Genomic DNA, 121,896 nt, shown 5'->3' on the forward strand with positions numbered 1-121,896 from the left:
AAATCATCTGGTCCTTAGCAGGTCTTAAAATTAGGCAAATACAACCTCAGATGAACAAAAACACATGACATACTACACCGTGTCATTATTTATTTTACAGAAAGGAAGCCAAAATGGAGAAGCCATGTGTGAAAAACTAAGTACACTCTTACTACTTCCATAGGTATGAAGAGGCTAAGTAGCAGCCAGGTGCTGCTAATCAAATGCCTTTGATTAATTGATCATCAGCAAGTGTGACCACCTCTATAAAAGCCGAAGTCTCCAGAGTTTGCTGGTCTTGAGCATTCAGGTGTGTTAACACAATACCAAAGAGTAAAGACATCAGCAATGATCTTAGAGAAGCAGTTGTTGCTGCCCGTCAATCTGGGAAGGGTTATAAGGCCATTTCCAAACAATTTAAAGTCCATCATTCTACAGTGAGGAAGATTATTCACAAGTAGAAAACATTCAAGACAATTGCCAATCTTCCCTGGAGTGGACATCCCAGCAAATTCACCCCAAGGGTAGACCATGCAATGCTCAGAGAAATTGCAAAACATCCAAGAGTTGCATCTCAGACTCTACAGGCCTCAGGTAGTATGTTAAATGTTAAAGTTCATGACAGTACAATTAGAAAAAGACTGAACAAGTATGGTTTGTTTGGAAGGGTTGCCAAGAGAAAGCCTCTTATCTCTTAAAAGAACATGGCAGCACAGCTTAGGTTTGCAAAGTTGCATCTGAACAAATCACAAGACTTCTGGAACAATGTCCTTTGGACAGGCAAGGCCCAAGTGGAGATGTTTGGCCATAATGCACAGTGTCACGTTTGGCAAAAACCAAACACAGCATATCAGCACAAACATCTCATACCAACTGTCAAGCATGGTGATGGAGGGGTGATGATTTGGGCTTGTTTTGCAGCCACAGGACCTGGGCACCTTGCAGTCATTGAGTCGACTATGACCTCCTCTGTATACCAAAGTATTCTAGAGTCAAATGTGAGGCCATCTGTCCAATAGCTAAAGCTTGGCTGAAATTGGGTCTTGCAACAGGACAATGATCCCAAGCACACCAGCAAATCTACAACAGAATGGCTGAAAAAGAAAAGAATCAAGGTGTTGCAATGGCCCAAAGTCCAGACCTCAACCCGATTGAAATGCTGTGGCGGGACCTTAAGAGAGCTGTGCATAAATAAATGCCCGCAAACCTCAATGAACTGAAGCAATGTTGTAAAGAAGAGTGGACCAAAATTCCTCCACAACGATGTGAGAGACCGATAAAGTCATACAGAAAACGATTACTTCAAGTTATTGCTGCTAAAGGTGGTTTGACCAGCTATTGAATCATAAGGTGTACTTAGTTTTTCACACATGGCTTCTCCATTTTGGCTTTATTTCTGTAAAATAAATGACACGGTGTAATATGTCATGTGTTGTTGTTTATCTGAGGTTGTATTTACTTAATTTTAAGACCTGCTAAGGACCAGATGATTTTTATTATGTCCTGATACGTAAAACCACAGAACTCAAAGAGGGTGTACCTTCTTTTTCACATGACTGTAGATCCACACAGCCACCTGTATTTTTGGACCCTCCTTGGGGGTATGGCTATGGGGACTATCACGATGATCACCGTCATTCAAAATTTCCTGCTACACTACTGGGCTTATCAGAGAACATACCATGAACAAGAGGCTCCATGTACATTTTGCTTCTGGGAATGGATGTAGGTACCAACAGCACCTCCCCAGGTCCTTCCGTACATGTGCAGCTTCTGTACTCTGTTCTCCATGTGCTGTGGCCAGGGGCTGGATCCTGCCTTCTGAGGGAGTATGTTCCACTGTCAAACAGTTTGTACCATCATTTTCCTAATATTTAGTTGAAATCCCCTTGTAATTTTAATTGTTAGTTTTAATTGGTTTGTGTTCTGCCCTCTAGAGCAATAGAGGATTTTTGTTTATGATATAAAGCACAGTGTACTTTGTCTTGTGTTAATAATAATAATAATCACAAACAAGTAATTTCTGATGTATGCATGTGTGCTTGTTAAAATTTCATTTATAACAGACAAAGTTACAGTACAAAAGTTTATTTAGTAACAGCTTTATAAACATTTGAGGTAAATGAACATTTCCATCAATTGGTTCTCACAGAATACACAAGGCACTTCTTCAAAGATTACTTGGAAGAGCCTGCTGTTTTTTGTGTTATTACAAGTCCCTGACTGCCCAGAAAACTCTCTCCTTTTTGTTGTGAGGTTTAGTAATGTAAAACACACACATATTTTACAGTGCAATCCTAAGCATGTTTAGACAGAAAAGGTCCTACAGCATCCAGGGCTGGGGAATGCTTGGAGTTGTAGGACATCTTCTGTCTAAACATAGATAGGACTATGCCATAAATGACATCAAATTCTGAGTAAACCCTCAGTGGGGAGAAAGTATGTTAAGAGGGAATAAATTTTCTACTTCAAAACTGCACACACTTATTTCAAATATGCCAACAGTTTCACAAACCAGAAATTAGAGTGTCACATAACACGCTTTTTAATCCAAACATGCACAACCATTCCTGTCTCATGGGAATAATTTCTACTTATGTAACTGAGCCCACTGGTTTCACAGGAAATATCTGTGAGCAAAAGAAACTGGCATATTGTCTGTAGCAAGAAAATAAAGCACTTCGTTTTTTCTAAGTACCTTCCATATGAGAACAATGCAGTGATTCTCAACTATATTTTGATGGGGGATTGGGGAAGGGGTTGTAACTTCAAACTATGGCCACAATTTCTCTTGTAATAGCTTGATCCTAAACATATTCATATGTAAGTAAAATGTCATTGATTGCAGAGACATGGTCACATAAGGGCTATTTCATTTACTACAAAAATTTATATGCAGGGAATTTTGGGGATGTCACATGTAAATCATAATTTATTTGGTGCTTCATGTGCTGAGAAGCAGCTTGACAATGCTTCCTAGAGCATGTGCACATAGCAAAACAAACAACGCCCACCCTTAGTTGTATGATCATCATAATTATTTTTATATAGCACTCAATGCTGCATAAGCAAACAACAAAACATAAATCACTGCTCCCAAGGAGCTTACAATCTAAAATAATCAATGAGGAAGACAAGAGAGGGTACATGTGATATTTCAGGAGATAGTCACATTGTGATCTGCTTGTGGGATTAACACAAATACCTACACAGAAATTCCATGTAGGGATTTCATAATGTTTGAAGTGTCCCTAAGCCTAACTAATGCCACAGACATTTTCATTTAAAGGCAACAGTCAAGCACAAAAAATGCAATATAGTATTGTTTTAATTCCATAATATTACCATGCATGAAAAACAATTTGTATTTATTCATATTGTGTGTGCTCCTATTTCCTACCTAACTTCACTTGCTCCAATTCAGTTAAACCTAGAGCATTCGCATGACTACTTAAACAGTAGTTGTTATGTGCACTGTTCCAGAGTGGAACAGCCATAGCTCAGTGCATATGCTTTGCATTCAAAAGGTTCTAGGTTTAATCCCTGGCATATCCAGCCAGGGTCTCTGTGTCTGAAACACCATAGTGCTGCTGCCAGTCAGTATAGACTAGGAGTGCACAATCTGCAGCCTCCTAGCTGCTTTAACTGTATCCCCCGGATGACGTGACACACATCCCTACTGCCACAGAATCCAACCCACCAGTTTTCAATTGATTGTAACATTGCTACTAGTGTTACACATTGCTTTTTCAAAGAGCAATCTGCAAGGGGATCTCTAGGGGAGGGAATGGAGAGCCCTCTGTATAAGTATTGCTGGGGGAGGGGTAGAGAAGGTTCTCCCCTCCCTGAGATCTTCATAGAGAGCTTCACCACACAAGGCTAAAATCCTGCATCCTTACTGGGGCTTCTGCTTCCAGATTCTTTGCAGGATTAAGATCAGTTCCTTTACACAGGCAGACACATGCTTTGAATCAGGGAATTCCTTTCTCTGCAAGTGCTATATGTTTCATTTTACAGCCACTGGATGGCGCTGTGGTTATAGAGGAACTGCGCAATTACACACAGCCAATATACCAGATTAAGGTTCCTTATCAGGTTATCTCTGATCTTTTAAAAAGCAAGATATAAGTCAGAAAGCGCGGGAGGTTGGCGACATTGTGCAAAGGACCTGCAAACCTCCGTGCGTGACCAATCACAAGCGTGCAATAAAAGTCTCATGTAGACATGCTCAGAGATTGCTCTTTCCCCCCTGCTTTTAGCAGCAATTTGTATCAGGATTGCTGGTGTGTGTGTGTGTGTGTGTGTGTGTGTGTGTCCACCAACCCAGCATCACATGTGGCCTCCGGGGCCAAAAGGGTTGTATATCCCCCACATGTAGACAATACCAAGCTAGATGGACAAATGGTCTGTCTTAGGAACATAGGAAGCTGGCTTATACTGACCTGATTCACACAATCAAAATAAACCATGATTGCTTATTCAAATTGTGGTGCAATTTAAATTGCATGTACAGGGCACCATTTCCATAATCACTGCCCAGACACAGCTTGTTGTATCATCTGAACTTGGGTGGCATGGCTTGTTGGAGGGGGAAACAACCTTCCAATAATCCTCCAACAGGCCATGGGTTCTTGGAGGGTTGTTTCCCCCTCCAAGAAACCATGCTGTCCAGGTTTGGACACCACACCATGCCACACACGGGCAGTGATTATGGAAATTGTGCCCAAAATGTGCCCAGTATGCACCATGATTTAAATAAGTCACTGTGGCTTATTTTGATCATGAGAACTGGCCCACAAAGTCAGACCATTGGTCCATTTAGCCCAGTATCATCACACTGACTGGCAGTGAACCTCCGGAATTTCAGGCAGGATTTCTTTCCCCGCCCTACCTGGAGATGGCAGGGACTGAAACTGGGACCTTCCGCATGCAAAGCATGTGCTCTGTCACTGAGCTACGACTGTTCCCCTTTGGTATAAGGCAGATTCCTACATGTTAGATGCCAACTATAGAGGTGGTACTGGGAAAGTTAACTGTACCCATAGAACTCTGTACCGCATTTCAAAATGGTATGCTTGCAGTTCCATGCTAAAAGTCAACGCATGCAGAGTTCTGCATGGACTCTGTCCATCTGCCTCCTCTCAGTGCACCAACGGAGGAACACACTGTGTGCAGCACCTATGTTGTTGTTACTTGTGACCATCAGCCCTTTGTTGTGACTGAATCACTACTGGGTGTTGTAGTCCAACAGATCTCGAGGGTACCAAGCCGGTGGAAAGCTGAACTAGAGTAAACTGTTAATGCTAGACTGCCTGATCCTACACATGTTTACTCAGAAGTAATTGTATTAAGTTCAGTGGGACTTACTTTTAAAGCGTGCATAGAAATACAGCCTTTGTCCTATTTAACTCAGTCAAATTTAGTCAGAACTAACTTTTAGTGGATTGCATGTGATGCCCTATATTTTATTCTGTGGAGAGAGAAAAAATCTATAAATTAGTAATAAGAAATTGTACTGTATCCTAACGAGAAATTGTATTGCCATTGTCTTATTTATGAAGAGGTCCTGTGTTCTTCATAAAGAAGAAAATTCTTCTTTGGGATTCACAAATTAGCGGAGTTATTGAAAGAAAAATAATAATGCCAGTCCAAACTTCAAATGCAATATATTTAGGCCAAATGCACAATATGCCTCTGTGCATGCCAGTTGCTGGAAAACATGAGTGGGAGGGTGCTATTACGCTCATCTCCTGATTGTGGGCTGTCCATAGGCATCTGGTTAGCCATTGTGTGAAGAGAATGCTGGACTAATGAGCCAGCATGGCTCTTATGTTCTTAATTCCAAAATGGGTAAGGACCAAATTCAGGGGTGGGCAACTTGTGGCCCTCTAGATGTAGCCTACAATTTCCATTATCCCTCACCATTGGCTATTCCAGCTAGGGCTGATGGGAGTTGTAAGCTAAAACATCTGGCTTACAGTTTGCCTACCTCTGATCTAAGTACATGTTACAGGGACAGATTTTTGTTTTAAACTGCAGATTAAATGGCAGGAGAGGGAAGGGGCAATTTCAGGTGGAGAAATGGCGGGAGGGATGGGGTGGGGCTGAACCTTTCCTCTACATGCTCTTACCCTTGCAACCCCTTCCCCAATAAATTTTGTATTGTTTTGTCCATCCAAGGACTATGCAAGGTCTTCCTAGGCTTCTGATCAAATCAGATGCAACTTTAATATAGAAACTCATCTACCATGAACTGGGGTCTCTTTGCAGATTAATGTCAACCAGGTCCCATGGATGGAGATTCTCCCACTCCTGCCCATAGTAATTCTTAAGCACCCTGCTGCTCTTAGTGAACTAAAAAAAAACACACCTTCTGGCTAAGGGATGGCATATTATAGTTTTTCTCCATGCTTCATTTTCTGGGAGAAATGTCCCAGTGGAAACTCCACCAAGACAATAATCCCACTGATGTTTGCTAGCCTAACACTGGGAGTTATTCCTAGATTTAATTGCAATACTAACACAGGGAGCCCTGGCATATCGTGCACTGGCTTTAAAGGCTCCTATACTGGTATGACAACAACTGCCTATCACTGTGAAATCAAATTACTATTGGAGTTATATACTGGATTAATTGGGTCTAATTTGTTTGGCGAGTGCTGCTACAGTTTTATAAGAAGCTCACAGTCAGTACTGTGGGAGAACATATGCATATAAAAAACATTTCATTAAAACATTTTCTGGATTTTGTTTATACTTTAAAATTAAGATGTTTTCGTCTAGTAGCTAACAATATTCTACACTATTTATCTATTCACCTGTACAACTGCGGAAGATGAATACTCCTGACTAAAAAATATTGACCCTGTTATTACTTCCTGAGATCCCAATCTTGAAAGCACTAAGGCAGAACTATATCTGATGTGGCCAGGGCCAGCGTCAAGGATAGGCATGGTCAGGCACCTGCCAAGGGCCCACTCCCCAGCAGGGGCCCACTGACAAGAGCCCCCTGGAGTTGCTCCTCCTCTTCATCACTGCAAACTGCTTGTTCACCTGCCTCTCACTCTGGTCCAGACAATGGAGCTGGTGAGAAGGAGGAGCAGTAGATACCACTGCCTACTTGCTCACTGATTCTCTGCCTGTCCAGCAAGCAAATGGCAGCAATGATGAGAAAGATGAGGAGCAATAGCAGCTGGTGGCAATGACAGTGAGAATGTAGACTCACTGAGGGAGGGGGACCACTGAGGATGTCTTGCCCAAGGGCCCTCAAAAACCTGGATCTAGCACTGACGGTGGCAGTCCCATGTCTTTAAATGCAGGTAACCACCAAACAAATTTAAAGGGGTTGAGGGTGGGGTGATTCTGAGTGGAGAGGTGGTTGATAGGGGAGTATAGTGGGAGGAATTTGGCAGTGACTTGCCTTCTGAAGGTACAAGTCTGCCACCATTACATGTAGTTCCTTCATGGGATGTATTTAAAAGTGATACTTACAGCCTGATCCTGTATTCCACAGAAATTACTTCCAGGTCAATGTGCATAGTTTCACAGCCAAATAATACAGTTTAGGCCATGATCCAGCATCAGGCACAGCAATTATGGGTATTAAAGCATCACTGTAGTAATAGAGTTTAAGGATAGCTAAATCTGCAGGATTGTGGCCGGTGTCTACAATCTGCTGCTTGTAGATGTTGCACTAGTTAGTGGGGTTTAAAAAGCCAAAGAGAGACAGTTTTAAAATTGAATATAAGAACTGATCAATGTCACTCTTTCATTTGATATAGCTATAGCACATTATAATTCTTAAACTCACTTCTGGAAGCACCCTTATATACCTACTTTAGGGCAAGGCATGGAAAGCTTTCCGGTATTGGGGCCCAAGAAAAAGCTCCAGGATTATGTTACAGGGGTAAATTATCCTTAACTTCATTTCTTGATGATGAAACACAAGATAAATGAACATATTTCCAACAGATGTTGTTTTCCCAGAAGTTGCTTGGTTCTTAAGTTAATTGCTTTCTAAGTTGGTTGAAAAATGTAAACTGAGTTTATTTTTTTAAAAAACAAACAAAACAGGGACTTCACACATCTTCAAATGTTTATACATACACATTTATACAAACAGGATTCGTGAACTGAATCCGCTCTCTTACTATTCTACTTTCAGCTCTTACTTAACATCTAGGATGCTTCCTGATGAGGTTTTTATGGCATCATTGCTCACCTGTTCACAAAAGTTTACAGGGGGTCTAGACGACATCATCTTCTATTTGTGACTCTCCTATGTTTTCTTACTGCTCCTTTCATCTTTTCCCTTAATGCAGAAAACCCGTTAGGGAGAAGAAGACAGAACACCTGCACAATGCCTTCTGACTGCAGGTGCTAGGAGCCCTCAGTCTGCATGCACCCCTACATAGGCTACATAGGTGTTATCTCAGTAAGAAATGAGAAATACTGGAATCTGATCCCAAAGCATTTTCCCATATATCCACCCAAGAAGGCTGGCATTTATTTTATTTTAGTGAATCTGGGACAAGGCCCTTTAAGGGCGCAACCCTATAGCCACTAGATAGCAGCTAGACGGCTATAGGATTTTTCAGCCATTGCTCCTCATATTTTTTTGTTACAGTAATTCCTGTTTATATACATGGTTTGAGAAAGAACTGCATTTATCAGGGACCCTAAGGAATTGTGAGTCAAACTCCAGTCCAAGTGACACAGTGTGATTTTATTTTTCCTATTTTTCTTCAAGTTATCTTTTTAATGTCTCCTCATATCCACTTATATTTCCCTTATATCTTATATTATCGCTTTTATTAATTTCTCTTATTTCTTAAATCCACCTTTACTTGATTTTTGTCAATAAAGATTGCTTCTAACTTCCCTCCCTGCTCATAGTAGATAATCTTGTAGACTTCTGGCGCCTGATGTACTCTTATTTTCTTCTGCGATGTAACAAATGTGGTGTGAAAGAAATAGAATGCAGAGTTTAAATGCAGGATATGGAATAATGGGCTCAAGTTACAGGAAGCCAGATTCCAGCTGAACATCAGGAAAAACTTCCTGACTGTTAGGGCAATACGACAATGAAACCAATTCCCTAGGGAGGTAGTGGGCTCCCCCACACTGGGGGCATTCAAGACGAGGCTGGACAGCCATCTGTCAGGGACGCTCTGACTTGGATTCCTGCATTGAGCAGGGGGTTGGACTCGATAGCCTTGTAGGCCCCGTCCAACCCTACTATTCTATGATTCTACAAGTTTGACCCTGAATACAAGCCTGAATTGTAAACATCCTGAGATGTAATCTGTATCTGAGTGTTAATTCAGAACACTATGAAATATAAAAAGGTCAACATTCCAGTCCATGTCATGTGAACAGCCCAGATCAGGAAGGGGAGGTGTGAATGGAGAATGAATGGTTTTATTGCAGGAGGGCCAGATGAGGGTGCTCTGGTATGTGCTGTAGATTGCCAAAGTATCAATTACAGAAGATGGACATGGGCCAATAAGAGAGGGGTATCTGCAGATGTTCTGATAACAAGGATGGCATTTTATGATTATGAAGCTGTTGGGGAGTTGGAAGGAGGTGCCTGGCTGTCTACAACAAATGTCAATCTTGGGAATTGGGAACATGATGTATTATCAACAAAGAACATACTGAACCCTCTTTGATCTCATGAGCCCCAACGAGGGAAAAGGGTATAAAACCCCTGAATCTGCCATTGTTCAGGAGGGGCATGGTTGCATCTGGATCGTTTGTATGTGCACATACCAACAGTACCCTTGATCCATGGTACACGTATTAAGTGCTCTGGCCAAGTACTTGATAGCGTTGTGGTGAGTATGTGTTGGGTAACATTAAGGGAGAGAATTTTACTGTCCAGGGCTTAGATATGGGCACAGCTATCTTTGTTCTGTCATACTTAACCATTTGGTTTAGGATATAAGACAGCGGGCTTAGGCTTGGGCCTGGCTGACACTGTATCACGGTTGCCTCAGTGGGCCATTTGCAGCAGCAGGACCAATCTGGAGCTGAGCAACAAACAGGGGCTAACTGTATATTTAGTCATTTAATGCGCCACATTTGGGTAACTAAGTTTCTACCTAAGAGGCGTGCAACCTCTTAAGCCTCAGAGAAGGGTGCAACTTCTTGAGGATTGTTGGTTTGGGGCTCTCATCTAAGAGGCGTGCAACCTCTTGAGATTCAGAGGGCTTGAAACCCTTTGAGATTTCTTTGTAATTAAGTTTGTGCTTGAGAGGTATGTGACCTCTTCAGCCTCAGAGAGCGTGCAACTCTCTGGGGAGGTTCTGCTTTTGCTTATTTCTTTTATTTCAATAAATCTCCTTTTCTTTCATCTACATTGGTTGTGTGCATGTTCTCCTCCTCCTCATAAGATCCCAAACCTCTCAGCCTGATCAACTGAGTGGTCCTGGGTAAATTGAAATCCTTATTTTACACAAGCAAAGAATGCACTCCTGAATGCTTTTCTAAATAAGAAACATCACTCATTAACAACGCAATCCCGTTCATCCCTCCTCAGAAGCAAGTCCCATTGGGTTCAGTGAGATCTACTCCCAAGTAAGTGCATATAGTATTGTACCCTAAATAGAAAATCAGAGTAACTTTGGCAAAATCACTCTTTACGATGAGATACATGAGTACAGTATTTATCACAAGGAATGCTGATGCAATTCTTTCTCTTTTTCAAAAAAGTTATTAAAATACAGAGAGATATGAAATGCTTTAAATTACAGACTTTTTTAAAAAAAAGCATAGAGAAATTCTATCCTAATTTTTGCTTATAGAAGCCTGCTGACTTCACACTGTGTCAACAATATTGCATATGAAACCTCGAGAACAGAATATTACATATCACAGTGTTTTAAGGCACTACTTAGATGCCTTTAAATGGGGATTAGACAAATTCATAGAGGATGGATTTGTCAGTGGCTATTACTCATGATGGCTATAGGGCACCTCCAAATACAGAGGCTGCACTGAATGCCATTTGCTAGGAAAGAACAGTGAGGGAGGGATCTTGCCTTCAAGCCCTGCTTCTGGGCTTCCCAAACGCATCTGGTTATCTGGTTAGCATCTATCGGAAACAGGATGCTGGACTTTTGGTCTGATCCAATAGGGCTGCTCTTAAATCCATATTCTAAGTTAGGGCTTAAACTCATGACAGAATCTAAAAATGACACCTGTTAAGTAAAAAATTGGGGTTAATACTTTGTGCATGCAAAATTCCCATCCCCAATTCCATTGACTTAGCTGCAATCCTATACACAATTACTTGGCAGTAAGCCCCACTGAACTCAAGGTGGCTTACTTCTGAGTAAGCATGCACAGGATTGTGCTGTTAATTGTTAGTACAGTGCACTTTACACAGGGTAGTTCACAAATGACATATTTCATCACGAATGTGTCACTTCTGAATGAGAATCAGCCAGTGCGTATTCAAATGTACATATGTATTCTAGACAATGCAGTTGTTTAATTTAATTTACAGACATATGAAAGGCAAAAAAGTCATTTAGGGCACAATCCTATGGCCGCTAGACAGCAGCTAGACTGCCATAAGGTTTTGCGGCTTATGGGAACTGACCTTGGAGCCAGCCTCCAAGGTCGGTTCCAAGAAAACCACCTCCCTACCCTCACCCCCACAGCCTCGTAGGCGGCACGGTTTGTCCCCAGCTCCACGCTTGGAAGAACAGCGCATAGTGGGGGGAAAGAGGTCATTCCTGGGGGTGGGGAGGATGGAAGCGTAGTTACAATGCTTCCTATGCACCGTCCCGCCTCCCCGCCACCACCTAGACAGCCGAAATCAGCCATCTAGCCAGTAAAGCAGGGTGGCCGGAGTGCAGAGGAGAAGATCCCCTCCACGCTCTGCCCACCCTGCATTGGATATTCGTCACCTCCGAGTTTGGAGGTGGCCGACTATCCCCATTGGATTGCACCCTCAAGAAATACTAGTTAAGACAGTCTTGTACTGTATGTTAGAACCTGATCCAGAGAAAGTTAGTTGCACTGTAGTTCCACTGAAATTAGTGAGACAAGTTAGTTGTAACTAACAAATCCAAATAATTTCAATAAAGCTTGAGCACAGCTAACTTATCTGGATTGGCCTCTACATTTTTATTTTGGACAGCTTATCATGCTGGAGACCAACTAAAAGCTATTTTCAACTTGCAGCAATGACCAAGAGTATGCTACAAAGAGACACGACTTTTAAATTCTCCTTATATTTCTTCTACGAATTCAAAGATAAAACATCTAAGTACACTGTTGTATTAATTTGAAATCTATAGCTTAAATTATTTTTAAAAATTCATGTGTGTGCACTGTAGTTTTACAACACAATCCTATATAAGCCTACTCAGACATAAGCCTCACTGAATAAAATGGGGCTTATTCCCAGGTAAATGTATATAGGAATCCAGCCTTTGTCCTCCACTTCCACTGTTTATGGCTTGTGCCAAATGTATTTTACTTCAGCTGACCAATATTAACCCTTTTTATGACTCATTTGTTTCAACAAGAGAGTCAGGTCCTTGCTTGATTCTCTCCACTAAATTCAGCAGAAGCTGAATTTTTTAAACTCTGGCTGAATTGTGCCCTCACTATTTTTCCCAACTAGCTCAAAGCTATCTAATCATTTAAAATGCACAGTCCTAGTTCATCCTAGAGTCTTGCTCACAATCCGTGTAGGGGGCCATAATGTATTGGAACAGTTTCGTTGTTTTTCTGGATTAAAAACTATGTTGTGCAATATGTTAAGACATTTACGTTTTTTGTCCTTGCCTTTATAGTTTCAGAAGTAATGTCAAAATATCATAACCAAAGATTTTTTTAAAAATAATACGTAGATTTAAAATATGTCTTCATGATTTGGAAACACTGTATAGAAGAATCCCAAGCTTCCTCACAGATCAATAGTCAAAAGAAGAAAGAACACTAATAAAAGATGAATGCTGAAGTCTACAACAGGGGTTACTCCAGTATTGCCCAGTCCAGACCCATTAGAAACTGGCAATTTGTCAAGACCAGAAAGTTACCCTAATTAAATGGAAGACACCGATGCCTGCTTGTTTTTTAATATGAATGTTTGACCCAAGAAAGTGACAGATGATCTGCTACTACCTTCATGTTTAAGGAAGTGACTGGTGGCAGGTAGGGGTTAACAGGAGGAAAATGTCTCTGTTTCCTAAGAACTAAATGTGAACCTATGAAAGGAAATGTAAAGGTAGTGAGGGTAAGAGTGAGATGACAGACGTCAAGGGCTTTGGGGGGATATGTCATTCCAACAGCATGTCCTTGCTAGCACCTGTCATCTGTGAAAGCCTCTCTCCTCCCTCACATGATCTGGCTGCTATTGGTCCCTTAGCTGGTGGGCTGCACTTCAGCCACCCCTGACCTACTAGAAAATACTGATATTTATCCCTCCATCCCTCTTTCCACCACCACCACAACCCACAGAGTACAATAACCACAAGCTTCAACATTTGGAATCCTGGCCTCCCCTATCCCGTCCTGGGGTTGAGCCTAGACTACCCCCCCCCCCCGCTGCATGGTTCCCCTTTACACTTCACTGTCTTTCTCATCTGTTTCTCCCAGTGCCAGGGATCAAGCTACACGGTCAAGTCATCAGACCTGGCTCTACTGCTACTCGACTTACTAGCCCTGCTCAAGCCACGTGTGTCTATGAGCAGTGGTGGGTCATGCATCTCCACCAGGGTGCAGGAAGCTTCGTCATCTTCACCTTCTCCATCCCACTTGCTTCCACTTCTGTCACTCAGGCTGGTACTGATGCTACTGCTGTTGGTGGCAGCTACTGCTGACAAAGATGGTGGAGGTGGGGGGTGCTCAACGGGCTCCTCTTGCTCTGGATGCGACTGCCGGAAACTACTAGGGGTGGAGGAAGCAGCTGAGCTGGAGGCGGGGATTTTCCTCTGCTGCTCAACTGCCAAATTGGCCCAGTTCTGCTCATGAGCCAGTTCATGGCTACTGAAGTAAGAGTTGATGACTGGTGAAGGCGAATGGATGGAAGATGTTGTTGCTGTAGGCGTGGAGACTGCAGTGTGTCTGGTGGTGTTGTGCCTCTCTTCACCAGGTAGAGGCCCCCTGGGATAACCAGCCAGAGAAGTTGCAACAGAGGCCGGTTGTGACCTAGAAGTAACTTCAGCATAATGCGGCAACTTGGTTTGCTGAAAAACTAGTGGAGTAATCGTGTGAGTTTCAGACATGATGACTGAGGCCACCGGAAGTGCTTCAGTTGGTGATAAGGCTGACAGAGAGATAGGTTTGGAGTCCTCCACTACAGAAGCTGGTGCAATGGTGGTGAAGGTAGCTGCTGCATGGCTGTGCCTGCTAGTCATGCCCTGCTTGAACTTCTTCCATCCCAGGTGGTACATCTCAAACATATTGAGCAGCAGAGAGAGGCAGGCCACAGCCAACATGAAGACAACGAAGACAGTCTTCTCCGTAGGTCGCGAAATAAAGCAGTCCACAGTGTTTGGGCAAGGCCAGCGGCCACAATGGTAGAGTGGCTTCAGTTCAAAGCCATAAAGGAAATACTGCCCCAAAATAAAAGCTATTTCAAAGAGAGATTTGAAAATAATGTTGAAGACATAGGTGCGTAGCAGGGCACCCGCCATGCGAATCCTGCCATGCTCATCACAGAGTGGTGATTTCTCATCTTTCTGTGGAGGTGGCTCCTTGCTGCTGCTACTTTTATCACTGCCAGCTCCCCTGTTTGATCCTTGTAGGTGGCCGGCATCCCTGCCATTCCCTGTTTTCCTCATCTCTTCTTCCTTCTCTTTCTTTTTTTCCTCCATGCGCACAATGTGGAGCACATGGCCTAGATAGATGAGGGTTGGGGTGGAGACAAAGATTATCTGCAGCACCCAGAAGCGGATATGGGAGATGGGAAAGGCTTCATCATAGCAAACATTTTCACAACCAGGTTGCTGGGTGTTGCATGTGAAGTCTGATTGCTCATCTCCCCAGACCTCCTCAGCAGCGGCCCCCAGCACCAAGATCCTGAAGATAAACAGTACCGTCAGCCAAACTTTGCCAATAACCGTGGAGTGCTCTTGTGCATTCTCTAATAGTCTCCCCAGAAAGTTCCAGTCACCCATTGTTTCAGATCTCTAACCTACAATAAGAACATTATAGCGGCATTATTACAGAACATCCCTGAAAAGCTGGTAAACAATTATCCCATAAAATTCACCTAAGCATTAATATGCAAGCTAACATTTTCACAATAGGAAATTATCATTGTGTCAGTTGGGATGTCTATTTTATAATGCAGTTGAAACATACAATCTAGAATTAGGATGTACACATATGTGTGCACACATATAAATATTTTTTAGATTTTAGTTATATTACTTAAAATATACAAATGATTTGTTTTTGTTTTTAACTTTTTATCTTTTTTGTAAACTTTTTTCTTTTCTTTTGATTATTATTATTATTATTGGATTATTATTATTACTATTTCTTGTTGGTTAAACCTTTAATGTTTATTAATACACGTTAACTGAATGGTAACATATGGCCAATGGAAATGGATTGTTTGCTCCCATTCCTTTGCTATAAGACTGAGGCTATGATATTGAAAGATAAAGTTTACCATTTGTGGTATGGTGGATTGAAGATTTAATAATACTTGCAATGTTTGGAAGAATGCTGTATAGGTATAATCTGCAGTTGGATATATATTTGAATATTTGGTTTGTTCTTATTGAAGTTTAATATAATCCTTTTTTTCCTTTCTTTTTTTCTCTTCCTTCTTTGCTATCCTCTCTTTTGTCTTTTCCTCAGAATACTGTAATGTTGGAAACTGAAGATTCTGATTATGTTGTTGGTAGTGTTTATTTCATTTATAAAAATAAAAAAGATTTAAAAAATAGAATTAGGATGAAAAATAAAACGTTCATTGTTTATAGTTTCCCATTACAGATTTTTCTGAGCTATGTACTATTTGTAAACATACATTGTTACTCACAATGGGCTGGAATGGAGGGGGAGTTGTGGCACTTGCTGTAGTCATGTCATGCACAATAATTAATCCTGGCCTGTAGCGCACTGATAATCACATTTAGAGTGCAATCCTATGCATATTTAGACAGAAAAAAGTCCTACTTTTTCTATCTAAGCATACATAGGATTGCGCCCTTAATCAGGCAATCACAATGGGACAATTCTCAGTGCCAAAATATCATAATTTGAGTGCCCACACCTGCCATCTACAGTGGTAGAGTCCAGGAACATTTTTACCATATAATCAGCTGTATGTCTAGGCCACATATCCTTTAGGAAACTACATGGACAGCTGTAACTTGAAACCCTTCAAAAGACTCCATCTTTGAACATACATACCAAGTCTTTACAGAGTTGCTCTGGACCACATGAGCTAATAGGGGATATATTCAGAATTCTGTTTAATTAACAGTAGATGCTGAACTCACCTAAACCATTTGTTTCAAACAAGTGGGACCTGCAACAATATGTTACAGTATCCTGTGCTCTTGTTCAGCATTTCAGCCAGCTATGCCCTTATCTAGGATACTCCGTTCCATTCTCCCCCACCTCCCAACAGCATTTTGTGGCCACTGAGCATGCTCAGTCGTCTTTGAGCTGTTTCCCCCCCCCTTTTAGAGTTTTCATTCTAAAGTTATTTTGTACTGCTGCAAACAAAACATTCTGCTGCAAAATTTTGCTAAGCAGATAGCACACGCAGACAAATCAGCGTGCACAGTAACCATGGTCAGTCAAGTTATTTATTTTTTATTTTATTTATTTACAATATTTATATACCGTTCCACATCAGAAGATTTCATAGCGGTGAACAACATGATAAAAGAATAAAACAATGGGTTAAAAGAGTTAAAACATTTTTTAAAAAGACAACCCCCAACAAAGTGGAATTTAACAAACCACGGCTGGTCATGCAAGGAAGGCCTCTTGGAATAAAGTCTTCAGGAGGCGCCAGAAGGAACACAATGTTGGCGCCTGCCTGACCTCTAAAGGCAGGGAATTCCACAGGAAGGGGGCCACCACACTGAGGGCTCTTTTCCTGGTGGACTCCAACCGGGCCATGGGTCCATGTGGAACCACCAGGAACATGCCCTCTGATGACCTCAGTGACCTGACAGGTTGGTAAGGAAGGAGGTGCTCTCTCAGGTATCCTGGTCCTAAGTTGTTTAGGGCTTTGTACACTAGTACTAATACCTTAAACCTGGCCCTGTAGCGAATAGACAGCCAGTGTAGTTCCCTCAGCAAAGGAGTTACACGCTGAAAAGGGGCAGCTCCCGACAACAGCAGAGCTGATGCATTCTGCACTAGCTCCAGCTTCTGGACCAGCCTGAAGGGCAGCCCCACATAGAGCGCATTGCAGTAATCCAGTCTTGAGGTTACTAATGCCTGTACCACCATGGTCAAGCTATCCCTGTCCAGGAGAGGCCGTAGCTGGCGAACCAGTCGAACCTGGTAAAAGGCACCCCGAGCCGCTGGGACCACTTGGGCCTCCAGCGACAATGATGGACCTAGGAGTACCCCCAGACTACGGACCTGATCTTTCAGAGGGAGTGCAACCCCTCCAGATTGGGGTTACTTGGCACCAGAGGCAGAAAATCCCACAGGTACTTCTCCCTGCCCTGGCGGTCAAAATACAATAATAATAAATTAAATAACAATTTATTTCTCTTTCATGACACCAAACATCAACTGCCTTAGGCAGTCACCTCACTCTGCCTAATGGTAGGGCCAGCCCCATATACATATTTTGCCATTTGCACATATGCCAGGAAGCTACAGTTGGCTTGAGCTTCTTGGTAGGTGTATTTTATTTATCACATTTGCATCTCACCCTTCCTCCAAGGAGCTCAGAACAGAATCCAAGAGGTGATTCCATTTTAGCTTTACAACGATCCTGTAAGGTAGGCTAATCCAAAATATAGTGACATACTATATCTAAAAGTGAGCTCTGTGACTGAGTGAGGATTTGAACCTTGGTCTCCTCAGTCCAAATCCAATGCTCTGTCCATTCCACACTGTGTGTCTATGCCCTGTGAAAAATACGCACATGGAATCACCCCATGGGGGCTGCATGCCAACTACTACATGAAAATTCTTTCCATGTAGGAATTTTGTAATGCATGAAACTGCCAGGCTTATGCAGTATCTGTATTACAGGCACCCTTCTACTTCAGACCAGAATGACAAAATGGTCAGGTTTAAACAAGAACAATATAGTGCAGGGAAACCCTGCACTGACATAACCATGTAGGGCTGTTACTGCAACAGACTCTGACTGCAGTGAGGAAGAGTGCAGTGCAAATATGCAACCCTGTGCCACTTGAATGGATTGTTAATTGGTGATTAATTTTTTAAATTTTATTAATTTTCCAAATACAAAGACAAACAGAAAAAAGAGAATTACATCAAGTTGATGTCTAATTGTTAACAGAGGGTAGTATATTAACGTATTTTTTATTATATACCCCCCTCCTTTTTTTAAAACTTTACAGGCATAAATATAACCGGAATCTATTGGCTGCTTAGAGATTTTCTTTATTGTTCTTCATAATGACAAATTATAATTAGTCTCTTTTCCATAATGTGAGGAAAAGTTTTGATAGATGTTGCTGCATATCCCTGATTTGTATATGAAATAAAATGTTGTATAAAAATCACATATTTAGCTTTTCCTTTAGCTAATTTCAGTTTTTCTGTCATGGTTATTTGCCACAGCTCCATATTCCAAGACTTCAGTGTTAAAAGCTCTAACTGGTGATTAATTGATTCAACAGAAATACATTTCTGTATTGCACAGCCTCAATGAAGATGCCTTTTTGAAGAAGGGAAAAGTTTATCTTAACTATGAAAATGCTTACAGCTTGACAAACAAAAACTACCACTCATTCTTAGAAAGAATGACCATTTTAAATATTTCTTTTCCATGACTCTGGGAACATGGAATTTAAAATATTCCCCATTGAACAGCAAATCAGAGCTAAAATGGCTTTAATCATAAACCAAGTTCAAGGTCCATTTGTACTGTGAATGATCCTGATTTGAAAGATGTATTCGCATCGGGATAGCTAATACTTTGGAAGACAGAAACAAAATTCAAAGTGATCTGGATAGACTGGAGTGCTGGGCAGAAAACAACAGAATGACATTTAATAGGGATAAATGCCAAGTTCTGCACCTAGGAAAAAGAAACCAAATGCACAGTTACAAGATGGGGGATACGTGGCTCAACCACACTACAAGCGAGAAGGATCTTGGAATTGTTGTCGATCACAAGCTGAATATGAGCCAACAATGTGATGTGGCTGCAAAAAAGGCAAATGCTATTTTGGGCTGCATTAATAGAAGCACAGCTTCCAAATCCCGGGAAGTACTAGTTCCCCTCTACTCAGAACTGGTTAGGCCTCATCTGGAGTACTGTGTCCAGTTCTGGGCACCACACTTTAAGAAGGATGCAGACAAACTGGAGAGGGTTCAGAGGAGGGCAACAAAGATGATCAGGGGACTGGAAACAAAGCCCTATGAAGAGAGACTGAAAGAACTGGGCATGTTTAGCCTTGAGAAGAGAAGGCTGAGGGGAGATATGATAGCACTCTTCAAGTACTTGAAAGGTTGTCACAGAGAAGAAGGCCAGGATCTCTTCTTGATCATCCCAGAGTGCAGGACACGGAATAATGGGCTCAAGTTACAGGAAGCCAGATTCCAGCTGAACATCAGGAAAAACTTCCTGACTGTAAGAGCAATATGACAATGGAACCAATTACCTGGGGAGGTGGTGGGCTCTCCCACACTGGAGGCCTTCAAGACGAGGCTGGACAGCCATTTGTCAGGGATGCTCTGACTTGGATTCCTGCATTGAGCAGGGGGTTGGACTCGATGGCCTTGTAGGCCCTTTCCAACCCTACTATTCTATGTTTCTATGATTTATTTCAGCTGAATGCAACTTCTACTACCTCTTTGTGCTAGAAAGAAAATCATAGTAATTTCATTCAAAAGCAAAATGTTTACTAACTTACAATATAAGCTGGAGGGAAAAGCCATCCCTAAGTTTATTTCTCACAGAGAAGAGGATGCTGGCTCAAGTGCAAGCTGCCTTGCAGGAGTCAATCTGTGCTTGTAGTCATTCTCAGCAATTAACTGGAGAATTTTAACAAAAAAGAAAAGAAACACCATGTAATCAAAACTTTACTAAAGGCACAATCCTATACATGTTTAGACAGAAAAAGTTCTACAATTCTCAGCATCCCTCCAGCCAGCTATACTGGGACTTGTAGGACTCCCCTCCCCCCATCTTAACATGCATACGATTGCACCCTTAATGAATCAATTACACCAAAACCAAGCTTTATTAACTTTACATAAATCAAATTGTAGTATTTCAACTGACTTTCTCTGGAAGGTTATACTAAAACCATGTAGATGTTTAGAAAGCTTCTTGGCAATTTTGGCCTTAATTACTTTGCTCTTGAGTTTTAAAATCTGCAATGGTGTTTTTATAAATACATGAAATAATAAATATTTTGGGGAAAATAATTTAGGAAAGATGGTTCATGTGTTTAAATTACAAATCTAAGGAAATTTGGGATGTGGGTGGGGTTAGGGTGGGGAAGTGCTGGAACCATATATTTAATTAAACTTTAAAATAGGTGTGCCAGTCTTCACCATTGAAGCTGGGGGTATCATCCAAATTATTCTCTTGAGATTTGTGCAGCCAGATTGCCCCACTGCAATCCCACTTGCAACAGACATGCTAACTTGGACATGGAAAAGGGAATGGTATTTTTGCAGCTATAATACTTCTGTTTGATTGTTAGAAAATATTATGTACATCACAACAGAAATGCCCCCTAAAAAAAGATGCTAAGATCCCCAGCAACTGATTAGTAGCACGAGCACATGTATTGTTCTAATATTGTTGTTGTTCAGTCGTTAAGTCGTGTCCGACTCTTCGTGACCCCATGGACCATAGCATGCCAGGCCTTCCTGTCCTCCGCTCTCTCCCGGAGTGTGCTCAAGTTCATATTGTTCTAATATAGCCCTCTATAAAGGTACCATTAATATTTGTGTGGCTTTCCAGCAAAACTGTAAATAATATTTTTTAAAAGTAAATAGAAATGAAACTATCCAGAGAACCAGTAATCCTATAAATCCATCCACTATGCCTTGCATCTGGTTTTAGAATCAATTACTTTGTTCATTTATTATATGAGGCAAAAGTTATAGCAAAAAGAGAGTGAGAAACTCAGACATTAAAAAAAACTTAAGTTATGATTTCCTCTGTATAATATGCTCAGCTCTACAAATACATGTCCACGAAGTAGCATTGAACAAAACCAGGTGTAATCTAACCAAATGTTCTTCATGTTTCTCTCTCAGAACATTGAGCAAATTTAGCTGATCTCTTAAATTGGAAGTAGCAAAGCAATTATTTCATAAAGACTGAGGTCAATTTAAATTGAATACTTTATACAATATAAAGAAAATGGGAGAGAGAATGGGAATAGGAAGGGTTTCTTTTCAGCTTAAATTTTAACGGAGTCTTCTTGGTTTGAAAGAGGCATGTAAAAGAAGCCTCAGAGATAATCCTATACAGGAAAATCCATCTTGACATCAACTGCTCTTTAAATCTCCTGAGAACATAATATTTATTATTTATAAAGCATATTAAACACTATTTATTTACCATATCTGTATGCCGCCCTATAACAAAAAGCTATCAGGGCAGCTCACACAATGAAACATGTTAGAAACAATAAATACAATAAACATTGTAAAAGGCCTTGAAAAATAAAATCTAAAACAAGGACTAAAAATCTAAAATGCCTGAGAGAAATGTTTTTGGCCGGTGCTGAAAAGACAGCAGCATGGGCTCCAGGCAAATCCTTGGGAAGGGTATTCCATAAACCAGTGCCATTACTAAGAAGGCCTCTCTCTTGTAGCCCCCTGCATAATTTCATTTGGACCTAAGGGTCTGGGCACGTACATACATATGGGAATATGGAATAGATGTTCCTTCAGATCAGCCTTCCCCAACCAGGTACTGTCCAGATGTTTTGGATTACAATTCCCATCAGCCCCTGCCACCATGGCCAATGGTCAAGGATGATAGGAGTTGTACTCCACAACATCTGGAGGGCATCAAGTTGGAGGAAAGGTGCTTTAGATAATCTGGCCCCAAGCCATTTAGCGCTTTAAAGGTTGACACCAATAATTTATAGTAATGCTTTACTTCATAGCAATGCTTTAACAGGTTGATGATCCACTACTCATTTCTTATGCGCATAGCACTTGTGCTGAGAGAGCCTGGGGTTCAGACTTTGGGAAAGTAGTAGAGTTTTATCCTAGTGCCATCAACACTGCCAGGTTGAACTTTCAGCTTTGCAAGGAAAAAGGCATATACCTAGTTTTTTTAAAATTCCATGCTCAAATAATAGGGTTGTGTACTAAACTGACAGGTGCTGCCTAGTTTATTCTACACATCCTGTTGAGCTGAAATACTCGCCCATTTCAACGGGCTTGGTCCAACAGTCTTACACTGTACTATTTCAAAGTAGGTTGTGCATTTGGGCTGTTTAAAGAAAAATGTTGTAATTAAGTGAGGTGTTAATTTAGCAAACTAAAGATTAGTTATTTATCAAGCATTTGATATTTAAATATCCTATGTTAGTATCAATCAAGTGCTAGATAGAGGATTTAAAACATAGATCCCCCTCAGTGTAATACCTAAAGCTACATAAAACATGCTCCATCTTAAACCAGAGTTAAGAATATTGGTTTTGCAAATATACAGTACCACATTCATGGCACCAGAAAAAGTGGTCGGGAGATCCTTACAAGTTTGTTTAGGCTATGGCCCAGCACTTCACTGACATAATTTTGCGCAAACAAAATGCACAAATCACCCAAGTAATTGTATCCAGGCTGATCCCACTGATATTTTACTCAGAAGTAAATCCCACTGAGTCAATAGCACTTATTCCCAGGTAACTGTATACAGGATTGCAGCCATAATGTTTTGGGGACTAAGCACATGTCTTTGTAAGAAATTGCATCAGGAACTTGCTCCAAAGCAGTTGCATTTAGGATCACAGTGAATTATTTACACACTGGCGACAGGAATAAGCAACTGCCTGGAGAATCCTAGGCATGTCTACTCAGAAGTACATCCCATTGGAGTCAATAGAGTCAAAATCAGTGAACCCAGGCCAAATCAACTGACACTTCCCTGAGCTACATGAATGTTACATCTAATGGTGCCTTTTTAATTTTATTTATTATTACATTTATATCCTGTCTTTTTCCCTCTTGCAAGGAACCTAAAGCTGCTTACATGAACCTTCACTTCTCCATTTTATTCTCACAACAACTCTGTGAGGTAGGTTAGGCTAAGTCAGTGACTGGCCCAAAGTCACCCAGTGAGATTCATGGCGAAATGGGGACTATAACCCAGATCTCCTGAGTCCCAGTCCAACACTCTACCCACTACACCACACTCGCTCTTTTAAACTATTGCTTGCCAGTTCTCTTGCCCGTCTGATAGCAGTTGCTCTCCTGTATCTTTAAATTTAGCAACCTGAACCACCTTTTAGTTATCCTCTACAGCTGTGGCTTCTAACCCTTCCAAATTAATTGGAAGTAAACTCAACAGAATTTAATTATTTGGATTTATTTCAAAGTAGGATGGGAGTCTAAAATGCTGAGTTGTTAAGTAAACTCCTGCCCTGTGATATTAACGGGACTTATTTGCCAGTAGCTGTGTAAAGAATAGAGGGTACCAGACTGCCACTCTAAATACACTTACCTTCAAGTCAGTTCTATTGAAATCTATGGGATTTATTTCTGACTACTTATGCAGGACTGAGTAGTCAGCATGAGTAGTATATTCATACACCCTAACATACTGGAAATGTTTTACTGTATGCCATGTTAATAAACAAACACCATGCCCTTCCAAAATGGATTTAGCATGCTCTTATAAGCTGATATCAAGTGCCGCGTTTAATAAATCAAGCTAACACTGCATGTCCTTAAGAAAAGTATAAACTCCAGTTAAAGATCAGAATTTGTGCCAGACTCCAATTAAACGCTTCATAAAAATCATGATGCACATTTTCCCCCTTCCTGACTTCTCCCTTCTTTCTTGAATTTACACTATTATTAACACTATTATTACCACCACCACCACCATCATCACTGCTACTTCCACTAATACTACCATCTATATATAGAAAGCTCTACAGAGAATAAGGTAAGGAAAAAACGGCAGCTCCCTGCCCTGGGGAGTATACAGTCCTACAAATCTTAGACATTTCTACAGTGGGGGGAACAACAAACGGAGGTGAGGGAAAGGAAGAGACAAGGAGAATAACAGAATAAATAACTGAGAACCCTGCAAACATCTTTTAATACTGTATATACTTTCAAGAAATCAAACAACTCTTGACATCAACCAGTCATCCATTCCAGTAGTATTCATAACAATTGTGGTGGTGGGGGGGGGGATTACAAAACTTTGGAGTAGGCCAGCTTAATATTTTTTTTAAAGAACTGAGCAATATATAAAAGTCTAGGAAAATAAAACAAGTTATCTAAATGTTATACAACAGCACAATCCTACTCAGAAGTAACTCTCACTGAGTTCAATTGGGTCTTATTCCCAGGTAAGTATGTACAAGACTGCAGCCTAAAGTACTTAAGCACCTGCAAATTAAATAACAGGCAAACCGTTTAAGCAGTCAGAAAAATGACAGTAAATTACATTTCCCCACTAGTTCTCAAAAGCTCGAGGAGAATCCAGTATGGAAACTTACCTCCCACCACCCAAGTACCACAGGATATTAAGGATATCAGTATTAAAAGGTATCTTTTAACCCCAAACTAGCCATCTACTTCGTGTTCAAGTGGCGGCTCAAGCAGAATATGTACTGTTCGGTGACACGGTGGTCGGCAGGCAGACTCGCTCAGCAAAAGACCAGGGTCTCCATGGAGCCCTAAAAGCGACGAGACGTGAATCTGCACACCCAATCCCAAGGCGGGGTAGTACATTTTTGGGGTTGTAATGACCAGTTATATTCTATAAGGTGAGTCGTGGGGCTCAGTCTGACTGTAAGAACAAACAGGCAGCAGAGCGAATAAGTCCATGCCACGATAAAGGAGCTAGTCCTTAAGATTCCAGACGAGGCTAGGCTTTGGTACAGGTTTTATTGTGGCACTGACAGACGCAAGGCTGCTACGCAGAGAGATGCCCGCCAGCCCGCCGCTCCCTCCCTCACACCCGCACAAAGCTCTCTTTCTTCCCCCACAAACAGCCCGCCAGCTCTGCCCGGCGCTTACCCCAAAGCTCTGGCCGCAGGCGCAGCTAGCCAAGCTCGCCCGCTCAAGCTCCTCCGCGGCGCGCGGGGCGTAAGAGACTCTCCGAGAAGAGAAATAAAGGGGAGGAAAAGAAGAAGAAAAGACAAAACTGTTGTCAGCCCTCAAATAAACGATAAAACACAAAGAACAATAAAATAGAAATAAAAATGAAAACTTCCCAAATCTGTCTAGTAAGGGAAGTTTAATGGCACTTAACGTTTGATTCCCACGGAGAGGAAGAGGCCAGACTCTCCCCCTGAGCCATCGCCGCTGTCACAGCGGATGAGCATGCATGGTCGAACCCGCCAAGTTAGCGTCTTGCAGGCTGGCCCGAGGCCCCACCTTAGAGCCGGCCCCAAACGCCGTGCAAATCGCTTCGTGGCGGGAGGCGGGCAAGCTCTAACGCGCGGTGGCTCCCACCGAAAAGCAGGTATAGCGTGTCTGGAGCAGGAGAGGAAGGGAGGGACTCATTCGGTCGGTGCTGTTGTTGTTTTATTTATAAGGAAAGGAGGGTGTGTGTGAAGGGAATGATATTTTAAAGGAATTATTTCATTCTATAGCGATTTTATTTATTATTCACATGTATATATCGCTTTCCGCAAAGGTATCAAAGCCACTGACATAAATACAACGACATCAGAACAACAATAAATATAACAATAAAGCAACCCAATGCAAATGAATCAGGAATAAAACCTCACACTTTACTGTGTGCCACAAACCACAGCTGTCTGGGTCACACTTCAAGGAAAGACTCTGTAAAGAGATGAGTTTTAAGAAGACATCTGAATGTCAGAACTGGCCTATCTAATCTCAGTTGGTCAAGCGTTCCAGAGAGAGGGTGCTGCAACTCAAAATGCTCTACTGCAAGTCTCCTGAGGCCTCAGGAGCATGTGGCACCCTCAGAAGTAAGGTAAACCTAAGGTAACCTGGCCCTAAGTTGTTTAGGAATTTGTTAACAACAATACCTTGAATATTGTTAACAAATTTTGTTAACAACTTACAATACAGGTGTAAGTTGCTGTCAGAAGGAGGCCCCAGTTAGTAGCCACGCCACTGCATTCTGCACCAGCCGCTGCTTCCAGACCAAGCCCAAAGGTAGCTCCACGTAGACCTCATTACAGTAATCCAGTCTTGAGGTTGCCAATGCCTGTACCACTGTGGCTAAGCTGTCATGGTCCAAGAACAGCTGTAGTTGCCGTATCCGCCAAAGCAGTGAAGCCATCTGAGCTTCAGGTGACAAAGATGAATCCAGGAGTACCTTGGAACTACGTACCTGTTCCTTCAGGGGGAGCGTCACCCCACCCCGAACAGGCAATTGACCTATTTCTTGGACCTATGAACAGTGCTTATGTCTTGCGGGTTTTAAAAAACTATTGTCTGAGGTGGGGGAAACGCCTGAGAAAAACTGAGCATGCGATGAGGTGAGGTGACGCCCATCTCCGCAAATCTCAATCCAAGGAACATAGGGTTGTACCCAATATTAGACCTACTTAGAGTAGACCCATTGAAATGAATGGGACTCAAGTTAGATTAGCAGCCCATACAGAGCTCCATTTAGCAGTCCAATATGCTATATCCTCCCATATAGAAGCGCTGGCAATTGTAAAAAGCGGAACTTGTCTTTTCCATTTAGCCTGCCTGATATAACACAAAGGGCACCCGCTATGTTTAATGCATTCCTGATAATTTGATGATCTCTAACAAGGCCCTCCTCAGATATTACATTTTAAAATATTTTAGGTGTCGACAAATCATCTTGAACATGTGGAGATGGGGGCAGAAGGGGGATCCTGTATGCCATCCCTAGTCCCAACCACCACATATTCAGCTTAATTTGTGTACGTGTGTACAGCTATGTGTGTGTAAGGTGCTTCCAACATGATTGGAAATTCTAGAAAAACGTTATCCATACATTAAATTGAATTGTGGAGGAATGGTGAACAAGATCTCACACAACCCATCCATACTTAGTGTAACATGTACAAAGTGCTATTTCTGGTGGACATGTTGGGATGTAGCTCAGTTATAGAACACATGCTTGGCATGCAAAAGGTCCCAGGTTCAATTCCTGGGATCCCCAGGTAGGGCTAGGAAAGACTCTTCTCTGAAGCCCTGGAGAACCACAGTCAGTCAGTGTGGTAGACAATACTGAGCTAGATGGTCTGATTCCATATAAAACAAGTTCCTAAGAACACCCTGCTTCTTTCCGCTTGTTTCACTTTTATTTTCTTCTATCTTGTCCCTTATCTTCCTGCTTTCCTGATTGGAAACAGAAAGCTGTATTTTCATTAATCCCAGAGGCCCAAGACTGTAATAACAGTGACATAATTTTATTTTTAGAAGATTCTTCCCAATAGGTTTGCATCAATGAAAGGCATATCTTTTAAAAACTTTTAAGTTTTATTTATAACTAACGAACGGACCTGGCTTTGCACAGGTTGGAATAGCCCTTAGTTTTATACAGAGAAGCCTTCAAGCAAAGTTACATAGCTGCCAAAGTTGGACACATTGTGCCTGCCCGGTCTGGGCACTCCTAGGTACAGCACCTGCCGTAGCGCACCCCTATAATCCCCAGAGGGAGGCGTCTGCCCACTCCATTCCTCAGAGGTGGGCTGCCCCACATCAGTGGGGAGGAACCAACCATATAACTCTGTTCCTCAGACTATTTTCCCCTGGTTTCAAACTGTAAATTGCAAATAGGGATGTCAGAGAATTCCGCCACAGATCTCGGTGGGGCCAAATGCCAGTGCATTCGGCCCCCTGAAATCCGTGGTGGAACGAAGCCCCCCGCCGCCCCACCCCACGAAAGGCGCGCGAAATGGAGCACTTACCTGCTGCCGTCCGCGTTGATTTGTGAATGGCGGCCGCAGATGCGGCCGCCATTCGCTTCCTCATTATAGCCGTGATAGGCTACGTAAATAATTACATAGCCTATCACGGCTAACGCAGGGATGCCATTTGCGTCCCTGCGGAGGCCGTGATAGGCTACGTAAATATTTACGTAGCCTATCACGGGGGGGGGGGGGACAGTGGCCGCCATTTGCGTTCTCTTTTTTTTGCCTTTTTAGCCTACGTAAATATTTACGTAGGCTAAAACGGTCCAAAAAAAGGGAATGCAAATGGCGGCCGCCGTAGCCGCCGCCATTTGTGTCTGCTGTTCCCCCCCCCCCCGTGATAGGCTACGTAAATACTTACATAGCCTATCACGGCCTCCGCAGGGACGCAAATGGCAGCGGCTACGGCCGCCGCCATTTGTGTCTCTGTAGGCTGCCCAGTGGCCGGATGTCCGGCTGTGGGTGGCCCCGGCCAGCAGCTCCGTGGAATCTCCGCGGAGCCAGCCGGAGAGAATTTCGGGGGGAGGGACGGAGTGCCTCCCCCCCTCGGCGAATGTCACCCTTCGAAAAGGTGACTTTCATCCCTAATTGCAAAGCTATGTGCTAGTTAGGGAAGTCTGCCACCTATCTACTGAAGGTAGTACTGTAGACTTCTAACAGGAACAGATTTAAATAAAATAAAGTGAATTAGGGAGCAATCCTATGGCCACTAGTCAGCAGCTAGATGGTGTATTGGGAACCTACCGGAAGATGAATTGTACCTCGAGGAGTTAGGTGTGACCTGTCACAGCTTCCCTTCATGCCTTTACTCCCGAGGAAAAAGCTTGGACACAGCAGCTCCTAGAAGCAGAGACTGCTAGGACTGGATGGTGATGCTGCATTTCCCACAAGTGTAGGCAAGTGGGATGGATTAAGCCTACAGGACAGACTGCATGCAAGGCCCTGCTAATGGACTATAAAAGACAGCTGGAGAAACAGGAAGGAAGGTTGCCAGTGGATGCCTGGTGTGAGAGTCCACCACCAAAAGCTGCTGACTTCATTGCTGCCTCCCTCCTTCTTGTCTCTGGGATTCCAGACTGAAGGCGGAGAGGTGCTGTGGCTACAACCTGGAAAGAGACCCAGTCCAGCAAGGGAAAGAAGGTATCATGCCTTTGCCCAGGGGACACACCATAATTTAGGACCAGTTGAATGAATTACTAGTGTTCATATATGCAATGGATAAAACCCAGTGGGTCTATTTTGTAATATTTATGTTGGCCAATAAAGCCTTAGGACAGCTGCCTGCTTTGATCTGCCTTATGTTGGGTAAAATCAAGAACCAAATCACTTTGCCAATACAGATGGCCATAGGATATGTCAGCTTCTGGGAACCAACCTCGGAGCCCGCACTCCAAGGTCAGTTCCCTGAGAACCGACCTTCCCCCCTCCTGTGCTGCCTGGCAGGCAGCTTGGAACAGCCCCTTGCTGGGAAGAAGAGCAGGGAGCGGCGAAAGCAGAGCGTTCCTGTGGGCATTCCGGGGTGGGGAAGATGGAAATGCTGGTACGACACATCCTATGTGTCATCTGGCAGCCTTCTCCCCCACTCCACTTTCCTGCTGCTAGACAGCCAAAATCAGTTGTCTAGCTGCAAATGCAGGGCGGCTGATGCGTGGAGGGGATGATCCCCTCCACGCTTCTCCTGCCCTGCATTGGATAGGCAGTCACCTCCGAGTTCAGAGGCAGCCGCCTACCTTGGTAGGATTGCGCCCTTAATGCATTTTAGCAACCAACCTTGAGGTACACACTCCTGTTGTTGTTGTTCAGTCGTTCAGTCGTGTCCGACTCTTCGTGACCCCATGGACCATAGCACGCCAGGCCTTCCTGTCCTGCGCTCTCTCCCGGAGCGTGCTCAAGTTCATATTCATTGCATCCGTGATGCTATCTAGCCATCTCATCCTCTGCCGTCCCCTTCTCCTTTTGCCTTCAGTCTTTCCCTAGGGTCCCCTTAATCTGCATGCCAAGTTTCAGGTACCTAGGCTTCACGGTCTTGGCACTATGGTGCTGACAGATGGAAAGACATCTCTTTTACTGTTATAGACTAGTAAATGGACCTGGCTTCGCAAGGGTTAGAAGAGCCTTCAAGTAAAGGTATGCAGCTGCCAGAGTCAGACAAGTTGTGCCTGCCCTGTCTGAGTGAAGCCATGGATGCTGGCCCCTCCCATGGTGCACCCCATAGCCCCAGAGGGAGAAGTCTGCCCACTCCATTCCCATGAGGGGGCTGCCCCATAGCAGAGGGGAGGAAGAAGCCATGTAATTCTGTTCCTCAGAGTAATCACCCTGGCTTCAAACTGTATCAACTGCAAAGCTATGTGCTGGTTAGGGAAGTCTGCCACCTAGTGATTGAAGGTTGTACTGCAGGCTTCAAACATGCAGGTACGTTTCAATTAATATGTTTTAAAAACGAAATACCCCAAGGTGCACACCCCTGGGGTCCCCATAGTATACATGCCAAGTTTCAGATGACTACATTTCATAGTTTTGGAGCTATAGCACTGACAGACATACAGACCCTTTTCTTAATATAGATAGAAGTTTGTTCTCCATTATTTCTATAATTATTTATTGTTACTATTACAGATAATGAAACACCTTAATGCCTATATCATACAATTATGTTTATCAGGGAACCAGGACTGACCAACGTGGTGGCAGACTCAGGTTTGCCCTATGTAATAATGTCCCTTCGGGCATTGTTACATAAGATGCACGGGGACCAATTCTATGGCCGTTAGTCAGCGGCTAGACAGCCATAAGATATGTGGTTTTCCAGGAACCAACCTCAGAGCCCGCAGGCAGAATGGCCCTGAGCGCGAAGTGGGCCAGAGCGGGGCATTCTGAGGCAGGGAAGGCAGAAATGCCAGTATAATACATCCTCCGATGCAGCCTCCTCCCCCACTTCCTGCAGCTAGATAGCCGAAATTGGCTATCTAGCCGCAAATGCAGGGCAGGAGAAGCGCAAAGGGAAAGATTCCCTCCGTGCTTCTCCTCCCCTGCATTGGATAGGCGGTCACCTCTGAGTTCGTAGGTGGCCACCTATCCCCATAAGATTGCACCCTAAGGCTGTAATTCTATACCTACCTATTTGGGATAAGCCCCATTGAACTCACTGGAACTTATTTCTGAGTAGACATGCATGCTGAGTAGACACTGTAAACGTCATTTGCATCATAATCATCAGTTTATGCAACTGTTGTAAATGTGGAATAGAAGTCATTATAAAATCAAATGTGCAATTACTATTATTACCATTTCAGTTATTCATATCCCAACTTTCAGAATACAAATCCTTTCAAGGCAGCTTTACATGTAACATAAAATTACAATAAACAATATTTTAAAAATCACGTAAGTGTGAAGAATTACAAATGCAAAGAATAAAATAAGTATTTGGTTTGGAAAAACTCTACAAATGTGAGATATCAAAGATCATGACTTGGCGTTTTCGCAGAACACCTAAAAAGCACCTTTTTATGCAAATTTAAAGGCTAAAATGTACATCCAGTTTTTCTTTTAATTCTCTCTTTCACTTCTACCTCATTGTTGTAAATTACTTGAGTTGAGTGATAAGCAGCAGCTAGAGTTAGTCATTAAACAGTCCAAGGTCAAGAAGCGAAGAGTATCAGTGCAAAGCCAAGGAAAATAAAACCATTTGTTCTTGTAGGTTCCTTTGCCTATCAAAAGTGCATGTGAAACAGAGGAGTAACCGATATAACTTACCCTGCCATTGTATTTGCATGCTGGATGCAGCTGCCCTAGTTTTATTCCTGTCTGTCATACATTTTTAATAGGCACAGGAACCTTGCAAGAATAAAACAGTTGGCAACCGTACTCAAGAACAGTTGGCTTTCACCTGGTCAGCTACGGCTGCAGTAAGCTCTGATTGTAAGCATGGCATTTGGACTATCCTTGGTTCTGTGCATATTGGAGCACTTAACTGAGATCAGGGATTTCTCCCTCACTACAGATATTAAATGATCATAGAAAAGCTAGGAAGATTGTGTTGCTGCCAATTACAGTTGTTATGAATGGTCACTGTTCATATCTTCTATACATTTCAGTTTTCCACAGAAATGTCACAGCCCTTCTGTATATCTTGTATTTCATGGCCTGTTGGTCCTATTATTTTACCATTTTTCTCTCTCTACAGCCATGTGAGAAGTGTGTGTATCTATATATACATACACATACACGTATGTACATACGACTCACAAAGAGGTTCTGGATCCAAAAGGATGCTATCCAACACTAAGTTACAACTTAAGAAAATAAGTGAATTACCAGAGAGGTTTAGCACTGTTTAGTTAAACTTTTTGACTTCCACTTTCCCAACTATATTAGTCTACAAAAGCTTATGCCACAACAAATCTGTCTCTAATGCGCCATAGGACTCTTTGTTGTTTTTCTTGCAACAGATTAACATGGCCACCCCTCTAGAATTTGAGAGACATTTATGATGCCTGTCTACTGTGGACAAACGATATGTCTGGAAGTGGGCCTGTGTTTATAATGCAAATTGAACCTTACTTGGCACATTAATAGGCTGACCATACATACCGTTTTAAACGGGACAGTACTGTTTTTTTTTCATATTTCCTGACCGTCCCATCGTTTTAATATAAATGTCAATTTTGTCCCATTTTTAATTTTTTGTAAAAAAATGAACATGTTTATCATAAGGCTCTATGCTAATTAATGCGTGCAGTAAAACTACTAGTGTGACGAAAGAGGAAGCTCCATTTACTTTATCCAGTCAGGGCCAGGCTTTTTGAGCTAGCGACAATCAGACGCCACCCCCTCGCTTGTCTGCAGTGGCGGGGAATTCAAGAGGCGGTCGTGAAGCCCCATTCAGCGTGTGGGAGCCAGTCTTACTGTTATTTCTACCATCATTCCGCCCATAGAGATTCTTTCTGCCCTACGTTCAGTTTGATTCGGGCTTTTCAGACTCATATTTTGGTTCAACAGGCTGTTAGCTATTCTTTTATTACAGCGGAACTCTCCGCTGTAATAAAAACCCCGTCCCGTTTTTGTCAGCCCAGTATCCCGTTTTTGTCTCAAGGACATATGGTCAGCCTACACATTAAGCGTAAATTTAAACTTTTAGGGTGCAGTCCTATACACACGTTCTTGCGAGTAAATGGAATTGAATTCAAAAAGACTTACTACCAAGTAGACAATAATAGCATTACACTGTTAAAATGCAATCCTATGCTGGCTAGGGAATGCTGGGAGTTGTAGGACTTTTTCTATATAAATATGCAATAGGATTGCACCTTTTACATCTTAATTCAAATGCATATCCAGTGTCAATTAACTGCAGTCCTAAAGGAGATTAATTTACAAGTTTATTTTCTCTTGAAATCTTATTTTATTTTGAAATAAGATTAACACAATAAAGGCAACAAAAAGAAGAATATACATAATAAATCAAAATCACTAAAGAAATAAAGGAATTCACTAATTATAAATCTTAGTCTATAACAGATGTGCTTATGGAACATCTACAATAAAACAACCTAAGTAGGAGCTCAATATCTAATGAAAATATTTATTTATTTAAAATATTTCTTGTCCACCTTTCAGGGCAGAAGCCCTCCCAAGGCGGCTAACAGCAATAAAATACGTAAAACAATTAAACTATTAAAAGTGATAAAAATATAAAAACAATAAATACAACAATAAAAGCCAGCAATAAAAACAACAGCAATGTTAAAAGCATCAACAGCAAAGTTAACAGCGATGTTAAAATATCATTAATCTGCTACAGTTTATATGTAGCAGATTAATGTTGTATCTTATGACACAATCCTGTGTCTGCTTACTTAGTAATAAGTTCCACTGTGTTTAATGGTGCTTGCTCCCTAGTAATATGTTTAGGATTGCAGTCTTGCATGAACTACGGCAATATGTTTTGGCTATAACATAGCCGGTAGCGCTGGTAAACAGCAGGTGGCAGTATGATGATTTCATAGGTTGGGACTATGTGGCAAAAATCCCTTCAGAATCAGAAAGCAAACAGCTGAAAGAAAAATATAGCCAAGTCCCGTCCCCGTCCCCAGCCGTTTAAAGAAGAGTGACATGATTTTTAAACCCGGGAAAGAGTTTCTAAACTGCAGGTGGTAATCTGTAACAATGCCTTTAAATTTCAGTAAGTGACAGCTATCATTGTCCTGGCTTGTCAAACTGCCACACCTACGGTTTTGTACTCCATTGAACTAAACGCTTTGCAAACAAGTAGTGAGGGACATTTCTTTCCCAAGCACACAGAAAGCCCAAGTGATGAGACAGGCATAGAGGTAACAAGGGCCTTTTCAGATTATTATTTTAATGCAGTAACTGTGCAGTTTTTACTCAGTTGTGTAGGATACAAGTTGCTCTGCCCATTAATGACTTTTGCAGGTACATCACATCACCTGTGCCTCAGTTGGATTGGGGTGCTATTTTGTCATGACAAAAATCCACTCTCCCCCCCCCCCAAACACGAGCAGCTATTGCAATTGTCAGCACTGTGTGCACTGTTGCTGGGTGAGTCTCAGAAGCACCTTTTGGCCAATAATAGTGATTAGGAATTAACATTTGTATAGTGCTTTCAGGTGTTCAAAGCACTTCACATTCATTGTCTAGTTGTAATTCTTACGACAACCCTGTAAAGTAGGTTAGCATACTTATCCTCCATATTGCATGGAGGAGACAGAGTGTGTGTTGCTTGCCTAAGGTGAGATCATAATGGAGGTAAAATTTGAACCAGGTACTTCCTGATTCGTCACTCAGTCTTTTAGGCACTACAATACACCACTTCTCATTAGTGATGTTGATAGAACCAAAGAGGCACCATCTTAAAGTATTGGCAGACATCTGAGGTAGCCTCCTACAGTGGAAAGTCCCAGAGGAAGATAATCTTATCAACTGCCTTGTTGACACCAACTGCAACGGTCTGTTTCATATCAGATATGAACGGTCTGTTTCATACCAAAAACATCTAGGGTGTGGTTCTCCTTTGTGGCGTTAGCTGCGAGAATCCACCCGAACAGCGCTGTTTGTCTTCTGCCAAATAAAACTGTGTTGGACTGAATCTCAGAGTTCTGTGTGTCTCTAAGGGGATATTGGCATACCCCTCCTAGAGGGAAGGAACTTAAGCATAATTTGTGCAACAAATGGCGACTCCGCTGGGACTTTTCCTCTAGTCGACCCCTGTGGCCAAACGACCTCCGACAGCAAGGAATGAAGTGCGCACCGGAAGCCTGAATTAGGATCTGCCATTCCCCTGCTTCTCAGATGTGTGTCGATCAGTGCTGGGGACCCTAGAGGGGAAGTCCCTTTCTGGACACAGAACAAATAGTCCTCCGCTCAGAGGTGACGGTTTGAAGGAGCCGGACGCGGCCACCTCAGATGAGGTAAGAGTTTGTTTCTCTTTTGGAATTAACATTGGAACCGAGGCCAGGAGAGCCATGGGTTCTGCCTCTAGTAAATGTTCTGAGGGCACACCTCTGGGGTGTATGCTTCAACACTGGAAACAGTTTAAGGGTGATTATGGTGTCAAAATGTCTAGAGAAACTTTGGAGAAATTTTGTAATCGTGAGTGGCCAACGTTTGGCATTGGATAGCCCGAGGGAGGCTCTTATGACCCTTCGCTGGTCTCTTCTGTTTACCAAGTAGTCACCAGAGATGGCCATTTAGACCAACTTCCATATATTGATTCCTGGGAATCCGTGATTACAAGGAAACCTTCGCCGTCACGGTTATTGAAATGTAAAATGTCTCAGTGTAAAATGATGATTGTCCGCAGAGGTCCCCCGAAGGCTGCAGCTTCGGACGGCCTCTGCCCCCCGTCAGCCCCCGTTATTCCCCCGGCGCCCGAGGATCTTTTAGGGGCCCCCCTTTATATCCCTGCCTCCCACAAAATGTGTCCCAGAAAACTCCGGCCGAGATTCAGGCCAAGAAAAAATTTTGGGAGGATTTTTAGAAAAAGGAATGTGAAGAGAGGGAGGCGGCCGCTGCCAAGGCTCGGTTGGAGTCTCTCCAGAGCCACGAATCAGACCCCCCCCCCCACGACCCTGAGGCGGCGCCAGAAACATCTCTCTAAGCTCCCTTAAGGGAAGTCCTTGACTCAGGGACACACGGCCTATATGTATGTTCCCTTAATCCTACATTCTCCGAAGATCCAGGCCAAATGGCTGGGGTCTTTGAGACTATCATTGACACTCACAAGCCCGCTTGGCAAGACATGCAGATTGTCATGCGCACCCTATTGGCAGCTGAGCGTAGACTAGTAAAAAGAAAAGCAAGGGAATGTGTTTTTGAGACGGCTTGAGCACAGGGCAAGGACGAAGATAAGATTAGCGGAGCCAAGGCCATCCCTGACACCAACCCCGGGTGGTCACATGGGACTGATGCGGAGCGCAAGCAGCACGCCAGCTATGCTAATTTGCTTGTAAGGGGAATGAGGAAGTGTATTAGAAAGACAGTCAACTTATATGAAATAAAGCAGACAAAAGAAGAATCCCCAGCGGGATTCTATGAAAGGTTGTGTGAGGTGTGTCGGAAGTACACTGATCTGGATCCTGAGAACCCCGACAATTGATGGGTTCTGGTGACCCTATTTGTCGGCCAGTCATATGATGACATTAGAAGAAAATTGCAAAAGGTAGAAGGAGTAATGGGAAAGGGCATTGAAGAGCATATTCAACGCTGGGGGCTATCATCAGGAGGTTTGGGGTGCAGTGTCAACAATATGTGGATGACACGCAGCTCTACCTCTCGTTTAAATCTTCACCAAGGTTGGCTGTAGAATCCCTGTCCAAATGTCTGGAGATGGTGAGTGGCTGGATGGGGAGGAATAGGCTGAAGCTGAACCCTGACAAGACCGAGGTACTTTTGGTGGGAGACAAGAGGAGGCTGGGGAATGTTGACCTGGTGTTGAATGGGGTACGGCTACCCTTGAAAGACCAGGTCCGCAGCCTGGGGGTCATTTTGGACTCCCAGCTGTCCATGGAGGCTCAGGTGTCAGCTGTGAGCCGGACAGCGCTGTATCAACTCCATCTGATACGGCAGCTGCGCCCCTTCCTTCCCGACCATCTGCTCCCATCGGTAGTACATGCCCTGGTCTCCTCTCGTTTAGACTACTGTAATGCGCTCTACGTGGGGTTACCCTTGAAGACGGTTTGGAAACTGCAGCTGGTACAGAATGCGGCGGCTCACCTGATTAAAGGCAGCCGCCGGCGAGATCACATCACTCCAGTGCTGAAGGAGTTGCACTGGTTACCAGTTGTTTTCCGGGCCAAATTCAAGGTGTTGGTTTTGACCTTTAAAACCCTATATGGTTCTCGCCCAGCCTATCTTAAGGAGCGCCTCCAGCAGCACCAGACAGGACGCTTAACAAGATCAGCCTCGGATGGCCTTCTCTCTGTCCCATCAGCCAGGACAGCTAGACTGGTGGGGATGAGGGAGAGGGCCTTTTCTGTGGTGGCCCCCACTCTGTGAAACTACCTCCCTAGGGAACTCTGTCATGCCCCCTCTTTATTGAGCCTCCGTCGTGCATTAAAAACACTGTTGTTCAGGCAGGCGTTCGGGGTGGGTTAGGGTATTTTAGAAAATGTTTTTATTGTAGAATTTTATTGTTTTAAACTGTTTTTATTGTGTGTTGTACATCGCCCAGAGTGGCTGGGTGACCAGCCAGATGGGCGATTAATAAATTTAATAATAAAATAATAAAATAAAAATATTGAGATTGCTATGAAAGTCTATGATAGGCGGGAAGAAAAAGAGAAAGTCGAGGGGGCCAGGCTCCTTGCAATGGCCATCCGGGGTGAAGATCCTGGATGCCGAGGAAGGGGCCGTGGGGGATGGGGGGGCCCTTGTGCAGTGGACCAGGGCACAGCAAGAGTAATAGAAACACGGGCTGCCGTTTAGCCGGGAACCAGTGTGCCTGCTGCAAACAGCACGGCCATTGGAAGAACGAATGTCCCCAGAACCAGGCCAGTGGTGCGCCCACTGGCCCTGCGCAGACACCAGCCCCCTGGTTCCCCCTCCATGAAATGGCCCAGCCCCTGTTTGCCTTTAAATGGGAAGATCCTGACACCCACCACAAGACCCAGCTAATGTGGACAGTAGTGCCTCAGGGGCTCACATGCGCTCCTGAGATTTTTGGGTCCCAACCTGGCCGCCTGGAAGGGGGGCCTCGAAAAAGGCCAGGTCTTACAGTATTGTGACGACCTGTTGATCGCCGCCGAGACCCCGCAAGACTGTGAACGATATACCTGCAAATTGCTCAATTTGCTGGCCACCTGCGGGTACAAAGTCTCTGGCAAAAAGGCGCAACTCGTAAAAGCTGAAGTCACCTTTTTAGGCTATAAAATTTCAAAAGGCCAGCGCGCCTTGATCATAGCCAAATACAGGCCATTCAAAACTACCACTCTCTGAGCTGCCCGCGTGAACTTCGGGCGTTCTTGGGCCTCACCGGATTCTGTCGCTTATGGATTGCAGACTATGGTGGCAAGGCTAAGCCACTCTATGAATCCTTGACAAAAGAAGGGGCGCTTGATTGGGCTTGGACCAGGGATATGGAAAAAGCCTTTCAAGAGCTTAAACGGTCCCTAATGTCTCCCCCGGCCTTGATGATCCCAAATCCTGCCAAGGCCTTCTGCCTGTTTGTGCATGAGCGAAGGGGGGTGGCGGCAGGTGTGCTTTGCCATGGATGCTCCCCGAAGCAGGATCTGAGTCACGGCACCAAATTGTTAGATAAAAAGTTCTTGCTTCTGGTTGAAAGAAAGAAAGGATGCCAGGCAGGCAGCAGTGGATCCAACACTATTTTATTGATCGTTTTGCAAAACGGGTGCAGAGCAGTCTGGACCCCGAAGCACGTGTGCAAAAACCTTTTATACCTTATTACTTCTATTGTTCTCGCCAGTAACCAATGAAACAGTCAGCACATCAGCTTACCAAGCCAATAGCCAAAAAACAGCCAGTACACCAGCTTACCAAGCCGTTAGTCATGAGCGCGTCAGTATGGTTCCCTTCGCCTACATTTTTCCCGCCACTTGGGCTTCTACATAACTGAGGCGCCAACCGGTTATGGAGTCTCTTTGTCTAACAAGTTGTCTAACAAGTTGAAGCTGTACCACTATCAGAATTCTACCATTCGATGCAATCCCATGAAAATCTCGAGGTTTAGTTTCCGGAAAATTTCTAGTCCTCATAGTTGTTGCAACAGAGTATTATTTATGAGTGCTTGTTTGAAAGGCTCAAATATCAGCAGGAGTGGGGGGATGATTCCATATTTCTGTTTTAAACTTCATAAATTCTATGTCTCATTTGCTCATCATGAACAAATGTAGCTGTAGATACTGTGGCCAACACAATTAATTTTAATCCAAGGCTCAAGTAGCCCTGGGATATGACGTTTCCAGGGTGGTTGACATCCATAATATGAACACAAGCACACTGTACAACAGTGGTGGGGAATCTCAGGTGCAAGGGCCAAATCTGGCCTTCTGAGGTTCCTCAGATGGTCATGCCCCTTCCACACACACACACCTATTGTTTGGTGGGTTCTTGCTTTTGTGCAGTTTTTCTCCATTCTAAAAGGTTGAAATGCCTCTCCTAAGGCTTAGTTCCTGGCAGGAAGAGCTTCAAACTGCAATATCCTGGTATCTTTTGTATTTTGGTTCCACCCCGTTTGCCTTTTGCCTTACCCATCACAGGAATGCAGCCCACGAAAGCTGCTCCAAAAAGGAATTTGGTACTTGGGCTGAAAGATGTTTCCCACCCCTGCTATAGAACTATGTTTCCCAGATTTCCTGGCACCTGGGATGCTGCTTGGCAGCATTCTACGAACCAGGGAGAGAGGCACATTAACTTGGATTGCAATCTTCTCTGAGCCACAGAAGAATTTTTGAAGGGGATTGCACTCTGTAATGTAGCTGAGTCTTAGGACACATTTGTATTCCAAATCAGTTAAATAAAATTCTGGCAACATCACTGGTGTCCTCTAAAAGCCAAGAGAGCTATGTAAGTACACATGTCTAGACTAATCCAAACTCATTTGAGTGTTTGTTTTATGATTTAAACTAAATACCCATTTCCTTGGAAATAAGCCCCATTGATTTCAGTGGAAATTCCACACCAGAGCACACACAGAGCTCTTCTGCTGACAAATTACTCAAATCATACTGGTTGGGGGACTTGATTCAAAGGGAAGATATGCTTTTGCCAGAGAAATGAATGGGCAGGCTGAAGTGCTTTTACTGTTCTTAACGTGCACAAATGAAAAAGCTCTGGATAGCATCTCTCCCAGAACTGTAATGCAAGTTTCACTGAATTGTGCTGAATGAAATTAACTCAGAAGTGAGAACTTTACAGGAATAGGATTGTAATTTTATTGTTTAAGGTAGCACTTCAGCATGACAGAGGAATTTGGGTAGCTAATAACTACTGGGAGATCCTGAACATGTCCTTGTCAGCCTGTTAATCCAGATTTCCACAGCACTTAATTAAGGGTGCAATCCTATGCATGTTTAGACAGGAAAAGTTCTACAACTCCCAGCCATGCTTTTTTATGTCTAAACATGCATAGGAATGGACCCCTAGTGTCTACTACATGGATGGTGGGGCAAGAAAGCCCCAAAGATTTCTGTGGACAGTGTATGTGGCACTGAGACACAGGGCCCCATCACACAGGCAGAGAATTCTACATCAATGCTGGTTCTTTCCCCATCCAATATCATCCCAGGACTGGGTCGTTTTCTTTAGATGGCTGTCCCCATCACGTTATTTTTCATTTCTTTCCTTCTCACAGGGGTGGTGATGCCGCTCAGAGGCATCGCCACCTTTTCGCGAAGAAGCATTATATGTGCTTGGGCTGTAGCAATAATTCCTCCCTGGTTCCTGCCCCTTTCCCTCCCCTTGCACATTACTGGTGGATGGGGACTGACACGCAGACAGACCCCCCCCCCCGACCTCCCTGCCCCCCCGCCTCCCCGTTCAGTGTTTTTGACAATCTCTGCTGTTTACTTAGAGCCTCGTGTGGCACAGAGTGGTAGGCGGCAGTAATGCAACCAAAACTCTTCCCCACGACCTGAGTTCGATCCCAGCGGAAGCTGGTTTTCAGGTAGCCAACTCAGGTCGACTCAGCCCTCCATCCTTCCGAGGTCAGTAAAATGAGTACCCAGCTTGCTGGGGAAAAGGTAGTTAGGACTGGGGAAGGCAATGGCAAACAACCCCACTATACAGTCTGCCAGGAAAACGCCAAGGAAAAATGGTGTCCTTCTAGGGGCAGTAATGACTCAGTGCTTGCACAAGAGGAACCTTTCTTTTCCTGCTGTTTACTCAGCCATTCACTCACTGGGAATGCACAGCAGGGGGGGCATCCCGGCAGGTCAGAAGGCCAGCACACCCCTCTGCCGACTTGCCGCTCTGTCACCTTGTTCAGAGCACTGCAGGCCAAAAATGGTGAGGCCCAGGCACAGAAAGGCGACACGACCCATAGCCCATCATCACCCAATATAACTGCCCACAGCCACCAACACATAGCAGATCATTCATGCTAGGGGAGAAATACATGGGGAGGTCATGGTACTCCATTTGCGCATATTTGGAAAAACACATTTTTCCTGTTTGAGGAAAACATGGGATTTGTTGTTGTTGTTCAGTCATGTCCGACTCTTTGTGACCCCATGGACCATAGCATGCCAGGCCTTCCTGTCCTGCGCTCTCTCCCGGAGCGTGCTCAAGTCCGTATTCATTGCATCGGTGATGCTATCTAGCCATCTCATCCTCTGCCGTCCCCTTCTCCTTTTGCCTTCAGTCTTTCCCAGCATCAGGGTCTTTTCCAGAGAGTTTTCTCTTCGCATTAGGTGGCCAAAATACTGGAGCTTCAGCTTCAGTATCTGTCCTTCCAATGAGCACTCAGGGTTGATTTCCTTTAGGATGGACTGATTGGACCTCCTTGCAGTCCAGGGGACTCGTAAGAATCTTCTCCAGCACCACAGTTCGAAAGCATCGATTCTTCGGCGCTCAGCCTTCCTTATAGTCCAGCTCTCACAGCCATACGTTACTACTGGGAAAACCATAGCTTTAATTAGACGGACCTTTGTCGGCAAGGTGATGTCTCTGCTTCTTACTATGCTGTCTAGGTTTGCCATAGCTTTCCTCCCAAGGAGCAAGCACCTTTTAATTTCATGGCTACAGTCACTGTCTGTGGTGATCTTGGAGCCCAAGAAAATAAAATCTGTCACTGCTTCCATTTCTTCCCCTTCCATATGCCAGGAAGTGATGGGCATATGCCAGGAAGTGATGGGGCCAGATGCCATGATCTTCGTTTTTTTAATGTTGAGTTTCAAACCAGCTTTTGCACTCTCCTCTTTCACCCTCAGCAAGAGGCTCTTTAGATCCTCTTCGCTTTCTGCCATTAGGGTGGTATCGTCTGCGTATCTGAGGTTGTTGATAATTCTCCCGGAAATCTTAATTCCGACCTGTGATACATCCAACCCAGCGTTTCTCATGATGTACTCTGCATATAAGTTAAATAAGCAGGGCGACAATATGCAGCCTTGTCGTACTCCTTTCCCAATTTTGAACCAATCGGTTGTTCCAGGTTTCTCAGGAGACAGGTAAGGTGGTCTGGTACCCCCATCTCTTTCAGAATTTGCCAGAGTTTGTTGTGATCCACACAATCAAAGGCTTTAGCGTAGTCAATGAAGCAGAAATAGACGTTTTTCTGGAATTCTCTTGCTTTCTCCATGATCCAGCGAAAGTTGGTGATTTGATCTCTAGTTACTCTGCCTCTTCGAAACCCAGCTTGTACTTCCGGTAGTTCTCGGTTCGCATACTGCTGAAGCCTAGCTTGTAGGATTTTGAGCATCACCTTGCTGGCATGTGAAATGAGCGCAATTGTCTTTACAGCATCGGATTTTCTTTTCACCACCAGACACATCCACAGCTGAGTGTCCTTTTGGCTTTGGCTCAGCCGCTTCACTCTTTCTGGCGCTACTTGGAAATACCCTCTGCTCTTCCCCAGTAGTATATTGGACACCTTCCGACCTGAGGGGCTCATCTTCCAGCGTCATATCTTTTAGCTTTGTGATACGTTCCATGGGGTTTTCTTGGCAAGAATACTGGAGTGGGTTGCCATTTCCTTCTCCAGTGGACCACATTTTGTCAGAACTCTCTGCCATGACCTGTCCGTCTTGGGTGGCCCTGCACAGCATAGCTTATGGCTTCACTGAGTTACGCAAGCCCCTTCGCCACAACAAGGCAGTGATCCATGAAGGGGAAACATGGGATAGGTAGGCGGAAATGGTGGGATAATGACTGGACAGTGACGACATCATGTAATGGACCTGCACAATTCAGTGAGTGGCCAGTCATGAATATGCAATAAACTGGAGGTATAGAGACTCCCACAGAGGAAACATTGTGCCTGTCGAGACAGGTTTAGGGATTAAAGGTGCTATCCTAGGAATGTTTAGAGAGAAAAAAGTCCTACAACTCCCAGCGGAAATGGTGGGAGTTGTAGGACTTTTTTCTCTGTAAACATGCACAGGATTGCGCTTGAAATATACTTTATGAAGCCTTTTTCTGTGCTTTAAATACTTTGATACTGTAGTATAGACACTTCCTTGGAAGTAGGTCCTCTTGAAATAAATTAATTTTTAAATAAAGATGTTTTAGATCAGAGTACAAACTTTGCATCAGGAGCTTTTCTAGTTACAGCAGAGATTGTCCTGGCATTCATTCTCTTCTATTACCCCATTTCTAGCATAAATCAGTCTTATTGAGGGGGGATTCTATATTTTAATTACATTTCGCAAGTTAAATAGATAATTTTACACATGAATGCAGATTTCTGTCATCTTTTCAGGTTGCAGAAGCTGAATTTTGTAGTGCAGGAATATAGTCAGGGTAATGAATAATCAACCCCTGTAACAACCATACCAGGACAATGGCAATATTTGCCCTCCTTGTTCAGTTTTACCATCTTAACTCACAAAGTACATGAAACTATCTCAGAAATGAATGCACATACCGAGTAGTTCATTAAAGAATTATATTTTAATTATCGATTGTGTAGATTCGCAAGAGAAGACCATAGTGCAAGTCACAGACAAACAGGTGCTAAGGTTTTGTTGAGATTTTGCTAATTTAAATTGAAAAATATTAGTGATACGAACACGTTACTAGATGTAACAAAACTATATATGTATGTTATCCAGTGGCATTATTATGGACTTTATACAAATGATTCAAACAAAACATTTCTACATAGTCCAACCACATGATCAGATGCCTGCAGCCATATCTGTAGGTTTTAATGTACTGCCACTATTTAGTAGTCCGCATATCTCATATGCAAAGATAGTGGCTTCCAATGTGATCATCCATTGACTTGAGGAAAGAAACTTGTGACCCACATAAATTGCAGCAAGAGATAAAGCCATTCATTTAAATCAGCTCTAGATATTACACTGTTGGCTCCCACCCCAGTTCATTTCTTAGGGTGCAGTCCTTTGCATGTGAAGACAGAAAAAAGGCCTTCAGTTCCCATGCTGGCTGGGGAATGCTGGGAGTTATAGGACTTTTTTCTGTCTAAACACGCATAGGACTTGCACCTTTAGTTTATCTGTTTTAGATACTGATATCTGATTATTATTTAAAATAGCTAACCTGAGATTTTTATCAGTTATCATTTGCCTTCTTTTATGCTAGTTCCCTGGCACAAAAATATTCCGGATAAAGTGTTCTGTCCCAACACGGTTGAAAAACACAACTATTTCTCTTGAAAGGTATTACTATTATCAGTTTTGGTTTATGGTATAGTGTCTTAAGTATTTATAGCTGGCTACAGCCAGGCTGCCTTATCAAGGCACCTTTGTCTATTCTTAAAATGGTGTTTAAGGGCGCAATCCTATTCAGGTAGGTGGCCGCCTCCGAACTCAGGGGCAACCACCTATCCAATGCAGGGCAGGAGAAGCACTGAGGGGATCATTCCCTCCACGCTTTTCCTGCCCTGCATTTTTGGCTAGACAGCCAATTGCGGCTGTCTAGCCATGGGACGGCTGAGCAGGGGAGGAGGCTGCTGTATGACGCATTGGATGTGTCATACAGGCATTTCCGCCCTCCCTGCCCCGGAACACCCCGACACACCCCCTTTTGGCCACTCTGCAATCCTCTTGCGAGCGCAGAGCTGTTCTGCACTGCCTCCGAGGCAGCGTGGAAGTGAGGGGAGGTCAGTTCTCCAGGAACCGACCTCTGAGTGTGGGCTCCAAGGTCGGTTCCTGGAAAACCAGATATCCTATGGCCGTCTGGCTCCTGTCTAGCAGCCATAGGATTGCTCCCCAAGCCAGTTGTTAAATTTACAAAGCTAGTGACCTTTTTCTAAATTTGAAATACCTGTATTTGTAGTTGTTTTTCCATTGTTAAATTGTCACTAGACTTTTCATTTATTTCTTGATATAAACATAGTGTTGCAGTCTACATTTATATCCCCTAACCTTTCAAGTAATGAAAGTGTAGGCGTGGGAGATGTGATTTAGTTATGAGTAAAGAATGTAAAAAAGCGTCACTAATACAAAGCAAGTATTTTTTAATACTGCAGTATTGGTCACTGAACAGTAGAGTGTTCTCTTGGCAGTATCAAACATGCAATTACACATGCAACAAGTAGAAGCATGAAAAACACAAAAGTTCCTGTTTGTCATAGCTGGATTAAGGATGTTCTCACAGAGACAGAGTTACTTGCTTTAGCTAATCCTTACTTACACTTTTGTGTTTTCCTCAAATTGCTTATACCACTATGGTTATTTCTTCCCAAAGGGTGTCCAGTTTCTAACACAGATATTCAGAGCACAAATAAGGGCAGCTTTTAAAGGAGAGGACCCTCTGTGTTAACTCTCTTTCTACATCAAGTGAAAGAGCTCTTTTTTTAAGAGTAGCAAGTAGTGGCAAATCCCAACTCAATATAATTTCCCCTTTACAACAGAGGGAGCAATCCTATCAGGATAGGCGACCGACTATCCAATGCAGGATGGGCGGAGCGTGGAGGGGATCTTCTCCTCCACGCTCCGGCTGCCCTGCATTCACAGCTAGACAGCCAATTTCAGCTGTCTAGCTGCAGGACTTCGGAGCAGGGGGGCGGGCTGGACGATGCATAGGAAGCATCATACCGGCACTTCTGCACTCCTCACCCCTGAGAACGCCCCCTTTTGCCCCACTCCACGCTGTTCCTCCGAGGGCAGAGCCAGGGACGATCTGTGCTGCGTACGAGGCGGCAGGGGAGGGTAGCAGGGAGGTGGTTTTCCAGGAACCAACCTCAGAGTGCAGGCTCAGTCCCCGGAAACCCAACAATTCTATTGCTGTGCAGCCACTGTCTTGCAGACATAGGACTGCACCGTTAGTCACTTAGGCAAGCCTTTATAGGGTTGTTAGTTGTATTGCTAAGTACAGTACTATAATTTTGAGTTAGTTTATTCCACCCAAGTGGTACCTTGTGGGTTGGATTTATATTTCTCTTCTGGAGTTTTGTATGTGATACTCCAGCTATGCCTGAATGCACGTGGTCTATAAATCTTCCCTAATCTGGTGCCCTCCAGATGTGCTAGACTAAAACTCCCATCACCCCCAGCTACCATGGGGTTGGGGAAGGCTGATCTATAACCAAAAAACCCTTACTTCTAGATGTTACTTGAGCCTAATCATTTGTGAGGGGGGTCCATAAGAATACATAAACTGATCATCCCTGGTTTAAGAATCAGAAGCCCTCTTTTTAAAAAATAAACTTTAATATTTCACAGAATACTGGCTATTTTTGCAATTTTGTGAGACTATGTGGAGAACAAAACTATTTCAGTGCAACTTGGTTGACAATTTATATCTTAACAATGGGAAATAAAAATGGAAGATGCAGTTATAGCCTCCAGTCCTAGGAAACTCGCTGGAAAACATTTTGAAAGCTCACTAGGCCTTGTGCAACTTTTATTCCTCCAATGTTAATGAGAAGATCATAGGCTCACATTGTTATTGTGAGTATGGTAGAATTGTAGTTTGTATACTCTTCAAAAAATAGGGTGGAAACAACAACAATAGTAAGTAGAAAGAAGTATTCTCTAATAGAGACAATTAGCTGTGTTCAGATGTAACATGAAACTATGTGAATGGCCCTTCAGGTCTGTGCACTCCCCTTCCCTTCTCCTCCTCTGGTGCAGCCACAAGGAGAAGATTGGAAGCATTTACTTCTGTTTTTAACTACCTGCAGTTTATTCTTATGTCTGAATTAGGACAAACTGTGGTTAGCTTTAAATAGGGCTTGTCCAAACAAGCCAGCTTCAAAATGTAGTTTATTTAAACAAGCCAGGATTATATACCATAGTTAGTTATATACTAACTGATGCTAATTGATGGGATAAAGAAGACAAGGAAATGTTTTACCTATCCTGATAAAACAGCTGACAAATTATAATGTTGTTTGTGGCCCATGGAGTCTTCTTTAACAATGAAAGAGCAAAACAAGGCCTATATAAGAATCAAATACTACCTTTTTGCACAAATTTAATCTTGGAAAATCCAAGCACATAGGATCATGGACCTGTATTGACGGCAAAATTTCTGTACTATGTGGATTCAATTAGGAAGATGGACTGTGGCCTATTATTTTAAAGGTGCAGTCTACTATTTTTCATTAAATAAAATAAAATTGACAAATCTTTCAGAAGCAGAATTAATTTGAGAGTAATTTAAAATGGCAGGATTATGACCTGCTTTACTGCAACCATTAGAACAAATGTTGAACAAAACACAATGGCTGTAAAAAAAAAAAATGCATCATATAATTTTCATGGAGTTTGGAAATACTGCTGACCATTCTCCATTACCAATGCAAAATTAGTTACATGGGCACATAAATGAGGTGGCAAACCTCTTTCAGCTCAACAGCCAAATTCAATTTTGGAGAAGCTCTTGTGGAGGGCGGGGGTGCGTTCCAGTGCTCGGTGGGACCAAAGGTAAAGCAGCCAAGACAAAGGAAGAATTGGTGGGGCCAAACATACAAAAAATACCAGCGTATTGTACCTTAAAGCTCATCCTGCCAGTAACTAAGCCTTTCAGGGTGGGGAAAAAACTGCACAAAAGCTGAGAAACCACCAAAGGATTGGTGGTTGGGGGAAAGGGGGTAGGGTGAAAGGAAGGGGACACAGCCATCTGGGAAAACCTACAGAGCCAGATTGGGACCCCAGGAGAGCTGATTGGAACCCTGAGGTTCCTTACCCCTGGTCTAATGACTAGGAAGTGATTTTACGGTGTTAGGTTTCTTCACACAAAGTTTTAGCATCAAATAAAACAACTCAAGTACATTTAAGAACATACAGATGCATGACACAGCAAGCATGAAAATGGTAAATACAGTTTTCTCAGTGGGTCGGGAAATAAAACAGTCTACTATATTTGGGCAAGGAAAGTCACTACATTTCACTACACGAGGCATTTTGTACCCTCCATACATAAAATAAAATATATATGTGAAGACAGCTTCAAAGATAATTCGGAAGAAGATACTGCTGGTGTATGTCCACCATAGGGAGCCCTCAATATGAAACTTTTGCCTTTTCAGATCTTCAATGTCAACTTTCTCTCCCTGTCTGTGTTTCCGTTTCTTCCCATGCCTTCTGTAGGCAACATGCATGGCCACCAAAAGTGCAGGAGTGGAGACAAAGATAAGTTGGAGAGCCCAAAGTCTAATGTGAGAAATGGGAAAATATTCATCATAGCAGACATTTTTGCATCCAGGTTGTAGAGTGTTACAAGTAAAATCTTGCTGTTCATCTCCCCAGACCCTTTCTGCAGCAACCACAAGAATCATGACACGGAAAATGAAGAGGACGGTGAGCCAGATCTTTCCAATGCTGGTAGAGTGTTTGTTTACACCTCCTAAGATGGTTTGGAGCGCTCCCCAGTCCATGGTTGTGTGCGTATCCTTGAGCCTATGAAGACAAAAATAATATGCCAAAAATCAGTTATTCTAATTCATAATAAATGTTTTCATGAATCAGAAAGTTCTCTGTTGACAGTACAGAAATATGCGTAGGAGTAACAGGAAAATTATGTTTTGATTTTTCTCTCTTTCTCCCCACCAATTCTGGAAAATGAATTTTAAAACTTGATAGAAGTATTACAATTGTATTTATTCTAAAGACCTATGTGACATTAAAACGCTTGGATAATAAGAGGTATAGATAAAAAGAGTTCTATCTACAGGGGGTTGTTTTAACATAGGACTAAGTGGAAGGCACACAGTGAGTTTATATAACTGGAAATTATGTCTTAGCTCCAGCATATTCTTCTGTTCTACTTCTACAGAAAGAATCCTTTAACAATGTGTGGTGTTATTGTTCTTAACAACCTAACTTTTGTTGTTGTTCAGTCGTTCAGTCGTGTCCGACTCTTCGCGACCCCATGGACCATAGCACGCCAGGCCTTCCTGTCCTGCGCTCTCTCCCGCAGCGCGCTCAAGTTGAAAACATTGGCAATTTCTACTTTCTTTCTTCTCCATATCTTTTTCCAAGTGCCAACGTAAGGCAGATTCTGTTATTTACACGATGACTTGTGATATATGTACTTACGATATCACTGTCGACTTGGTTATCTTTATAATTTTCCAGCTTATCCTGCTTAAAGAAACATAGGAAGCTGCCTTACACTGAGTCAGACTATTGTTCCATCTAACTCAGCATTTCTGCACTGACTGGCGACAGCTCTCCAGGGTTTCAAGTTTCAAATATTTCCCCACCCTGCCTGGAGATGGCGCCGATTAAACCTGGGACCTTTGGCATGCAAAACGTGTGTTCTATCACTAAATTAAAGCCACTCAAAAAAAGAGGAAAGGATTGGAAATTCTAATGTGTCACTTTTTACATGTATGTCTTTGCAGTGTGTCGTGAGCATCAAATTTTATTGGCTAAAAACTGCATATACCCCACAGGAATTTTCAGTGGGTTTTTCTCCCCTCTGCAAATTGGAGAGAGATTGACCTGGTTCAGACGTAACACTAAACCAGACTTCTCCAACCTGGTGCCCTCCAGATGTTTTGGATGTCAATTCCCATCAGCCCAAGTCAGAATGGCCAGTGGTTCGGAATCCTGTGAATTGTAGTCCAAAACATCTGGAGGGCATCAGGTTGGGGAAGACTGTAATAAACTATGTTTTAGCATTAAGTGCATTAGCCTCCACAAGCCTCAAACTGAAGTGCTCTCCCTTCTCCTGCCCTGCTCTGGCACGGCTACGAGGAGACTGGAAACATCAACTTCTTGCTTTTAAACTAACCAGAAGTCGCTATTACATCCAAACTTGGAGAACTCTGATTAGTTTAAAATATGGTTGGTGAACAAGCCAGGATCATAAACCACTGTTTGATCCTGGCTTGTCTGAACTAACAATAGTTTAAATTAACCAGAGTTCCCCCAAGTTTGGACGTAATGGAAAATTTTTGTTAGTGTAAAAAGTGGAAATGAAAGCTTCCAATCTCAAAACTGCACCAGAGCTTATGCATTTAGTGCTAACCATGGCTCGGTGTTACATCTGAAAAAGGCCAGAGGGAGACAGACACACACACACACTTCAAATGTAATGCTAAACCATGGTTTAGTATTATAAGAATGAGATGTGTTGAGCCTCAGGTTTATGTGCCTTCCCCCCTTTCCTCCTCCTTTGCACACAGGAGATTGAGTTCTGAATGAACTGCAGTTTCCTGTTATATCCAAATATAGGAAACCGTAGTGTATTCTAACTGTGATTAGTTCAAACAAACCAGGATCAAACCATGGTTTCAGATCCTGCTTTGTTGACTAATCTCAGTTGGGAAACTGGTTTATTCCAAGTTCAAACATAATGAGAAACTGTCTTTTTTCAAAACTAAATTGGAAAATTTCAGGACATTCTGGGAGTCGTAGGACTTTTTTCTCTCTAAAAGTGCATAGGATTGTGCCCTAAAACTCTTGAATTTCCTTTTAATCATCCCTCCCTGTAGGATTTTTTTTTTAAGAAGGGATACAGATTTAAGGTAACGTATTGACAAGCCTCCCTGTAACCAAGTTCTTGGGGTGGCTAACAATAAGAGAGCATAAAGTAATTTATGACCACAAATCAAATACATTTCTGCTAACCATCAAGGCATTGTGAAAACTGAAAACTTGTCGCATTCAACGAAAAGAAAACAGGAAAAAATTCAAGAGTTTTGCTCTTCTATCATACAATAATTCAGTTAATTTTTGTCAATTCTACAAAATGAGATCAGATGAATAACAAGTTCTGTGTGTAGGTGAAAGCCTACTGATATAATGGATCTAGAGTCTTAAGGTGCGATCCCATGAATGTTTAGACAGAAAAAAGTCCCTCAACTCCTAGGATTCCCCAGCTGGCCATGTAGGCTGGGGAATGCTGGGAGTTGTAAGACTTTTTTCTCTGCCTAAACATGTATAGGATTGCATGCTTAGCTATGAAGTCCTACACACACTCTGCATGTGGAAGTTTAACTGAAATGAAGTTACTGAAATAGAGTAAATGTGACTGGGATGTTCATTTTCTCATCTCATCTATTATTTTGGAAGCCTTCTGGTATAGAGTTAGGGCTACAGACTAATATTACTATTATTGCAATAAGAATATTATATTTTAAGTCTGAGAACTATTTTACAATCCTTTTCTCAGCACTGCGTCTCACCTTACTTTTTCCAGTTGCAGCAATTATCTTTGTTTTGGGGGATCAAGGTTTACAGATATGACTGATAAAATAAGTGCTTTTTCTGCCATAGATACACTAATTGAGAAGCGCTTCATTTATCCACTCCCTCCCCATCTGTGTAGCATGACAGAATGAGTGGTGGTGGGGAAATACTCACCTTGCCATTTGTATGTCACACAATCTACACTTTGGAAGGAAATAATGCATATATGTGAAATAATATGTGGAATATATATATATATATATGTAAAACAACCATATGAGGCAAGCCATTATTATCTGGCTTTTACAGAATGGGAATTAAGCCTGAGGAGCAGCTGTCTCAATCCAGGAATCCACAAGCATGGCAGAAAGCTGTGGCCATCACTCAGAACAAATATACTACACTGGAGATCTTTGCATTCAGTGCTTCACTTCTGGATGCAGGATACTCCCCCTCATTCACCAGCCTGTTGTGACCTTGCTGTAACATCCACAGCCAGGAATGTGCATCTATATGGATCACTATTTGTGGATGAGGGCAAGTGTTTATTCAGGAATCCACATCAGATCCATTGCTTCATCCACAGTATAGAGAAGTTAAAATGGAGGTTTTAAGGATGTTGTTCATTTGCATAAACTGCTATATATTCTTTTAAGGATCGCCTCTTTTATAGCCAAAGCACAAATGGTTAACATACATAAATCACAGAACGCATTTGTCTTTACACCTCTTCCTGCTTCTATTTATCTCCAATGATATTGTTTCCACTGGAATAATTTGGAGGAAAAGAATAAGGGCAAAACATGTAAACACAAGCATAGAACTGCATATGAAATTCTAATTAAAAATTTAACCACAATGGTGAGGCTCTTTTAAACGGGAGAGATTTAATGCGCTTTGATTTCAGAGATCAACTTCTTGCCTTGGAGGAAGATAATCGGTGTTCCTGTTTTCCATGGGAGTTTTGCAGGCAAAAAGAAAGTTACATTTCATGACTTACTATTGGGGGGGGGGGGTTGTTGTTTAAGCTTGTTAACGCTTTATTCACCAAAGGAGCAATTTGCTCGTTGAATCACTAATAGCCTTGAAGAGGGCTAATTAAAGCAATGTATCCCCAACATCGACTGAATCTTTATAACTCTGCCAACAGTTCTAAATAGAATCTGAATGGATGAAGCAAACTACAGATTATTAGGCAAGGGAACCTTATCCAGAACAGAAAGGAGCCCTGCAAAAAAAACAACAACAGACGAACGGGGTAGGTAGACTAGAGGAAACCCACTAAGGGACAAACCAGATTCGCTGCATGCGAATGGGTCTTTCAAGAGAAAAATCCCTTTTCCCTAACAGAACAGACCGAGTTAAGAATCTGGATTGCAGCCAGCATCCTGGCAAAAGGAGAACCGGCACATCCAAGAGCAGAAGCGCACATGACTGGCGGAAAAAAGAGAAATGAATAGAGACGCATTTCTCCCTATTCTCGCGCGTTCTCTCTCTCTCACACACACCCACACGCCTTCTCAGACTACCTTTGCAGCACCCCATTGCTTCCTCACAGCAATCCAGATTCCCTCCATAACAAGAAAAACCAGGAAACCTGCTTTCATGTGTCCAAATTAATCTGCTTCACCAATAAACATACCGGCACACGCTAAAACTACCACTCCTTTGGGGAAAGCCTAATAAGCTCGCCGCGACCCACGCCGGTTGCCCGCGTCCCTCTGGAAAGCGCGCGCACCGACCCCGAATCCCTCTCCACCCTCTTTAACCACCAGGAGCGCACGCCGTCGCTCCCATTCTCCGGAGCCTTCGCATTAGTCCGCCGCCACCATCGCCATCATCTCCTCCTCCTCCTCCTGTTTTTAAGGAAGATAAATATTCTAGGGGAAGGAGAGCGCGCGCAAGAGTATCTCCACTGCAGCCCCCCCCCCCATCACCTTTCTCAGCTGGAAGCCTGCCGGCGGTCACAGAAAACCTGCACCCCGGGGAGGCTGGCTTCTTCTGCTGGGCTCTAGGTCGCCTCTTCCGACCGGTCCCGGCCCGCCTGGCTCCTTCCCTCGCTGTCTTGGCAGCTTCAGCGCGAGCTCCGCCCTGTTCACCTGCGGCGACGCCTCCGCTAGGCGCTGCTGAAACAAAAGAGGCAGGAAGACCCCGCGAAGAGGAGGGAGGCGCCTCTGCCTGGAGCCCTTGGACCCGTTTCTCCTCTCGAGGCTGCTTGACTGACCCCCTATGCGAGCACTGTAGGAGAAGCTTTTGCCTGGGGCGCAATACCCGGTTGGGAGTCGCTGATTTGGGACCGGCTTGTTCGAGGGGAAACAGCCCTCAAAGAACCCGTGGGCTGTTGTTGGGTTATTTGGGGGTTGCTTTCCCTTCAAACAAAACATGGTGTGTGTGTCCCCCTCCCCTCCCCTCCCCTCCCCCAGTTTGGAAGGCAGCTGAGCCTGGGCGGGTGACTAGGCAAATGGGTCCGGGCACATGCCAAGGCTTAAATAAGCCACTGTGCTTTGTTGAACCCACGGTGAGCCTGCAAACTGGCCTCATGTATCGCCCTTGAAGAACAGTGGTTCAGCTAGGGCTGGTCCTTGGGGCCAAAGTCCAGGGCCTGCACCCCCCCCCCCACAACTACAGGGCCACCCAGAGAGTGGCAGGTGATGGGGGCAAACAGGCTGATGCTGAAGGTTGCTGGATAAGAACATAAGAGCCATGCTGGAGCAGACCACAGATCCATCTAGTCCAGCATTCTGTTCAAACAGTGGCCAACCAGCTGTCCACAGGAAACCCACAAGCAGAGCATGAGTGCAACAGCACCCTCCCGCCCATGTTCCCCAGCAACTGGTGTGCAAAGGCATATTGCCTCTGATACTGGAGATAGCATATAGCCGTGAGGACTGGTAGTCATTGATATCCAATATGAATTTCTCTAAGCCCCTTTTAAAGCCATCCAAAGTGGTGGCCATCACTACATCTTGGGGAAGTGGATTCTATAGTTTGCACTATGTGAAGAAGCACCCTTATTTATTTATTTTTAACATTTTATAGTTGGGGCCACCCAGCCGTGTTAAGGTGTTTGGCATCAAGGTAGCAGAACCAAACTCCATTTTATTCCTGTAGTCCTGATGGTGTTATGGTTTAACGCAAAACTGCACATGCCCAGTGTAGTTCTTTTTTATCTGGACTGGTGAACAGTTTTGTTTTGAGGGGGGTTTGCTCTAACATCAGGAATTTAGAATCATGGAATGGGGTGGGATGGAGAAGCGAAATGTTAGCTGGATGCTTCACAACTGAAGTAATACACATGGTTATCTAAAGGCCTCCCCTGCTCTTGTAGTACCATTAAGGGTGCAATCCTACACATGTTTTGACAGAAAAAAGTCCTACAACTCCCAGCATGTCCCAGCAGCCATGCTGGGAGTTGTAGGACTTTCTTCTGTCTAAACATGCATAGGATCGTGCCCTAAGTCCAGGTTCTAAAATTACCTAGGTACACCACCTTGGAACAAATAGTATGGACCAGAATCAGGCTGGCCCTACTATTAGGCAGAATGGGGCAGCCCCCTCAGGCAGCAGATTTGGGGTGTCATGAAAGGGAAGCCAATTGTGAGTTATTTACTTTGTGGTTATTGTATTTTTACTGCCAGGGATGGGGAGAGGCATGTGGGATTTTCTGCCTCTTTAGAAGGTATTGTGCAAACGTCATCCCTTCTATTATGCCCTTTTTAACAGTATTACTCTAAGAAATCTTACTTGCTCCTTGATGATGTGAGCAAGCCCACAAAGAGAGGCAGAAGTGATATAGGGCACCCCTATTCTGAAGAAAGATTTAATTTTTGTGAACCACCCAGAAAGTACTGGCTATTGAGTGGTATAGAAATGTGATAAACTACATGAATAACTAAGATTTGGGGTTACTCTTTTTAGGTCAATAGTTTATTTACTACCAGCTACTCACCTGCTTCTACGTTAAGTTTTGCTGACTGTGAGATTTTGGGTTCATCCCATTGTTCCCACCACCATGAAAGAAATGGAATATAGCTACATAAAATCAGTGCCTATCTGTCCTTTATGAGAGACTTTTAAACCAGACTGGGGTGGGGGTGGGGGGCGTTTATCTTGTTAGCTTTCTGTTTGCAAACCAGGTAAAGTCTTTTGTTGTTGTTCAGTCGATCAGTCGTGTCCGACTCTTCGTGACCCCATGGACCATAGCATGCCAGGCCTTCCTGTCCTGCGCTGTCTCCCGGAGCGTGCTCAAGTCCATATTCATTGCATCCGTGATGCTATCTAGCCATCTCATCCTCTGCCGTCCCCTTCTCCTTTTGCCTTCAGTCTTTCCCAGCATCAGGGTCTTTTCCAGAGAGTTTTCTCTTCACATTAGGTGGCCAAAATATTTGAGCTTCAGCTTCAGGATCTGTCCTTCCAATGAGCACTCAGGGTTGATTTCCTTTAGGATGGACTGATTTGACCTCCTTGCAGTCCAGGGGACTCGTAAGAGTCTTCTCCAGCACCACAGTTCGAAAGCATCAATTCTTCGGCGCTCAGCCTTCCTTATAGTCCAGCTCTCACAGCCATACATTACTACTGGGAAAACCATAGCTTTGATTAGATGGACCTTTGTCGGCAAGGTGATGTCTTAGGTTTGCCATAGCTTTCCTCCCCAGGAGCAAGCGTCTTTTAATTTCATGGCTACAGTCACCGTCTGCGGTGATCTTGGAGCCCAAGAAAATAAAATCTGTCCTGGTTATTTCTTGACTTCCTACTTTAGCATTCCAATCCCCTATGATGAAGAGGACATATTTTTTTGGTGTTAGTTTTAGAAGGTGGTTAGAAGGTCCAAAAGTCTTTTGGAGGAATTTAAACAAGAACAGGGTGGTAGCTGGTGAGTCAAGATGAGCATAGTCTGCTGTGCAGAGAGGGAGATGCTAGGATGTTTTCATATATACTTTTGCCTTAAATTGATGTATAGTGTGAAGATTTATGTTGGCTGGAATGTACAATTGTGGGCGGGTAGCATGAGAAAACCTCACATGAGGAAATATCCCAAGTCAGGTATGAGCAGACTTTAGGCTTGCGGGGTCAGCTTTGATTTTTGCTTGGATCCCAAGGTCCACCAACCAGGGCCACATGCCAAACAGTAGCTGGAGGAGTGCACGTAGACGCAAAATGGTGGGACAGAGCCAATGCCCTTCTGCACTTCATGAGCCATACATGTGACTAGGATGACTTTCACATGAAAGTAAAAATCAACATCAGGAATTGTCACAGCCTAACTTATGAAAGTTGATACATCTGTATTTCATTCAGTCATTCATTCATTCATTCATTCATTCATTCATTCATTATATTTCTATATTGTCCCATAGCCAAAGCTCTCTAGGCGGTTCACAAAATTTTCATGGCTTTTCTCTCCAATATAATTGGCAGCAGTGCTGTTTGTATTTGTGTGTGGCCTATCAAGACATTACAAGAAATCTGAAAGGGTGGGAAAGGGCCATAGTTCAGTGTTGCATGTAGAACATGCCAGGTTCAATCCTTGACATCTCCAGGTAGGGCCGGGAAAGACTTGGGTTTGAAACCTGGAGATCCACTGCCTGTCATAGTAATACTGAGCTAGATGGACTAATGGCATAAGGCAGCTTCCTAGGTTAGGAGCAAAGAAGATATCCTGCATTCATGGCATTATAAAGAAATAAAACCTGAATAGAATTTTGGATCCATGATGTGAAGGAGGAGGAGTTAGCTTCAGTACTGTAGGGTGTTTCCAGATGGAGGCCTCCTAGCCAGGGCAGGCATCAAGTGTAGGCATGGTCAGCCCACACCCCAGCAGGGCCCACTGACAAGAGCACACTGAACTTTCTCCTGCTCTTCACCACTGCAACCTGCTTGTTCACCTGCCTCATGCTCTGACTCAGACAAAGGTGTGGTGGTGGTGAGGAGGAGCAGTAGACGCCACTGCCTATTTGTTCCCTGGCTCTCAGCCAGTCAATCAAGTAAGTGGTAGGAATTATGAGAAAAAGGAGGAGCAATAACAGCTGGTGACAATGAGGGTGTTCAGGCAAACTCACTGAGAGTGCCTTGTTCAAGGGCCCTCCAAAACCTGGTGCCCATTCTGCTCCTAGCGCTACCAATCAGAACGAATTGCAGCAATTCCATCTTTTGTTTCTCTAATGGATTTTCTGCAGTATGTAAAAAGATGGAAGAAGTGGTGGGAAAACATGGGAGGGTTATGAGTGGACAATGATTTCATCTAGAACCCCCTGTAAAATTCTATGAATGAGGCAGGATAATGGTGTTATAAAAGCCTCATCTGGAAGCATCCATAATCTGGGCTGCAGGGAGATTTGCTAGGAAAAGTAGAAAATGGAAGGAGGAAAGAGAGCTTCTATATCTATATACAGTTATTTCGAGGCCACCTTTAAAGATGGAACCTCTCAAGGCAGCTTCTAATGGATACAACTAGTATTTAATTTCTAAAATGCAAGAGGACTGGGGAACAGGTCCGCCTAGAAGCCAAGCCTTCCTTTCTGTATTGCTTGTCCACTGCACCAGCTCATGAGCACTCCAGTCTTGATATTCTTGGGCTGAGGCAGGGAAGAATGGTTCCAGCCCTGATACAAATTAAGCCCTGGAAGCATGAGATTCTCTTTCAATATTAAACCGAGCTTGCTGATTAAAAGGCAGTAGTTGTCTCTATTCTTAATGTGCGGCATTCCTCACATTGTGTTCTGTTCAATATTTTGCTGTGCCAAGCAATGAAGCACTCTACTGACACGGTCCTGATATCCCTCAGGAAATAAGTGAACTAAAACCCCCAGCTAATATGTAGAAACAAACAATAGTCATTTGTACCCTTCCTGCAGTGCTGCGGTCTGTAGCTAAAACAGCAAGGATGCTACACTACCGCCACAAGAACACTTGCTTGAAGTGAGACCTTCAAGCTTCTCTAAGAAAATGAAAGATTCCTAGCAAGCCCCATGAAACAAGGGTCTCCTTTCTCTTGCAAGAAACTGTTCTAGGGATCCATTCTGTTATTCACTGGCAAAAAAAAGCCCTCTAGGAGGTGCCCTTGCCAGTAAAACAGGAACACTACTACTACCACTATGGACCACTGATGTAAACTCCAGCTCCCCTTCTCCCACTCCCCCAGTGTTTATAGCAAAAATGCAAACACTTGATTTTTAAAAACCAGAAGCAACAAATGCACTTCAGTAGTATCCAGTTTCAGAACTACTGGAGAAAAACTGGATCTTCATTTTTTGATGATGAAAAAAGAGCCTTTGCAGGAATTATTCAGCTATATGTTTGGAGCTTTTCTGACTCGAAAGCACCCTGATGAAGGCTATAGCTCAAAATATGTTTGGTTAAGTCCCAAATTTCACCTATTGATTCTATGAATTTTTGATCCACATTGACTGAGCGCCACATTCTGTTGTGCTACATTTTCAGAATAAACAACAACAACAAAGTATGTATGATAATGATGCTAGCAGAACACTTAGTTATTATGTCTTTTAGTTTTAATTAAAATGTGTTCTCTCTTAAGCTGCTTCACACATTACCAAATACCTAAATGGAAAATTCTACACAATTCCAGATTGTAATGTGAGATGATTCTACACCTGTGTTCAAATTTCTGTGCATATCCATGCACTGTCATGCGCTGAGAAGTCACAGGCATTGGCAACTTCCCAGCAAGCATGCATGTAGCGATTTAAATTTGTATAGGATCATCACACATCATGATGTACACATGGGAATTATGCAGTTTCATACACATTCTCTCTACAGTTTGATAATGTGTGACCTATATCTTAGAAAATAGAATACCTATGGTGTTATGATTGAAAGCTGAGTCTAGATAATACTTTTAACTGGAGCAATTTCTAATGATGAAGGGAGTGCTTGTTTTTGAGTCTCACAAGGGTGCTATGAGGTTTGCAATGTTACACACTCTTTTAGGTACTAGCTAGACAACCTTTGGGGGGCTAGTGGGGCATGCCAATAGGAAGACACCACAGACTCCAAATATTTATTTATTTATTTATTTACAACATTTAATACCGCTCCACATCTAAACAGATTTCAGAGTGGTGAACAACAAGAGGTAAAATGAACAAAAGATAAAAAGAATGCTGACACTCTGAATAAAAAAAAGGATGGCAAAAGTTATTCCCATAATTCAGTTATTGCACCCATTTGTTCATCATATTTGCCTGGTGGTTTCTTGTGTGCAGATATGAGCAGTAGTGGTTTCTCTTGCTAAAGTATGGGAAGACAGGGATATAGAACTGAAGTATCAAGTTCATATTGTAAGGGTATTTGCAGTTCCACAAGACCTGTGTGACTAATCTAAGGTGGGTTTATCACATAGCCATGCTAACTTAATCACATAGCTCTTGAGGATTTGTAAATATATTACAAAATGAATTTGCTACTTGTAAGCTATTAACTGTGAAAAATGAGGATTGAGAAGAAAAAAATCTTAGGTTTCAACTCAACAGATCATGAATAGTACAGCTCCCAACACAAAATGTTTTAGGCTTAGGAAATTGTATTTGTGGTGCATGAACTATTTCAGTAGTATACTTTCATTTCTAAATCATAATTCATCCTTGTACCTGATGACATTTACTTCTCTTGCAAAATTCTAGCACAATTATATATTCTTTGTGTGGGATTATGGTTCTGATTCATCAAGGTACTCAAGTACATATGATTACATATTGCACATTCTCCCAAAGAATAATGCAAGTGCTTAAGACATTTGTTGAAGAATGTCTGTGAGTCAGTTTTCTCTGTAGGTAGAATGCCTATATTGCTATATTATGCAATTATAATGTCTAGTAAATCCTGTAAATGAAGAGTAGTTTTCCTGGGTTAACCAGTGTTTCATCCATACCTCTCTAGGCCTCCGCACTTCAGTTCATAGGAGAGAGACAGTTTGGTACATAGTTACTAATGTCAGCACTCTTCCCTTTCTTTTATTCCCAACCTCTTTAAAATACCCTGAACTTGGTAATATATGCCATGATGACCATTTGTAAACAGCTATCCACAGCACTTCCTTTACCTAGCAAAGACTTCACCTAGTCTTCTTTCTTACCCAGTCCTACTACATCCAATGAGAGAGAGTCCCAGCATGGTCAGCTATTAGGCAGTATTGAAATGTAATAAATAAATAAATGGTCCCAGCATGATTTGTACAATTATGGCAGATTTTTCTTGAGCTGCCACAGTCACAGGGCATTTCTACACCGGGGATTCCTGCTTCCGTTTTAAATGCAGGATCACCACTGACTCGCTTTACAGGCGCTTCCTCCCCCACCCTTCTCCCCGTATCTGAGTCTTCCATTATCTTTCATTGATCTCACTCCTCTTCTTATCGCTTTAAGTCTTTTCATGGAGGAAACTGAAGCGGAACACAGTGGGGTATTTAATAGCTCATTATCTGCAATCTGTTTAAAAACAGAACAAAGGGCATTTAGCAGGAGGGTCACGGCAGGGTCACGGCGTCATGTAAAGAGCCCGCAAACTTCTGTGAAGGAGCAATCTCAATTGCAGGATAAAAGCTCCGTGTGATGAAGCCCTCAGAAATCATAGCGGCTGTGAGTATGGGCTCCACACTGAGGCACCAATTCATTCAACAGAGTTTCTGCATGAGTGACTCCTGACTATGAGCTCTGTGGCAGCCCTACAATCTCCAGAGGTAGCATGGAGACCCACCAGAGAGATAGCAGAAACAGTGGGAGTGGCCAATACAACAGTTTGGAACATCCTGAAAAAGAGGGAATTAACTGGCAAGCTCAGCAACAGCAAAAGGCCTGGAAGACCATGGAAGACAACTAAGGTGGATGACCGCAGAATTCTGCTCATAGTGAAGAGGAACCCTTTCACAACATCTAGCCGGGTCAAGAACACTCTTGCGGAGGTAGGCATGTCATTGTCAACATCTACAGTCAAGAGACGGCTGTATGAATGTAAATACAGAGGCTTCACAACAAGGTGCAAACCACTGGTAACACTCAAGAACCGAAAGGCCAGATTAGCCTTTGCCAGCAAACACCTAAAAAAGCCTGTCCAGTTCTGGAATAAGATTCTTTGGTCTGATGAGACCAGATTAACTTGTACCAGAATGATGGGAAGAGAAAAGTATGGAGAAGGAAAGGAACAGCGCATGATCCAAAGCATACCACATCATCTGTCAGGCATGGTGGAGGCAGTGTTATGGCATGGGTAGGTATGACTGCCAATGGAACCGGGTCACTGGTATTTATTGATGACCTGACTGCTGAGAAAAGCAGCAGGATGAATTCTGAAGTGTATAGGGCTATGCTTTCTGCTCAGATTCAGCGAATGCTGCCAAACTGATAGGACGCCGCTTCATATTACAGATGGATAATGACCCAAAACATACAGCAAAAGCTACCCAAGAGTTTCTGAAGGCAAAGAAGTGGGATATTCTGCAATGGCCAAGTCAGTCACCTGATCTCAACCCAATAGAGCATGCTTTTCACTTACTGAAGGCAAGACTGAAGGCAGAAAGACCCACAAACAAGCAGCAGCTGAAGGCAGCTGCAGTAAAGGCCTGGCAAAGCATCTCGAGGGAGGAAGCTCAGCATTTGGTCATGTCCATGGGTTCCAGACTTCAGGTAGTCATTGACTGCGAAGGATTTTCATCCAGGTATTAAAGGTGATCCTTAAGTTTGAAATGATGTTGGTTTGTTCCATTACTTATGAGCCACCAACGATGGGGGGGGGGTGTATGCCACTGGCTGTCCTTCCTGAATGGTTAGTGCCCCACTTTTGTCAAACCCCTTGAATTACAGCTGAAAGTCCTGACTTCATTCCCATCTGGGTGTGTTTCCTTTCAACTTCAGTGTGGTGGTGTACGGAGGCCAACTGCCAAAACAGTTATCCTTATTCCAATATTTCTGGCCCTGACTGTTTAAAGTGAACATGTGGGAGAGGGCTGCTAAACCCTCCCCCCACCTTCACCTTACCCAGTGCCAGTTCCAGGTTTTTAGGGAGCTTGGCAAGAAATTTTAAGTTGCCCTCTCTCTCTGACTGGGCCTACCACCTCACTGCTGTATCCACTGCCCATTTGTTTGCCTCTCCCTCTGGGTCCAACAACAAGACAGACACACACACACACACACACACACAGAGAGGGCTTCTTCACATTGAGCATTTATCCTACTATTGAGACTGCTCACTCACGGAAGTTTGCAGGCCCTTGAGATGACGTTGTGAACCTCCAGGGTGTCTCCCGCACTAAGTTACCTTTATTCAATTTTTAAATAGATCAGAGATAATGAGGTATCAAATTACCCCACTTATATTCTGCTTGAGTTCCCTCCGTGAAAAAGGAAAAGCCGCAAGAAGAGGAGAGAGATCAATGAAACATATGGAAGACTCAGATAAGGGGGAAAAGGAGTGGGAAAGGGGAGGGGGGAAAGGAAGCAGGTGTAAAGGGAGTCTGTTGTGATCCTGCATTTAAAACAGAAGCAGTAAGCCCCATTTTAAATGCAGGACTTTAGGCTGGTATACAGATGCTCAGAGAGTGTGCATGTAGATGTTACTGCTCCTTTCCCTTGCTCTTCTCACTGCTCATTCACTCATGGCAGGTGATCAAACAGAGCAGCAAATAGAAGGAAGAGAAGGGCTAGGAGGCTCTAGCGATGGGCAATTGGCCCCGTAATGGGCTTTGGCCTCAGGAGGTATCTGATGATGCTGATTCCTGATGCTGGCCCTCATAGTCCTTTGCTCCAGCTGGGAAGGTGAAAAGTACCTGGAGCAACTGACTGCAGGAAGATATACTGCAGGAGGGATGAGAGTTCAGTGTCCATCTCCATGTGCTCCTTGTTTTATTCATCCCCTATTCATGTGTGAATGGGGCAAATGCATGAATAATGGCCCTGATAAGTCTAGTTTGGCTTTTAAGGACTCAGCAGTCTACCATATAGACATTAGATGAAATGTGTGGAATAGGACAGCTTGTGTATGTACCACAGAACAAAATTCAACACTTGAACTTCAGACATTACAACAATGCATGAAGCATAGGAGCTACAAGTCACTTGTCTTATGCTTCCTTTTCTCCATGAATCTTTGTAATGTCTGAAGTTCAAGCTCCACATTTCCTTCTGTGGTCAGATGCACAACCTTGTCCTCTCATAAGGAGCTTGCACATCTGAACACAGGAGGTGAGGGGTATGCACAAGTTGAATTTGGAGCATTACAAATATGCATGGGAAGTAAGAACTGCAAATAACATGATCCAAGAAATGCATCCCAAGGTTTCTTGCAATGTCCTAGAGAGGACACTGGGGTGCATCTTTCAGATTGTACAGTCAGTGCAGTAAAATATCCTGTGAGTTGGATATGGACACAGATACAGAGGTGGTGTCTTCATGGGTGTTAACCAATAAAGGGCAACTGGAAATGACATTTATCATTAGGAGGGTTGGACCAGTGGCAGGGTAAAGTAAAGCTTAGACTCTACTCTAACCATTAGAGGCATTTGGAAAACATTGGGGTGAGAGAAGGAAAAAGAATGCTTCAGCATTCAGCAAATTCTACGACAGGATGAAACGGCACATTTAATAGCATACATCTCCTAAAGACAATGGCACACAACAATGCGTGGAGCACAGGAATAACAAATCTCTTGTCTTGTGCTTCCATTTCTCCTTATACTTAATGTTACACACCTTACACTTACCATTAGTTACCATTTTTAGCGCTGATAACATTCAACTTTATTTCTCCTCCTGATTTGATACCTTGCCCTTTAATTAATCTTACCTTCTATTTAGCTGCTATTTAATTTTGCATGTCTTCTCTTATATTTCAAGTTAAAACTACTCTTCCCCAGGCCTAAGATGTCTTCTTCAAAGTCCTGTCTCCATCCTTTCAGGCTCTGTATTCTATCTCTCTGGAATGCCCTGCTTACTGACATAGACAACGCCATCTATCTCTGTATTTAAACACCAGTTGAAGACCCACTTCTCTTCTCAGGCTTTGTTTTCTTGCTCATCTTCTCTTCCATACACCTATCCTTTTGTATCACACTCTGCTTCCAAAATTTCTCCTTTAGATTATGTGCCTGTAGACAGGTTTATTCTTATTCTTATTAAAATCTAGAAAACCAACCCCGTTTCCCTTTTTAAAATGTGCAGTATAAATCAGCAACATGTGACGGCCAACAGGAAGCTCTGGGCTGGTCCATGAAGTCACGAAGAGTCGGAAGCAACTGAACGAATAAACAACAACAAAGTAATAGCAGCAGCAGCATACTTGAGCCATCTATATTGTTTTGTATTTGTGGTGGTGAAGCCTCTGACACTGATGGGCTGAGCTGGAATGATGTCATAGAATGTTTGCAAACATTCCAGCTATACAGGGAGAAAAACTGTCACAATGGCCCATTTCGCATGAGCAAACAGCCCACTGTGACTTATTTAAACCACGGTGGGCTGACACCCACCAGCCAGTTTGAATATTCAACGCCTGATCGTAGTTTGTTGTGTCCTGCAAACTAGGGGACTGTGGATTATATGACGGTTAAACAATGCTCACATAATCCATGGTCTGTTGTTGGTTTATGTGAAGTTGTTTAACCCTTGCATAACTGATAGTATGGGTTTGCATGACATGACAAGCTGCAGCCAGCCACTGAACATGCAAATCCTGTCCAGCACACACAGCAGTCCACCGTGGCTTAAACACCCATGGTGGGCTGTTTTGATCATATGAACCAGGTCAGTGTTTTCAACCCATCATCTGTGGGGGAAAGGACAATTGTTAGGTCAGAGGCAATGTGGCTGAAGGAAGGGTGAAGAGCAGGTACATAGTGCTTGGTCCAGTGTCCTTGGGCAAGACACTTTCAATGGGTCCCACCCTCATGAGCCTATCTTCTCACCACCATTGTCACTGGCTGCTTTTGCTCTTTATCCTGTTTCTCATCATTACTACTAATTACTTGCTTACCAGGCAGAGAGCCAGTGAGCAATGGGATCTACTGCACCTTCTTCTTACCACCACTGGTGTTGTCTGAGCCAGAGTGAGAGACAGGTGAACAATGAGGTTGCAAAGATGAAGAGGAGGAGCAACTCCAGGGGTCACTTCCCAGTGGGCCCCTGCTGGGGTGTAGGCCCTCAGCAGTGACCCAATCATGCCTACACTAGACACCAGCCCTGAGTAGGTGACAGACTGGACAGGCAAAGTTGGACTGGGGCTATGCACCTTTGACATGAAAGAAGTGGACAGGCAAGGGAGGACTTGAGATCTGTCGACTGTGAGCTCAAGAGCCAAGGGGGCACAGAGTTGCAGTTTGCTAGACCTAGAATTTGATAGTGCTTTGCACTTTTAAGAATTGAAAAGGAGGGGAATTGTGACTTTTACTGTCACTGCAGCGTTGTGACCTAGCAAACCTTACAGGGCAATGAGGACCAAGAATGAGGGGGATGGAACTGAATTTTACATGTTGAATAAATCAGCCAAATTTTAAAATGTTTTTATTAAAAGTAAACATATGTTACAGTAAAAACAAAACATCACAAATACAACAGTATAATTCATTCAGCCAGATGTTGAGAACTGGTATATCAGCATTCTGTTGATCCAACCACTTACTGTTAGGTTTTCAAAATATTTCTATTTTGTGGCTATTTCCATCTTTGCAGCAACAAGTAAGATGCTAATTAAGTCTTTATGCAGCAGGGATTCATTATCCTTTTGAAAAGCGTGTAATAAAATCAGCCAATTACTTAGCTGCCCACTTCTAGTTAATATCTGATGCTTTAGAAATGTTGTTATTGTTGTTCAGTCGTTCAGTCGTGTCCGACTCTTCGTGACCCCATGGACCATAGCATGCCAGGCTTTCCTGTCCTGCGCTCTCTCCCGGAGCGTGCTCAAGTCCATATTCATTGCACCAGTGATGCTATCTAGCCATCTCATCCTCTGCCGTCCCCTTCTCCTTTTGCCTTCAGTCTTTCCCAGCATCAGGGTCTTTTCCAGAGAGTTTTCTCTTCGCATTAGGTGGCCAAAATATTTGAGCTTCAGCTTCAGGATCTGTCCTTCCAATGAGCACTCAGGGTTGATTTCCTTTAGGATGGACTGATTTGACCTCCTTGCAGTCCAGGGGACTCGTCCTGGACTGCACATGATGTCCATGTGTAGGGTCACCTCTTGTGCTGTTGGAAAAGAGTGTTTGCTATGATCAGCGTGTTCTCTTACTGTGATGTTGAATGGTTTGCCTTGGATTCGTACTGAAATCATTCTATCGTTTTTGAGATTGTACCCCAGTACTGCTTTTCCCACCCTTTTGTTGACTATGAGTGCTACTCCATTTCTTCTAAGGGATTCTTGCCCACAGTAGTAGATATAATGGTCACCTGAATTAAATTCGCCCATGCTTGTCCATTTTAGTTCACTGATTCCCAAGATGTCGATGTTCAGTCTTGCCATCTCATGTTTGACCACCTCCAGCTTACCTTGATTCATTGATCTGACATTCCAGGTTCCTAAACAATATTGTTCTTTACAGCTTCGGATTTTCTTTTCACCACCAGACACATCCACAGCTGAGTGTCCTTTCGGGTTTGGCCCAGCCGCTTCACTCTTTCTGGCGCTACTTGGAAATACCCTCTGCTCTTCCACAGTAGCATATTGGACACCTTCCAACCTGAGGGGCCCATCTTCCAGTGTCGTATCTTTTAGCCTTGTGATACGTTCCATGGGGTTTTCTTGGCAAGAATACTGGAGTGGGTTGCCATTTCCTTCTCCAGTGGATCACATTTTGTCAGAACTCTCTGCCATGACCTGTCTGTCTTGGGTGGCCATGCACAGCATAGCTTATGGCTTCCCTGAGTTACGCAAGCCCCTTCGCCACAAGAAGGCAGTGATCCATGAAGGGGAATACAGACATATTAAAAGGTAAAAATATGCATCTTATGTAGAGAGGAAAGGCAAAAAGGGCTTTGGTGGCATGGAATGCCCTTTCCAAAGATGCCCACCTGGTGCCTATTCTTTTGAGCTTTATGGCTTTGCTAGATGAGGCTTTTGACCTGCACTTTACTGTGGCTTCTGCTTTCAGATTCTTTGTGGGATTAAGATCAGATCCTCTACATATGTTTCTCCCCCTGGGGGGGGGGGGTGTTTCCTTCTCTGCCTTTCTATATGTTCTGCTATATAACCTCTAGATGGCGCTATGGTATAGCAGACATGTGCAACTACACTAGTATTTCATTCTGCCATTCTCCAAAACATTGGACTTTCCCCAATCAACCCCCTGCCCCGAAAATGCTTGGAAAGCAGAGGAGAGGCCCTGGATGATGATGATATTGTCTAAAGCACCTGCAAACTACTATGAGTGAGGAATCACAAGCTCACAATAAATGCCTCATGTAGGAAAGCTCACAGGTGACAGGTCAAAATTGTCAAGATTTTTGATGAACAGTGATGTTTACTGCTGTGCAGCTATTTTACTGTTATTTTATCCTACTGTTATTTATTAACTTTTTAATGCTGCATTTTTTCTTCATTTTTATTATGTATTTTGTATTTAGTGGCCAAAACAATACCTTTAATTCAGTGTGGTGTGATATGGTAAAAAAAAAAATAATTGGAACATCTACAAATTTAATAAAGGACACCAGATTAATAATCATACTAAAAAAATGTAAAAATAAGTTATTTTTTCTAAGTTAATTCAGCTAAAATTAATACAATTCCCATTTTGTGTGCTTTTGAATCATGATTTTCTCTAATCGTCTGAAAACCTTTAATGCATGCTCAATTAATGTTTTGGGGGCTTTCTACAGAGATCTTCATTCTCAGACCTCTTTTCTATTTCTCTTTGTTGTGCTAGTGAAAGAACTAGGATTAAAAGTTGCGTTTGATGGTGCTCTTACCTGTTCATAATTGCTGTAGGGTTTTTTTTAAAGGAGTCTCCTGGCAAACCTAAAATGTTGACATGTGAATTAGGAACTGGTGAGTCACAGGTGAAAAGGGATAAACATTTCTGCTGCAAAACTGGTCAGGCCCAGTGAAGCTTGGAGCAGAGCCAAGAGATCTGCCATTCTTTTGGTCTACATTCAACATTTAATGCAGTGTTCAACCCTTAAATGCAGTATCTAAATAAGCAGCATTTCTTCACAGTTGTCTGATCTCTGATTTATTTATTTGAAACATCAAGGCTTAGGTCAAGTGCATACTACATGTGAAAAATTCTGGCCTTTAAAGCTTATTAAACATCAGCAGTGGGCGTTCAGCACCTAATCTAGAATGGCAAGTCGCGCTCAATGGCTTACCATCTTCCACTGAATGCTTTATGCAACAATATAAAAGGTGCCATGAGGGATCCTACCAGTTGCCTAATTGGGGGGAGAGACACTTCGGGGGGAGATGCAAGGTCAAGGGCCACCCCCCCTAACTCTGGGTTGACTAGTTCTTGTGGCTTCTATGTGTGGGTGTTGGTTGTTGTTTTTGTGTTGTTTTGTGTCTGTTTTGCTTAGGATCCTGTTATGTGCCTGGGTGAGAGGATATATGGCCAAGTCAGGGCATTTGAGGGGCCCCCAGTTAGTGTGGTTACAGGTCAAGGGAGATATGGCATTGGGAGGAGGGCTAGCTAGGTTAGGGGTACACGGCTCAGACAGTTAATGGCTGTGCTGAGTTCTGGCCCTCCCCCCAACCTCAGGCATGGTGGTTGCCCTATCAGCCTGCCCTTGGGTCTCCGGATGCTGCTTTTAAATGCCAAATCAGTTCAAAGTAAGACCTCCCTCATCCATGACTTCATAGTGGATGAGGCGGCCAATCTGGCATGTATAACCGAGACCTGGGTGGGTGAGCAGGGAGGAGTTAGTCTCTCCCAGCTCTGCCCACCAGGGTACTTAGTTCAGCATCAGGGAAGATCTGAGGGCCGAAGAGGGGGGATTGCTATGGTCTATAGGAATTCCATCTCCCTCTGCAGGCTCCCTCTTTAAGTGAATACTGGTCTGGAGTGTTTGCACCTTGTGTTGGGCCAGTGGGACAGATTGGGGTCTCTGTTGGTGTACTGCCCACCCTGCTGCTCAACAGACTCCCTATCTGAGCTGACAGAGGTGGTCTCTGGTGCGCTGTTGCAATCCCCCAGACTGTTGGTTCTGGGGGATGTCAGCATTCGTGCTGAGGGCACCTTGTCTGGGGCAGCTCAGGATTTCATGGCCTCCATGATGACCATGGGACTGTCCCAACATGTCATCGGCCCAACGCATGTAGCGGGACATACTCTAGAATTGGTTTTCACAACTGGACATGGAGATGGTGGTCTGAAGGTGGAGGACTTTGCATCAGTCCCCTTGTCATGGCCAGATCATTACCTGCTGAAGTTTAGACTTACAGCAGCTTTTCCCCTCCGCATCGGTAGGGGACCTATTAAGATGGTTCACCCCCAGAGGCTAATGGATCTGGATAGTTTCCAGAGGACTCTGGGGAGGTTTCCAGCTGATATGGTGGGCTCTCCTGTTGAAACCTTGGTTGATCTGTGGAATGCACAAATGACCCGGGCGGTTGACATGATTGCTCCTGAGCACCCTCTCCTGAGTAGAGCTCGAACTGCTCCGTGGTATACCCCAGAGCTGAGATCGATGAAACAAAATAGGAGATGGCTTGAGTACAGATGGAGAACAACTCCTAGTAGATGCAATCGAATGCTGGTATGTGCCTATGGTATTCAGGGCAGTGAGGGTGGCAAAAAAAATGTTTACAAGGTGCTTGGACAGGTTTATGCAATCACTTCTGTATTGGATCCTTGCCCCTCTTGGCTGATAAAAACTGGCAGGGAAGGAACAGCTGGCTGGGCCAGGGAGGTGATTAATGCCTCTTTGCGAGAGTGGGTGGTCCCGGCAGTAGTGTGACCACTCCTAAAGAAACCCTCCCTGGACCTGGAAAATCTTAGTAATTTTAGGCCAGTGGCAAATGTTCCTTTCCTGGGCAAGGTTCTTGAGTAGGTGGTTGCCAACCAGCTCCAGACACTCTTGGATGAGACCGATTATCTAGATCCATTTCAGTTGGGGTTCAGGCCAGGTTTTGGCATGGAAACAGCCTTGGTCGCCCTGTATGATGACCTATGTCAGGAGAGAAACAGTGGGGAGTGTAACCTTGTTGATTCCCCTTGATCTCTCAGTGGCTTTCGATGCCATCGACCATGGTATCCTTCTGGGATGATTGTCTGAGCTGGGAGTGGGAGGCACCACATTGCAGTGATTTTGCTCCTACTTGGATGGTCAGCTGCAGAAGGTGGTGCTTGGGGAATATTGCTTGGCCCCGGGGATTTTCCAGTATGGAGTGCCACAGGGGTCAGTTCTGTCCCCCAGCTATTTAACATCTACATGAAACAGTTGAGTGCAGTCATCGGAGTTTGGGGGCATATTGTCATCAGTATGCTGATGACACCCAGCTCTATTTCTCCTTTTCATCTTCTTCAGATGAGGCTGTGGATGTGCTAAATCAGTGCCTGGCTGCAAGAATGGACTGGATGAGGGCTAATAAACTGAAATTCAATACAGACAAGACTGAGATGCTGTTGGTGGGTGGTTCTTCTGACTGGATGGAGAGTGCTTAACCTGTTCTGGATGGGGTTGCACTCCTCCTGAAGGAGCAGGTTCGTAGCTTGGGGGTTCTCCTTGAGCCATCTTTGTCACTTGAGGCTCAGGTGGCCTCAGTGGCATGGAGTACCTTCTACTAAGTTCAGTTGGTGGCCCAACTATGCCCCTATCTGGGCAGGGATAACCTGGCTTCAGTTGTCTATGCTCTGGTAATCTCCAAGTTAGATTACTGCAATGGACTCTACGTGGGGCTGCCTTTGAAGAAGGTTCAGAAACTGCAGCTTGTGCAAAATGTGGCAGCCAGATTGATAATGGGGACCAGAAGGTCCGAACATATAAGACTGACTCTGGCCCACTTGCATTGGCTGCCTGTATGTTTCCAAGCCTGGTTCAAGGTGCTGGTTTTAACCTATAAAGCGTTACACGGCTTGGGACCACAATACAATACCTGACGGAGTGCCTCTCCCCACATGAACCTACCCATATACTATGCTCAACATCTAAGGCCCTCCTCCAGCTGCCTACACTGAGGGAAGTTCGGAAGATGGCGACAAGGGAGAGGGCCTTTTTGATGGTGGCCCCCAAATTATGGAATGATCTCCCTGACGAGGCCTGCCTGGTGCCAACATTGTTATCTTATCAGCACCAGGTTAAGACCTTTCTCTTCTCCCAGGCATTCGGCAGTATATGATAAGTGTTAATCGATCCTGGAATGTCTTATGATTATGATTGTTCGTTTTTGAGATTGTTTGAAGTTGTTTTAGATATATGTTTCTTTTGTGTATATTATATGTTCGTGTTTTTGTGTAAATGGTTTTTAATCTCTGTATATTGTATTTTTAATATTTTTAATCTCTGTAAACCTCCCAGAAAGCTCCGGCTATTGGGCGGTATAGAAATGTAAATAATAATAACAGCAACAACAGCAGCAGCAGCAACCTCCAAATCTGACCAACACTACATGTTTAAGAGGAAGTATAGGTAGAGTATGGCAAGTACAATGAGCTACCTTGAGAGCTTGGTTGATAGGGAGGATGGGGTATGAGGCTAACACTTGCCCAAAATATCATTTGAATGTATTTCTAGGAGCCACCATTTAACTAAATTATTGCCTCCTGTGTTGCATGTTGCATTCACCATATTCAGAAAACCCACTGAAAAAAACTGAGAGGTAATATTAGAAATGGATTTGAAAACAAAACTATTATCATGTCGTTATATGAATCTATGGCGTGAGCACACTTGGAATACTGTATACATTTCTGGTCACCACATCTCAAAAAGGATATTATAGACTGGAGGTTGGAGAAAAGGGCAACCAAAATGGTCAAGGGGCTGAAACAACTCCCATATGAGGAAAGGCCACAACTTTTGGGGATGTTTCACTTAGAAAAAAAGTGAATGGGAGACATGATAGAAGTGTATAACATTATGCATGAATTGTTTGCTATTTAATGTATTATTGTTGTATTTTTACTGCCGGGGACAGGGATTGTGGGATTCCCTGCCTCAGATGCCAAAATAATTAGGCTGGCCTTCAGTACACCATCTTGACTTGGTGGACAAGGGTGGCATTTGCTGCTCTGCCTCAGGCAGCAAAACATCTTGGACCAGGCCAACCTCCAGTGCATGATTGATGTGGTCACTGGGATAAAAGGCTATGCAGAGGAAAAGAGGAGCTTGGGGCCTCAATTGAACTCTGGGACTGCCCGTTGGCTAATTCTAGTTTATGAGGTTGTTCCTTGGAAGAGATATAAATCTCTTCCAAGGCAGCAACATGTACGCTCATTCTCTGGCAAACAGCTATTAAAACTACAGCCCACATTAAAGGCAATAAGGAGCCATTTCCTATTAACATAAGCTTTACTTTTAATAACTGACTTTGTTTTAAATTAAACATGCGTTTTGAAGATAAACGAATTAAATGTCTTCATTCCTATGATGTAGCAAATTCGTCAGAGTTTGCAATATATATCCTTGATGTAGTTGGGAAGCCAAGTCTCTTTGATCATGGAGATATGTGGCCATGTTCAAAGGCAATGATAAGCCATGGTTTATCATTGATCCTGTCTTATCACACTGCCCAGTCACTCCCACATGGTTCCTTCTCCAAACAGGAGCAGCTAAACAAATAATGGACCCACTGTGGCTTGCCTACTTGTGGCCCTCCAGATGTTTTGGCCTTCATCTCCCATGATCCCTCACCATTGGCTATACTGGCTAGGGCTGATGGAAGTTGTAGGCCAAAATATCTGGAGGGCCACAAGTTGCCACCCTCCACCCCCCAATCTATTGTGACATCAGAACAGGGAACTTTCCCCAAACAAGCCAGAGTCATAAGCCATGGTTTGTTTTTGTCTTGTGATTAACTTCTTTGGGGAGAGACAAGCCAGAATTCCCGGGTTGGATGTCATGACAAACAAACCACAGACAGAGGATCCATGTTTTTTTTTAACTGCTCTCGCTTGCAAAAGGAGCAATCAGGTTGTGCGCACCAGCACACTGCTTGTAAATGAAAAGCTTATTGTGATTTGCAAACTGGATGAGACTTGCACTGCTGTGGCTGAAGTACATCTCTTCTTCTGAGAACTGGGAAGAAGCTTCCTTCTGACTCCACCTGACATGCGTCAAAAATCATGGCTCACTATTGCAGTACATCTCTGATGTATGTCTGTACCTTCTATAGGACACAATGCCTTACTGGATGATGCAGTGCAAGAGAGGGCAGGAGGAGAGCATCCATTCATACCCTCAATAGGGTACTACAGCCCTTTCAAGTTACAACACAACTGTAATACATAGCTAGTAGCATCTGAAAGAAAAGGACTGTTGCCAGAGAGCCAATGCCAGAACCCAAAACTAACGCAGTCTAAGATCTGCCACTATACTAATAGTCAAGATATCCAGTCATGGATGTCCTGCATCTTGACTAGAGAAATTGCAGCTATCCTCCTGAGTAGCATTACCTAAAAGGTGCAGGAGCCATGCCACCTTATGCGTCTGGTAATCCTATGGCAAACAAGTATTTTGTTTTGTTTTTATTTAATAATTCCAAGAACAGATACACTCCCAATTTCCCTTAAGTGCCTGCTATAGTATTATACACAGGGCTTTGGATCAAGCCTTAATTGCTTTTCATTCAAACCCTTGTAAAGTCACATGTAAACAATTCTAGAGGTAATTGTATGTTGAAGGTCGGTTGTGCATCTGTGAAATATAACAAAACTGATGAGGCAAAAACCAGTACGCTGTTCAGACTTGCACAGATGGAATGTAATTAAAGCCACCTTTTTATTCTGCTTGATGACACATCCTCTGTAACTCAGTCATTGACAGGTCACTGTAAATGTTCCCTTCTCCCTCCTAGAAGTTCCTCTTTCTTTAAATTTCATTGTAAAACAGTGGCAAGGACCTCTCTCTCCCTCTTTCTCTCTGTACACTGAGCTGGTTTGCATGACACGACAGCCTATGGGTTAAACAACCCATGAGCTGTTGGGGATGAGCTAGAGAAAGCCAGGGCTGCCTCCTGCGCACCCCCACTTCTGTTTTTACGAGTGGCTCCTTTATAGATTGCTGAACCCGGTTGTCTGAACCCGGACCACTGGGTTGTTTAGGGGCTAACCCAGGAGTTAAGCTAACAACACACCTTAGTTAACAGCTGGGTTGTTTGGCCCCTAAACAACCCAGCAGTCTGGGTTGAGATGACATGCTCAGCAACCTATTAAGAATCCACTTTTGGGTTGCTGAGCAAAAGCAGAAGTGGTGGGTGCATGGGAGACCTGCTCTCCCATTCATCCATGTCAATCCATAGCTGTTTAACCCATTATTAACCCATTGTTTAACCTACGGGCTGTCATCCCATGCAAACCAGGTCAGTGTCTAGTATACAGTTAGAGCATCTCTACACCTTGGATGATCACAGAGTCATGTAAAGAGCCCACGAACTTCCATGAGGGAACAATTTCAATTGCAGGATAAAAGCTCCATGTAAAGAAAGCAAAGTCATTTCCCTTGCCAGTATGACCTTGGTGTCTGTGACTTCGCAGTGATAATGACGACGGGGAAAGAAGACTAGAGGGCCTGATACCATAGTGCAGCCATGTGGTTCCCCATATGATGCTGTTTGGAAGGGGCTGTAGCTCAGTGGTAGAGCACATAGCTTGCATACAGTAGGTCCCAGATTCTAGCCCTCCACATCTCCAGGTAGGGCTTGGAAAGAACCCTGCCTGAAATGCTGGAGAGTCACTGCTAGTCAGTGTTGACAATACTGAGCTATATGGACCCAGGGTCTGACTCAGTATAAGGCAGCTTCTTATGTTTTGTTGACCTGCAACTGCCATCAGCTACAACTGACAATTGGCCATGCTGGCTGGGAATGACTGCAGTTGTATTCCAACGACATCTGGGTACCTAAGGTTGGAAAAGATTGCGTAATGAAACAAGGAAAGGCCAGATCAGAAATCCCAGTGGCTACAGGATGTGAGTTTGAAGTTCCCAGTGACCAGGAGACTGCAGGTGAGGCATTAGGCATGGGGTGGTTGAAGAGCAGCAGCTCAAAAAATCCTAAATTGTTAGAGGATATGACTCCTAACAAATACAACCTTCCTTCCTCTGCAAAAAAAAATCAACAACTTTATGTTGCTTCACATTATCATGCTTTAAGGCTAGATAACAGATTGAAATGTTATTAATAAATTATAGCTATTCACACAAAAAAAACACAGGGAACAAATGCCTTCTTAGAAGAAGCATTGTACTTCTTTCTCATATAATTGGGAATGCCTCTTCTGAAATGGTGCTGCCTGCACATGCAACCTCACACAGCACCAGTGGGTGGCAAATGCCAACTTAGAAGAGGCATTCTTCTAATTCTTTGTTTGAAATCCTTTGGCTGAATGTTGCATTATTGCTTCATTACAGTGCTAATAGAAGCTCTCCTCCCTGGGCAAATAGGAAGTGCAGTGGGGGTAATGGGTAAAAAATCCCTCTCTTCCCACACCATGATCCCTATCCAACCTCCCTTCCTGCAGCTGCTCTTTATTTTTTAAGGGAGCAATCCTATGCAGGTTTAGACATAAAAGAGTCCTACAGTTCCCAGGATGCCCCAGCCAGCATGCCTGACTGGGGCATGCTGGGAGTTGTGGGACTTTTTTTTCTGTCTAACCCTGCATAGGATTGCGCCCTAAATCACTCAAAAGCCAATGACATTCACTTCTAATTTGGCAGTGGCTTGATAATGTTTTAAACAAATAATGCTTCCCCCGCTCCCTCAGAGCTATCTTTTTTCTAATATACAAATGTAATGGATCAATTTTAGAGCCAGTGTGGTGTAGTGGCTAGAGTGTTGGACTGGGAGCCGGGAGATCTGGGTTCTAGTCCCCACTCAGCCATGGAAGCTCACTTTGGGCCAGTCATAGACTCTCAGCCCAACCTACCTCACAGGATTGTTGTGAGGATAAAATGGAGAGGAGGAGGTGGAGAGTAAGCTGCCTTGGGTTCCTTGCAAGAGGAAAAAAGGTGGGATATAAATGCAATAAATAAATATTTTGTAGAAGTAAGCCCTACTGAGTTCTATGGTGTATGGTATGGTATGGTATGGTATGGTATGGTATGGTATGGTATGTATGTATGTATTTATTAATTACATTTCTATGCTGCCCATTAGTGCCCATTTTGGTTCATAAAATGAAACTTAAAACCATAAAATACAATAGCATAGTAATTGTTGTTGTTGTTGTTGTTCAGTCGTTCAGTCATGTCCGACTCTTCGTGACTCCATGGACCATAGCACGCCAGGCCTTCCTGTCCTGCTCTCTCTCCCGGAGCGTGCTCAAGTTAGCATAGTAAAACATAGTATAAAAACCTTAAGTTTTAAACAGAAGAAAACCAAACTAAAAACCAAGATAAAAGCCAGCAGCAGTGCAAAGATCTAAAAATGCACTAATGCATTTAAAAAACACACACAAAAGGACTAAAATGTAGAAGTACCACTTCTACACCAAGTTAAGTGTGTATAGTAGGGGGTGTAGGAAACCTGCAGTCCTTGGCTTAATTTCAAAAGCTGTCTGCAAGCTATCAGTTCAGAATTCTGGTAAGAGTGTGGTTCCTCCCCAGCAGTCAGTTGAGGGGTGAGGGAGGGAGGGAGAGACAGGAAAGGAAAGAGGGAGGGATGGCAGTAAAAAAGAAAAGGGTGGCATCCACTCCACCCATCTTTGCTTCTGGTCCCACCTAGCATTACCTTTGGCCCTGCCCACTGCTGGCATATAGACTCTGACAGATTACCTATAAGGGAATGTGGCCCGTGACAGAAAAAAGGATCTCTACCTCTGGTGTATAGGATTGCACTGCAGGCTCAAATTCATATGATTACTTGGATAAGATTTCTTTAGTTGGATGACAGCCCCATTCATATGTTTATTTGCACGGAGACTAAGGGTTTCTTCACATGGAGCTTTTATCCTGTTCTTGAGATTGCTCACTCATGGAAGTTTGCAGGCCCTTTAGATGATGTCGTGAACCTATAGGGCGTCTCCTGCACTAAATGATCCTTATTCTGTTTTTAAATAGATCAGAGATAATGAGCTATCAAATTGCCCCACTTGTGTTCCACTTGAGTTCCCTCTGCGAAAAAGGAAAAGCTGCAAGAGCAGCAGCTATATCAATGAAACTTATGGGAGACTCAGATAAGGGGGAGAAGGAGGGGGGAAAGGAAGTGCATGTAAAGGGAGTCCATTGTGATCCTGCATTTACAATGGAAGCAGGAAGCCCCGTTTTAAATGCGGGATTTTAGGCTGGTGTAGAGATGCCCCCTATGTCAATTTGCAGCTATTTCTGCCAAACGCCTGCTATGTATAGCAGCCAGTACTTGCCTAGTAATAATAAATGCCTAGCATTTTAATCTTTTAACTGTTTGTAATCCACCCAGAGAACATTGGTTATTGGGCAGATTAGAAAAATAATGAATGAATAAAATAATTAAATAAATAGTATTAAGGTCAACCTTATTTCCACAAAATTAGCAACCTCTAAAGGACTAACTAAATGCTATATCAGTGCTTGAATTATGAAGTTAAAGTTAAGAGGGAGAGGAGGGGGTGTGAATCCTTCCTCTCGCTGCTGCAGTCCTCCCTGCGACCCCTCCCTATAATGGGTTCTTTTCAGCTAGGGTGAGGCATTGTGGAGGAAAATGCAGCAGATTGGTTCCACACCCCTTCCAGCTCACAACTTTCCAACTTAAATTGCCTTACAGGTGCTTGGCCACAACCCGTGTTTGAGGTCTGTTGTTTTGGCATCACCTATTCCTTAATAACCCCTTCATGGATCACTGCCTTGTTGTGGCGAAGGGGCTTGCATAACTTAGTGAAGCCATAAGCTATGCCGTGCAGGGCCACCCAAGACGGACAGGTCATGGCAGAGAGTTCTGACAAAATGTGGTCTACTGGAGAAGGAAATGGCAACCCACTCCAGTATTCTTGCCAAGAAAACCCCAAGGAACGTATCACAAGGCTATGACGCCGGAAGATGAGCCCCTCAGGTCGGAAGGTGTCCAATATACTACTGGGGAAGAGCAGAGGGTATTTCCAAGTAGTGCCAGAAAGAGTGAAGCGGCTGGGCCAAACCCGAAAGGACACTCAGCTGTGGATGTGTCTGGTGGTGAAAAGAAAGTCCGATGCTGTAAAGAACAATATTGTTTAGGAACCTGGAATGTCAGATCAATGAATCAAGGTAAGCTGGAGGTGGTCAAACATGAGATGGCAAGACTGAACATCGACATGAGGTTGATCGGTTCTATGAAGACGTACAACACCTTCTAGAACTAACACCAAACAAAGACGTCCCCTTCATCATAGGGGATTGGAATGCTAAAGTAGGAAGTCAAGAAATCACCGGGATAACAGGCAGGCATGGCCTTGGTGTACAAAATGAAGCAGGACAAAAGCTAATAGAGTTTTGCCAAGAGAACACGCTGATCATAGCAAACACTCTTTTCCAACAGTACAAGAGGCGACCCTACACATGGACATCACCAGATGGTCAATATTGAAATCAGATTGATTATGTACTTTGCAGCCAAAGATGGAGAAGCTCTATACAGTCAGTAAAAACAAGACCTGGAGCTGACTGTGGCTCAGATCATGAGCTTCTTGTTGCAAAATTTCAGCTTAAATTGAAGAACATAGGGAAAACCACTAAACCATTCAGGTATGACCTAAATCATGTCCCTTATGAATATACAGTGGAGGTGAGGAATAGATTTCAGGGATTAGACCAGATAGACAGAGTGCCTGAGGAACTATGGACGGAGGTTCGTAACATTGTTCAGGTGGCAGCAACTCAATCCATCCCAAAGAAAAAGAAATGCAAGAAAGCCAAGTGGCTGTCTGATGAGGCTTTACAAGTAGCTGATGAAAGAAGGGAAGCGAAAAGCAAGGGAGAAAGGGCAAGATATATCCAACTGAATGCAGAGTTCCAGAGAATAGCAAGGAGAGACAAGAAGGCCTTCTTAAATGAACAATGCAAAGAAATCGAGGAAAACAACAGAATGGGAAAGACTAGAGATCTTTTCAAGAAAATCTGAGATATCAAGGGAAAATTTTGTGCAAAGACGGGCATGATAAAGGACCAAGAAGGCAGGGACCTAAAAGAAGTAAATGAGATTAAGAAGAGGTGGAAAGAATACCCCGAAGAGCTATACAGGAAAGATCTTAATGTCCCTGATAGCCATGAGAGTGTGGTCACTGAACTTGAGCCGGACATCCTCGAGAGTGAAGTCAAGTGGGCCTTAGGAAGCATTACTAACAACAAAGCTAGTGGAGATGACAGTCTTCCAGCCGAACTATTTAAAATCCTAAAAGATGATGCTGTTAAAGTGCTGCACTCAATATGCCAACAAATTTGGAACACTCAGCAGTGGCCACAAGACTGGAAAAGGTCCATTTACATTCCAATTCCAAAGAAGGGCAACACCAAAGAGTGTTCAAACTACCATACAATTGCACTCATTTCACATGCCAGCAAGGTGATGCTCAAAATCCTACAAGCTAGGCTTCAGCGGTATGTTAACCGAGAACTACCGGAAGTACAAGCTGGGTTTCGAAGAGGCAGAGGAACTAGAGATCAAATCGTCAACATTCGCTGGATCATGGAGAAAGCAAGAGAATTCCAGAAAAACGTCTATTTCTGCTTCATTGGCTACGCTAAAGCCTTTGATTGTGTGGATCACAACAAGCTGTGGCAAATTCTTAAAGAGATAGGAGTACCAGACCACCTTACCTGTCTCCTGAGAAACCTGTACGAGGGTCAAGAAGCAACAGTAAGAACCAGACATGGAACAACCGATTGGTTCAAAATTGGGAAAGGAGTACGGCAAGGCTGTATATTGTTGCCCTGCTTATTTAATTTATATGCCGAGTACATCATGAGAAACGCCGGGTTGGATGAATCACAGGTCGGAATTAACATTGCTGGGAGAATTATCAACAACCTCAGATACGCAGACGATACCACCCTAATGGCAGAAAGCAAAGAGGATCTAAAGAGCCTCTTGTTGAGGGTGAAAGTGGAGAGTGCAAAAGCTGGCTTGAAACTCAACATTAAAAAAACGAAGATCATGGCATCTGGCCCCATCACTTCCTGGCATATAGAAGGGGAAGAAATGGAAGCAGTGACAGATTTTACTTTCTTGGGCTCCAAGATCACCGCAGACGGTGACTGTAGCCATGAAATTAAAAGACGCTTGCTCCTTGGGAGGAAAGCTATGGCAAACCTAGACAGCATAGTAAGAAGCAGAGACATCACCTTGCTGACAAAGGTTCATATAATCAAAGCTATGGTTTTCCCAGTAGCAATGTATGGCTGTGAGAGCTGGACTATAAGGAAGGCTGAGTGCCGAAGAATTGATGCTTTCGAACTGTGGTGCTGGAGAAGACTCTTACGAGTCCCCTGGACTGCAAGGGTCAAATCAGTCCATCCTAAAGGAAATCAACCCTGAGTGCTCATTGGAAGGACAGATCCTGAAGCTGAAGCTCAAATATTTTGGCCACCTAATGCGAAGAGAAAACTCTCTGGAAAAGACCCTGATGCTGGGAAAGACTGAAGGCAAAAGGAGAACGGGACGGCAGAGGATGAGATGCCTAGATAGCATCCCTGATGCAATGAATATGGACTTGAGCACACTCTGGGAGAGAGCGGAGGACAGGAAGGCCTGGCGTGCTATGGTCCATGGGGTCATGAAGAGTCGGACATGACTTAACGACTGAACAACAACAAATTCCTCAATAAAATAAGCATACTGTTCAAGTCCAGCCATTAGTATGGCTTGTAGTTACACACCATAACACCAGATGGCAGCAGAGAGACTTCCACTGAGATAATTTTTTAAATTGCGTTAGGATGAGGCTCCAGAGGCAACTGGAAGAGCAGGGAAGTCTGGTGACATAATTCCACCTGCATAAAAGGGAGTTAACTCGCATGACAACATAGTTTGGCAATAGTTAAGGATGAAAACTGGGTGAGGCAATACGGGACAGAGAGTGGTGGTTCTGATGGATGCTGTGTATGGTGCCTGAATAAGAAAAGAAAAGGAAGGTGCTGTCGCACTCATGTCTTGCTTGGTTTCCTGTGGGCAGCTGTGCGAACAGAATGCTGGACTAGACAGACCCTTGGTCTGATCCAGCATGGCTCTTCTCATGTTCTTTAAAGAAAGGCACATATAATTGATTTCCAGAGGGATAGCCATGTTAGTTTATAATAGAACAACTAATAACATTGTTAGCCTTTAAGGTGCTACAAGTCTCTTTGTTGATTTAATTAATTGCATTTTAAAAGATGTATACCAGGGGTGGAAAATGTGTGGCTCATGGGTGACAGGTGACCTACCCTGTCTGGTAACCCCCCAGACTCCCAGTGGAAAAAAGGGGGAAAGAAAGGAAAAATGTGCCAGTTCTATGGTTCCTGCCATAGAATCATTCCTAGCATATCCCTGGAGCATCCTGGGAAGCAATACTTGAAAGCTCCTGCCTGCTTCCTAGGATGCTCTAGGAAAGGGGCATCTGTGGCAGGAACTATAGAGCTTGTTATAGAATGTGTGTGTGTCCGTCTGTCTGTCTGTCCGTCCCCTGCCCTTTGTCCCTGTTTTTTTTTCTGAAAAGGTTTCAGGTAACAAGAGTGTGTGGTCAGGATCGTTCATCAAGACAGTGGATTAGAGGAAGGGGAAGACCTAGGAGCCAGGACTCTTGAATGGCTGGATGGGTTGAGAACTGAGGTTTCTGGGAGGAGTGGTATTTTTTTTCTGATCAAAGAAGGTGCCAGGCCTCTGAAACTCTCTGGCCAGGAGTTGAAATTGAAAGAAGTGTGTATGTGCATGTATGAGTTGCGTGAGTTGTATGTGAATGTGCGTGCGCAGAGATGTATGGCCCCCGCCACCCCAGTAAATACCCGATGTGGCCCTTGGGGCTGAAAAGGTTATGAGCCTCTAATCTATATCCATACTGTACCAAAGGCTCAAGGTAGGTAACAGGATTGAGTATCTGCCCCAGATCAAAGGGTTGTACAGACTCAGCTTCTTAAAACAGGACAGCCTTTCCCAACTTGCGGTGTCCTTCAGATGTGTTGGACAACAACCCACATCATCCCCATCCAGCATGGCTGGAGATAATGGGAGTTGCAGTCCAACACAACTGGAGGGCACCAGGTCAGGGAAGGCTATCCTATAATTACACAGCACCATCATCACCAGCCCTGACACAGCACAGATGCTGACTCAGTGATCACATAATTGATCACACCCATCCACAGTGTGGATGGAATGGGCTAGTTGGGCAGGGTTGCACATATGATGCAAAAGCAACGTCAGGCCCTGTTGGCCAGTCTAGCGTCTTTGCAGGATTGAGCTCTCAGGCCAGGCTATTGAAATGAATATTTTTACTTTACTTGGACACAATATTTCTTCATCTTAGGCAGATTTCATGCCCTGCGACCCATTGTGGATGTAGCCCAAAGGTATTGTGGCCTGCCAGCATCATGGCCTCTTTCTGCTGCCTTTCTGCTTGGGGTTACAAAAATTGGGATTTTAACACTTATGTCAGAGCCCACAATATCTGGTGGGTGGATTGTCTTCTGCTTGATAGGTCATGTTGTACACATCTTAAGTTATCACATTAAGCCTATCTGCCCTGTTACAGTTGCTTCCATCTGCAGCTGGTGGCAGGAAGCAGGAGAACCCAAAATAATAAAAATGTATAGCAGGAAGTTCAGTGTGGTGCATTAGAACCCCAGGTTGAGCTCATGTCTGCCAGCTTTGAGACTGGTCCCACTGTTAGCCTCATTTGCCACATAGCCAAGTGGGTGGACCCACAAGTACTTTGGACTGGTGCGGTTAGGACTACTGCTGGAATCAGATTCACATCCTATGTGCAGGGTGCCAGTGTGGTCCTAATTAGTTTGCCAATGAAAAGCACACGCTTTACCTATTTAAGAATCTAGACTTGTTGGGTACAAGCACCCTAGTGAGTAACTAAGCCAGGTCTAACCCTTGAAAATAACTATGCAAATCTATGCTAAGATGGCTTACAAACAGACCAGATTCTACATTATTATATGGGCCAGTCTGAAGAAACACTCAGGAGGAAGCTGCAGACCTGCCTGATTGATGATTTCCTCAGTGGAGAAGAATGTTTGGGCAACTTTCATATTGTCTTTTCCATGTTGTAGGCAGGCTTGGTGAGGAGAGGAAACAAACAGTTGCAGCACTTTGGGGATTCTTGAATTGCAAGACCTGCTCCAAGTTGCTTGTGTGTAATTTTGATGGGTGTGGAAGCAATTTGCCTTGACTGTCCTGACAGAAGGCAATCCGAAATAAATCTGAGATTTCCAAACTTTGTTACTGTGAGTTTCCTTAAGACGTGGGAGAAATTTGCTGATTTGCTCCATGTGCAATCAAGGTCATGTCCAAGTGGTGGCTTGTAGTGCTCCCAGTTTGAAGCTGAGGAGCACAGCTGGGAACTGTTGGCTGTATGCCAGGGAAAAAGCAAGAACATCCCCCTCTGGGGTACCTCTGGAAAACCAGCTGCGTGACTTCATGATTCTTCCTGTGGAGCTGCTGAGTGATCATCCTTCATGAAGTTACTTGCTTACTTTAGGAATTATTGCTCGGTGTTCCTTCAGCGGGAGCTAATGACAATGGGAAATTCACCTGCAGGCTTGGGTCTGAGGTCAGCATTCTGCCAGAGGGGGTTGGCAAAAAAAGGAGGCAGTTTACAGGGCAGAAACCAAGAGAGCTGAGAGCGTTTACTTGTAGTCATCTACAAGCCAGTGTAGTGTAATATTCAGAGTGTTGGACTAGGGCTTCAGAGACCCAGGTTCAAATCCCCATTCAGACATGAAGCTCACTAGCTGATCACTATCTCTCAGCTTATGCTATTTTACAAGGTTCTTGTAAGGATAAAAGGTGGAATATATGCACTGTTTTGAGCTCCTTGTAGGAAAGATGGAATATAACTATAATGTAAATAACACTGTGGGTGCAGTTACTCTTTTTGGGAATTTGATGCTCATGTGTAGACTCATACGTACAATCCTTCCTCCAGAAGAAAAGGGTCCTCCTTCAAATGCCCACATACCTCTCAGTATTCACAGAGTAGAAAAAGAAAAAATTAGGCTGTAAAAAATTGCCAGCAAGTTTTAAAAAATACCTGCCAGAGTAGACACTCAACTGGAGATATAAACAAGAGGAGGGCATCTTGTGGCCCTCTAGATATGGTGGCCTACAACTCTCATGATTCCTTACCATTGGCTCTGCTGGCTAGAGCTGATGGAAGCTGTAGGCCAAAACATGTGGATGGCCACAAGTTGCCCACCCCCAATATAAACTAAGTCTGGTTGAACTACAGAAGTGCTAAGACATCCATTCTGGTTATAGGTAACAGCTCAAGTTGTTCCTTTTAGTGTCACTCAATAATACTAGATAGCAAAAGTAAATTTTGTTCTCATTTGTCCTAGCATAAGGGAAATGGGGAATATGAAGACAATGGCAAATCTCTTTTTAAAAAATAATTTAAGGAGAATTGCACCCCCCTGACATAAAAGGGAAAAACCAACAGAACTTTGATTTTCTCTTGAACCTGCACACTTCAAATGAATGTTAATGCCTTTTGCTGTACTATGAATCTTGCAGTTCATTCAAATGTTCCCACTTTGGGGTACTGTTCAGTCATTTGAGTATGCAATCATTTGAGTAAGTCATGAGGAGTACTGCACCACCCTTTGGGAAACCTGAGTTTCCTTCCTGCTACAAATAAGAACAAATGGGCAATCTTTTAAAATTGGTAGAAGATACCTTTTAAATGGCACTAAGAAAAGTCAGAGTCCTTGTTTGCCTTTAAGAAGAGGCTGGGAAATCTTCTTTCACATGGTTTTGTACAGCATGTTTGAACTAGGCCACCTCTGAATTAATTTGCAACTCACATCATGTACCATGGTACTTTGGGTGAAGTCCAAGCAGCATTTATTCCTTTTACATGCCTACCTCAAATGGTATTCTTCTGGTTTTGTTGTTGTTCAGTCATTCAGTCATGTCCGACTCTTCGTGACCCCATGGACCATAGCACACCAGGCCTTCCTGTCCTGCGCTCTCTCCCGGAGTGTGCTCAAGTTCATATTCATGGCATCGGTGATGCTATCTAGTCATCTCATCCTCTGCCGTCCCCTTCTCCTTTTGCCTTCAGTCTTTCCCAGCATCAGGGTCTTTTCCAGAGAGTTTTCTCTTCGCATTAGGTGGCCAAAATATTTGAGCTTCAGCTTCAGGATCTGTCCTTCCAATGAGCACTCAGGGTTGATTTCCTTTAGGATGGACTGATTTGACCTCCTTGCAGTCCAGGGGACTCGTAAGAGTCTTCTCCAGCACCACTGTTCGAAAGCATCAATTTTTCGGCGCTCAGCCTTCCTTATAGTCCAGCTCTCACAGCCATACATTACTACTGGGAAAACCATAGCTTTGATTAGATGGACCTTTGTCGGCAAGGTGATGTCTCTGCTTCTTACTATGCTGTCTAGGTTTGCCATAGCTTTCCTCCCAAGGAGCAAGCGTCTTTTAATTTCATGGCTACAGTCACCGTCTGAGGTGATCTTGGAGCCCAAGAAAGTAAAATCTGTCACTGCTTCCATTTCTTCCCCTTCTATATGCCAGGAAGTGATGGGGCCAGATGCCATGATCTTCGTTTTTTTAATGTTGAGTTTCAAACCAGCTTTTGCACTCTCCTCTTTCACCCTCAACAAGAGGCTCTTGAGATCCTCTTCGCTTTCTGCCATTAGGGTGGTATCGTCTGCATATCAGAGGTTGTTGATAATTCTCCCAGCAATCTTAATTCCGACCTGTGATTCATCCAACCCGGCGTTTCTCATGATGTACTCTGCATATAAGTTCAATAAGCAGGGTGACAATATGCAGCCTTGTCGTACTCCTTTCCCAATTTTGAACCACTCGGTTGTTCCATGTCCGGTTCTTACTGTTGCTTCTTGACCCTCGTACAGGTTTCTCAGGAGACAGGTAAGGTGGTCTGGTACTCCCATCACTTTCAGAATTTGCCACAGTTTGTTGTGATCCACACAATCAAAGGCTTTAGCGTAGCCAATGAAGCAAAAATAGACGTTTTTCTGGAATTCTCTTGCTTTCTCCATGATCCAGCGAATGTTGGCGATATGATCTCTAGTTCCTCTGCCTCTTCGAAACCCCGCTTGTACTTCCGGTAGTTCTCGGTTCGCATACTGCTGAAGCCTAGCTTGTATGATTTTGAGCATCACCTTGCTGGCATGTGAAATGAGTGCAATTGTGCGGTAGTTTGAACACTCTTTGGCGTTGCCCTTCTTTGGAATTGGAATGTAAACGGACCTTTTCCAGTCTTGCGGCCATTGTTGAGTGTTCCAAATTTGTTGGCATATTGAATGCAGCACTTTAACAGCATCATCTTTTAGGATTTTAAATAGCTCCGCTGGAATACTGTCATCTCCGCTAGCTTTGTTGTTACTAATGCTTCCTAAGGCCCACTTGACTTCACTCTCGAGGATGTCCGGCTCAAGTTCAGTGAGTGCACTATCATGGCTATCAGGGATATTCAGATCTTTCCTGTATAGTTCTTCGGGGTATTCTTTCCACCTCTTCTTAATCTCATCTGCTTCTGTTAGGTCCCTGCCTTCTTGGTCCTTTATCATGCCTGTCTTTGCACAAAACATTCCCTTGAGATCTCCAATTTTCCTGACGAGATCTCTAGTCTTTCCCATTCTGTTGTTTTCCTCGATTTCTTTGCATTGTTCATTTAAGAAGGCCTTCTTGTCTCTCCTTGCTATTCTTTGAAACGCTGCATTCAGTTGGGTATATCTTGCCCTTTCTCCCTTGCTTTTCGCTTCCCTTCTTTCGTCAGCTACTTGTAAAGCCTCATCAGACAGCCACTTGGCTTTCTTGCATTTCTTTTTCTCTGGGATGGATTGAGTTGCTGTCTCCTGAACAATGTTATGGACCTCCATCCATAGTTCCTCAGGCACCCTGTCTATCAGGTCTAATCCCTGAAATCTATTCCTCACCTCCACTGTATATTCATCAGGGATATGATTTAGGTCATACCTGAATGTTTTAGTGGTTTTCCCTATGTTCTTCAATTTAAGCTGAAATTTTGCAACAAGAAGCACATGATCTGAGCCACAGTCAGCTCCAGGTCTTGTTTTTACTGACTGTATAGAGCTTCTCCATCTTTGGCTGCAAAGGACATAATCAATCTGATTTCGATATTGACCATCTGGTGATGTCCATGTGTAGAGTCATCTCTTGTGCTGTTGGAAAAGAGTGTTTGCTATGATCAGCGTGTTCTCTTGGCAAAACTCTATTAGCTTTTGTCCTGCTTCATTTTGTACACCAAGGCCATGCCTGCCTGTTATCCCGGTGATTTCTTGACTTCCTACTTTAGCATTCCAATCCCCTATGATGAAGACGACATCTTTTTTTGGTGTTAGTTCTAGAAGGTGTTGTAGGTCTTCATAGAACCCATCAACCTCAGCTTCTTCGGCCTCAGTGGTTGGGGCATAGACTTGAATTACTGTGATGTTGAATGGTTTGCCTTGGATTCGTACTGAGATCATTCTATCGTTTTTGAGATTGTACCCCAGTACTGCTTTTCCCACCCTTTTGTTGACTATGAGTGCTACTCCATTTCTTCTAAGGGATTCTTGCCCACAGTAGTAGGTATGATGGTCACCTGAATTAAATTCGCCCATGCCTGTCCATTTGAGTTTGCTGATTCCCAAGATGTCGATGTTCAATCTTGCCATCTCATGTTTGACCACCTCCAGATTACGTTGATTCATTGATCTGACATTCCAGGTTCCTAAACAATATTGTTCTTTACAGCATCAGACTTTCTTTTCACCACCAGACACATCCACAGCTGAGTGTCCTTTCGGGTTTGGCCCAGCCGCTTCACTCTTTCTGGCGCTACTTGGAAATACCCTCTGCTCTTCCCCAGTAGTATATTGGACACCTTCCGACCTGAGGGGCTCATCTTCCGGCGTCATCTCTTTTAGCCTTGTGATACGTTCCTTGGGGTTTTCTTGGCAAGAATACTGGAGTGGGTTGCCATTTCCTTCTCCAGTAGACCACATTTTGTCAGAACTCTCTGCCATGACCTGTCCGTCTTGGGTGGCCCTGTACGGCATAGCTTATGGCTTCACTGAGTTACGCAAGCCCCTTCGCCACAACAGGGCAGTGATCCATGAAGGGATCTTCTGCTTTTAGAAATCCAAAAAAAGGGAGCCTCGTGAACTCTTCTCCTCAGAGCACATGGTTTTCGTTTCCCAAGGGCATTTCTACACTAGTCTAAAATCCTGCATTTAAAGCGGGGCCTTCTGCTTCCATTTTAAATGTAGGATCGCAACAGCTCCCATTTTCACCTGCTTTGTTTTCCCTTTCCCCTTTCCCACTCATCCCCGTATCTGAGTCTTCCATTAAGTGGTGCTCCTCCTTCCCTGGGGGGGCAGTACCCCAGGCTCCACAGAGACCTTTACCTGGGAGGAGGAGGAGGATTCAGCAGCCCCCCAGCCCCTCCCTTTTCTTTGTATTCCCCCTGCCCACCTCTGGAGCTGCGAAGGGGTGGAACCTCATTGGAAGTCAATGGGAAAGCACATTAAAGTCACTAACATTATGCAAAGGTGCTGCGCTACTCCAGAAAAGCACAGAGTCAAAACAAAAGGCCTCCCCACCCCTCTTGGCTCCATGTTGAGAAAGTCCAGTGAAAGTCAGTGGGAATTATTCCTGAGTAGACATGTTTAGCGGGCTGTTTTCAGGGCAGAAGTGGAGATGTCAAAAGAACAAAAGTCATCCCACAGCAATGTGCTGATTTTAAGGTTCATTTGGGGAAAAACAAAGCATGATCATGCATAGCTCTGGTCCTCCAGATATGACACAGCTTTCCCTTCCTCCTATCAGCATTGCATCTACCATCCTGTGCCAAAGGCAATATTGCTATTTGAGGTCACACAGACTCCCAAATCACACTGAAGCCGGTGCAATGGGAAAATCCATCACAAACAACTTTGCAAAAATGTGGGTTTTACAGCATGAAAACATGCAGTTGCTGTGAGAAGGAGGGAATGTCATGTGCCATGATAATCTGTGAGGTGTAGTACAACCAGAGTAAATCCCCCCTGTGTAGATGGGGGCCTAGCCCCAGCCTTGTTCAAGGTTTCTTTGCTCAGCAGCATCAGGAAGGGTCCAATATCCTGTCTTCTGGAAGTCCTTTCCCTACAAATTCTAGCTTCCACTGCTTTTATCAACTTTCCTATCATGTGCTTATGCGAGCGTTCAGGTTAGCTCTGTCTTTTAACCAGTTTTGTGGTTGGAAGCTCAGCCATTTTAGTGTAGCTTCTCCCTGGTGAGCCAGTGGCCAGGTTCTCTTTTTGAGTCTCCCTTCCCTTCTTCCAGTACAGTGGACTTCTCCTTCTCACCAAAAGCCTCTAGAGGGTTTGGTTGAGATAGGAATGGTCCACAACAAAGATCTAGAAGAGGTAGATGGCCAAGAGGATTAGGACAGGTGCATGAGATGCCAACACAGTGCATAAACTATAGAATTTGCTACCACAGGATGTAGTGATGGCCACCAATTTGGATGGTTTAAAAAGGGGTTGGACATATTAATGGAGGAAAAGACTATCAATGGCTACTAGTCCTGACAGCTTTGTGCTACCTCCAGTACCAGAGGCAGTAAGCCTATATACACCAGTTGCTGGGGAACATGGGTGGGAGGATGCTGTTGTGCACATGCCCTGTTTGACACCAGTCGACAGCTGGTTGGCCACTGCGTGAACAGAATGCTGGACTAGATGGTCTGATCCAGCATGGCTCTTCTTATGTTCTTAAGACCTGTGTAAATGGGCTTTTCTACATGAGGCACTTATCATGTGCTCATCATGCCCTACTCATGGTTGTTTACAGGTTATTTAGATGATGATGTGACCCTCCAGTTTTGCTTCTGTGTCTAACAAGCACTTTCGGTGAATATTTTTAGAGCATGGAAAATTCATTTCATTCTGGAAACAAAAGAAACCGCCTTTTTCACTTATTAGCACTGTTCTGCCATACCATAGTGACACCCAGAGGTTGTGTAGTGGAAAAGTAAGAAGGAAACGCTCTTGTGTAGTGCTCAGATGTAAATTCTGCGATGAAACTGAAAGTAGACACTGTGGATTAAAAGCCTTGGTCAGAAAAGCTGTGGGTTAGCTCAGCTGCCCCTATAGTTCTCCCACCCTTCTGTGTCATTGTGTCCCAGTATCCTGGCTAGCCCTTGGCCTATACAAGTGCCTCACACAAACCTCTGCAAAACCCTTCTTCTCTGTCAAGTCTGCCCAATCTCTCTTTCCCCCATAAGCCTTAGAGCCCCAGTTTGCTTAGCCACAACCCCAATAGTCCTCCTGGAACTGGAGTCCAACCCATCTAGGTCCGAGCCCCCAATCCACATCCACAGCCTAGCCTTCTATGCACAGCAGCCCCTGGTTCAAGCATTAAGTATGCCTTTGAGCTAACTTCTCCACCTTTGAGTCCTGTGCAGTACGTCTGTGGTATTCATTTGGTTTTCTGCCTTATATGTTTAGCATGCCTAGGGTTGTTTGTTGTGTATAAAATGCTTAATTCCCTACTGGAATTCATAAAGTGTCTATTACCAACAAGCTAATTCCCGAAGTGATAGTTCTGTACATTTTTTATTCTTGTGTGGTAAATAAACCAACCCTCTTTGGAATACACTTGTATGAGTCATTCGGACAAATCTGCCAAGACGCACTACTGTTAAAAGATCTTTGATATGTGTGTATCTCAGAATGTATATATACTTACACATGCATCCAGAAAAGAACTTGTCATTTTCGTCTAAGGTGTTATTTTTAAGTATTGTGCTGCGACATTTGCTATTATGTCTGCTATAGTGGAGGAAAGGGAAAGGGCTATATTTGTCTTGCCTTCTGTCCCTGTTGCAGAATTTGCACAGGTGCCTAACTTGCCTGACTTTACTTTTTTCTTGATGCTTTGCCATTGCGGCAGTGACGCTTCATTGCTGGGGTTTTCTTGTGTGCACACAGCCAGGGCTTCTTTGTAAAACTACCTTTAAATATATAACTGTGGCTAGTTCTGTCAGTTCTTGTTGTATCAAAATAATGAAGTCTAGCTTCATAAAGAAGTGTATGGTTTGCAGCTCCAAGACTAATCAGTTCTTCCAGATTCTATGGAATACACAAGACTACAACTACAACTGGCTAAAGTGTGCAGTCCTATCCACACTTACTTGGGGAAAAGTTGCATTGAATTCAGTGGGACTTTGAGTAGACATGTAATAGGATTGTGCTGTAAAGGTCACTTGGGATTCACTGGATGCACCAAAGTCTGGCCCACCTTAAGTGTGGCTAAATCTACATTTTTCTGTCCTTTATTCTCTCCAGAACACAGTTAAAATGTGCTTAGACATTGAACATTTAAAAATAACATCCATAAAATATTACACATAAAGTAAACCAAAGGTATTTGGACCACTTTGTTCTAAAATTTTGCTCATAATGGTTGAAAGAAAATTTCTTCACATTATTTTCAGCTAGCTACCTTCCCTTTCCCTACTATTGCTATTTTCAGTCTACAGTTTAAAAATTAAAAAAAAAATATTCTGAGACATTCTGCAATACATGAAACTGATTTATCTATTTTATTCAAAAATGAATATATCATAAATGGATTATAATACATAGAATTTTATAACTGGCAGTATGTAGAATATTCACGGAATTATTTACAGCATGTAGACAAATGCTTAAAAATGATTAACTTCCAACAGTATTAGAATGAAATATTAGCATTTGTGCTTGCTTTTAAGATAATAATATTAATAAAAAGAGACACTACTCATTCATACATGTTAACACCAAGGAACATGGAATCTCAGATCTTATAAAAATACTTTAATTTAGATGCAATCTTACAATTAAAAACTGTATCACAGTGGTAAAGTGTCTTGTAATACTAATAGTATCTAGTCTGGAAGGCAGCTAATTCTCTTCCTTTTAATTTTAGGGTCAATCTTAGTATGAAAACACTAACAAATCAAAGCTGACTTGGTAAGAATATGCATAAAATGATGGAATCTCCTCTTTAACCCTCATTACTCTTTGCATTCTTATGCGGTTATTGACCATTTTAAAAACCACATTACTAATTTGTACATGTAGTAATACTTATGTTCACCCATTTAATTTATTGCTTAGTGAAATCTAACCAATTCCATGTGCGGCTATGAATGTGACCATTCATTTATTCCATACCGAATGCATGATATGATCACCTTAGCTGCTTGGAAATCCTGTTACTGTGTTCTGGCAGCTATCCGATATAAGCTCGTTCATTTCATTTTGTTTACTTTCTTCTTTGTTCTCATGGTTGGTGTGATTCCTTGGTGTTCTTGCTCTCCTAGATCTTCTAATACAAAACTTTAGCAGCAAATAAGAGAACTCAGTTACATTTAGCATAATGCAAATGCCAGACACTGCAATCATGAAAATGGTAAAGACTGTCTTTTCAGTGGGTCGGGAAACAAAGCAGTCCACTATGTTGGGACAAGGCCAAATACTGCATTTCAGTAGGCGAGGCATGTGATACCCCTGGTACATATAGTAAAAAACATACATGAAAGAAGCTTCAAAGATCAGCCTGAACAAGATGCTGGCAGTGTATGTCCACCATAAGGGGCCCTCAATATGAAATCTCTGTCTCTTTATTTCTTCTATGTCCTTATATTCACAGCTTTTCTCTCCCTTTTGGAACTTCTTTTTCTTTTCATGCCTTCTGTATGCAACATGCATTGCTACCAAGAGTGCAGGGGTGGAAACAAAAATGAGCTGGAGGGCCCAGAGTCTGATGTGAGAAATGGGGAAAAAGTAATCATAGCAGACGTTTTTGCATCCTGGTTGCAGAGTATTGCAGACAAAATCATCTTGCTCATCACCCCAGACTTCCTCTGCAGCAACTACGAGGATCATAATGCGGAAGATGAATAGGACAGTCAGCCAGATCTTTCCAATACTGGTGGAATGTTTGTTTACCCCTCCTAAAACAGCCTGCAGCGTTCCCCAGTCCATCGTATCGTTTGAGTCTTTGGACCTATTATAACAAGAAGAGCATATCAAAAAGATTATGTTATGAAATAATCCATTAATAATAAGCTGCTCCAACATTATAACTGCTAACATGCAAGTTTCACAGGAGTACAAGCATGATTTACAAATGTTATTACATAAAGAATTGGAATGGAGAGGAAACTCACTTGCAGTGGTTATCCTCACACACATCGTTGCATTATATCTCTTATTTCACCCCAAATTGCTTTGAATTATTTGGTTAATACTCTGCTGAGAACCATTTTTCTCAGTGGAAGAAAACAAAAACAAAATATACCACTACATTAGGGGCTGTGGTTTATTGCTGTCAGTAGATTTGCCAGCTTTCCCCAGGTAGATTATGAACAGCCCAGACACACATCACATCAGTGGGGCAATGGACATCAAGAGCCTTACTGCTTTCTTTGAGCCAGTGCAATGCACAAAGGCTCATTAGAAAGACAGACCAAAACTTCCATACAGTTTAGATTTTCCACAGTAAGTTTCCCTTTTTAGAGATTTGTGCTGAAATATCCCTGTGCCAGGATAAACTTTTCTGTCTGGTAACAATGCCCTGAAGGAATGTAATATTAATGGTGACATAGACAAACTATATCAATAGAAGATGTAATGTTCAATTCAAGCTGACAAAGCAGTGAATACATTATCTATGAGGAGTCATTTCATACAAAATGTATTGTTGCCCTTTGGGATTTTCTTATGAGAAAATAATTACTAATCCCATTCATAATAGGTTTTCTATTTGTTATGTACAAAACCTCCAAAACATGAGAATCCATAACAATTATTTATGAGCAGCTATTCTACATGTCAGTAAAAGCATTATGTAAGCAAGACAGAAAAGAGGGTGTCAACATTTGATTTTGGATTACAAATAAAGACACTTCTACAAACTTCACCCTGGAAGAAAGTGGCATTCTTCCTTCCCTTGCATTAAACCAGTGGATAGATACTCTTCTTCATAAAGTAAAGGTCTGGTAAATAATTTCTATGTTACAGTTTAAGGTCAATCCTGCAAGCCTGTTTCATTTTAAAAGCTCAGAGCAAGTAACAAAAGCAAAAAATTATCAGTAGAATAAAATTTAGCAATGCTGGCTGAGGCTGATGGGAGGGTCCTGGAGAGACTCCACAGGTTCCTGCAGAAACATCTGGAGGGCCACAGGTCCCCCTGCCTTGCTGTATTTAATTAATTTGTGCATAACCATTTCTTCATTTAAATATATATTTCGTTTACAACTGGGGTGGTGTAACATCACATGCAGGATGCAGTTAATTCTGTTCCCTGTTATGTGTCATGGATATAACCTTTCATAACCCTGACTCAGATGATGAGTGTTGGGCAGCAAACAAGCTTAGCCATTCACAAGCAAACCTGTGTGTCACACCCTTTTACCCAAGAAAGCACCAAGAATATTTTCTGCTCTGCTAGCTGAACATAATGCACCATTGCTCTTTTTAGAGTTAGAAACTGCTAGACAGAGTCAAAATCTTAGATAACCAGTGTTACTTAAGGGATCAATGAAACTGAAACTTTAGGAAAGAATACAGGACTGTTTCTGGAGTCACTCCATAGTGAAAATGCAGTCCTTCCCCTTACGAAGTATACAGCATTATCTGGTAAATCTAGAAGATTTATGAGGATTCATTCCTTAGTACACATTTTAGAAACATGTTTTATTGCTTGCTTGTAACAGTGATCAGGTTCTTTGTACACTGAGCAAAACCATTTCTGAGTTCTGCTTAAAGCCACTTCATATAGCACTACAGGTCCACCAAGGTTTGACCGATGTTTGCTAAGTAAACACATAGGGTATGAAGAAATGTGTGTTCCCAAATACATCCTGGACAGGTGCCAGGAAGCCACAGCCAATTGTGATTACCTGGTATATGTTCACTGCATGTGTCCAAACCTTTCGGTACATACTTCTCACCTTCACATTTTACATTATTTTACCACCACAAATATTGGTCAAGCATTGGTGTACCATGAAACCATGCAGAGTGTGAAGCTCCTTCAATAATTCACCTTAAAAACAAAGATGTTTTGGATTTTACCGAAGCATTATCTTAGAACCTGAATCCGGATTTCATGAATTTCTGCTGAGCCCAGGTCATTGTCTTCTCATTGTTTGTTAAACCTATATGGTATGTATAGTACACTTCGAGAGACGTGAATGATCCAAGGGTCCATTTCCACAGTATGTGAGGGGCTGCTCTCAGTTTGTGCTACTTAACACAGAACCCAAATGGTGCCTGCCAGCTAGGTGCTCCTTCGCTGCACTCTACGATTCAGATACAGCTATCTTGGTTTGCATCCCAACATGCTGACTGAAGAGGAGACATGTCCTCCAGCTTGCATTAGGGAGAATAAGCTTAATCTTTGAGTTAGTATACAGTTTGGGAGCAAGGCTTGTAAAGGGTTCAGATATTGCAACAATTTTGCATCAATAGTGACATAAAAAGTAACTCAACTAAACACAGGAACAGGAATTCTCTCTTAGACGTGCTGTATCCATGTAATTTAATCAGTGCCACTTACCAAAAAAGATATGCTTATAACACTGAGCTTTAGTCCTCCCAACAGTCTACAATGCTCACCCAGAAAGAAGCCAGTTGCGTTCTAGTCTAATTAGTACAGAACATGGCATCAATATAAAATAATAGATTGATCCCAGTGACAGAGGTCTTACTATTTTAAGGGTTTTTAAAAACTATGGTCCAAGGATTACTCAGTGATCCCTAATAGACTCCTAAGTGGACCCTAAAAGAAAAATGAAAGTAAGAGAAAAATCCTGAAGATCCAATGGCTTCCTCACATGCTAAAGAAGCAAGCCACTTTTCAGTTTCAATTGTAATATTTTCAAGTTGAAAGTACCCTCCTCAGTAGTAAAAGTAGCTGGAAGAACAACTGCAGAAACAACAAAAATCTACAATACTTGTAGTGATGTGCATGGCTCTCTCAATGTGTGCATATAGCTTCATCCTACTGCAGCCACAGAGGACAGCAGTTGAGTTTAATCCAGAAGCCTTTCAAGCCTGGTCACATGGTAGCCATAGCCATAATGTAAAAAATGTGATGGTCCTCAAAGAGCAAGCTAATTGGACTTGTGGTTCCTAGTAAAATAGATTACAGCAACTGCTCTAATTAACAGTTGACTCATAGTGAAACTGAAACGTTGTGGGATAGAGATTGCTGACTCAAGATTCATGAACATCTTTATTGTAGATATCTTGCTTCCTGGATTTTACTAGTGAGTAAAATATTAACTCCCATCTTTTTCTTTGTTTCAGTCTATCACATGGCTGCCTGAAATCAGCAAGATCAACAAGATGATCACCTCTTATTCAACACTTTTCACACTGTTGACATCAGATACCCAAGTTCCTACAACACATCTGTATTTGCAAATTCATCATACCTGAAACAGTGTCAGGTTTGCCAAATAAAAATTGCTGCACAATAAATAACCAATACACAGTCAAGACTGACAAAGCCTGTTTCTGAAGCAGCATCTCAGAAACAAAGAGGCATTGTTCATCATCCATCTTAAATCCTGGTGTTTTATTTTTATAATTCAGTTTTTAATTTAATTCAGTATTTATTTTAATGTATACTATTGTTCTTAAATGCTATGTTGGTTCATAACCTTGTTGCATACTTACCAAAGGTAAAAGTTTTCTTAACATTTTCCTGAGACTTGCACAAAATAATTTCTGTCATATCAGTCAGACTTACCTCCTGGCCTTAAATACAGATAGCTCAGTGTCTCCTATTTGCTAAAGATATAGATATACTCTATGAGTTAGACCTGGAACTTCAACTAATTCATACAATGTTGAATTGTAAAATTAGTCAACCTCTAAGGACTGAGGCTGCAAACTTACTTTGGCTGCCTGGATGAAGGAAGCTATGCTAATTGCCAAGTGGTTAATATTCTAGTCATAGAAGACCAAAACTTAACCTGGCATAGAGACATAGCTCATGGACATGGTAGATTTGTTGGCAAAAGAACAAATAGTGTATATGAAAATACACAGGTCTGACATTAAATGATATGACTCCTTGAATGCTTTGCCTCCTTAATCTGCCCTCACCTGACAAATTGATTGATACATGTGGCTTCTCCCTTCTCCTGATTTCTTTTTCTTTTCTTTTTTCTTCTTTGCATGATGGATATAGAAAGAGGAGAAAGTAGGAGAAAATGTGGCAGGAGTCAACAGTGTTTTTCTGCATGCACAGTCTAGTTTTGTATATTTATGATTGCAAAATTTGTTGTACTTTTAAATAGTATTTTCTTGTATATAATTAAAAGTACAGTCCATTATAAAAAATACACAAAAATCAAATTGACAAAAAACCTTAACAAAAAATATTTTTAATCATATTGAATAAGTAATACATTCATAGAGAAATGTTCCTTATTCTGCCTATAAGCAATAAATGGTTTCAAATTTTGAATATATATTATAATGTTGCCTTCCTTCTTTTATTCTAATAATGGGCAGTATCCAAGTATGTCATTCCTCTAGTGCAAATGGCATTACACTAATGGAAAGTAGGTTCTGAACTATGCACAAGAGGAGAATCCAACTAAAGTTATGTTTGCCCAAGTGTAGTTGTGCAACCAGTTTGTGTAAGTATAACATGCAACAGAAAGATTCAGTGGAGCTCTCCTACTGCTGTTTGAGATTGTGGAATGAGACTGTTGCATACTGCTCATAATTTGTTAATTTTGCATAACATATTCATATGGTTTACTTTCCCAATCCGCAATAGTAGAGGTTGGGTCACCAGTAGCTTTGGTTCCACTGGATTCAAAGCCCTGTGAATCTCTCAAGGTCTCCCAGGATTGGGCCCCTCAACTATGCTGCCTGGAGCTGGATAGCAAATTCAGGGATTTTTAAAAACACAAAAAGATCAACCAGGCTGAAAAGCCCAGCAGTTTGCTCCCCCACACCTCCTTCTCTGGTTGGCACGAGTCAGCAAGGCTTTGGAAGCATCAGCGGATGCACCATTTAACTCTCCTATCTCACTTAGGATTGCTCTCTTAGTCATGACTAACTTAAGCTCCACTGATTTCATTGGGGCCCAAATGTGACTAATTTGGTCTGGATTGAACCCATTGTTTTGATAGATTATGGTACTATTTCTGTAGTTGATAAAAACAATTTAAAAACTATTGATAGGGGTGGGGGACATGCACCTTAAACCAACAAGGGAGATACATAAACAGAAGCATAACTTTCTGTGTATATAGCTGATGTATACCCCATCCACATAATAATGCTCACCTAGGGCTCCATTTAATTGGTAGGCTATGTCTTTTGTTGTGGATAGGAAGCACATCCCCATCTATTAACACCAATTAGTCATTTATAAATGACTAGTTGACCATGACTAAAGTGGAAGAATTGGGGCCAATATTATTTGAAGGAATAGGATGGGAAAATATCCATAAGATGGACAAGGTAGCAAATTCATTAGATCCTGTTTTGTTACTGTATGTGTGCAAGGATGTGTGAATTACTTTGAATTCTTTTTCTAATTCTGATCTTATATGCATTCCCAACTTAGCCTTGTCTTCAGTGTTCTAAGTTCTCTGAAGCCAAAATTAAATTAGTCAAATAAAAGACATTACCTTAGCTCAGCCTTTCCCAACATGTTGTTGGACTACAACTCTGATCACCCCTGACCATTGACCATGTGGGCTAAGGATTATGGGGAGTGTTGTTGTAGTTCAACAACATCTGGGGACCTAAGGTTTAGAAAGGCTAGTTTTCTGGGGCAAAAATAAATGTTATCTCAGTAAATGTGTGTCTCCCCACAGTCAGAGCTAGCATTATGCAGTATTGGGGAGGAACGTTTGTACAAGAGAATTCATAGGCAGAAAACATGTGTACTTAACCCTTTCTATACTGCTAGTACTCCCCTACAAATGGCTACCCCATCCCACAACAAGACTATTTCTTTTCTCAGAGCTTAGTGAGAGAAATGGGAGAGGGGGCATTTTCAGGAGAGAACTGGTGGGCAGGAAAAAGACTAAGCAACCCTTCCTGCCCACCTGGTCTCCCTGCAAATGTCCTCTTCGTTGGCCTCACCCGGTACTTTCTCCTTAACATGTAGTATCATGTTGAAAGTGGTAAGACTAGAATCTAACTCCTCCTGAGCTCCTGCATCACACTGTTGATGCAGCTGCATTCTGTAGCTAAAAGATGGAATATCCAAGATCAATCAGTCTTTGTGCAAAGAAGATACGATGCAGCTTTTTAAAGCCTATTATCTGTTTCAACAGCTTGTCATATAAAGCCAACAAGTACTGGTTCCTTTACTCAGGAAACACTCCCACAGACCTCAGACCAAAGTTTTGGTTAGCTAAGTTATCCAGTACATGATTATTTTATCACTTCAATTAAACACAGAAGCATAAGAAACATCAGCACTTTTAGGGATGGTTGAATCTGTCAATCTAGGTTTCTCTCAGTTTCTAATTTTTCTAGTCTTAAGTCTGGTTCATCTCAAATTTTGAGAATTTTTCTAATCTTAAATTCAGTTCATCCAAACTTTTAAAAGATTTTTTAAAAAGTTTGCATGAAAATTCATAAGCATTTTTATATGCATTTCTCCTAATACATACATTTTGTATGCAATTTTGCGAAATCTACACATTTTTGAAAGCAATTTTACTAATGCTTTTGAAACATTATTTTCACTAATATATGCATTTTATATTCCCTAATATACAGATTTTTGTACATATGTTTTGATTTAAGAACTCCATTGCAAAATTCAGAGAAGTGAATTTCAAAGGATAACTGAGTTTTGGTTTGTGTAGTGGCTCAAAAGCACAGAGAAAAGCAAACCAAACTATTTTTTCCTTCATCTCTATTCCCACTGAGTAATAATGAGTTGGGACTCGAGATGCAAAATTTCCAAAAATTTTGAGGCCATAGAAAAAATCCTTTCTTCTTTCTTTCTTTCTTTCTTTCTTTCTTTCTTTCTTTCTTGAAAAAACAAATTTTGGGAAAAATTGAAAAATAAGCAATACTTTTTTTTTTTTAGCACTCTTTACAGATCTAAAGTAATTTTGTTGCTTTAATACAGCCTTCCCCAACCTGGTCCCCTCCAGATATTGCCGACTTCAGCTCCCATCAGCCTCAGGCAGCATGGCCAATGGTCAGGAATGCTGGACACTGTAGTCCAAAACATCTTGAAGGCACGAGGTTGGGGAGGGCTGCTTTAGGAACATAAAGCAGCCCTTCTGTTCCTAAAGTTATTTTATGTATAACTTAGTTTGCTCATAAATTATATTTTAAAACTTTTAAAAGTAAACTCAGTGAGTAAATTTGTAATTATTGTCTGAATAGATTAGAACTACATTAAATGATTGCTACAGTATCGGAAACACAGGGCTTCTATAGAACAAAACCCAAATGGTCAAGAATGCACAATGGTGGCTCTACTCACATGTTAGGAAACTGAGCATAAATGTCTATCAGTAAAATATACTTTAGATCAATAAGGGAGCAATCCTATCTAGATAGGCGGCCACCTCTGAACTCGGAGGCGACTGCCTATCCAAAGCAGGACAGGAGAAGCACGAGGGGATCATTCCCTCCGCGCTTCTCCTGCCCTGCTTTTTCAGCTAGACAACCAACTGTGGGAGGACAGAGCGGGGAAGGAGGCCGCTGTACAACACATAGGATGTGTGACACATAGGATGTGTTGTACAAGCAATTACGCTCTCCCCACCTTGGAACGCCCCCAGCCATGCCCCCTTTTGGCTGCTCCATGCTCCTCTTGTGAATGCGGAGAATGGGGCTGTTCCACGCTGCCTCTGAGACAGTGCAGAAGTGAGGGGAGGTCGGTTCCCGGAAAACAACATATCCTATGGCCATCTAGTCCCTGTCTAGTGGCCATAGGATTGCTCCCCAATTGTAATAAGGAATGAAAGAAATAACTATGCTGGGAATCTTGCAGAGAGAATTAAAAAAACATTTTCCCACATGGCTTCATTATTTCCAGACATTTTACATCTCTAGTCTTTCTATAAAAGTGTGCTTATTACATAGTTTTTAGAAATTGTTTTGGGGAAGTAAAGGCTGGGTAACAATACATTACAACTTTAAACTGGTTTCAACCCGGTTTATCTAAAGGGATCCTGCAGTTTCATGAGGGTACTGAGAATTCTTTGCTAGAGACCCCTGTCCCCTGCCCAAGCAGCCCCTCTTCCTAGAGCTACAATTTCCAGAATTCCTGTATTTGGTAGCCGTAATCACTAAAAATAGGTTTGAAACCAGTTTACAGTTGTAATGTAGATTGCCCCGATTTGTCTTCAATTCTAAAAAAAATAATAATGTCATAATCCAAAGCTGTTCAATTTTTCTAGTTTTTTGGGGAAAACAAAAATGGTCCTCGGAAAAACAACGGGGGAAAAAACCTGTTTTTCCCCCAATCTTTTCCATTTTTTTCCAGGCCTTCACATCTCTACTTGGGGCATAGTTTATGTTGGGCTGGTGACAGGGAATGAAAGGGGGAGAGGAAGCCACCAAACGCAGAAAAGTTTGCAGAAAATCTAATTGCTCTTTTTTCTGGGGAGACACTTTAACTAACTCCCCAAAGCTTCTGCCTTTCAAACGAAGAAACTTGGGGAAACATGCACATGAACGCTTCACTGCTTCCACTATATGGAAGTTTCCCTACATTGTAGGGTTACACTTCTCCAGTGGCATTAAATACAACTGAGTTGCCACTGGAGCTTCCAGCAGGTCCAAAAGTGTTGTGGGATCAGTGTTAAAGGGACATGGCTCCAAATAGGAAGAATTGATCACAGCATCCTTTTATCAATCATTTTTATAGCACCAGTCACATGGAAAGGTCTGTACAGCCCTTATCACATTTATCCTCTCAAGAGCTCTGTGATGCAAGATAAACTGCCATTATTTCAACATTACTGATGGAAAGCCAGATCTTCTTCAAATCAACATGAAAACTTGAGTACAGAAACAGACTTTTATCATCAGATCTTCTTCCAAATCTATCCACAGAGGACCAAAATAACAACAATAACAACCCTATAGTGCCACGATGCATGGTGCTTCTTGATGGATTAGGGTCACACATAAATAATCAAAAAGGTGGTTAGAGCTGACAGTTTTACAGAGATGATCATTGGTTTGAGAAGGAACAGGGAAATGATTTATTTATATTTGCATTTCATCATTCCTGTAATGAGCTCAGGGAAATATTTTAAATCACAACAACCCTGTCAGGCAGGCTTGGTCTTTTTGCTTCATCTCTGGATTAGGGCTGCCAAAAGCCAGCCAGTGACCAGTGACCTGCCAAAAGCCAACCAGTGAAGTAGTGGCTGTGGAGAGTTTTGAACCCATACCTTCCCAAACCCCAAAGCTTGCATATGTTAAATCTATTGCATGCTGTCATGTGTTAAATCTATTGCATGCTGTCATGTGTTAAATCTATTTCACACTATCAAGCTTATCAAAAACACAACATTATAGGAATATGGGATAACCATACCTACATGAAGTGAGGGGAGCAATATATCAATACAAATGTGAGGCAATGACATCATGAAGACAAAACAGAAGTGAAATGGTGGCCACTGTGGAAATAGAATCAGATGTAATTGCCTGCATTGGAGTAGCTGATCTTCAAGGTCCCTTCCAATTCTATGATTCTACTGGGCATGGGAGGAGAGTCTAACAGAAATATGAACCCACCCATGGTTAAAACTTGCCTGATCTGTTTCCTAAGTGATGAAAAAGTAAATTAGATGTTTTCAAGTTTAGTAATCTAAGGTGCTATTAGGTGTGTAAGTGCATTCTTGGCAAAGTCAATAGAAGAACCATTTGAGGACTAGGCAGGCCAATTTCCAAACAGTAACAACTTTAGTTTTACAATGGACATCTGAAGGAAGCATTAAGAGTCCAATTTTATGGCCTAGATTAGGTGATTTGTCCAAGTTCTCATCTTTGTATGTGGCAGGGGGAACAAGATACATATTCTGACTTTTATTCTCATGTCTGATAAAAAGAAAGAAGAGAGATCTGATTTCTCTTAACAAAAACTAGCCTCCTGTTACTTATAAACCCATCATCTATCCATAAGATTATCAGCATGATCACCTAGATGAGAGATCAGAGGAAAATGAAACAAAAACCATTGAAGGAATAAGATTCTGCATTTCTTCCATTTCTCTAAACGCCATATTTACCAAACCTGCTGTGCAAGTCAATTACAAAACAGTCAACGTTTTGTGAAGAGTCAGGCCAGACTCATTGCACTCTCTTTGCTACTAAATAAAAGAAAATCACAAGTGGGGAAAGCTGATTAAGACTAAATGGTCATTGCTACAGAATGGAAAAATGTGGGAAAAGATACATGTTAAAGAGGATTGCTTCTCTTCCCAAAACATTTAGATATGATTTTAAGAGATAGTTCACACAGAAAAATAAAGTGTAGTGGCATCTTAAATGCAACGTTGATCATGGCATAAGGTTTGAGGGGAAGGTCCAGGTTTCATAGACTGGTTTTTCTGTTTGCTGCAAAAGATTTCTCTGGAATTTTTCATTAAGGGAGGAAATGCTCCATAAGAAGAGTCCTGCTGGAGCAGAACATGTTCCATCTAGTCTAGCACACTCTTTCTAATAGTATCCAGAGGTTGCCACAAGACAGTTCTTTTTTTCTAACAGAAGTCAGTCAGGCGCCTCTGGGAAGCTACAAGCAAAGCAAGAAGGCAACATCCCACTCCTGTTTTCCCCCCTCCAACACTTGATCTTTACTTATAAAGAACCGATGAAGACCCGCACCGGATCAGACCCAACGGTCCATCTAGTCCAGCATCCTGTCAACTAGATGCCTCTGAGAAGACCACAAGAGAACAGCCATGAAGATAGTAGCACCTGCCCATGGAGCCATGAGGGCTAACAGGCCAGCACCGCACGAATTTGTCTAGCCCCCGCCCCCCCCCATTTCCCTTTCACCTAAGCGATCTAAACCAGGGTCTGCGGCCCCTGCTGTCAAATATGGGCGCTCAGCAAGGCTTAACCCTGAAAAAAATCTGTGTTCCCTCCCAAAAGAATATGTAGAACAGTATCGAAGAAGAGAATGGCCCCGAGCATGTGCAGAGGGCGCTTCCTATCCAGCCCTCTTCCCTTCCAGACATACTCGGGCCCCAGCGCTGAAGAAGCGAAAATGCCCCGTCTTAACACGGCGCCATCGCTGCTGAGAAGGAAGGAGACCGCACAAGCCAACAAAGGGGCCGACTCCGAGAGCTTGGCTGTGGTGGTGACTTTAAACACGCAGCCCCACTGGGCCAGCGCGGGGAGCTGGGGTGGTGGTGATGGTGGCGGGGGACCCTTCCCTTCCCTTCCCTTCCCTCGGAGGCTTGAAGGGCGTCGAGCCGGGCAGCGCCGCTGCCGTCACGCCGTTCCCGAGCGGCGCCAAGCGAACTGCGGGAGGAAGAGAGAGCAGGCGCGGGCAAGTCTCACCCGTCAGCCTCTGAGGGAAATCCGAGTCTGAGGGAAATCGAAGCCCCGCCGAGCCGAGCGCACCATGGGCTGCGAGGACGCGAAAAAGCGGGCAGGCTCCCACGGCTGCCGGAGCCCGGCTTCCCGGCTCTCCTCACGAGCAGGCGGCGTCGCCTTCTGCGCTACGGTGGGCGGGGGGTGGCCGCCGCCGCTCTCCTCCGCTTCGGACAAGACGGCACCTTCCAGCCTCCTCGCGGCCCCCTCTCGGAGCATTCGAAGCTCTTCCCTGTCGGTTTGCGACGGTTTTTAACCGCGCCCCCTACCTGCCCGCCGCCCGCCTTCTCTTGACGCGCTGTGACGAGAGGAGGAGGCGGCCTGGAGGAGGCGGGAAAGCAACGTGAGGGAAGGAGAAGTGGAAGGGAAAGGAGCGCCTGGAGCGCGCCTCGGGGCGACGGAGGAGGACGGATGGCTGGGTGGACGAAGGGCTTGCCTGGCCCCACCTTGCGAGAGGGAAGGCAAGTGAGAAGCCGCTCAACGGAGGTAGCTATCTCGGGATACGCTCGTCGCCTTTCAAGTCCAGCCATTAGTGGAGCAAAACCAGGCAGGCATGAAGGGACTTTGGGCTACCACCGCCGCGGTGTGCCTGTGGATATTTAGTTGCAGACCAAAACTACATCTGTACCTATGGCGGTTTGGTCCAGTTAAAGGCAGAAAGAGCCCGGCAGAAGCCCAATGTCTTTATCAGGACCAACCCAAGGTCACAAAATACTTCGAGCTAACGTTAATGTTTTCAGGTAACGAGTATAGGTGCGGTGAAAAACTACACACAGAGTGGGTCTGACAAAACGTTCATTGACTACATTTATATACCACTTTTCGGTACACAGTGCTTGCCAGTCAAAAGACACTGTGCAGCTATTCCAGCTTTTCCAAGACAGAAGAAGCAGAGGGACAACCTGGGAGAATTAAAAGTGGAAGATGATGTCGTCTGAACCCCGCATAACATTTTTTGAATGGGGCAGGGCATTTGATGGATAGAAGCCTAGAGGCACCCACTGTTTATAAAAATGTAGGAGCAATCCAGCCAGAGAGTCACATTTAAGTCCCATTGATTTCAACAGGAGAGATAAGCATGTGCTTAATTCCTTACCATAGCAAAAAAAAAAAAAGGCTTAACTTGGTTAGATCATGACTTCAAGTATATCATTTCAATAATTGCCTAAAAGTCAGACATTTGATTGGCAGAACACACTTAGGGTGCAATCCTATGCCTGTTTAGACAGCAATAAATTCTACTAATCCCAGTTGTAGCCCTGGCTCGCTGGGGAATGCTGGGAGTTGTAGGACTTATTTCTGTCTAAACAGGCATAGACTTGCAACCTCAATGATTGTGGGTCATGTGTAAAATAAGGGACCTCCATTAAAATAAAGTCCCCCTTGAAAACTTTTCAAATAGTTTCACCAACTTCCACTAGAGGGGCATGAATTTTGAGTAGGGGTGTGCAAGATCAGTTGTCATGATAGTCCCCAGGTAAATATTTACCAAAGCAGAATCATAATTGAAAGCAGGAGTGGGAAGACTTCAGGCTTGTGGGATCTACTTTGTATTCTTACTAGAGCTCTGAGACTCACCACCCAGAGCTGGGTACAAAGGACATACACTTAGGGAGCAATCCTATGGCCGCTAGACAGCAGCTCGATGGCCATAGGATATCATCTTTTCCGGGAACCGACCTCAGAGCCTGTGCTCTGAGGTCGGTTCTGGGAGAACTGACCTCTCCCCACTTCTGCACTGCCTCCCCTGTCCTCTGTGCCCTCAAGAGGAGCATGGAGTGGCCGGAAAAGGGCATGTCTGGGGGTGTTCTGGGGCGAGGAGGGTGGAAATGCCTGTAAGACACATCCAGTGTATTGTACAGCAGCCTCCTCCCCTGCTCAGCCCTCCTGTGGCTAGACAGCCGCAGTCGGCTGTCTAGCCGAAAATGCAGGGCAGGAGAAGTGTGGAGGGAACGATCCCCTCCGTGCTTCTCCTGCTCTGCTTTGGATAGGTGGTTGCTTCCCAATTCGGAGGCAGACGCCTATCTGGATAGGATTGCGCCATTAAAGAACTCTGAGCCCAGGAATTTGTTTTGGGTACCAGAACCAAACGGAGCTCAGATTCCTTCCACACAAAAAATCCACTCCTAATTGCTCATGTATTATATTGGTGTAATTTGTTTGTGTGTGTGTGTGTGGGGGGATCATTTTGCTGTTAAACAACTCAGAGTTAGAAATTATTGCCAATCTATTGCAATCACCCAGAGATTCACCTGTAGGTTCAGATCTGCCTTCCGCCCTGATCTAAAGTATTCAAGAAAAATGGACATCCCCAAATTTCTTGATTTCAGTTTGCTTTAACTGAAGTGCCTGAGTCATGCACAGCACTCCTTTCTTGGACGGTTGGAAGGAAAGAAGGGCATGTGTGCTCTGGAGGCACTTCAGGAAGCTGTCATCAGTCCCCAAGTTCATATTTCTTTATTCAGATGGGGAAAGGCTTTTTTCTCCTTTCACAAAATGTGGAGCAATTATGATGCCTCACAGGGTTATTTCCCAGACAGAACATGCTATCCAATTCCCAATAACACGTCCATCATGTGCCAAAGTTTTAAAATGCAAGGATGCCAAGATGAAGCTACACGGGACTGCCTTGAAAACAAATAACCTGATAAAAGGGAGTTAGAGTTGAAATATGTGTGTATCAGGCATTAAGATATGGTGTTGCTATTCCACATGCCAAAGAAAACTTTAAAGATAAGCTGTGTTTACTAGCTGAATTTACCTCACAGGCATAGCTAAAGTGGTTTTTAAATATAATTGATATTTGTATTTGTCCTGAGAATTTTGAAACATATAAAAACAATCTACAATATATGTTAGCGCAGAATAGTAAGTACTCAGCCCATTGTTCAAAAGCACCATAGAACATATCCCCAAGACCAGATTTGGTATATAACATCAAACTTTGATTTGATGCTGAAACCAAGAGAAGATTCAGAAGATTCAAAGGATCAGACAACTCTGTTATAGTCTGATCCTTTGAATCTTAATGCTGCAGCTGGCATTTTTCACAGAAAACTCACCAAACTCAACTTATCACCTTGGGCTCCTTCACATGGAGTTTTTTTAGTGCGACTGTCATTCTTCGGTCATGGTTTTTCCCACACACTTTACATGACGTTGTTGTCCTGCAGGTGTTGTCCTGCCTCTTCCCCTCACCCCCAACCCCGGTTTCCCCGTTATTTCTTGACGGGGAAATGCAGTATTTTCTCAGTAGTGCCATCTAACCGCCACCTCCTGCCTGTGTACTACTTCTGCCGTGGTGCAATTAGCTGCTTTTGTGTGGGTGTTTGTTGGGGGTGCAGTTAGCATGAGGACGCCTGTGACAATGATGGGATGGGAGCCTGTGCCTTTCCGCCTCTTTGCCATTCTGCTATTGGCTGCCTGCAGAGCAGAACGTGGTGGGAGGCTGTAAGCTTGGTAGAATGGTTTTGCTGCCTCTCCTCCATTTCTCCTTGCCTGCTCCCACCACCACTGCAGCAGTATTTTACAATGGGGTCAGGAGATTGCTCTGCTCTGCAAATGCTGCCTGGAAAACTTTTAACCCTTTCTATTCAATCCCCATGTACACACAAATGAGAGAAGTGTAACCCCTTTCCATTCAATCCCCTCTCCCACTGTATACACAGATGAGAAAAGTGTTACTGCTTGCTTTTACAAGGACAATACTGACTTGCGCATGTGGGTTGGGGATGGGGAGACTTCCAAGTTGAGAAGTTTCAGCACTTCATGATGGGATTGGGGGATTGCTCTGCTCTCATCGTGCTGCCTGAAAATTGTTTAACCCTTTCTATTCAATCCCCATGTATACATAAACGAGAGAAATGTAACTGCTTACTTTGTGCAGTGGGGAGCAGACTTCCAGTGTTACAAAAGTACGTGGAATACAGTGGCCAAGGTAGGGGTTGGAGGCAGCAGAAGTGAAAACTGGAGGCAAGGAAGTTGAAATGAAAAAGTTCATGCCAAGAGGGAGTGGACAGCAGGGCGTGCAATGCTGTTAACATTGGAAAACATCCCGCCAGGCTCCACCCACCAGTGTAAATGGCAGGTAGTATTATGCAGTAAAGAAAAACTAGCTGTGTAAAGAGATGATTTAAAATCCCGCAAAGAATCTGGAAGAAGAAGGAGTGTTAAATCGAGGGATAAAAGCCTCGTGTGGAGAAGCCCCTGGAGTCAGCAGACATTTTCCCATGAACAACTGCAAGACTAGCATTGATATTTCATATACTTTGTGGCTCTTTTAGGTTATCCAGTTTTCAGACCTCATAGCTAAGCCTGTTTGTTTTTAGGAAACATTTTGTTTTTTAGGAAATGCTGTTTTTTTTAGTTTTTGAATTCTGATTTTCCTGTATGCTATGTCATCAAATGTATTGACTGGAATATTGTTATCTCTCTTTAGGCATCTCCATTCCTCCTAAAAGTATACAGTTTGGTTTAGTATTCCAATTTGTCAAATGGCAAAGTAATGAACAACATCACTATTGTTCCCCTGACTCTGGACAAGATACATATGTTTTTACTTGCTAGAATTATGAGCAAAAGCAGATGGCCAAAAGAGTCAGCTAGATTGCTCCTTTCCCCCAGCTGCTTCCAGATGAGGCTTTCATGAGTGATAAGAACGCTGAGTCAGCTAGATTGCTCCTTTCCCCCAGCTGCTTCCAGATGAGGCTTTCATGAGTGATAAGAACGCTGAGTCAGCATACCTTATACTCTCAGTGCAAACAGGACTTGTGCTAACTTCCATGCTACTTGCTGCACTGCTAATTCAGACATACTAACGGTCAGCACAGATAGCACAGCAAAACCAGCAATGGTATATGTAACTCTGTGTAACCGATATCTTTTCCACTTCCTCTCTCCACCAATTTCTAATTTAACCCTGCTGTTTCTCGAATAGCAGTTGTCTAGAAGCACCTGTACAGAACTTATAGGCTAAACAATTTAATTGCATGTTTAAGCACATTTTAACCAAAGTCTTTTACTTATCTCAAGGACTCTTGCACCCTGTTAGAATCTTTTAATTAGCTGAAAATGCCCTCTATATTATACTAGAAAAGGGATCTGGTTTCGCACAGGTTGGGAAGAGCCATAAGTTTGATACAATAAAGCCTTATACACCTGGCAGTGTTGGATACAGCGAAGCCTTCAAGCAGTTACGCAGCTGCCGGAGTTGGACACATTATGGCTGCCCTAGTCACAGCCTTGCTATGGTGACCCTCATAGCCCTTTGGGGGAGGAATCTGTTTTGTTCTTTGTCTCCTGAAGACTGTCTTGAACTTCCCTCTCTGTCAGCTATGACTTCCTTCTTCTCTGCTCCTCCTTCTTTCCCCCTCCCACCATATCAACTGCCAACATTGTTCTTCCCTTACCTGGGCAACTTGCTCCCTTGCCCTGCCCCCTGCTGTATCTATCTGTATCTAATTTCAGCTCCTTCTACATTAACCCCACTTTCTTAAATATTTTCACTATGCCTGTAACCATTCCAGATAGAGGTAGAACATATCCTGAAAGTTTAATAACAATCGGATGTACGGTTTTTGAGTCCATCGAGGACCTACAGACAAACACTTCCTTTTATCTACATAGAAGAAGATTGTGTCTGTTTACCCAGTGAGAGCATGCAAAGAGTATTTCTTGGAACTCAATTTCCCTCAAGATTTACTGAACCCTGTGGTACCTGGGCATCTATGGGCCGGTTCACATGATCACCATTGCCCACTGTGATTTATTTAAGCCATGGTGGGTTGCAGCATGTGTTGGTGGCCGTTTTGAATATTCAAACCCTGGCGGGGGGTTTCCATGGTTTGTTATGTCTTCTGAACCTGGTTATTTGAGGGTTAAACAGACCATGAGTTATTTGAGGTGCCTGGATTTGGATGACATGACAAACCATGGAAACCTCCTGCCAGGGGTTGAAAATTCAAAATGGCTGCCAGCATGCATCACAACCCACTGTGGCTTAAATAGGCCACAGTGGGCTGTGGTGATAGTGTGAACCCAGTCGATACCCTTTTTATGTGGTCTGGATTTAGTAGCCAGGTAGTTTTAAACATGGTTTAACAAACTATACATTGATCGATATGTAGATGAGAGAGAAGGAGGAGGAAGTATCTTCTGAGACTAGGGGTGGGCTAAATTCAGATTTATTGCTTTGCTTTAAATACATTGCCAGCAAACCTTTTAATTGCCATGACATATCAATAAGGAGCAAGTGTCTGCTACAGTAAATGTGATTTTATTTATTTCATTCATAGTGGCCAAGCCAGGCCTGAGACTAGTGAATGGACATTTAACAGGAAAGGAGTAAGTAGGCAGAATGAAGCACCTGTGATGGATTCCATCACATACTGGGAGCATTTGTTTAGTTTAATACGAATTTGCTATGCATGGATAGCTGTGGAATCAATCTCAAACTTATGAAATCAAGAAATGGACTTGCTTGAGAACTACTAGCCATTCTCTAACTACAAATACTCTTAAGAAAGAAGCTTTAAAAATAAACAAACCCAGAACTAGTTACTTGTTTTTGAAGGTGGTCATTAGCATTCTAGACTAAGGTAATTTGAACCAGTGTCTATAATGTCCCCTTGCCTTTTATATCCAAAGTGCATTAAACTTCAAAGAAAGGAATATTTCTTGAACTAAGCAGATATTTTCCCCAGTCGAGTTTTAATTATGAAGACAAGATGTTAGTAGGAAATCAATTCCAGTTGATTAATGTAGCATGCACAACACTAATCAGGTATTAATCCATAGTTTTTACCACAGTTTGAGATTACAAGGCTACAAGTGTGATCTGCAACAAAATGTTGCAGTGTATCCTCTCTCTCTCCTAAAAGAAGTGCTCCTGTTCAGTATTCCAGCCAGCCATTCAGTATTCCAGCCAGCCTCCAAGCATGGCATTCCACTCCCACCCCCAAGTGTCCCCTTACGTTTCTTTTAAAATATTCTTTTTGTACTTCTGCAAACTTCAGAATCCCCCCATGCATATTGATTCTTTGCTCTTGTTTCTCAGTGGCACTATTTTGGCTGCAGTTTTGGTATACATGCCAAGTGAGACCAGAAAATACACCCAAAGAGTCATTTCCTTTTCTACATAATTACCTCATAACAATATGCAGTGTCATAGAGGTCATAGTTTCAGAATTACTTGTTTATTAGCCATTATAGCTCAGGCAACACACTCTTTAATTTTTATTCCAAAACGTCTACATTAGTACAGGAGGGTGTCAAAATACAGCAGAAGTGTGCTTTGAGAGTTGTTCTATTTGAAATGATACCTGAAATGAAAAAATCAACATGTAACGTGAAATTGAATGTTTCCAATCAGTTAAGCCTGTATGACAAAATCCCATTGACTATATTCAGCTATCATGGTCATACATATAACTAACTTCACTGTGTTTTGACCCCAGCTTGTTTTCTGGACTTTTGAACTATACCTTTGTTTTTCTGTCCTTAGCCTGCTCTTGGCCTTGTTGTGTAGATTTACCTCATCCTCTGTCCAAGCGCTGAGTTTTGACCTAGCTTTAACAGGGGAGGGGAAAGTGTCTGGGGTAAAGAGACTGGGGAAGAAGGAAAAAAAATGGGCTGGCTTTCCTTTCCCCTAAAAACAACTTTTCACAGAGGTTGTTAGGTGTGTGCGTTGCTTCCCAGTATACCTGTCAATCTCTGCAGAAAGTTTGAAAAAAAAGAAAGGAAAGGGGATTATTAGCTTCCTGCCATCTGATTAGCAAGGATTGGGTGGGGGGAGGGGAGGGCAGGAGACCAACCAGGATGGCAGTGGGGCAGAAAGAAGGGTGGCAAAACAGCTGGAGGTTACCTTGCCCATGGCTCTCTCAAGCCTGGCAGCACCACTGCATGCAGATATTTGGGAGTTTTATGTGTCCCCAGAAATATATTATATGATAGATGTTCAGAGGCAATTTTGATCAATGAGGCTATGGAAAGTTCTTTGGTTCAGAGTGGGCAGAGAACTGTCCAGTAACAGCTTGTTTAAATGAAGAAGCTCCTTGCAGGGTTATCTGAGATGTCAAACAGGGGCATACACACATACCAACTTACAGGAGCCAGCACATTCTTTCTGCTGGCTTCTGCTTGAAACAGGAAGAACCAGTTGCTCCTCAGCTTGGTTCTCTGAGGAAGGTTGTACATCTGGCCAAAAAGAATGAGTACTGACTCACAGCAGGCTCACCACTAAAGCCATATGCACCTATTTGCAGTCTAAAAGAGTTTACTCCATTTGCCATTCATGTGCATATGTATTTCTAAGGAAAATTCACACGCAACCGTAATTTTGCTATGAGGCAGTTAATGCCTAGCTCCAGGACTATCTCCATTTGTTCAGTCTACAGCCAGCAAAATCATTCAGTGATGATCACCAAACTCCAGTTTTCTTTTCAGTTGAGTTGCCTTCAGAACAGCTTATCTAGCTTCATGAGTCTTCAATTGTTCATCAATTAAGACTCATCTACTACTATTATATCAAGAATGTGTAATGAGACTTATCCATGCAAGTATATAAATTATTTGATGACTACAAAGGATGTGCCAGTGGTATGGAGTGGCTCATAGTAAAGCGATCAAAAAGAGGACATGAAGTTAGGTAAATGCCAGTTGCTTTTTTGTTGTGGAAAATAGTTTGGCATGGGTATTTGCTGTGCAAACCAATGCAGCCCAAACCAGAAGCTTTAAAAATACTTAGGCAATAGAAATGCTTCTTTGCTCTGTAATAATAATTATTTAATTTTTAAAAATTCTTAAGGTGGAAGGTTTTTCTTTTAGGGAATCTATACTGTGCTTTTCTTTTGAAATATGCTGATACTGGATTCTAAAATATATATGGTGTTTAATATTTATACTGAATAGAATATTATATACTTACAAAACATTCTTTACAATATGCTGCTCATATATTACACCTGTGAAACAATATTTCCCTTTTACCAGCTTGAATACTCAATAATTTATGTCTTCACTGTATCAGTGTTTTCATTTTGTCATATGTCTGTCTTTCCTATGTTTTATGATTTCTGCTTTCTTCTATTCTTTTCCAGACAGACCAACATTCTTCCAAGTAATCCATGTCATAATCACATTGTAATAGGTAAATTCTGTTATATTTTCTTCTGCCATTTTTGTACCTTTCCAGCAAGCAGCCACTGACTTAATCAGAACTATTTGCTGAGAACATTTAGCAGAGTAAGGGTGACAGAATCTGGCCCTACATGGACAACAATAAATCATATGCTCATTTCCAGACTGAATAATAGATTTCCTAATAAGCTTCTTCTGTTTGGATGTATTTTCATTCATGTTTCTTTCCAGATTCCTGTCGAATATTCTAATCCAGGAATAGACTCCTCAGCCAGCTGTAGTGGCATGCAATTGTGTTTTCATAATTTTTTGTACCATAGAACATCATAGTGTAGTAACAATGTAGAGGGTCAGACTAAGTAGCCTCATGCTTTTGCTGAGCTTTTTCTCTTTTGAATACATTTTGCAAGCTGAAGAGATACAGGAATTTCCTATCTTGTCAACAAGGCTAAAGTCAGAGTTGCATATCATGTTCTCTGCTTATCATGTCCTATGACCCATTTCCTGAATCATAAACAATTGTGCTAGAAGAAGAAATGCTAAATACTGCAAAACTGCAAAAGAAGGGGCGGGGGAGATTTTGCCTATGGGTTACAATATCTATAAAAGCAATTTGCTGATGTACTTCGGGGCTTTTGGCACTTTGGAAGTTATTCCAGCCATAAAGCCCACGCGTTAATAAAGAAAAACTCTTTTTCCTTCACTCCGTGGTCTCTCTGACTCTGATTTCTGCTACAATAGTTGCTGAGCTTCAGAACCTTGTGATCATTTATTTTGACTTATGGCTCTGGACAGCATTTATCATCCTAATCCTGAGCTATAGTATGATATATAATAAAGGAAAAGTTTCTCAAATATATCTGCATCTGCACGCTGGCTAGTAACATATACAAAATGGCTTATCTGTCTTCTGCCTTGAGGGTCTAGTTGCTTCTCTTGAGTCCCTTAATAAATCCCCAACTCCATTCAGTAGCTGGATTTTTTCATCTGAGACTAAGACCAGCTGAACCTCTTAAATGAAGCTATTAGCTATAGTACTGGTCTGTTGTTACCTAGCCCAGAGCATGGAAAGTTCCAGCTGATTTATCTTTATCCATCCATCCTATTGTTCTCTTAATTTCTCCATTTTGTGCTACTCGGTTACTGCCTGACTTGGTTTAGTTTATGTATATTAAACTTAACTGTTTTGTTTCTTGCAGCCCCTACTGTCTGTCACCTCAATACACTGTTCCCTATTAAATCTTTTGCTGTGTGTCATCACTCTATTACTAACAATCTCTCCTTTCCTCTTGGAGCACTCTTCTATGTTTCGCTCTCTCTATTGTCCTGTCTCTCTTCTAGGGATGGAGGAGAATTTCTCCCCGAAACTTCGGGGGGCCGAGCGCCAAGGTGTTTGGCCCCCCGAAGAAGTTTCAGGGAGAAATTCTCTGCCCCCCCCGCACCCCCCCCCCCCCGGGACTGGACTTACCTTTCCCGAATGTCCCTCCCGGCGGCGGGTCCCGGCGGCGGTTCGGCAGGTCTTCGTCAGGGGCAGGGGCGGCAGCCGGTCTTTTGACTGGCTGCCGCCGCCGCCATTCCAATAAAAGTAAAAAAACAAAACGCCCCCGTGATAGGCTACGTGACGATTAACATAGCCTATCACGGCTAGATTTGCAAACTCAGCCGTGATAGGCTACGTAAATCGTCACGTAGCCTATCACGGGTGACTTTAAAAAAAAAAAAAAGCACGTACGGCTAATGGTGGCCCCCATAGGGAGCAGCCATTCACGTTCCTTATTTGGTTGCTGTAGTCTACGTAAAGATTACGTAGACTACAGCGACCAAATAAGGAACGCGAATGGCGGCTCCCTATGGGGGCTGCCATTTGCGTACGCGCTTTTTTTTTTTAAGTCACCCGTGATAGGCTACGTGACGATTTACGTAGCCTATCACGGCTGACTTTGCAGATCTAGCTGTGATAGGCTACGTTAATCGTCACGTAGCCTATCATGGGGGCTGTTTTGTTTTTTTTTTAACTTTTTATTTTGCGGCCGGGCGAGGCACCTCCTCCCCGGCCTGAATTTTGGCCGGGCGAGGCGGGAAGCCTCCCTCCCGGCCTGAATTTTGGCCGGGCGAGGCGGGAAGCCTCCCCCCCCGGCCTGAACTTCGGGGGGAGAGCAGCGAAGCGCCTCCCCCCCACTGCGAACAAGCTGCGAGACCAGGTAAGTGGCTTTCGTGCACTCCTACTCTCTTCCCTTCCACGGCTTCTAAGTATTCTAAGTATTTTTTATTGTTTTAAAGATTCTTGTACACAAAGTTTACAATGATAACCTACCCTACATATACTGCAGTAATTACCACATGTTGAAACGATGTTTACATATTTAACATTTATATTTACCTCTCTTTTGTATTTACCCCTATTATGGCCAGGTGTTGTATGGAAGTAATATCTCACCACTATATCATAATAAATTATTTCATGCTTCATGTAAATTTCATACATGCTCCTGATAACTCATCAAAGTGATCCATCAGTCCAATCATCTAACTATAGACCACCCATTCTTACCCTTTCACTTCCATCTTCCTCTTTGCCTTCACTTCAGCTGTAATAGCATTTCTCTGTAATAATCTAAGGAAAACAGATTCCCACCATCCCACCCAGTCTGTACTATCCTTTATTGACCAATATAATCCCCCAAATGGAGTAGCAGGATCTAATCAGATGTTGCAGTCTATATTAGCTAGTATATCTAATGCCATGCTAGTTGGCATGTCTTTGTAGTTATATTTGTTTTCTCCTCTCCGCAGTTAGTGCTACAGTAAATTGCCATCTTTACACAACATATCTTTCTTTTTCCTTAGAGCAGGGGTGGGCAATACATGGACCAAGGGTCACATGCAGCCCCTGCAGCCCCCCCATCACTCCCAAAATGTCAGAATTTTTTTTAAAAAAAATCAGCTGCTACAGACACTTACTAAGGACAAATTAGTTTGAAAACAAGCTAAATTTATCTTCAGTAAGCCCCGTAGCAATAAAACTACATTTTTAATTTTTTTTGCCACTGCTCTGGAAGGGAGGTGCAGCCGTGGTGGGACTGAGGAAGAAATTGGACCCCGGACTGCCTAAAGTTGCCGACCTCTGTCTTAGAAGTTAGCAGCCTTGTTTCTTGATTTCCTGTCCTCTAAATGAACTTTCTTTTAAAATGTGCAACTGAGAACTCTCTAGTGCTGAGTAAAGCAGTAAAATAACCTCATTTGTTGAGGTACCTGGTCATCATCAGTTGATGTAACTGGTCATCACCCACTTTAACACCCATGGATTAGGAAGTATTTCCTAGTTCTAAAACTGTAAACTGTGTTTATTCATGACTACATCATTTAATTTTTCATCACTGTGTTTATTCATGCCTACATTTGTAAATGGCATACATAGATTCACTAAGTTATTTCCAGTGTATTGTTTCAGTGTTACATTTCTTAAAGTCACATTTTGATAACTTTCTTCAAATATTTGAAATCCTTTCCCATCACTAAGAACTGGTAACCATTTACTTTCATTTAACGTCTTATCAAAATTGCATTGGTTTTATGGCAAAGAAGACAGAGTCCCATAATGTCCATCTTTCACACTGCTAGTGATGAAAAAAAACCACACACATTGCCCAACAGCATAGACCTACAAGAAACATCACCAACAGCATAGAACCACAAGAAACATGTTGTTTTTCTTCTTTACATGATAAAAATCTTCATATAATTTATGTCCTTAAACTTCAAATGGAGGTACCACAATCTTTCTTAGAGTGTGTTTCCATGCTATTGGCTTCACCTGGCTTGCAACTTTGTTGTGATGTTTCTCCAGTCGCATCTGCTCCTTTTCCAGTTTCCATAGTGCTTAAAGTCCCGGCTTATCATCGCTGTAGCCTTGGGCTCTGTGCTGTTTTCACTGAGATCTAATCAAATTATTTTCTTGATGTCTGGGTGGAGTCTGGGTTGGGTCTGATTAACTCATCTATGTTCCCGCCTCCTCTTGCGGAGTCCCCCCTTCCTCTCCCCCTTCTGCTCCACTCGTTTCCTGCTCTGGCCAGTCTCCTCCCTGCTTTCTGAGCCCTTCACCTCCCTTTAAAGTGAGTTTTAAAGTGCAATTACACTTTAACGAACAGGAGTGAAAAAGCAAAGGTGCAGTTGCATTTTAACAGGCACTGCAACCCTCCCCATTGTTCCCGTAGTGCACTGCTCCAGTTACAACTTCTCCACACCATTATAAGTCACTGTCAGAAACATACTTCCAGGTGGGGTGGGGGGATTGGAAGTGAACGTCATCAGACTGGCAGGGGCTGTTCAACCAATCAGAGAGGGTCCCCCTTCCAGGCTCTACTCCCCTTAATGGCAATCTCAGGAACGAGCCTCATTGATCACAATGGGAGTTACTTCTGAGTAGACTTCCCGGACGTATGCCCAATTCTGCCCATTTTTTCCCTTTCCCTCTAATACATACACCCTCCACATCAGTATCTTGCTATGACTCTATCGCGAAACAGCACTAACACGCATTTTTGCTATCGCCCATTAGCACTATTGAACAATAGTGCCTTAGTCCAGGGGTGCCTGCTGACTCCTGTTGAGGTAAAGGAGGCTTATTCCAGAAAATGTGCTATTTCACGATTGAGTGATAGAGCCATAGGAAGATACTGACATAGAGGGTGTGCATATTGATGGAAGATGACCTGAGATAAACCTGATTTTCAGGACTGTAGTGGGAGTACTTGCTTGCCCACAATAGCAGGCTTATACGCACTAGTGTTCTAGAGCTTATTTTCAATGATGTTTCAAAAGTTGGTCCCTCAGCATCCTGCTCCAAAATGGCAATGGAACTTCTGGAAAACAGGCAGGGGTTGGGTCACTGAGGTCACGGGCAGGTGAGCGACACACCCACAAGGGCTGGGCTACACACCCCATGGCCAGGACTATGATAGTGAACCCAGAGCGGTTCTGGAAACAGGTCAGTAATGGAGCCAAACTAAACTGGAAAAGTTGGACTATAACCAGTCTCAGAAGAAGCAGTTTTGCCACAATAAAATGCAGGGCTGGTGCTGAATGGCCACGGCATCATGGAAACACAGAGACCTCACCACGCGGTCATGTTGGAGTTAATCACTGGTGGAAACACAGTCTTAGTTACAGAAGATCTTACAAGAGATTGTGTTGAGAATTTCTTACTTGCAGAGTTCCATTCCCATTAACACTGAATGTACATATATAACAACGATTGCGTCTCCTGAAAGTACCAGATAAAACAATGTGAAGATCTGGTTAACTATTTAGTGGCTTGAATATTTTATGTTGGGAAACTGTTAATGAAACTCCTTAGTCCTTCATTTATTTCCTGATTATGATAGTAAATGCAGGCTCTTCCTACAGAACTTTGGTAAAATCCAGAGAATGTTACACCAAACTAGATGCAGCAGGCCATTCCTTTAAAGGGCGCTTCTAGATGGAGGGCTCCTACTGCTAACACAAGGCATTAACTCTATTCAGATGCAATGGCAGTATCTAGTGGCAAGCCACTTCCTGTTTGCTTTAATAACCCTTGAATGTTGCTTTCGAGAATTGTTTCTATGATGTCCAACAACAAGCCATACATTAACCTGGGGTTGTTTAATCCACGGCTTGGGTGTGGCACATGTTAATTCACCCATGATTTGCCACTGGACACCGTCATTACATCCAAATAGGGCCATCATGTAGGTATTATGTCTTCCTTCTGGTAAGAAAAAAAAATGGAAGTGGTGGGAAAACACAGGAGGTGTACAAATTGAAGATGAAGTCATCTGGATCTCCTGTAAAATTCTGTAAAGGAGGATTTGTGATTGCACAATAAAAGCCTTGTCTGGAAGCATCCCAAGCCTGCCCAATCACTTGTAAAGTGGGGCGCATCTATGGGATTTTTTAGAGCAAAAGTAGTGTAAAGCTGAACTCTTCCTACACCCACCACTTACCTCTCAGTAACACTTCTCCCTACCCCACTTGCAGCACTGTTCTTCCAGCCATGCTTTCTTCTGATATCAGAATGTGGCTGAGAACATCTGAATGTATGAACTGAGATTTGGATTTGGACCTGAGCTGAGATGGGTGGCCTCCAAATTGGTCCACGCTGTATTGGGTTGTTTCCCAATTTGGGGTCTAAAGTGAATCTTGCAGTTGGTGCACACTCCTAATGCCTAGCTTTCTCCAGATCGCACTCTGTAATGCTTAGTGTGCTTTACTTTGGAGATCTATAATCTAAGATAGTATAGTCACTGCCTACTGATTAAACCAAATCTCAAAAAAAGATATACACATGTGCTTACATGTAATGCTAAACACATTCATTTTGTATGTGGGTACTGTAATCCCATAGAACAACACATTCTTGCATGAAGCTGCCTTGAATAGGTCAGTATAACTACATTAGGTACATATTTAGATATCTATACAGAAATATAGCAAGTCCTACTGTATAGTGATAACAGAGTAGTTCCTAATACCATTACAATCTTTTAGTTTTGCAAGAATAGACAAGGCCAGGTGTTTGTTTCAGTTCTTATCAAGTTGTTAAATCACAATTCATACCTCTATCAAGATAAGATCAATACGAAAAATTATTTCTGGTTATAACAAAATCACCAATAGATCTGCTGGTACTGGCAGGTCCTATTATATATCCCTCCTGATTTAGGCAATTCATGTGAAATAACAAACCAAGAAACTAAGTTTGCAGGGTCCTTCCTTTATTTATATGTTCATTCCCTGTAATTGTTTATTTTGTATGTGTTATTTAACAGAACAGAACAGAAGAAAATCTTCAGTGATTTTTTTTTCCACATAAAGAGCTTTGTTTTCAATGACCCCAGACACGCTGCAGGCCACACTACTGATGCAAGACATCCACACGTATTGCCCCATGTATAATGTAGATGGGATAATTAAATGTCATCTTTCTCCATGTTAATTGGTTGCTAGGAGTTGTCCACT

The 121,896-nt window shown here is 43.0% G+C and overlaps 3 protein-coding genes and 1 long non-coding RNA gene across 5 annotated transcripts; 1 reads left to right on the forward strand and 3 right to left on the reverse strand.

Annotated features, from left to right (window-relative positions):
- Positions 1 to 13,607: 13,607 nt before the first annotated feature.
- Positions 13,608 to 25,722, reverse strand: GJA3 (gap junction protein alpha 3). The gene is made up of 3 exons (XM_084842821.1): positions 25,354 to 25,722; positions 20,037 to 20,157; positions 13,608 to 15,133 (listed from the first exon to the last, which is right to left on the reverse strand). The coding sequence occupies exon 3, from the start codon at positions 15,114 to 15,116 to the stop codon at positions 13,608 to 13,610; it is 1,509 nt and encodes a 502-aa protein (XP_084698947.1). The 5' UTR covers positions 15,117 to 15,133; positions 20,037 to 20,157; positions 25,354 to 25,722.
- A 9,521-nt stretch (positions 25,723 to 35,243) lies between these two features.
- On the forward strand, positions 35,244 to 97,654 carry LOC146349503 (uncharacterized). The gene is made up of 3 exons (XR_014788995.1): positions 35,244 to 35,638; positions 49,061 to 49,111; positions 97,513 to 97,654. It is a non-coding gene; the product is annotated as an uncharacterized LOC146349503 (long non-coding RNA).
- Positions 47,010 to 53,666, reverse strand: LOC146349504 (gap junction beta-2 protein-like). Its single transcript, XM_084842831.1, has 2 exons — positions 53,592 to 53,666; positions 47,010 to 49,210 (listed from the first exon to the last, which is right to left on the reverse strand). The coding sequence occupies exon 2, from the start codon at positions 49,186 to 49,188 to the stop codon at positions 48,505 to 48,507; it is 684 nt and encodes a 227-aa protein (XP_084698957.1). The 5' UTR covers positions 49,189 to 49,210; positions 53,592 to 53,666; the 3' UTR covers positions 47,010 to 48,504.
- Positions 92,734 to 105,887, reverse strand: LOC146349505 (gap junction beta-6 protein-like). 2 transcript variants are annotated; one of them, XM_084842830.1, is made up of 2 exons: positions 105,730 to 105,887; positions 92,734 to 94,204 (listed from the first exon to the last, which is right to left on the reverse strand). In XM_084842830.1, exon 2 carries the CDS (start codon positions 94,180 to 94,182, stop codon positions 93,391 to 93,393), a length of 792 nt encoding a protein of 263 aa, XP_084698956.1. In that variant the 5' UTR covers positions 94,183 to 94,204; positions 105,730 to 105,887; the 3' UTR covers positions 92,734 to 93,390. The 2 variants fall into 2 exon arrangements, with proteins under 2 accessions (XP_084698956.1, XP_084698955.1); XM_084842829.1 differs by lacking the exon at positions 105,730 to 105,887 and adding an exon at positions 98,317 to 98,476.
- Positions 105,888 to 121,896: the final 16,009 nt, after the last annotated feature.

The sequence above is a fragment of the Heloderma suspectum genome, chromosome 3 (genome assembly GCF_057233095.1).
Source record: "Heloderma suspectum isolate Gila_16-S chromosome 3, 16-S_ref, whole genome shotgun sequence".
Classification (NCBI taxonomy): domain Eukaryota; kingdom Metazoa; phylum Chordata; class Lepidosauria; order Squamata; family Helodermatidae; genus Heloderma; species Heloderma suspectum.

What these genes read in the sequence shown, in the direction of transcription:
- LOC146349505 (XM_084842829.1), bottom strand. Translation starts at nt 98,390, where the DNA reads ATGCAAAGAAGAAAAAAGAAAAGAAAAAGAAATCAGGAGAAGGGAGAA. An exon ending in TGTATCAATCAATTTGTCAG is followed by an intron (nt 94,205 to 98,316) that starts GTGAGGGCAGAT and finishes TTGTTATAATAG; the next exon opens with GTCCAAAGACTCAAACGATA.
- GJA3 (XM_084842821.1), bottom strand. Translation starts at nt 15,116, where the DNA reads ATGGGTGACTGGAACTTTCTGGGGAGACTATTAGAGAATGCACAAGAG.
- LOC146349504 (XM_084842831.1), bottom strand. Translation starts at nt 49,188, where the DNA reads ATGGACTGGGGAGCGCTCCAAACCATCTTAGGAGGTGTAAACAAACAC.